The sequence below is a fragment of the Osmerus mordax genome, chromosome 7, assembly GCF_038355195.1.
Source record: "Osmerus mordax isolate fOsmMor3 chromosome 7, fOsmMor3.pri, whole genome shotgun sequence".
In the NCBI taxonomy this organism is placed as follows: domain Eukaryota; kingdom Metazoa; phylum Chordata; class Actinopteri; order Osmeriformes; family Osmeridae; genus Osmerus; species Osmerus mordax.
The window spans coordinates 11,876,216-11,978,119 of NC_090056.1; the positions used below are offsets into that span (position 1 = coordinate 11,876,216).

Sequence of the window (101,904 nt, forward strand, 5' to 3'; positions counted from 1 at the left end):
ACAACTTTGTATACTAGAGCCAACCTTCTGTCTTCTCTACTTACCGGTAGTGCTGCATTTCTAGGAGGTCCAAGGACGATGTTAATGAGCTACTCCAATGTCTTCATTAACTTAAGTGGATTTGTGGATCTCTCTGTCTCCAAGGCCTCATATTGTACACTGACGACTGTTTTACTGCCAGTTTGTACTGCTTAAGCATACTCTCTGTGAAAGGAGCTAACAGTTGAGGACCGATGAAATCACCAAGATAAAACGGTAACATACAGTATATTGACTGTAGCAATAATCAATGTCCAGCATGTGAATCCTACGACAGTGCAGTTTTACCGTTACATGTTTAAGCTCTTTCATATTTAGTGTTTGTGCTCAAATACACATTAAAATGATATGTGTTGATATGTGTTATGTGATTGCTGTACAATCCGTAGCCTAACTGAAATGTGTATCTATAAGGAAAATATATTCTCAGTATGAGGTCATATACAAGAGAACCCTATGTTTGATAGATATTGTTTTTGTTGTATTGCAGGGTGAGCAATCCAGGGCTGTAGAGCCATCCTGAAAAGAGACATGTTCTAAGGGCGACAGTGTGGCTATCCGTAATGAAAGGGTTAGGAGCCAACCGCAGTCGTCACCTGTCTGACTCCTGTGAGCCCTCAGCAGGCTCCCAGAAGCCCCTCTACCCTCTGACATCCGACCCCCACGGCTTCCTGCTGAGCCCCACCATGAACCATTATGGCACTCTGGACCCCCACATGCACCACTTTCCCCCGCCAAACCACTCCTTACCCCCAGACTGCCTGCTGCCCCTCAACCAGATGTCTAACAGCAGCACCTTCCCCCGCCTGCACTTTAGCTCCCAGGCAGAGCGCGAGCAGGGGGACTGCTCCCAGGGCTGCATGGTGCCTGGTGGGGCTGGGGCAGGGAGTAGCAGGGCTGGCACTCTGTCCAACTCAATGTCTATGGGTATGGGTCTAGGCCTCGGCCTCAGTGGAGCCCCCATGATCACCAGTGGCTCAGCCACCATCTCCTCTGCAGCCGCAGCCAAGATGAACCGGCTGCCCTCCAACCTGCTGGACCAGCTGGAGAGACACCTGCCTCTGCAGCGAGACGGCTTCAGCACGCTGCAGTTCCACCGCGGCCGCGTGTCCAAGCAGCGCAGTGAGAGCCCTGGACGCATACGCCACCTGGTTAACTCTGTTCAGAAGCTTTTTGCCAAATCCCAGTCTCTGGAGAGCTCGGCGGTCAAAGGCAGCACGAACGGGCGCTCTGCAGGAGGAGGGGTGGGAGGAACGGTGGGGGGTGGGGAGGACGGGACCAGACAGACCCGCAGGAGCAAGAGCAAGGACAGGGCTAAGACTGAGGGGACAAGGCAAAGACCCCGGCCAAATTCTCTGGGACTTTGGAGCTCTGATGACACCCTGGACAGTGACACTATTAAAGCTGGGACTATTGCCGTTGGCTACCGCAACCCCTTGAGCATGATGACTCTGGGCAGGGCAGTGTCGGACAGCCAGGCCCCACCGAGGCATGTCCCACAAGGATATCATACCATTTCCGCCCACACCCTCAAGACCTCCAAGAGCAGCAGTGACCTGAAGTACTTAGCCTGTCCCTCTGCACTGATGGGCACGCGGGGAGAGGAGGGTGGAGGCAGGGAGGCAACGCTTGTGAAGAGGGGCTCCTGGTCCACGCTCACCCTCAGTCAGGCCAGGCAAGTTATACAGAAGGGCTCAGCTACAGTCAACAGGACACTGCTGTCCAAGTCCAAATCATGTCACCAGGACCTGGCATGTCAATACCTCCAGGTAGGAGAGACTGTGAGTATTTACAAAAGCACTTCTCATTTTTTTAGAGTTCGGATCAACATAATCTCAGTTTCTTCCTAAACTGGTATTTAGATTCAATTGACCCAAAACGTCATGAGCCATGAAGCCTTTCACCACGTTTACATACCTTACAAATTACTACCCTCCATTATTTAGTTGTATATATTTAAAATATAGGCTGAAGGTGAGATGATAAAGTCTTACCCAGGTGTGTGTGTTCAGACTGGCCTTGCCAATCAGAGGTGTGTGTGTGGATGCTGTAGGTGCCGCTGGGGGACTGGAGTGCCACTCTGGGACGGGGCCGTCCTGGTGGCACCGAGATCCCCTGTCGGAGGATGCGCAGCGGCAGCTATGTGAAGGCCATGGGGGACCTAGAGGACAGCGAGGACTCGGAGGGAAGCCCCAAACCCTCACCTAAGAGCGCTGCCCGTCGCCAGAGCTACCTGAAGGCTACTCAGCAGTCTCTGAGTGAGCAGCAGCCGCCCCCACCGCCACGAAAGTGAGTCACTCAAACAGTAACAAGCATGCTCACCGTACTAGAATGGAAAACAATGCTAAGGCGGATTCATTCTCATGGATCTGTCATCGACAGGCGGGTAAATCTGCCTCTCGTGGCATGAATCAAAGTTGTCACCACCAGTGGACAGCAGGTGGCAGCATCCTGTCATCTGTGTCTATTGTCCATGTTGTTGAACCAAACAATTATTAAGCTTGACAAATACACCTCTCCTGTCCTGTCTTTCGAAAGAAAAACTAAACAAATATATTTATATTTAGACAAAAAGAATAGACATAAGGGAAGCTCCCTTCTAACCAAGGATACTGTCTCAAAAGATACATATGACGTTACAAGGTGAAAACGATTTTGTAATGTGCTTTGGTACTCCCTGGCCTCCCGTCCACCCACACGGACAGGCCCCGTGGCTACGCCCTCATGCAGAAGGACTTTGGGGTTCTGTGGTCTCCACTGCAGAATGCATGCTCAATGCAGCATCTGAGGTCAGTGCCACCCAGAAGGAGGCAGCTCGACCCTCCTCTCACAGTGCCCCCCCCCCCCTGTCACTGCTACATCTCTCTAACCTGCCCAGTGCTTTGTCTCCCTGCCCCTGTACTAGCAGGGGCTCAGTGATGTGTTACTGCTCCGGTTACTAAGCCACCCCCCTCACTTCTCACCTCCCCGTCCTCGTCCCTCCCTACACACTAACAGGTACTTTTTCCACTCAGAACAGAGGAAACATATCTATTTAGATTTGTAATCTGAAAACAAATACAATCAATTCTGCTATTTAATTGTTTTTATTTCAAATTAATGATTCAGTGTTTCCTCTGTGCTGTCATTTTGAACCCAACACAAGCTGCTGTTCCTCCCATATCACTGGCATTTGATTTATTTAAATCACAAGGCCATTATACTGTGATTCAAAGGTAGATGAGAACTAAAAGATGAATCATTTGTCTTTCTCACATGCATCTCACTGCTTTGGGGTGACTAAAACTCTTAACTGCCCTCACAGCTGTCTCCCATCCCTGAGAGAGTTGGCCAGCAACCGAAGCCTGGACAACCTGGACTGCCTAGTGACCCCAGGGGAGCCTACTGTGCACCACTGGGACAGCGACTTCAACCAAAGCTTTGTCACACTGGGCAGAGGCATGGGCTGTGGGCAGGTGTGTACCCTCCCACAACAGTCTCACAGTTTTAGCAAAATTCTATTTCCATAAGTGTTTCCATGTTTGTTTCTCAAGCAAAATCTACAGCACATTACATGTACAGGATGTATTTTCATATTTGTATTACAGTTTACCACAGAACAACAGACAGAAACAAGATCACATTTCAAATATTTAAATGGAAATAATTTTACAGATAAAGAATGGCCTGAGACCTCAGAAAGACTGTCATAAATACCCCAAACATGGTACAGACAGGAGCCAGTGGGATGTCTAAATGGAGAAAGTCAGGATAATCTTTCTATGATAGAACATTTCAGATTATGTGTGTGGTGAAATGTTGGTTGGTTAAATATGGAGTAAGCCTGCAGAAACAGGAAAGGAAAGTATGCTTGACAGTAAACTGGAACATTTGGTCCAATCTAATCCTGAGGAGGTTCTGTTTGCAGCTAAGTCAGTAGACTCCAACTCACAAGCAGCCCGGACACTAGTGATACTAATGGATACTAATAGATGGCATCAAATTGTTGATGACAGCCATGGACTTGTTCTCCTGACCTCAGGAAGTACTTACTGTTTTCAAATGTAATAAGATTGAATTATGTTTAAATTGAGATGACAAAGCAATTAATGGTTTCACATAAGAGAGTATCGAAAGAAAGGTATCTGCATAGTATTTTTGATGGATCTATTGTAACTACAAATTCCAACACTGGTTTATCCCTGATGGAGTAAAGTTGTTCCACCATAGGATTCTACTGGATTTTCGATGGAGGTATACTTAGAGAATTTGAATGTACAATGTTTTAAGACCATCTTCATATTGATGCTCTCTCCATGAGGGCTTTTCAGAGCAAAGTCAACAACAGATGACAAGGTGGGTAGGTTAGAAGTAGCAGGGGCTCTCTGACCTGCTGAAGACTTGACTGAAGACACCAGTCTCATGGAAATATTGCGGAAATATTGTCTCCAAAGGATGCTATACCACTTGGTGATTCCAACAGTATGAAGAAACTGTATGTCCTCACACTACAGTGAAAGCTTGTCCCTTCAGGCTGAACAAACAGAAACTCTCCCTTTGCCGCTATCACCATAAAACCTCTCGCTCTTCCACCAAGTGCTGGACCTGGGATATGATAAGAGGCAGTTCATTCTGCCTCCAGTTCTCTGCTGCTGCTGTTCAAACAGTGAAAACGTCCTTTATCACAGCATGGAGAGGCTAAGTTGACTCAGATGGACAATCTCTTTACAAGACTTCCTGGTTCCCGTCCCTTGACTGCGTTTAACCGTATGATTTGTTCTTGTTGAAGGATCTAACCTGAATTACCTTTAACCCGACGCCACTAAAGTAGCACGATGTAGAGTAGAGGGCACTTTAGGGGCTCTAATGCTTCTCAATAATTGCACTAGCTCCTGGCACCACAAAAACAGTGGCAAAAGCTGCTTGCTGAACACTGCAGAACCAGTTGGTGGTTTGCAGTTCACTGATTTTACTGCTGAAATTAAAACAAATTAGTGACAGAAATACATTTGCTATGATAAGTGCTCTAAATCAAAGTACAAAAAATCTTTCTTGAATTGTGTCATTATCCTTGGACCTATTTTCCATTGGAGACAGAGAACACATACTCTGGAGTTTGTTAGGTAAATCTAACAGCTCAGTAATATTATTCAACATCTGGTGTTGAGGGAAACAGGACACTTCACACTCTGCCTTGATAACCCACACCCCTGCAGCATGCCTCGCCACCCCAAGCTGGCCATCACCTCCCCTCACAGACGGAGGGCTAGTAGTCGCATGATTGTCAGTCCTCGGCCTCAGCGAGTCAACCTGCACGTGTCCTTTCAGGTGTGTGGGCAGGGCTGTGGGCATGGCATGCCCTACTGTGAGGTGGAGTCCCAGGCGGTGGAGGCTCTGGATCTGCCCATGCCCACATGCTTCCGCTCCCGCAGCCACAGCTACCTGAGGGCCATCCAGGCTGGCTGCTCCCAGGACGAAGATACAGCCTCCGCAGACTCAGACTCACCACCGCCCACCACCACAGGCTGCACCTACTCCTCCAGCACCAGTGAGTACTAATCTGGAGATGGATGGCTAGAGCACGTCAGACAAAGACAAATTACAGCTATTTCACATTAGTCACTTCTTCTGACTCTGGCCTTATGTAGCTACTTCATTTGAATAGTTTGGTCTGGAATCATATCTTTCATCTCGTGAATTGCCTTCCTGGAATATTGTTAGCTCACAAAGCAGGTTTTACAATAAACATATTATGTAGTTGCCATTTTGTCCATATCCATATGCAAAGTGAGATGGAAATCAATGTGAGGGAACACATAACACACACACACACGTTTTCTATTTTCCCAATTGTAGGCTACCCAAAGGTAGGCTTTGTAGTCAGTTGCACTTTTGTGGTTTTTGTGTATTTGTTAAGGCTGATGAAAGGCCATCACCCATATGCAGGTAACAACTAACCCAGCGGAGCAAAAAGGGCTAACTTGAACTGCGTCTCACTGTGCTATTTTAATGCATGAATGCAGTCTTTACTGAACAAAAGAGCCGAGATACTAGACGAATTGCTCCAGGCTTGTGGGGTTGTTGTGGCTGTAGTTTAACTAGGAAGCCAACATTGGGAGGGAGGCTGGGGTTTTTGTTTAGGATAATTTGTAGGCATGCAAAGACAAAGTATCCGAGATGGAGCACGCACAGTGCAATCGATATTGTGCTGAGATCATTATGATACATGTTTGTGGAAGCATAGATACACGGGGATGGAGGATTTAGGACAATATGGGGGAGATAAGATATACATTTTGACTGTAGCCCATATGCTTGGTGTGACCGGAGCCTCTGCTCCTACTGAAAATACACCGTTTTTTTCTGCCGGCTTTTCATTTGATTGAAGACTTTATAATATAACGATCGAGGATATATATAAAGTGTAACCAATCGGATTCGTGATCGATGAGATTGAAGACAACAGCCATCCAATAATATTGTAGATGGAAGCTGTCTTGAGAAGCTGGGCTCCAATCCTCTATTGTTAAGGGCGTGTACACACGATTCCTTTCTTCAACCAACGTTGTGAACTATCTACTGTAGTGGTGGTGGCACCATACCGTCTTCTCTTCTCCATCAATACAGCAAATAACGATTGAGCCGAGCATTTATTTTCTCATACCCATAACAGTAAGATTTAAGATTTTCTTTGCTTGTTTCTCTGTGTTTTGAAAATATCACTTTCCACAAAACGTTGCTTGCGGTTTCGTATTCGAGCTAACGTTGGTTAGCTAACCAACGTGGACCCGTCAGAGATTAGCTAGCCTAGACAGACCAGACAGTCCGGTGTTGTCTAGCAACGTAGCTGCTAGCTAATGATTTTGGACACCAGCAATCAAGACCCGACACGTTTTATTGAGAAGGAATTATATTTTAGAGGTAACGTTAGCTAGCAGGCTATGAAAGAAAGATTAACGTCAATGACCGCTAGCTAATCTAAATAAATACATTTGGTCCCGTAGTGCCAGTAGCTTTTCTAACCACGAAGCATACGGACTCCACTAGCCTGCTAACTGTCTGTCGTGTTGGTAATCACGTAACCTTACACTAGCTCAGCTAACGCTAAGTTGCCCTGGTTGCAAGTTGGAAGCATTTTGTGTGTCATTTGTAGTCCTAGGTTTCTTCCTCATACTTGCTAAACGTGAAACAGACAGCAACAGTCATCATTAACGTGTGTTAGATACCGATTGTATGTCGTGAAGCGCAGCCTTTTTTGAGTTAGTGCTATCAAATCGTTGCTAGACCAATTCAGTGTGTGGATGCTATTCATCAAGCTTGTGCTTTTCAAGCTAGTAGTAGCTAGCTGGTTGTATACGCCCTGAGATTTCGTCTACTTAAGTCAACTTATCCTCTGTCATGGGGTATGATTGGTATTTAGGTATGATTTGTCCTCGCCTGGTGTTGCCGCTTTAATCATATTCAGATTAACATGCTGGTGGGGCATAATCAAACTTTGGTCATGTCATATGTGGGGTGAGCTCTGTCTGTGGAACGTTGGATAGCTTTCTCCTGAGTCCGGTCTGTTGCGGTAAACACCTTTTGTGGCGTGCTTTTTTCATTTACTTTTCTGATAGCAAAATACGTTGTTTACTTCACAACTTCATGTCAGTTGGAGTGCAGTTGCTATTTTGGGCACAGTCCCTTGAGGGGTCCCTCTGGTTAGTAAAAGCAATGTAGCTAGAAAGAAGATCAATTATTTAGTCTCATGCCCTGTACAAACAGAAGCACAAACTTAGCTGTTAGACAGTTAAGCATTTCTGAAAGCTTTCAGCCTGTCACTGTCTAATGTTTCTCTCTCAACATCTCATTTTGTAGCCTAGCTTTGTTGGAAGTTGAACCAATATAGCATCTCTCTTGGCTGTAAAGTGTTGGATTGGATTTAAAATGGTGGGGATATGTGTTACAATGTCATGGGAATTAGGCAATTCATGCTATCAAAATGTAATTCACTTTTAAAGTAAATGTGGTCAGCCAATGCCCATTGTAAGAGATGAAAAAACAAACAAACAAAAAAGTGCTCATGCACAGACATCAAGTCACACCTAGTGGCATTACTCCCATGCTCATTCACTCATTGATGAGGTCATTCATGAGTCAGTGGGTGGTTTCACTGTAGTTTTACCAGGGACCTTCCTAAAGATAGTCTAAAGAGCTATTGGAGGGTACTGTTGGGGTGTGTACATGGCAATATACAATGATATACACCACTGTATCATTTAGGAGCACAAGGCTGTCTAATAAAGCTGACCATGATGTTGGCCTAACCTATTCTCTCCTGAAGGATTTTAGACAGTGATCAGAATTATGTGGGACTTTGACTTCTGCGTATCTCTTGCATTAGGCAGTATAATCATAAATCATGAACCTAATTTGATATGTCAGAATTTTCCCAAACGAAAGTCGCACATGGCTATGTCAGTGTCATGTCCTTCTGCAGTTGAATTCCTACAACAGTCTGAGGGAGTTTAGGACTTTCTTAAGCCTTGTCCTCAGGGCCTACTGCCCTGCATATTTTTTTAAGTTTCCCTGCTCTGACATACCTGATTCAAACAAATGGGTCTTGACAACCCGTTCATTTGATTTGGGAGTGTTATAATAAAGACTGGTCTATGCCCCTTATGCAGAGAGTGACCAGTTAGGCTACACTCTTAGAATGTGTCATCGTACTTGGGTGTGTAACTCACTAAACTACAGGAACTTGTGTTTTGTATGTGCTTTTGCTATGTGTGGATACTTAGTAAGTCTTTCTGATAGTGTAGTAGTAGAATTAGATTATAGATGTACAAGATTGTCCCCTCACAGCTTCCATCCCCTGATCCCTAAAGAGCAGGTTCTGTCAGTTGAGTTACATCAGCTAATAAAGCTCTCACCTAACCTGACACCAATCCCACAAGCCAGGCTGGAAACACCACAGGACGTCGCCTTAAGCATCTCAATACCTCTCAGTGGAAATGCATCACTCTGCACTAATCAGTTGAGGCAGGGCCGGACATATGCAATAGAGAAGAACTGGTTTCAAAATGTTTGGTCATTGGATAGAGACATAATCTCCCATCCTTTTGTTTGTTAATTTGTGTGAATTTTTTAACTTTTCCTTTCATTTTGCTGTGGCCGCTCTCAGCCTAGCCTTGTCCTTTAACTGCTCTGGTAGCTTATCTGCCTGTCTTACCAAACCAGGATAACTTCAGCAATTTTGTGTCCCCAGTCCAGCCTCTGTCTGACTTTTAGCTGCCACATTTGTCAACATGACCCAGGCCAGTTCTCTAGCAGCCTGTCAGCCTGCAGTCACACTGTGATCGTCCTGCTGCTGACCTGGCTGGAGAGGAGCCTGTGACAGCCTGCAGTGTCAGGACCAGTCGGACACTGGGAACTCTCAGCGGTGATCAGTATGGAGACTCCAACAGAGTGCCTCCAGGTTGCGATACAACAGTCAGCACAGTTTCCTTCCCCACCAGCATTGTGAGGCCACACAATGTGACGCCGAGGGCTCCACTAAAACAAGCCTGACAGGATTTAAACCGCTAAGATCCCCAAGGCTTGTCCCAGAATGGAGGAGAGACAGATCACTAAACTTTAAGCAACTTTCTAACATGGCCATATTGAGGGTGCAATGTGAATGGTTCACTGTCCTTCTGTCCTGTGCTGGCCTTTCTTTAACCAGCTGTATACTGGGCCCATTAGTGGTAATGGAATGCCTCCCTTGCAGTACGGCTGTTAGAGGCAGTGTGTTTCCTGAGGCTGCTGCTGCATTGCTCTCAATGAGTGATCCAATTGAATTAACATGAAGATCATCGGGTTGTTGACAGAGTTGTAATGGATGTTAAGTGCTGTCTGAGCAAGATAAACCTTGGGAGGAGCCCCACAGATGAGTGACCCAGACCTTCTATTCTCCAAGTACCTGACACTCACCATAGCCAGAATTGAACTTGTCAACACTGATGCTTTAGGCCTAATCTGGCACACCTCCTTGGTGTGACGGTTTGGACACTGTGTGAGTGGTGATTCAGTTAGGCTAGTCCTGTGTTGTCACAGGGCGAGGCAGAGCTGTTGTCTGTACTGACGTTGTCATGCCGAAGGCACAGAGGCATGGCCGGCACAGGCCCAGGCATCCAGACAGAGAGGCATGGCCGGCACAGGCACAGGCCCAGGCATCCAGAGGTTGTGGGCAGTTGATCCAACTTGTAATCTCCCACTGGCAACCAGCCCTTAGGTGACGGAGATCCGGCGCACATTTAGGTCAAGTGGGAAAACATCCAGTCTGGAGGGAGCAGCTTAACAGACACAGTTTGGGTCTACTTACATTTAAGTGAGTGTTGAAATGCCATTCTGTTCATTTGTGCGTGGATAGATGAGAACTTTTGAACTTATGTTAGTTATCTATATGAACAGGGGTAGTATAAAGTGTAAGCTTCAGATAAGACAACAATTGTAAAACAGTTTGTTGGAATGTAAGCTTATGGTCTGACAGACACGTGTATGTTCATGTTTCAGGCACAAAGAAACAAATGTCAGAGGCTAGTACTTGGGGCTCAACATGGCACATTAATGAACTTGTGGGATCTCACGCGTCTATCCTGGGCATTTCAGGAATGTCTCAATCTCTGTGAATAAATGTCTCCTTTTGTCCTCAGCTGGCTGGATTCCCAGATCCGGCCTGTTGCAGCGATTACAGTGTGTGGGATATCTGTAGTCCTGGCTACTGGGAGGCATGTGTTTCTGCATGCACATTACACGCACACATATTTTAGAGTTTTTGATTTTTAATTTTTTTAGCCTAAAGCTTTATGGCAGAGATCACATGTTGAAATGGTGTTAGACCTGTATCTGCTACAGATGGGGACTGCTGGATAGACATTCCCTTGTGGATGGGTAAGGGAAGAATGTTAGAAGAATTTCTGGTCATACTGCTTCCTTATTGGCCTGTGACTATGCCTATGCAATAGCTGATTTCTCTGCCAGTTCCTCATCTCTGTTAGTTCAATGTTCTCCCATCTTCAGAGCCCAGCCAGCCAGCGGTTAAAAGTGGCATCCATTCAAAATAGCTCTCCCCCTTCCATGTGTGTCAACATTAAGAAAGCTTGCATGCCTTCCTAGTGTTTATTCTAGTTCCTGTGTTCCACCCACAGCAGCCCTGCAATCATCTAGTGATGACAGTCAAGAGGGCAGGGCCCCCCTCTCTCCAGCCCCCCTCATTCTGCTCGGCACTGAGTCACAACCAGTCCTGCTGGCTGGTAATCCCCCTCACTGGCATAGCTACTGGATGTGCTGTCTGGTGGATGTCTCATGATTGTTGGTCAGGATGTATCATATAATTCCGACTTGATCTTTAGTCTGGAAAACTCTATCCCATGCAATGATGTGGTGATCTCATCTGGAGATTAAAGGTGGGGTCAATGATCAACAGCCTCCCATGTATAAACATGCAGCAGCACAGATTGTTTACGCCTCCTCTACTTTCCCTGATGAATGGGGACAGGAACAGAAACTGGTCTGTAGCTTATCTCTGCATTGTAAGCCTGGATCTAGAGACATTTTGAAATCCCTAGGTGTGTTGTTTGGATGGCTATCATCAAAACACCAGAGCCATGACACCTATCCTGTTTCTTCTTCTGTAACTGGTTGTGAGCTTGTGTCAGACCCAGCGACGAGGCCCTCTCTACCTGACAGTCTGCTGAGAGTGAGGCTGGGAGGGCCGGCAGCTAGAGGAGGCCCCCAGGGACTGACTGACGTCAATGGAACACAACCAGCGGGTTCTCCAAAAACACAGACACTGTTTTTGTTAGCCTAGGGAAAACGATTTAGGACAACTGGCCATGTTAGTAGTTTGGTGTTTGGCCAAAGTCTGTTCTTGATCCTCTGATGAGATGTGATCCACTATCTGTCTAGCTCCATGTTGCTGTCGAATACCTCTTTGTCCATGTGTTTCCTGTAACGATGGTGTCCCCTGTCCTCTCTCTGCAGTCCCAGCGTGTTTCAGCTCCAGTAAGAGGGCCCCTCCCCCGGTCCCCCCACGCACCACCTCCAAGCCCCTGATCTCCGTGACCTTGCAGAGCAGCACAGAGTCGGCCCAGGACACCTACCTGGACGGACAGGACCGCCGCAGCGAGGCCAACAGCCAGTCAGGACGCAGCAACTCCTCTGACAGCCTGTGTAGTACCCTCGCCACCAGCCTCACAAAGGGCAGTAAACCTCCTGTCCCAGGTGCTGCCCCTGTCCCCACTGCTGTCCCTGTCCCCATCCCTACCCCTAGAGACCCCCCCTCCCTGATCAGCCTGCCCCAGAATGACAGTCTGAGTCCAGGCCTCGCCCTTGGAGAGCCCCAGACTGAGACCGTGCCCAAGAGGAAACTCTCCTCTATTGGCATTCAGGTGAGAACCCTTCCCCATATAATCTGCAAGAGATCATGATGCTGTCATGCAAGACGTGAGGTGGGCCACATTATAACTGGCATTTCATTGATTGACAGGTGGACTGCGTTCTGCCAATCCCAAGAGAAGATACGCCCCCTTTGACCAAGTTCCAGTCGATTGGAGTGCAGGTGGAAAACGGCAGGCCGTAAGTAAAAATCAGGATCCCTCTGTGGCAAGTAAGGAGCAGTTCAGATGTGGATTACACAGCTGCTGACCCTAATAGGAAGGGGAAGCTTAGTAATGCATTTGATTTATTAGCGGGGTGTAGTTGCATTTTACAGCTTTACAACCAAATGGTTGTTTCTGCATTAATGCTTTGCTGCCATTTTTTGCGACAAACACATACACCAACACACACACACACAGAGTGACCCTGATTTGTCTGTGTGGCAAATCACAGCATGGTTGTGTGGTAGTGGCCAAGGTCATCCAGCAGTCAGTGTTGGGGCTGGCAGAAGTGGAGTGTATAGTAGTCTGCCTCTGATTGATGGCCCCCTGCCTGTGTTTTGGTCCTACTAAAGGCAGGCGTCTTTTGAGAAACTAGCCAATTGAACCTGCCAAGCACAGTGTAATTTACCTTAATCACATTTGTTAGACTGTGGTGCCTACTTTCACTCCCCTCTCTCTCTCATTCCTATGGGTGCAATCTTTCTGCTTGTTATCTTGTTCTCTTGCACACTCACTCACTCACTCACTCACTCACTCACACTCACTCACTTTGTCTCTCTGCATCTTGCTGTCTCTGTATTTGCAGTGAATGTGCTCTTAGCTTCACTCATGTTCTCCCATCAAATTCCATCCGTGTTGACGGGAATCTATTGAAAAATCTGACCCAGCACTTGAATGCCTACTTACAAACAGCGTGTGTGTGTGTGGCGGCTTTCTCTCCAGACTCAGCCGGGCCAGCAGTATGGCCTCCAGACAGAACACAGAGACGGAGCCCCAGGAGTCACAAAATGCCCTAGCTTCAGAAAACATCACCGCCAACTGTAACAACAGCCAGCCCGCCAATCCATTGCCCCCCAATGGAGAGGACAGCTCCATGGCTCGGCAGCCCCCCAAACATGTCCCCATCCCAGCCCGAGCCGCGTCCTCGCCGCCAGAGACCCTGGATCCGGCCCTGGACCCCTCCTCCCTGCCGCCGCCAGACCCCAGCCTGGAGAGCGACAACGGGAAGGCCCAGGGAGACTGCGGCACGCCCGGCACGCCCACCTGCCTCAGGGACGGCAACTGGTTCCTGAAGCTCCTGCAAGCGGAGACGGGCCGCATGGAGGGCTGGTGTCAACAGATGGAGCAGGAGACCAAAGACAACCAGATATCAGAGGAGGGTAAGACGGAGGAGTACAGTGGCCAGCCTCAGACAGGCCCGCTGCAGACAGGCCAGCCTCAGACTGACCCACTGCAGACTGACCCGCTGCAAACTGGCCAGCCTCAGACTGACCCACTGCAGACTGACCCGCTGCAGACTGTTTTGTTTCAGTAGACTGCAAACGTGACTTCTCACTGTCTGCAAAAAGTCAAGTGGACGTAAATAAATTGCTTCCCTCACTAGCGTTCCTCCAGTGTCTCCTTAGGGTCACTGACATTTGGAAGTAGAATTGAAATGATGATGCGTGTGTCCACGAGGCCCAGCCAGCCTGCGAGCGGCGGCCCCCAGGGGGCTGTCTGGAGAGGACAGGGGGACTGGGCAGGATAGGCTCATTAGGACTAACAGACAGAGGCATGGCTGCTCATTACCTGCCAGAACTGAGGTTGCATTCAGCTCTAATGGAGCCTCTCTCCATTTATCTCTGCCTTTTGATCTTTCCTGATGGCACTCATTCTGTAATACCCTTTCCTCTGTAAAGAGGAGAAAGAGGAATGTGTAATGAACCAGGCTGGTGGGTCTCCCTGCCTCCCCAGTAGTAGAGCGATCGTCTTTCTCATGTTAATGTGGGATTGAACAGAGGCGCACAGTCTCATTTACTGCCCATTAAGAAATAGAAAGAATAAGAAATGAACCTGGAGAATCTGTTTATCCTCCTGAAAGACATGACTACGAGGTGATTATGTTCATGCAGCTTCAGGGCCTGAATGACCACTAGGCAGCCCCCAGAGGAAGGGTTAGAGTGCTGCTGTTTGGCCATGTCTCTTGTCTGCGCCTGCGTTAATGCTAAGTCATTGTCAGTCAGTGTTGTGATGATGTCCCTGTCTGTGTGTCCCTGCAGTGCTGGGGACCGTCCGCAGTGCAGTAGGCAGTGCCCAGCTCCTCATAGCCCAGAAGTTCCAGCAGTTTAGAGGACTCTGCAACGAGAACCTGGTGAGTTGGACAAAGCCCTAAGAGGATTTCCGTAGCTACCTCCTCCTATTACCAACTCAAAATCCCTAGTAATCTCTGCAGCTTGGCTTACCCTGCTGCAGATGTTACTGGAGCCTGCCAGAGGTTGGGACTGTACAAGGGCTCCCCCTGTTGTTGACAGGCCTGTATAACAGGAGGCGACCTATTGTTTCCTCCCCTCAGAACGTGAATGCCAACCCTCGTCCCACGGCTCAGGACCTGGCCGGCTTCTGGGACCTGCTCCAGCTCACCATAGAGGACATCAGCCTGAAGTTTGATGAGCTCTACCAACTCAAAGTCAACAACTGGCAGCTCCCTGAGAAGCAGGACAAGAAGGTATGACTGGGTGCGCGCGCACACACATACAATCAGGCTCCGGGGTGAAATGTTTATGAATGAAGGGGTTTTAAATGTGGCCAGCCTCACGATTCCCCTCTTCTCTCTGTCTGGGTCAGGAGGAGAGAAAGCAGCTCCCGCCGTCTGTGCCAAAGAAGTCGGCCAAGCCCAAGCTGGCTCCAGGGAAGGACAGGAGCGTAGACTCTGCTGTGGACAAGCAGCGGCAGGAAGCCAGGAAACGCCTGATGGCAGCCAAGCGCGCCGCGTCGGTAAGACAGAACTCTGCCACGGAGAGTGCCGACAGCATCGAGATCTACGTTCCTGAGGCCCAGACCCGGCTCTGAGAGTGGACCAGAAGCGTTCCTATACCCCACTGCTTATGAAGGAACATCCTGTCACACACACACACTCTTTCTCACACACACACGCACACACACACACGCGCAGACAGTCAGGGTGCAGGGGCCGGTGCCTGGTGGCAGCCAGGAGGACAGAATAGGAGAGCACAGGACTGAGGAAACTCTACTGAACAATACACACTACCTCCTGGCTGCCATGGAAACAAACTTCAAGAGACGTTTATTACTATTGTTATTATTGTTATTACTCTTAATATTATAATAATAATTATTATTATCTTAAATATATCAAGACTGTCTTAAATGTGCAAGTATCTTGGATAAAGACATCATTTTCTTTGTGAGCTGAAGAATCTTGGTATCCCAGAAGTTTACTGTCACTCTCTGTCACCCTCTCACTCCAGAGTCTGCGGGCAAGTTCTGGCTGCCTCGTTTACGAGTTGAGCGACCACACACTCAGGACATAACACACACACACACACTCACACACACACACACACACACACAATGAACACAGATAAATACACACACAGGTGTACTCACTGTCTGTCCTCAGTCTTCCTGTTATCTCTTTGTATTAGGCCTACCACTCATGGTTGTGGTGTGTAAGCTTAAATGTGTAAAATGGACTATGAGATGGTGTTGATATATGCCCAGAGGACAACCGTAGCATATAAATATATATAGATAGATAGATATATATCTCACTGGTTATACCATGTTCATTTTTTAAATGTTCTTTACCAGATTGTTTGTTAGACAAGGTCAGTGTTCAGTACTACGGTAGTTTTTTATAGACAAAGTACATGTAATGTCATGATATTCACACACAATGCAATCATTCACTCCATCTCTTTCACAAACACACACTATACTGTCAGTGTTTGTGCAGAGCTGTGATTTGAACAAGTCTTATATTTGTTTGAGACAGAGAGAAATGACTATGGCCAGTTGATGTGTACAACAAAGGAATGTATGGACTGGTATGCATTGAAAAACGAACTTGACTCCTCCCATTCACCCAGATCAAGTTTGCTCACCTCTAGTTTTCCTGATCATTCTTTTTCAACCTTCATTGGACCCCAATATAATGCAGGGGACCTAGAGTTGGACCACTGTTTATAAAACATTCCCATTAAACTCAACTAAAATTCCCCTACATGAGCTGTCAGCAGCATTGCATCCGTTTGATTTAAGGGTGATGGTGGTAGAGAACTGGCTGTAAGCTCGCTCAGTGTGGCGACAGACTGGCCTCTGAATAATCCATGTCAGCTTGGCATGCAGTCGTTTTTACTATAAATTAAGCAATAGCCAAATTAAAAAGTGCATTCAAGCTAGTAACATTTCAATTATTCTGGTGCCAAGTCCAAACCAACCAACAACACAGCCCTTGTGAACTTGCTGGGAGGTGCAGATTGGTTCTCATGGCGGGAGTCAGTGTTTGGACCAAGTTTTTTCTCAGGGCCAGCGCTCAGTCACTTATCAAACCAACTGGAAGACTTTCAACCACTGCTTGATATGACAATGCCAACTAAATACCAATACATGTTGGTCATTGACAGTAAAACACAATATTTTACTGTCCCTAAGATATGAGCTCAAAGATAGTCTTAGACTTGTGGTCATGTACTAATTGTCATTGAGGCTGCTCAAGGTCATTTAATGTTGTCAGTCTGGCATGTGGCAGCTTCGCTTCTCATCCCTGTTCACAGAAGTGTAATGGTGACATTCAGGGACTACGGTACACTTTAACTTAGTTTTGTATGAGGCATTTTCAGTGGTTGTTTTAGGATTGTAATTTAGATTTGACAACCAGCACAAAAAAGAAGAAAACAAATTCAAAATTTTCCACCAATCTGGTTTTCTCATTCTTAAAGAAAGAAAATAGTTGGTGCTACATAAATTTGGTGCTTATGCTGTGGTGTTGTGTTGACAATGATAATTTTGCCATAGTTGAAAAAGAGGACTATCACATATTGTAATTTAAATGGTTTTGTTTCTGTGTCTTAGTTTTCCACCTTGTCTTTGAAGTTTGCAGTTGCGTCTGCCCTACAGGGATTTAAAAGCATGTTTGTTGTACAAACACATGCTTACACCACTCCTCTTGCTTATGAATCCATGTGGGGACTTTCACACTTCAATGGAAGTTTTTATTTCAGATTTGGATGCATTGGCAACACTTCCTGCATGGATGAAGTATCATTTGAATGTGTTGATTGGTTTAGTCCAGAAACCAGACCTACCATAGCACCATTGTCCTCAGTGACACTGAAATTGCCTGAAGACAATTTTACTCACACTAACATTAGGCTTCTTAGAGCCTCCAACACGTCTTATTATTTAATGTCCTAATGGATTGCCTAAGTGATAGGGACTGGGTCTGGGGACGTTTCAGAAGGAGGCCAGTCAACGGCACAGCCTGTCTACCAGAAGAGCTGGCTCTCCACCTACTGGTCATCATCTGCATTACATGGTTGGTTCACTGCTGTTCTGCCCAGTTATGTATTTTTGAGCTCATAATGACAAACTAGGTGGATTAGAACTGGTGCAGCTGAGACAGTACCACAATGTAGATTTTTTATATTTGTTTATTTGTGATACATCAACAATGGATGTGTACATTTCATTGTCCAAAAAATCATTAAACATCCCTTTATTACATCTCCTTGTCATAATCATTACTGACTTAATTTGCAACAATACTTATCCTAATAAGTAATATAAGCTCAAATGTAAATGTAAATTACTTAAAACATTAACTTATGAAGACGGTACCTATTTGCTTGTGACCTTGTAAAGCAGCAATTTTTTTATTCAGAAATGAATTCAAAGATTCTATAAATATTTCTTGACACTACTGTTTGATAAATGCTGTAGAGATCTCAATACTATGTGAGAACAAAAGATTAAAATGAAGGTGAATTGAGACTATGCAGCAGGGTTTGTTCCAGACTTCAGTTTGTTCTCCTGTTCTGGAATGTAAGGCAGATCTCTGGTGCACCCCTCCCATCTTCATGATCCATCCCTCATGAGGCTGGCCTGATCAGGGACCCTCAGGCAGTGAGTAAACCGACCAGTCTTAAGTAATTAAGGGCTATTATGGACACATGGCTGGAAGCGACAGTTAGTACAGTATCGGATCCTATGAACCTTGTGACTATTGTGAACACATAACGATTTGGTCACAACAGATAGGAATCGAAAAGGTCTGGATTTATATGAACTTTGTTTCCATGAGTCTCTTCAGGGTATGGGACAGGACAGACCATTTCACCATTATCCATTTTGTGTTTTTGAATAAACACAATCCTTTTAACCATGTGTAGGTTAGTTGCCAGAATTCTCTTCCTGAAAGCAAAACTGGTTGATGGTCATTACTTTACAATGCAAAGTAATTGACCTGCTTCACAAAACAAGCACATATTCTACTGGTGAAGGGGAAGGGAAGGTAGGAAGGTGTTAAATCTGTAATAGTACAGTATAGGTACTAATAGGTAGACTGTGAGGGTTTTATTTGAAGGAATAAAGAAGTGGCTTCCAATAAACCGTTTGTTTGTCTTTTTTTGCAATGAGAGAGCAGGGAGGACAAGGTGAGAAGAATCTTGAAGAATCTTGTGAATGATGTGGATCTGTTTGGATCTACATCAGCACCACCTGCTGTTAGACCTTAGACCCAGTCAGTTGCATAAGATAAGACAGCGCTTATGCAGCTAAAGATGCTGATCTCAGACCAATTTGCGTTGTCTTTTCCGATTTTTGCTTTTTTTTTTTTTTTTTACTGACCCTAGATCAGCTTTTAAAGAAGGATTAAAGAAGAGTCACAAACTCAACCATCTGCTTCCTGTAGACGTCGGGGAGGAGCTACAATAATAAAATACGTGATGCGATCAAAGTGAAAAAGCCACTGAAAGAGGGAAACAGCATTTGTGTGGGTTACACCTGCAGTTTGGTAAGTTCCCCGTGGCCGTAGCAACCTTTTTAGCGAATGTAGCTAAATGTATTTCTCCATGGTCATAGTTTTTTGTGTAGCTAATAGTTTGTTTAGAAATGGCTAGCCTAACGCATTGGGGCAAGATAAAGTCAATATGAAAAATAACATGAATAGAACAGTTCATTCGTTTTAGCTAGCGCTTCGGTATTTTAAATCAAAGTGCTAAATAATTCAGTAATACATTTTGGTATGTGTCAGTAAGAGGTGATGCTAATGATGATCCATACGCCTGCAGTGATGTTACACCCAGATGATAGACATTTGTGTCCCTCTAAGACTTGCGGTACATTTTCTACTTTAATAAAAATGCATTAGTGGGCAGAAACTTTGGTTTGTAGTTGAAGTTGATTTACCTCACTGCACCCACAGTAGGTAGCCGTCTGCTATCAATGTGTCTATTGATGGATCAGCCATTGTCATGTCATGCAGAATCCCAATGAGAGCGCAGATGAGTTCACCTTGTTAAGAGTGACCTGACCTCAGCCTCTCCCGCCGGCACACTGCTGTGACAGGCCCAGGCCCAGGACACAGTGAACCACTGAGCCCTGGTGTATCATGGCTGCCAACCAACAGAGAGCCAGAGCTCAGGGCAATGCAACAGAGGGGAACATAACTGAGCCCAGGACTACTGAGAAAAAATGCTGTAAGTATATGAGCCGAGGACCTGTATTATTGACATGTATTATTGCTGTTATTATCCAGTTATAATCCTTTGCTATTCTCCTCGTCAGATGAAACCTTCAGGCTTTGTCAACTGTCAACCTGATCTGTTGTCAATGTGTACTGTGGGCATTAGTTATATAATCTTATTGTGGCAGTGGCATGCACTGCAGGTGAATTCAGTTCAAGTTCAGTTCAAGTATTTTATTGTCAGATGCACAGAAGATTACCCCCATGATAAGCTAAAATATAGTATAATAAACCTCCAAATATACAAAATAATATACAATACGGTATACTAAACCTCTAATTCACATATTAACCTATACTAATCTAATAACCTTTACTAACCTAAGACAAGCAGGGTACAATTAGAGTAATATTGCTGATGCAACCAGTAGCCGAAAGTGCAACCAGTAGCTAAAAGTGCAACCAGTGGCTGAAAGTGACAGTGTGTAAAATGGCTTGTGAGAAGTGTCGACTGTGTATCAGCGTCCATATCAATGTTCATTCAAAAGCCTGATGGCACTTGGAAAGAAGCTTTAGTCCAGTCTTCGTGTGCGTGACAGAATGCTTCGGTATCGCCTGCCAGAAGGTAACAGAGTAAAAAGACTGAAGGATGGGTGATAATAGTCTCTTAGAATCCTGCCAGCTTTCCTGAGGCATCGTGTGTGGTACGTGTCCTGTGGGGCAGGGAGCTTCCTGCCAATGATGAACTCAGCAGACTTGACCACACTACGTAGGGCCTTGCGGTCCCTGTCTGTGCAGCTCCCATACCACACTGTGATGCAACCAGTCAGTATGCTCTCTATAGTGCATCTATAGAAGAAATCATTGGAAGATGTATATCTAGTTGGGTGGACGTGTAATAAACACATGTAGTTTTTTGGTCCATTTTGTGATTCACTGGTTTAGAGTGCTGTCTTCACAATATGGTAATATTGGAAAATATGGAACGTGGTACTCCAAGTGACACATGCTTGTGAACGCCCCTCTGGTGTGTGAAGAATGGGTTAAGGCAAGAGCAACATGCTTCAGTGAAACTCAAGGTAGATTGAATATGTAATCAGTAAAGGTTTAACAGACAGTCACTGATGAATAAGTAAGCAGAAACTTGCTCCATCGTTCACATACTGTACATTGCTTTTGGTTGTTAGACTGTTTGCTAACCCTCTTCAAGTTTTGACCCACCTGATTCTAGAATGTGACAGACTTGTTGGGTCTTGTCAATTGCAGTTTTTTAGCATGGGAGATGGGATGGCCTTATATGGACTTGAGAGATGAACAGTATGTTAAACCAGAAACAGAGCACATAGAACTGGACCTCCTTCAGTGACCTCCTCCAGAAGTCCTGGGTTTGTTTTGAATTGACCCTTTAAACACAGGATGTGTTCATGATTGGTTAGTGGCTGCTGCTGATGCTTGGGAAACATTCACCACTAGTAAAGGCCTCTGGATAGACATGGAATTGTAAGGTTGAGGATGAATTTGTAGGCACTCTCTCTTGTAAATAATTAACAATGTGTAGTCTATTTAAAATGTTTATTTTTTGTGTTCACAGCATGGGCCTCCTACATGACCAACTCACCAACTGTGATTGTGATGATTGGCCTACCTGCCAGGGGGAAGACCTACATGTCCAAGAAGCTGACTCGCTACCTCAACTGGATAGGAGTGCCAACCCGGGGTAAGCATACTGGCATCACAATGGGTGCTAGTGGTATAGACTGCAGCTACCAGCATTGAGTGTGTTTGGACCAGGTCAACTTTGACACCATACCTTGTGAAGGAATTCACACCACCACACGTCACCGTTTCCGACACAAACTAAAGAGAGTTGGTTAAATCTACGGAAAATGTAGCTACGTTTTAATCAGGTGTTGTGCAATCGTATACTATTACACCCTTACAATACATAAAAATGTATTGTTAGAAAGTAACATTTCAGTCAAATGTCAATCTATTTATGGTTGTGTTACCTACTAAGTACCCAAATAATGAGTCCTCTCTACGAGTGTCTATTGTTCCAGACAACCACTACATTCAGTTGGTATGCTCTAGCAACCAGTTTCTGTAGACCTTTATGTCAACATTTTGTCATACCGACGAACCTGCTTGACTTCAACAGTTCAGGGCTATAGGAAGAAACAGGTAATGCTGTTAGCCTGAGTCTCATTATGACAGGCATCTGTCTACCTTTCAGTGTTCAACCTCGGAGTCTACAGGAGAGAAGCCGTGAAGTCATACAAGTCCTATGACTTCTTTAGACATGACAATGAGGAGGCCATGACGATCAGAAAGTAAGTGTCCTCTCCCTCTCACAGCTATGTGGGCCTGTGACAAGTATAGGTAGCATTACTGTATTACTGCAAGTGTAACCTCTATAATAAAGTATAGCCTGGTTTACAAGACTTCCTGTTGACTCAAAACAAAGCATCTCATTAGTTGTATAGGGATTATGTTGGCAGCCTCCCATTTCCCTGGCCTCCCTTAGTTTAATACTTGGTGATGAAGATGTTTTATTATAAACTTAATTGATATCAATAGCTTTGTGTGCTGGGAAATTTACATGACACAAATGCTCAATAGTTTTTTTACTTGTGTTGTATGTGCATGTTACATTGATCTACGTGGCCGTAAGCACTGACTTGGGGTGTGTGTAAATGTGTCTCTCCAGACAGTGTGCTGTTGTGGCACTGCAGGATGTCAAGGCCTATCTGAATGAAGAAGGAGGCCAGATTGCTGTAAGGACACATAACACAACATCGCAATTCTCTAAGCTTTCAGATGTTACAGGTTACTAATGCAAACACAAGACTGGTTCTAAACACCAATGGTCAAGTGTTCCAAGTTCCATTTGTAATGCTTCTTTGGTTTCATTAGAAACGACAATCGTACATACTATTTATGTTGGTGTGATTTACCTGTGTCCTTGTGAAATGTCCCAGGTTTTTGATGCCACCAACACCACCAGAGAAAGGAGGGAACTGATTCTCAGAGTAGCTGAAGACAATGCTTACAAGGTTAGGGTTGCTTTCGTCTTGACTCATGTCCTCAAAGTCCTCAATATGATCCTATTACTTGACATTCAGATTAATTGTATTACCACATAGGTGATGTTTTAAAGGTGACCATATGTACATGTGTAAATGTTCTGTATGTGTTTGGTGACGATTGGCTTTGTTTGCAGGTGTTCTTTGTAGAATCTGTTTGTGACGATCCCGATGTCATAGCTGAAAATATTCTGGTAAATCATGCACCAACTCAACCTTAACTCAGCTCAGCGTATTTCACTGGCTGTCTTTGTGAGCTAACCACTCCCATTGTAGCCCATGACTTCATTTGTGAATGTAGATCTAACCCCATTCATTGACACAAAGCGGCAACTATGTTTTCTGGGGTCCACAACTAATCATCTTGCTTCTCCTGAGCCTCACTGTCTCTTCTGTAGGATGTGAAGGTGTCCAGTCCAGATTACCCAACGAGAGACAGAGAGAGTGTGATGGAAGATTTCCTGAAAAGGATAGAATGTTACAAAGTTACTTACCAGACATTAGACCCTGATGAATATGATAAGTAAGAGAACGTTACATTACATTTATTATTTTGTGTAATCTCAAGGTGTCTTCACAGTTCACCCAGCAGGTGGAGATATTTCTCAGAGTAGACAGACGATCGTTTTTCTTATACGTGGCTGAAACCTGATCTTTTACTGTCTATCGGTAAAAAGACACCCAAGTCACACAAACTTGAATCACTTACAGTATTTTATATCCACATTTCCATCATATGTTATTTAACATTCACAGACAAAATTGCTTAAGGCCTTAAACCACAGTTTTATGGCAAGTTGTTACAGTAAGTTCTGAAGAAATGATCTTAATCAAAAGATGGCATCTTACCGAAGGTCTTATGACTGGGAAACCTCACGCTCAGTGAATTCCTCTGGACCACGTTCAATATGGCAAGTTGCGTAATCTTTTAGGCTTCTCCAAACATCCTCTAAAGCAGAAATTGACTAGGTGACCATGTTAGGTATTGGGGGGGTTTAAAGAAAAGAAAATTCAGACTGTCACTACTGTAACAGATGGAGTTATGGAATACAGGGAAGGGGGTCAGATGGCTGAGCGGTTAGGGAGTCGGGCTATTAATCAGAAGATTGTTGGTTCGATTCCCGGTAGTGCCAAATGACGTTGTGTCCTTGGGCAAGGCACTTCACCCTACTTGCCTCGGGGAGAATGTCCCTGTACTTACTGTAAGTCGCTCTGGATAAGAGCGTCTGCTAAATGACTAAATGTCAAATGTCAATACTTTGTCATTAAGGATTTTTTTTATATGCATTTGTTTAAAACTCAATATTTATACAATATCTTCATCTTAACTGGATGGAGGTTATATCTGGTCACTGACACTGTCCTGTCCTCTGATACTAGGGACCTGTCCTTCATACAGGTCATCGATGTGGGACGCCGTTTCCTGGTCAACCGGGTGCAGGACTACATCCAGAGCAAGATCGTTTACTACCTCATGAACATTCACGTGCACTCCCACTCCATCTACCTGTGTCGCCACGGCGAGAGTGACTACAATTTGGAGGGGCGTATCGGGGGTGATTCTGAGCTTTCTGCCAGAGGGAAACAGGTGCTTCTAGTTCTATCTGGATCTTAAATGATATCCGTAGACAGGATCAAACCAACCTCGATATAAACCTTTTCTAAAGTCTCTGACTCTTTGCTGTGGATTCTCCTGCTATGTCAGTTTTCTGCAGCTCTGAAGGACTTTGTTGAGGAACACGGTCTGTCTGATCTGAAGGTGTGGACCAGCCAGCTGAGAAGGACCATCCAGACTGCTGAGGAGCTGGGCATTCCCTACGAGCAGTGGAAGATCCTCAATGAGATAGATGCTGTCAGTCCATCACCACAGAACAGGAAAGCACCCAAGACCCCCAGGAAACACAATGTATCTTGAACATTCTATTGTGTGTTCCTCAGGGTGTATGTGAGGAGATGAGCTATGACATGATAAAGCAAACCTACCCTGAAGAGTTTGCTATGAGGGACCAGGACAAATACCATTACCGCTACCCAGGAGGAGAGGTAAGGACAGTTGTTTGGCCTTAAGAGGCCTTGTCTGTCTATGGCCCGGTACATATGGTGCTGTGCTCAGTGTGTCCTTCTGGTCTCTCCGTAGTCCTACCAGGACCTGGTACAGCGACTGGAGCCTGTCATTATGGAGCTGGAGCGTCAAGGCAACGTGCTGGTCATCTGTCATCAGGCTGTTATGCGCTGTCTTCTGGCTTACTTCCTGGACAAAAATGCAGGTACACTACAGTACACTATATACAGATAATTCTTCTCAGACCTTAACTGAAGCCCAAGTGTTGACTGGATTTTCATTTGTCAAGAAAGATCCAGGCTTGACCCAAACCCGAACTGTGAGATTCACTACAGCAAAGTGAAGTAGAGGTCACTCTAACAAAATTGTGTAGACAAAACATGCATGGGAGTCAGATGGCTGAGCGGTGAGGGAGTCGGGCTAGTAATCTTAAGGTTGCCAGTTCGATTCCCAGCCGTGCCAAATGACATTGTGTCCTTGGGCAAGGCACTTCACCCAACTTGCTTCGGGGGGAATGTCCCTGTACTTACTGTAAGTCGCTCTGGATAAGAGCGTCTGCTAAATGACTAAATGTAAATGTAAAACAGGGAACTTCTGTAAAACTCACGTTGTAACCTGTACCTGCCTTAAACAGATTTCCATAAATGGAAAAACATAATAATGGGCTGCATAGTAAATACGTGCTGTGGTTGCCTGCTATTTTGTGGCTATTAAAGGGTTGCATCAGTCACAGTCATAGCCTGTGTCAGAGGCCTGGGGTCTTTCTTTCTGGGTTATAAATTATTTGTTTTGTAATTAAAGAGAGGAAAATAAAGACAGCTCAGTGTCGCAAGTAGTTTTTTGTTGTTGTTTCATTGCTACTACTGTAGACACAATACAAAGGCAAGTCTTGACAGGCCCAAACCCGTTGATAGCCTTGTAGAATTGAAACTCTGATACACACACTAAATCAAATATACAATACAGGGTGCACATTTTGAGAATGCATATTCTTTATGATATTATTGTGATTATGATACACATCTTTTTACTAATCTTTGCTCCGACTGCATTTTCCTTCAGTCTAAGAAAAAGTGGAAAAGTAGAAGTAGCAATTTATTCTAAATGTCACATGCTATTCTTAAATTATGCTGCCAAATCAGGGCAGGAAGTGACCTAGGTCTGTTTAAGCCTGTAAAGTTAAAACCACAGTCTGCTGCTTGCTTACACAATGACTAGTCACCTCTGACCAGCACTGCCACCCACTCCCAGAGTTGCCCAGATGTCATTGTAAAGAGAAGCTGCTTGGTATTACTGGTATGCTATTGTGTCTTCTAGATCTATTATTATCAAAATAAGAAACTTGCAGATTATGTGTGAATAATCAGTATGTGACAAGATGTGAAAATGGACTGACACTTATCATTACTTGTCATATCTATTTCTGAACAGATGACCTGCCCTACATGAAGTGCCCCCTTCACACAGTCATAAAGCTCACCCCAGTGGCTTATGGTAGGACGTAACCTCTTCAATGCATGCTCTAAAAAGTTTTATTTTGGGTAGACAAAATCCAATTCAGGGGCGTAGGTTTGTTTTCAAATGTGGTTGAGACAGCTTTTTGGATGTGGCCATTAAAAGTGATTTTCTTAATAAGGTGGGGGAGACAGATTTGCTGTTTTCCAACAGTGTTGCACACATGTATAATGAAACCTATGCCCCCGGTTTTATGGGGTTGTCATGCACCATCTCTCTGTCCTCTACCCTCCAGGCTGCAAGGTAGACATGTTTGATCTGGGGGTGGAGGCTGTTAACACACACAGAGAGAGACCACTAGTAAGTAGGAGCTCCTGTCTTCATTCATAATATTGTCAAATCCAATATGTTGCTGTTCTGTATGATCTGTTCCATGTGTAGTGATGTAGTCAAGGTCAAGGTGAACTTTAGTATCCCACAAGGGGAAATTTATGTCACTTCAGAATTTTACTGTGGTCATACACAGTAAAATAGATCTTAGGCTATCCTTACAAATGGAGCCCAACAGGATGTTTGTGGAATCATATCTCCTCATTTTCTCACTATCGCCCGGTGGTACAACATGTACCGTAGGATAGTAGAAGTGTAGACACGTCACTGTTCTGTGTGTTCACCAGATGTCCCTGTCCCTGGTGTGTCACACTTATAAGCATGACCACAGAGACTGGAGTAGAGCTGCCTCCTTTTCAATGGGCCAAGAAAAACTAACCAAACCACAACTGTCCTTACAGCTGGTGTTGTTTGTGGCTATGTATTTTTTTAATTTGTTTTCGAGCAAGTGTGAACATATTTTATACAGTATGACACAAAGACCTAAACACCTAGGATGGAGATACCTGTCTCTATTTATGATTTAATATTTAGAATGTGTTATATTACTGTATGTAAAGTCCTTGTACGCCATGGTATATACTAACACAGACACATATACACATGATTTTGTTGCTTAACCCTGATGTGACTTGTCATGTCTGTATTGTCGAACCAGGATAAAGTCCATACAGATGTCCGCCTGCCCGCCTTTCTCAGATGGAACAGTTTCACCCCCCTCTCCAGCCACGACCAGGTCAAGCGCCCACGCCTTTACAGCGCTGGCAACCCCTCCCAGCCACAGAAGGCCCTGGCCCCCTCTCTGTTCAGCATGCCGTTCCCAGAGGCATCCGAGGGGGAGGAGATGCTGCAGAGCCAAGTGAGGACTGCTGCTTACTTGTCTAGATAACCTCCTACACTTCTTTATTTATACTTGTTTCCAGTACAATTAGCTAAGAGTCTAAGCAAGTACAATTCAAACTTTCTTTAATATTGGGTGTGTAGAGAAGTAATTGGAACATAAAACTAAATTCCCTCTGAGTTGTAAATTCCCTCAGTCTGGGCTCAAGTGCGGTCAGAGCCACTCAAAACAAACGCCATGAGGATCCACCCAGAATTCCCCCAGTCGTTTTGGAGTGATCATCCTCCATCTTTCTTCACTTCTCTACCCATGTCCATTAACCAGACCCCATCTTCTCTCTTTCTCTTCCCGTCTCCTTTGTCTATTCCGCTGCCCCCACAACCTCCTCTCTCCTCTATCTCTCCACTCCACAGGAGTCTGTTAACTACTTCAGCCCCGGAGACACAGGTGATGGTGTCGACAGTTAAAGAAGATTTGTAAAAATGGACCTGTCATCTACATTTACTCATTTAGCAGACGCTCTTACCCAGAGCGACTTACAGTAAGTACAGGGACAATTAGGGTGAGGTGCCTTGCCCAAGGACACAACGTCATTGTGCGCAGCCTGGAATCAAACCGGCAACCTTCTGATTAATAGCCCGGTTCCCTAACCGCTCAGCCATCTGAATCCCTTCAGCTTCCTATCTAATACCAGTTAGATTGCTTTGATTCCCCCTCCTCTCCAAAGGGAGTTGTCAAGTGTCTGAGGCCCTTGTAAACAAATTATTGCATTGCTATTTACAGTAGATTGTCAAGTGTAATGGAAGAAGCAAGTCACTGCCTCTGATGCAGATGTCTGATTATGGCCATGTAGCTAGCGTTTCTTTTATCATATTGTGTCAATGCCTGTGCATCTGTGTGTATTAGCACCAACATACCTAGCACAAAAGTCAATGTTAAATTCACTGTACACCGAAATACAGTATATGTCAAATGTACTGTCTGAAAGTGTCTAACTTGTAAATGTGTTGTGAATGTTGCATTGAAATAGTTGATTTTACAACAAATGATAAGTTAAGGTTCTGCTTTAGGAGAAAAATATCAACACTTGTTTTCAATCCATATGACCTCATTTGCTTCTGATGTGCAGAAGCATAGTTCCAGTGAATCATTCAGACCCAAAAGTGCTGGTAAACATTTCTGGATTTCTGCAATGTGGCCTAGGCCATACGAAGAGGTTACCTCAGTCTGAACTCTTTCTACAGATGACAGTTTTACTAGTTATCTTACAGTCCTACACATCTTACAGTCTTTGGCCTTATTGCTTAATTAATGCCCACCTTAAAGAGTCTTCTATTAGAAGCCACATGACATCTTAGATTAACCTCCAATCATAATACATTCTCAGGTGTATCTGAACTACAGATGTAGAGTAGTCGCTCTCTTCCGTTATATCACAACTTTTGGCACTTGGGACCTCCTCACTGCATTCCGTTTTTCCTCAGTCATGGGCTTCAATGTTGTGTACTCTGAATCCATCGGATTCCATCGGCACTGCTTCATGTTATTTTTTTGACAGGACAGTATGTGTGCAACACTGTGTATTTTTGAATGCAGCTCAACTGGCAACATAGGGTAGGAATAAATTATACAACAGAGTGGCTCTGATACGGGTGGCCACTATTTCTTATTCTGATATTTTTATATTTCAACATTGAAAGATAATGTTAAATGTTTTAATGCATATTTATTGGAAAATTATGTATTTTTGTTTTATTTTTGTTATATATCAACAATGTATGGTATTTGTATGGTTGTAATTACTTCTAACAAACAGGTTTTCTTTGACAAAGTGCTATGGTCTGACTGCTCATTCTACTCGTCATATGATACTGTACTTGGCTTTGATGTTTTTTTTTTATTATTATTATTGAGAATCACAAGGAAAATATGTAACATCACATCTGGTTGACAGACACTTTGTTATGATATTTTAAAATCCCAAGACTATTATTTACTGTATATTTTACACTTAATAAATAACGTTCAATTTTTTGTGTGGCTCAACACCAGATCTCTCTACAGCCAGGGCATGTCCAGGTGGGCAGTGTTGCACTGCAAATAATACAACGTTTTCCAGCCTCTGTTACACCCAGTGTGGTGTCTCATTGAGACAAGACCCAACACGAGTCTTCATTGTCTATATCACACTCTCTGCCAAAACCAAACTTAAACAGGATGTGTACAGTATGCGTCACAAACGCAGCAAGCCACAGTAACATTATGTTTGCTTCATTTGTTGTGAATCTGACGTCAATCGGTATTATTATGAAAGGACTAAACATCCAGCTTTGTTTTGTGCCGAGCAGATAAACCGAGCAGTTAAGCCGACTGCCAACTAAAACTAAAATATTGCGTCATTATTTTGTAAGGTGAGTGTGCAGTCAGTTCTCTGTAAAAGTGTACAGTTCTCAAGTAAAACCTGCTGTTTATGCAATAGCCTAATGATACAAAATTCAGTTTTGAAATAGGGAGTCCTGACTCATGGGAGAAACGGATTAAGAGTCGGCCTACATTCTTACATTTGGTCTAACAGGTTAGAGGGTGTTTGAGGGTGTATCTGGTGTTTCCATTCCAGCACACCTAGTGTCACGTTAAGACAACAAGTGACTTTATTCTTCTGTCATGAGTCATTGCTGAACGGAAAAACACTATAATGTGTACAACTAACACAAGTTAGAGCATTATTCACGCCACTTTAACTGTTATCTAGCTTTATTAACAATTCAAATATTTAGCCTATAATTTTCAAGAATAAGAAAATGTGTAAGGCTATAGTATAATTTCTTTGTACACACTCTATTTTTGCATGAAACTGCAATTACATTTATATTTGACAAATATAATTTGTGACCTCAGCTCCGCAAATGCAAATAATCTAGCTCGAAACGTTTGAAAGTGTTAGAAATTGTTAAATACTTTTCAAACTGTCAATTTAAAGTAGGCTATCACATTCGATATATGCCTGTGTGGATACAGTTGTGGCCACCTGTGTCCTAACTGGATGCGAGCGACGCTCGATCCCCTTGTTAGGACAGGGTTAAAAAAAGAGACACCACCCATTTTGTACCTCCTCCAATTTTAAGGCTTTAAAGTGCGCGCAACAATTTCCTAAACTCAAACAAGATAAAGGGCTGAAGTTGTCAAGGTGTATGTCCTACATAATGGACCATCTAGCATGGTGTTTCGTATTTTTGGCGTATGTACATGCCTCAGGTAGGTTCTAGAACTTGATGAAATTGTAAACTTTCTTTGGACGATATAGGCTACATTGGCTCAGGCAATGCGTTGTTCAAAATGTCTGTAACTACAACGTCGGACACCGTTAACTAAATGTATTTCCACAGCTCAACTTCCAGCAAATTGCGGTCCACCACAGTCTTATCCGTACACCAAACTTGATGAGAGGAGAATAAACTACAACAATCACGCTAAAGTTTACTACAAATGCGATGAGGATTATGTGTCATCCGATGGCAGTCGCTTCATCGAGTGTGTACATGGAACATGGACAAAATTAGCACTAAAGTGTAAAAGTAAGTATAATTTTGTCACTAATTTTTTTTTTAAATAAAAAAATTAGCAGATAATATGCTTGTTAGTTGGAAAGGGAAAACATTTTGTCCCATTGTAACCAACTCATAATGCTCTAGTCTAGTGCTTCCTTGCAGACAGTAAATTCGTCTCAATGTGCAGTGTGTCCCGAATATAGTATGACCGTTGCTCTAAACACACTGTGCTGAATTACAATCGCGCTCCCTACAGAGAAGTCATGTGGTCCTCCTCCTCATCTCCTCAATGGCCGCTTTGTATATCAAGGGAGTTTAGTAGGAGACCAGGCTCAACCAGTGTGCAATGATGGGTAAGCATCAAAGTAATCTGATATTTAGATGTTTGTTCTGATGTTATCACCTTCCAACTGCTTTCACTCATTCACTCATTCTCTTCAAACTACATACAGATACAAACTGAAAGGGTTCAATGCAAACATCATATGCAAGAGCTCTGGCTGGAGTGGGAATCAGCCAACTTGTGAAGGTATGGAAGGCAGATTCTTATGTGGGAGAGGTTCCCAGAGATTACATATCCCAAAGAAATCAATTAGAAACTTTGGTAACTGAATGTAAAGCTGATTCTGATTCTGGTCTTGTTCCTATAAAGAGGGAGGAGCTGCCTTGGTGCCATCTGTCATGACTACGTGCCAGAAACCCTCCATAGATGAAGGTGTGGTGACTGGAGGCAGTGTGTCAGTGTACAGCATTGGAGAATCTGTGACCTTCACCTGCAACCCAGGCTTCTCCATGTCTGGATCTCGGCAGATCTCCTGTGGTCTAGAAGGCAAATGGCTGCCTCAGCTCCCTACATGTCTGAGGTCCAAAGGTGAGATCCTCTCAGTGTAATGATGTGTTTCAGCCTACCGACATCCCTCTGTGTCTTCCCTATATGAAATTAAAAGAACCCCAAAAATGAGTGAATCTACAGTTGAGAATCTTGGATGATCATTCCACAGAGATTGATTTGTGTAGATAAACCTTTTTTTCTTGTTCATTTGCTTCTGTCTTCAGCTTCATGCAAACCTCATCATAACCAGAAGATAAATAATAACACAGTGGTTGTGGGACAGAAGACGGAGTATAAAGCTGGAGATTCTCTCTCCTTCTCTTGTACAAATTTTTTCACTTTGATTGGATCACCCACTGTTACATGTGCCTCTAATGGAACTTGGACCTCTCCCCGTCCGAAGTGCAAAAGTAAATGAGACATTCTCATGTGTTGGATTGTCATTGAAAACACCTGCAATATGAGTGGACTCTGTGATTTTTATGGATGAGCATTTCAAACATCTTCAAGGCAATTGTTAAACTTGAGTTACAGTTGGGGTACCTTTTTAATCAAATCAACATATCATTTCTGTAGGATTGCAGTGCCGAGAATTGAACATAACTCAAGGAAAACTTTCCAGCAAGCACAAAAGGGCTGGTGAAGAAATTACAATTACCTGTGATGAAGGATACCAGCTCAGAGGGGCAGCAAAAGTTGTTTGTTTGAAGGAGGGAAAGTGGAGTGAGGTTCCAACATGTCAATCAGGTAAGAATTACGAATGTTGGAATTAATGGATTTCCTGTTCATTTTCAGAATGGTTTGTCACCTGTGAAATTATATACCTTTCTTGGGTTATCTGGTGCCTTGTGGTCAATCTTTCAAATAATGTGTCAACGTCTACTACATTTGATTACCATGTGCTTTGAAAATGTCCCATAGAAAACCAACCACAACTTGGCTGTAAACAGCCAGCTTACATTTCCAGTGCCACCGTAAGTGTCCACTACAGAGAACAGAGCTTCTTTCCTGAGGGAGCCAAGGTTCGTTACATGTGTCATGTCGGGTATGAATGGAAAGACGGCCATCCGTACCGCACCTGTAATGGAGGAACTTGGACAGCACTACAAATGATATGTAAACGTAAGAATATACAGTATTTAAACATACACTTTTGGAGCTTTACTTTGGGTTAGGGTTAGTTACTCATATTAGTTTTGACAGTGACATTGGAATTATGAAAATGTTCAAAACAAGTACATTGGATTAACTGGGTAATGCAGGGTAAAGGATGTCAGGCAACACTGATTATGAAAAGTAACAAGCAGCTGATTGTCAGAATTTAGTGGTGCATAAAGTTCAGCTATTGACTGATATGTTTGGTGACATACATACTGCTTTGTAGTATGTCACCAAAAGTCTGTGTTTTTAGGCTATGGGAGGGAATGGTTGCATAAACTGATTTACCAGAATACATGTTTTGAATACATGACCAGAATATGTTTGTCCTCCTCCAGCTAAATCCTGTGGTAATGCTGGACAGATATTGTATGGCAGCTATGAGTATGCTGGAACACAGTTTGGAGATACCATCAAAGCAGTTTGTGATCATGGGTAAGGGCACATAAGCAATTGCATGCAAAGCATGTCATTTACATTTATTCATTTAGCAGACGCTTTTATCCAAAGCGACTTCCAAGAGAGAGCTTTACAAAGTGCATAGGTCACTGATCATAACAACAAGATAGCCAAAAAACATCGCGAGTAGCCAAAACGTGAAGCACACATTGTGAACAACCAAAGTAAGTGCCAAAGGGAAGAACCATAAGAGCATGTAGTTAAACAAGTTACAATTAAACAACATGAACCGCTATAAGTGCAAGTGTACCTGTGGAAAAAAAGCAAGCAACAGTAATAAAAACAATATATCACAGCAAGAACAAAAATTTAAATCAGTTACCACTAACCACAAGAGCAACAAGTCTCTAAGCAAGAGTCATTGTGATCCTTGAGGAAACTAACATCGGGTCTAGCGAACCATTCCTAAGTACCGTTGTACTCCCGGAACAAGTGCGTCTTGAGACTTTTCTTGAAGGTGGAGAGACGGTCAGTATCTCTGATGGAGGTGGGGAGTTGATTCCACCACTGGGGGGGCCAGACAGGAGAAGAGCTTGTGTTGGGACCGGGCGGTCTTGAGTGGTGGGACCACCAGGCGGTTGTCTGAAGAAGACCGTAGGTGACGGGTGGGGGTGTAAGGCTGCAGGAGAGACTTGATGTAGACGGGTGCAGTCCCGTTCACTGCTCGGAAGGTCAATACCAGGGTCTTGAATCTGATACGGGCCATGATAGGTAGCCAGTGGAGAGAGATGAGGAGCGGGGTAACATGGGAGCGTCTGGGTAGATTGTAGACCGCTGCGTTCTGAATCCTCTTACGCAGCGGCCCACCTGGTCTACAATGTCCCTACTGATACTGTAAAATAAAGTGAAAAATGTTTTGTGGCCTTTTTGTTACCAGGTACCAACTTGTTGGACGGGCTACCAGGAGATGTATGGCTGGATTCTGGGACGGTCACCCACCTGTCTGTCAAGGTAAATGATCATATCATGGAACACCAAACATCTGGAACATCTGTTTTTACCATGCCACCACTACCCTCACATGAAAGCAAATTTCTCATTACATCTGGACTGTGTGCTCTTCAGCTGTGCAGTGTGAAGATCTCCATGAGGATCCCAACATGGCAATAACTGACTCCCTAGGACCACCTTATGTGTACCCAACTATGATTGGCTTCCGGTGTCGCCGAGGGACACTGGTTGGACCAGAAAGGATCTACTGTACCGAGGATGGGACATGGAGTCAACAGCCGCCAAAATGCAAATAAAGGTTATACATTGAGTTCTAGATAAATAATAAGAATACAAATACTAATTACATCAGTAATTCTTTAGTGGGATGTTAATAGTGTAAATAATGTGACTGGTACACTATACACTATTTTTCATTTTAAGAAACTATTGCACATAAAGTGAAATTCTTTAACCTCAGTTTTCTATGTTCTCATTTAACAGCTCGAAAAGGAAGAAGTGAACATGAGTCTGTCTGGCACATCTGCTTAAAGCAGCCGACATCAACTGAAACCATCATATTTAACAGTCACAATAATATAGAACTTCAGGTTCTGTTTTTTTTACCCAATATTAAGCTAAACATATTTATTATGATTTAACATAAGATTTAACATCTTTTCAGCATTTTGCTTTATTGCAACTGACAGTAGAAAACCTTTATTATATAAACTGAAGAAAATAAGATGAGTATCAGGTATTGAGACATGAAATAATTTCTGAAACTAATCTCAAGTACAGTATGTTTATTTGAATAAGTGTTTTGTGGAGTTAGTAACAAGTTTATAACCTTGTTTAATTTCAGCTCTGTACATTTTGAACAGTTGATACTTACACATACATGTGCTTCTTGTTCTCTATGGACTGAACACATTGAGTGAACGTTTTATGAACAAACGAGAGCTACAAGAAATTTAAGAACACCAATTCCATTCATTTAAAAAGACAATACAAAATCCAGACATTTTTTACATGAGCAATAACAATTTTCAAGTGCAAATACCATTATCCACTCTATGATACATCATAGAAAACTCAACTCTTGTTAAAAAGGCAAACAAAACCGTTGTGTTCAGGTTGCAGGAGGAGAGAGAAGAGGGTGGGGCATAGTTGGGTTGTGACAGTGAGCGCTATGACCTGGTTGATATTGACATTTAAATTCTTGGATCAGGAAATCAATTTGACACTGTGCCATCAGCAACCGAAGATAAACAGCTTAGTAGCTGGTCTTTTTTTAACACTCAAAGAAACAAAAGGGCTGTGTTCGTGTGATGTACAGTACATTTAACAGTTGTTCTTTACCGTGAGATTGCATGGCAATGTCTATGACTGAAACAATGTGGTAACAATCCCCTCTTTCTTATCCCAAAGCTCATGTGCTTACATCTAAGTGAAGGTAGTGTACGATAACTTTTGAAGTACACCTTTTTTATTTTTTTATTTACAATGATGGAAAATATAAAAATGTCAAAGGGCCTCCAAGAATATCCATTCCATACTTCTATAATAATTAAGAGCAGTGATATTCTGTTAAATCTTTTATCAACAAAATGTTGACTGTCATGGTTACCTACCATCATTGTCATTTGCTTTACACTGACAATGCCATTGTCAGCAAAAAGAATTACTACACAAACTACATTTGTTTTCTCAATCAATTTGGCATATTTAATGTTTTAAAGAAGTTAACACGGTTGTCTAATAGTTCAGTTACATTTATTGTTTCTTTTCAATTATCAATGTATTTAAATGACATTTGTATGGTGTTGATAACAGATTCTTTAATTAGCATGAATATATGCAGTTTTGCAGGCTGTTACATGTAATTTCATTTAGATGGTTGTGTCTATTATTTTGAGAGCAAGGAGTTTGAAGCAAGGCCAAATAAATGGAGAATTGCTCGACTCTTCTGGTGGACTGAAATGTACTGTTTATTTTAAACCAATCACAAAATAAGTTCTAAGTGTAAAAGAGATATCCCCTTGTTATATTTAGGTGTTTAATTATTACGTTTCTGGACATTCAGTATTTCATAATAAGTTCATGTTTTGTCTAGTTTGGGAGTAAAGTAGTGAATTAAATGGATTTCATGTTGCTGTGGGATCCTAACTACAATAGTTACATCTGCAAACACCCACAACTCTGGTCTCAATTATTCACAAGTTATGAAGAGTATAACTAAATGAAGTAGTACTGCTTTAATTCATTGCACTTAGGGTCGGATGGCAGGCTCTATAGTTCTTGTCCACAGCATACTAAACTGGGCTGCCTGGGGGGCAGTCTTTGGAAGAGCTAGCTGGACAAGGATAGGATGACAGTGGCTGTGTGAGCTGGGGTGGGAGGGGGCCTCCTGTTTTTGGAATAGAGTGGAGGGGGGGGGGGTGAAAATCATTTAGGGACCTGCTCAAGCTAGTTAGGATCAAAGACTTTAACCCTCGTCTAATTTATTTTCAATATTTACAAGATTGAAATAAAAACTGTTAAAAAAAAATGGTGGTCCTCGGAGAGACGTATGGTGTGTGTAATTTTATTTTTTTAGAAGAACTGGTGATAGAGATGTTTGTACTTCTATTAAACCAACAGACTATTTAGTGTGGTATAAGTCAGATACACCAAAAAGACAACTTGAGATTGAAAAATTAAAGTGACCTTTTAAAAGAAGCAGCAAACGTATGTCCCTCAAAGACATTTCTCTGTCTCTCTCGCTCACATAGGCATAGCCCAAAAAGACATCTCTGTCTCTTCTGTGGCTCTACCAAATCTAGTTATCCATTTCCTCTCCAAAACTTCCATTTTCGTCTGGAAATGATAAACTACATTTTATACGCTTTGTTAAGTTAACTTGAATATAGAATAACAGAAAGGTTGTAAAGGTAGGTAACAGTTACACAATCTTGACAGAGGAAAACACATACAATATAACTGTTTTAACAGTAATACCTTAATAAGGAGTTGCTCTAAGAGCACAAATATAACAAAGCTTTGAATGAAGTGGAATGTAACAGTAGCCTCCAGGTCCCCCTCCTTGAGAAGAGCTCACTGAGGACTAAGATGCCTCAAAGGAACAGACTGGTCAGAGCAGAGTCATCCTCTGTCGTATTATGGTAGAGCTGCAGCTGAAACTCAGGTGGAAAAAGCATGATACAGTTTCAGCCCAAACCTCGTGGCAAATTGATCACCCTTCTAATGCATTTCTTCTTTTCTCAAATAGTCACCACTCTTGTCTGTTTTGTCATTTCACAGACTTTACAGATGAAACCACAGACCCACCCCTAGCTGCAAAACAAGGGACCACTAAGGAAAGGACGTAAAAGGCCATCTACACAAAACAAGAATGACAACACAATGGGGCGGCGATAAATATCATAGAGAGAGAAAAATCCTTCAGTTAGCCTTTGCTTTGTCTTGAGCTGGCTAACCTCAATGACTGTTTGGGAAAAACCAAAACCAAGAAACCAAACAACTTGTAAAGCTGCATAGGAAAGTGTGTTCTCAAAGCCTTAGGAAATCAAATCTCGAAAAAAAAAAAAAGTTTTGTGTTTGACTTCCTGTGAAAGGGGTGTGGTTGCCTGTGTCGAGGGGCAAGATCTGGTAATTGGTAGTATGTGTATTGACTACTTATATGGTCGCAGGAAGGCAGAGACTTTGCTGCTTATGAGGCGTATGAAGGAGCGAGGCAGCATTTCGTTGGACTCTCGAGTGGTGTACTTGAAGTAGTTGTTAGGGTGGGCGAGCACATCAAATAAAGTCTTAATCAGCTTTTTATCCTGAAATAAACAAAACAAATGACATTATTTAGTATATATCATCAGTCTGATAACAAAATGCAGATTATCATCCATAGCGCAGCAAGCACTTACCTTAAGAATTTCTTGATGGTTTTCTGAGGCATACAGTCTACCATCTCTCACAATGTCCTCTACCAGCTGTTCATAGTCCTCTGTGAGTACACGGAAACAAACCAACCATCAACATACAGCACACATTAAAGTTGAGTTATCAGTGACCTCATCATCTCATGGTATGGTACGTTCAGGGCTGAGGGGTTACCATCATAGGTGACGTAGGGGATCTGGAAGCCCCTGGCGCTGTTGGCCTCGTTAGACTTAAAGTTGATCCAGAGGCGACGGGAACGTGCGGTGAAGGCGATCGGCCGCTCGTATGTCTGGCAGGTCTCATAAGTTGTGATGGATGTGGCAGACCCTGCAGTAGGACACATGGCAGAGAATCAGATTAGTGTTTAATCGCCAAGTAAGTCACAAACAAGGAATTAACTTTGGTGGGCAGGTGCATACAATAAACATAATAAATAAAATACAATTTAGAAAATGTACAACAAAAGACTGGCAGAGCTACACAATATAATATAAAATACAATAAAAGAAAATAATATAGAATAAATAATATAGAATACAAAATAATACTGAATGTGGTAAAGTGACAGGGTGTATGAGTTAAAGTGTGTCGGTGTCAGTTTGAAAACACTGATGGTGCGGAACATCCCAGGTCCTAAAACACAGTACATGTTAAGATACATGTCATAAAGGAAGTCCATGATGTACTGTTATCCATTGACACACTAGAGGGTGCTTTTGATTATGAAATTGAATCAATCCCAGTCCAGTGATTTAGGCGATATGAGGAGTACTCACAGTTCTTCCTCATAACAAGCACATCTCCACAGTCGTCCTCCGAGGGCAGGAAGATTTCAGGAACCACGATAAGGATCTTGCGCTTACTCGGAGGGTTGATGTTCCAGATACACTCCACATTGGCAGGGTAATTCCCTGGGTAGTTGGGTGACTCAATGTAACCTGTGAACTCGCCCATCTCTCCGCCACATTCTCTGTCTGCAGCACACACAAATTAAACCAAAATTGACCAAAGTCAGTCAAAAGGGCAAATTAAAGAATTTTGTTTCACTGGCGATAAGTATATTCCAAGGCACTTACTCTTGCACTGAGAGACACTTGTGGCCCCATCAAAGTCAGTAGTGGTGTTCCCCGGGCAGGAGATGCAGTAGTTCTGTCTGAACTCTGTCTGATACGTGCCCAGGGGACAGCGAATACACCGGTGAACTGTGGTGTTGTAGTAGTGGCCAGGAGAGCACTGAACTGCAGGGACGAACAAGAAGCACACACAAAGTTACAAAACATCCATGAACGATGACAGGTTTGTAGCAATCATCATTGTATGAGACTATTGATTCCCTGACCTTTGACCTCACAGTCATGGAAGGAGCTGGCCCCCTCCCTCTTGGTGCCTAGCCCACCACCACAGGGGAAGCAGAGGGTGCGGCCCAGGTCTGGCTGGTAGCTGCCCTGGGGGCATGGCTGGCAGGGTTTGAACCCATCATTGGAGAAGTAACCAGTAGGGCACTGGCCTACAGTCAAACAGACACATCCCACACAAGTAAATACAGACAACTGGCACAGTAACTACTTACCGGCACAGTATAGTCACTTGAAGAACATCCTATCCCCCAAACATTTAGCACCATGCAAGGCTGCTACAGTATATGCTTCTTTGACCAATCATGAACATTAGTTGGCACCAGGAATGTCCATATACCTGCACAAGAGGAGATGTTGCGTGCCCCCGCAGGTCCATGCCCGTCACTTCCAGGGCAGAGATCACAGGCCAGCTGACCCTCCCTTTCCTGGAATGTGCCAGGTGGGCACTGGACACAGCGCTCCTGCTCCCCATGATAGTAAGAGCCTGGCAAGCATCTGACTGAGAAAACAGCCACAGAGGCTCTGGTAAGGGAGCTGGACACACACACACACTGATACTAGGACAACAATGACAGTTACACAGTAACTTATGAGTGCCTAAAAAGATGCAACCTGTAGCTACCCACAGTAACCCCCAACTTGTGGAACACACGCTTACACGCCTACTGCATATCTAACACACATGGTGAGCCACATGTTGTAGACACATGCTAACATCCCACTGTTTTCACTCCGCAGGTCTTACCACAGCGCCCACTGTCCTTCTCTCGGCCGGGGCCACAGTTGTCCTGTCCTGAGGTGGTCTGGGGCAGCTTCTGGGCCACCTCGTATTCCAGGCCTGCCACGCGGATCAGGAAGCGCTCCTGGTTGATGGACTTCTTCAGGGCCTTAATGTAGGTCTTCACCTGCTTCTCCATGCGCTGCCTCAGACAGCTCAGGTTACAGCTCCCTGACATGACACAGCACCAGGGCTGGTTGTTACCAGATGTTCTCTCACTAGCTTAACATACTATTGCTGTTAATGGGAAGTCTGGCTAAAGTATTAATGACGATCATGTATTATATAGTTATGAAGGTTTAATCCTGACCTGTGGTGTCGCCAGGCTTGACCTCTGCCTCTAGCTCCAGGGTGATACGTGTCACTTCCTTGTTGGTAGGGTTACGGGCACGTCGCCCTTTAGCCTTCTTAGAAGAGTCACATTTGAGGTTGACAAACGTCACCAGGCAGTTAGTGCAGGGCTGTCCACCTCCTAGAAACACAGTCTTACTAGTTCAGTTACTGAGATCTGAGATAGCAGTCAATCATGGGTTAGTAGTGACTTCAACCGGTTAAAATGTGATCTGTCCTCATGAGAAACCACCATAAAAACATAAGAGTTGTTGAAACACAATGACACGGCCAAGTCTTTACCTGGCCCCAGTGCCCGGCCCCTGTCCTCTGCCCGGCCAGTTAGCTTGGGGTGGAGGTGACACTTGGCATCTTTGATCTTGAAAGAGGCCGTCTGCTTCACTGGAGGGGCCAGAGTCTCTACAGACAAACAGAGCAGAGTGGATGGGAGGGTACAATTGACCTTGACTTGGACCAACGTCCGCCTCTGGCTGTGTGCTTACCAATGCAGCTGTGACTGTTGCTGGTGTTCAGCCTGGATGCATTCTTGCCCCGGAGGATGGGAATGCCACAGCTCACAGAGTAGCTGCTGTCAGACTCTGAAAACAAAGCCAGTCACACAGTCTTACACATTCACTGCACACAGTGCATTTGATATTGGTCTGTGGTTAGTCTGTCAGTATACTTAGACAAGCTTGTGTCAGTCATTCACCTGCCAGATAATGAGCTTTGGAGGCGCAGGTGAGGGAACAGCTTTCTTTCTTGCCCGTCTTGCTGCAGGTCAGAGTGGCTTTTGGAGCCACAAGTCCAGACAGACATTTTACCAGCTCTAAGAGGAGCATCATAAAAGACAACATCACACAATCATACAGTTTTATGATGCTGAAAGACCTATGAGAGTGTTATCTTAAGAGCATTGTGCCACTCTGTCATTGTGTTGTTACAATGTCAATGTTGAGTTACAGCTTTTCAGCCACTGGATGGCAGTGTTGTTCCATACCGATGCAGTCTTTCTTGTTCCAGTGGAGCTTGTATCCAGGGGGACAGGTACACTCGTAGCTCCCCAGCGTGTTAACACAGCCATATTTACATCCACCGCGGTTTATACTGCACTCGTCAATATCTACAAAGGAACGGGATTCAGACGATGACAATGCAAACACAAACCCCTTGCTTGCTCACTCGCTCGCTCACTCACTCAATTTATATATCCATTCTTATATCCCTGTAAAGTGTGTGAGAGCCAGTGCATGTGGCTGGACTGATGCTTCAGAGGGCAGTATAAACAGTCGAGTGAATGTGTTCTGATGACTGTAGTTGCAGAACCTCTGTGAGGCCAGCTCATCTGATTCTGTCAGTGATCCCATCTAGAGAAGATGAATGTGTGTTTTTGTAAACATGCTTGATTGCTCATTTGATCTTTAATCCAGGACATGTGATATCACCCCACAACATTTCTCAGTTGGAAATTATTTCCTCTCTAAAGCTTTGCGAGGCAGAGTTGGAAGCAGACTACAGAGAGGGATACATTCAAAACCCTTTTTGACACAAACAATAACACACACACACACACACACAAACAGTCACACACAAACAGTCACACACACATACACACGCACACATGTCGACACACACAAGGAATCAAACCACTCCAAACCAGATGGAGCTGGGGCATGAGGCAGAAAATGACTTTATTAGAGAGTGGGGAGGATGATGGAGGCCAGTGTAAGTGACGGAGAAACCAAGCGAGAGGGTGTGAAAGACAGACAGGGATAATGTCCATGATTGATGATGTGGCCTGCTGATATACAATGTTCTTCCCTGTCCAATTCAATTATTCAGAGTGAATAAAAGCAGTCTGCACGCCTCCTCACTCCCAGATGGAGATGATGATGACTTCATCAGGAGTGTTTGGCTGCTGTTACTCTGCCAGCAGCACTCAGCCTGTCAGACGCGACGCGTCCTTGCGGATGTCTGACCTCCATGGCAGGCAGCCCCATTTGAATAAGAGAAAAACACAGAAAACCCCCTCGAAACAAGATAATATGGAAGACAAGCCCTCTCCTATCTTTTGATTTTCACGCCTGCGATGAGCAGAGCCATCGAGTTCACTCTCCCTCTCTCTTTGTAGAAACGCTCAGAGGCAGTGAACTCTTTGGGAGCAGGGAGAAGTTCATGTCAAATGAGAGTGTGAGGGAGGAAAGAAGAGGATGCCTTTTAGGCGCTGATGCTGACCTCATGAATCAGCAAGGCCTGTGCCTGCAATTCTTTCTCCAAGTCATATCAACATCTGTGATGACATCCATGTGCCAAGCCTGACACACAGGCAGCACTGGCCAGCTGGTCTGAGGATAGAAAGTCTATACGATAATAGGTCTACATTATTGGCTGCGGGGCCTTGTGGAGTTTCTCTTTGTTTGGGTAACAGCACCCTACAAAGTAACGGCCTGTTCTAAGCTTATGGCTAACGTTATGGATGAGACAGAGGGTGTTAGCGATGCTGACATGACTTAGAATAGAGACATTCCTAATCACCCATGGACATATCATCATATCATATGTCATATGTTAAAAAGGATTCCTGGCGAATGCACTGCATGTCTATATGTAGTTTATTTTTGTATGAATGTATCGATTTTTCCGGCAACCTTTCTGGCAACCTTTTACTAAAACACTTAAGCAGGTAGTAGTAAGTACTACTTTTTACTTAAGTATAGTCCATACTTCTTTACTTCAACTTGCGTGAAGGATGTGTGTACTTTTGCCATCTCTGCCCTCAGCTCATGTCTGGGGGCAGACTACAGGTCCTCCCAGTTTCCTGGGCAGCATGGGACCGACTCAGGAGAGGTTGTTTGGGGTGAGCCCATTGTTAAGTTGTGAGCAAGGGATGTTTCAGGGGTGTTTGTCTATATTTCTGCTGATGCACCAGACAAGGAAAAACATAGCCTTGGTCACCCCTGGGAGAGGGGGCAGGACGCAGGGGCAGGACCGTAAATCTCTGGGTTATCTAACAGTTTGGATGCCGGGCACAAGGAGGATGGGGAAGTCATTCATCACCATCTCTCTACAATAGCATGAAGGACTCATGCTAGCCCAGCGACCATCTACATTCCTTACCACTCCATTTTCTAGGTTTACATATGTGTTTTAAATGATGTATATCATGTTTTTTACCCTCATGCACCTAGTATTTGCAACATTGCATTTCCTAGAAGCTACAAATACTGCTGTCATAACATTCCTAGAATGGTAGACCTGTCAAAAGCACAGGTGACAGATGCATTGCAAAAGAGAAACCCTTGCAGCGTTCTTGGTCTGTGTGCTGAGGGTGCGTGCCATCTCTCTCTGTCCTCCACCTCCCCTCGTGCCTTCAGGCTCTGGAGACTGTGGCAGATCTTAGCAGGCGATACACACGCCATCAAAGGTGACACTGAAACAGGCTGATGAGCTCTGGGAAAACTCCCTCATGCGCCAACCTCCCAGCCCCTACCCCTTTGACTCTCTCCTCCAGGCGTGTAGACCTGAGCTGCAGTTTGGAACACAAAACTCTCTCCGTTGGCTCTATCACAGTGGGCTGTTCTGGAGCACCAGCAGAGAGCACCACGACACAGTCCCACTGACACATCTAACCCCACCCTCAGCCCCACTCCCAGCCCCACCCCCACTCCCAGCCCCAGCCCCACCCCCAGCCCCACCCTCGCCATAACCCATACCCCACACCCCATCTGCAAGCACTAGACTAAATACTGTAGCTATCTTAGGGAGCGTTATTTACCAGACTGCCATGAAATACAGTACACAGAGGAAGCCTACATAAGAGGCTATACTTAGCAGAAGTACTGCCATAATGACAGTTCAAGTGTATTGTGGTGTTCTAAACAAACCTGAGATGTACAGGAGAGAAGTTAGCAGTGAGGTGTGGGATCTAGAGGACGTGTGGTGGACCTGTGATTGATGGGATGGAGAGAGGAATTGAGAGGGGAAATAGAAGTGTCACCTCACCTCCACAATGTGCCAGGCCGTACAGAACATAGCCTTTATGACAGAAGCACTGGAAACTACCAGGGGAGTTGACACAGGAGTGGTCACATGCCCGGTCGAAGGAACACTCGTCGATGTCTGCGGAGAGAGTGGGGAGAGAGACACTGGGTTTCAGACGTGAAGGGAAGAAATCTGTTACGCAATTTCTTAAAACATGTTTTTTTTTTTTACTTAAAAACCGAGCTTTTAAGAACAACAAAACTTCAGAGCTCATTTGCCCGAGAGCAATGTTACATAAGCTCTCAAATAGTTCACACTAAACCAAAATGTTATATTTGTGACAGATTGGACTAGTCATAAATTAAAATCAATCAATCAAAAACCTGACAAACCACAATTATAGTTTCTTCTAAATTGATAATGATTTTATGTGGTGTTTGAAGGTGGCTGCCTTCCTCCAGAGTGCAGCACACAGGAAACACACCCTTATACCAGGTCCACATGGCTGTACTTCACTGCTACCTGTCAATCACCTCCTGTCTCCGTTTCACCCCCACTTTAAATGAGGCCTTCATTGTTACTAATGATCCCTCCTCCAGTCGGCTATCTCTCTACCCTCCCGGCCTTAAGGTCTGAGGCCATGTGGAAATCGTTTGTCTAAGACGCAGTCTTGCTTATCAAGGAATGCAGAGAAATGTGAGAACAGAGCAGGGTCATGGTTCTGTCTTCAGAGCCCTGGCCCCCCATGTTCTTCCAGCTCTCTCCCCCATACCTGACCCTGCTCTCTCCCCCATGTTCTTCCAGCTCTCTCCCCCATACCTGACCCTGCTCTCTCCCCCATGTCCTTCCAGCTCTCTCCCCCATACCTGACCCTGCCACCCCTCCCTGCCACCTGCCACCCACTGCACAACAACCTCTTCCTGTCTATTGTTAGCTTTTAGATTGGAGCTTGTATGGGCTGAATGGAGCTGCACTACTCCCCCATACATGTTCTCCTGTTCTGTCCTTTCTCAGTACAATGGACCCTAGATCATTAGACCCATACAGGGAATAAGGAGGCCATTTGGTTTTTGAAGTTTTGAAATGTCGGTAATTAACAGTGTCATGCCCAGACTGCCTGTGCAGAAGGCTTGGCTAGGAAGAGAATGGAGCCTTGTTATATCTTTATAGAGGATTTAATTGGCTAAACTGAATAGGACTGAAATGTTTAGAAGCTCCCAAGCATATCACTGTCTCATCTCTCCCACCATGAGCCTTCTTTTTCTGGTTTTAAGGAACTGTCAGTCTTTCAAACACATAATAAAGTCTGATGTATAGTGATGATAGTATACATTAAATGCCAATTAGAGGAACAGGGGGGGGGGGGGGGTAAAACTACTGGGTTACCTAGAACCTAATAAAACTCCTGATTTAGTATAAGGAGTTTGACTTTAAGAACAACAATCCCCATACTCTGACATATAAACCATTGCTCAGATTAACAATGAGAGAAGTTGACTGTCCGACTGCAGGTCCGTTGTGAGAATACCCTCAACCAGAGAATTGAGCTTGGGTTAAGATTAAAAGCTTATAAAGTGATCATATTTCAAAAGACTAGACAGGATGTCTTCAGTGCTCCAGGAGGGACACAGAGACAATGTTCAAACGCTTTCAAATGCACCAAGAAGGCTTTTATTACAGCAATTTGGCAAAAGGAGGTGATATGTATCCAGGTAAAGTGGTTGTGATAGAACTCTCCCAAATGGAAGTTCAGCTCTGTCTGACACTGAACATCGGGGAAAAATAAAAGTGTTTTATATTTTTGATATTTTGTACAGTGTGCATCACTCCCCATGACAACCAGTTCACACCGAAATGTCTCCTATTCTGTCCTCTTGGGGGACCTTTGGTCATCCCCCATGACAACACATTCTGAAGAGCCAGTGCTGGGTAAGGCTTAGGGGCTGACATTACTGATGAGATGTCCTAGGCATTTCACATTTGAAAATGTTTTTGATAGTCTGAGGAAATAACCTAGAACCCTCTGTTGTCAGCCCTATTTCTGGCAGTAAGGACTGCGCGGTACTTAGAGCAGCGCAATGACATGGTGGTGGCTTTTGGCCATGTTGAATGATCCTGTATGATGGTATGGTTGGCAGGTAAGGTGAGGTATGCAGGAGCCGGGCAGGACGAGGGGTGAGTGTACGTGCTGGAGACCACGACACCAGAGAGGAGGACAGACACAGAGAACACTGACTGCAGTCTTGGAACTTAGACAGACAGTAACACCCTTGTCTGGCCTTCTCAATCACAGCATCTCAGTTTCACTTAGGTGTGCTATTTATGGGGTGCCATATCACTCTCACTGAGCAAGATGAACATCTAAAAGCAGAGCTACAGGTCACCAAAATATTGTCCTCCTGTCTGACTCTGTTGACTCACTGAGACAAGCTGCCCCAAGGCTCACCTTTCACCTCTGCCTCCCCTCACACACAGTCACAACCCACAAGACTAAATCAATGTTTCAACAATAGAATAGTGAAACAAAGCAGGACAGAGAAAATGAAAGGCTGTTTACGGAGAACAGATAACACCCTTATCATAGATGCCCCTTCTTCACCAGAAGACGGAGGATCTGATAAAGTAACTCCCACAATGCCCCCATGGGACTTAGCTTGGGATGGGGGGTGACAGTATGTGTTTGTGTGTGTGTTTGTGTGTTGACAGTATGTGTTTGTGTGTGTGTTTGTGTGTTGACAGTAGTGAGGAATGCCTGGAGTGAGTCCAGCAGGCTTAGAGTCCAATCTACACTTCACTACCCCCTGTATACTTTCTTGAACAACACCCTAAGCCCCTCACTCTACAGGCTGATACATTGCAAGTGACAGCTGGATTTATAACGCTTCAATATACTTTCAGGAATAGGTCTCATTAAATCAAGTGTCACTTAATGGTTTGCATAGTTGTAAGATAAAAATCAACAGCTACTCAAATCAAACACACAATTTTACAGTTGTGATTTGATAGATTGATAGCATGATTTGAAAGCTGGATAGAAATGTATGCAGAAAAACCAAGATTAGAGTGTGATCAGCAGAGTCGAGCAGTATATTCTTGTTGAAGTTAAACAATTAAACAACGCCTATGGTAGTACTGTTTGGTCTTGTGTGTTATACTTCATTGTCGTTGGGCCAACTACTTGATGCTTGATGTTGTTCGTTCACAGTTTAGAGGTCTCCAGTTGTACTGTTGGTTTACAGCAGGACCTCCTATCCATCTATCTAAAGCCACAAGAAGCAGAATCCCAGGCCTGCTTCTTTGTACCAAGGCATACTGAAATTACACAGTATTCCACATAGGAGTTGATGATACCACATATTATTGTACCAGCTGCACCAACCTGTAAGCAATTTGAACACAATTACTCTTTTACTGTTGGGCGTGGTCTCATTTAGCCTCTCCCCTGTAACTTGGCAGGTAGAGAGTGATGAGAAGGAGGGTGGGAGGTCAAGGACTGGGAGGAAAAACAAGATTTATCAAAAGCCCTTCCCACTAGACAAAACAGAGCGCTCCAGTATTGTACAGCAGTACTTTGTAACACAACACAAAAGCAAATTCCAAGGGCTGTGTAATGAAAAAAACCACAAGGCTGAATTTTCTGGATATTTGCGATAAGTGCATTGCTAAAAACGATTTCAAATTATTAATCTTTTCCGGAGTTGTAGTTCATCGGGTTGTCACATAGAATGACTGCTACTGTCCATCATTGTACTGTGTACATACTACATAGGATGGTACAATTCAAAGCTGAATCCCTTGCATGACGATGATCCATACCAGGCTGGATATTGATTGACCACATCAATAAAGAAAGAGAAAGAAATGCACGTCATCTGTTTTTCCACTGCGTGAGTCCTGCAGTCTTGGCCTGGCCTCCTCTCTTTCCAGATGTTTCTAAGAGGGTTGATTCTGCCCAAGACACAGGGGTTGGTTCAGAGCTGTAGTTCTAATTCTCCACACCTGTACTCCGCCACGGCAAACTCTTTATTTGTTCTGCAACTAGTTCCCCGGTCCCCCGCTGAGCTGTGGCTACCACAGGCTCTCCTTGACAAACAGGCTAGAGAGGCCAGAGAGGCCAGAGAGGCCAGAGAGGCCAGAGAGGCCAGAGAGGCCAGAGAGGCCAGAGAGGCCAGAGAAGCCAGAGAGGCCAGAGAGGCCAGAGAGGCCAGAGAGGCCAGAGAGGCCAGGTCAGCAGCCAAAACACTCAGGAGGCATGATGCAGAACCACACTTATATTACCTTACCAACAACTGTCAGTCTGAAAGGCTTTAGAGTGCCCCAGGATCCTTAGCATCCACTAAATCCTTGCTGTTTGGAGGGAACCACATCAGCCAGAGCAGAAGGGTGGGTTCCTACCTTGACAGGTCCTTTCATTGGTCAGCAATTTGTAGCCTTTCTTGCAGCTGCACTCGAAACTGCCCACAGTGTTCCTGCACACGTGGTCACACCCCCCGTTGTTCAGACGACACTCGTCAATGTCTGGGGAGAGAGAATAAACAGTCAGTTTAGAGGGTATTGTGTGTAGAATGCTGCTTGTGGCTGGGTACCGTACTGGCTGTTTTCCTAAAAGAGATATGCATAGGGGAGTCAATGATTTCCTCACTGAACCATGTTCTATAAGGGGTAGGATCCAACCATAGCGTGCCTCATGGGGGGAGGGGGGGGGGGCGGGGGCAGTTCTGCCTTTATTCATCAATGTGCACATTTCTTTTCTGGTTGATGTCCGATCGATTTATCATGTGCTCACTGTTGCTTTATTGGTGGCTAGGCCTGGCAGGTTTGGTTGTGGTTCTGATTAAATCTGATTCACGGTTCTAAGCCGTTTGTCTCTGGAGGGAGACCATATCATCTGGTTGAAATAAATGCATCAGAAACGGAATAAAATAATATTCTCCTCTTTCCTTCCTTCTTTCTTTCTTTCTTTCTTTCTTTGTCTCTGTCTCTCTGACTCTGTCTCCCCCTTGCCTGAGAGAGAGCCTCGCCTGCAGACATCTGCTGTTTCTTGTGCCAGTGCTGTCTGAGTTAGCTTTTCTTTTCTTAGTTTTCAGACCAAACTAATAAAAGCCAATGTACTTTTATCAGAGTTGTTAGTGTAATGTTATGAGGACTGGAGGGGAAGCAGATTCCTATTCTTGGCATCTTGGCAGCAGGAATGCTGCTTGTCCAGCACGTCTCCCTCTCTTTGTCAATTTCAAATTTTCTTTGTTTGTCCCAAACATTAAAGTAATTAAACACATGTTTCCTCTTTGAATAAATTACATTGCACATGTCAAATGGGAATGATGAGTCAACCTTCAGAAGTTTAAGATGCTAAACAATGATGATGAAAACCATTCTACCCTGATTTCCTATGCAAGAGGCAGGGGACCAGACGTGTAAGTTGTACATGTGTCCAGTCATACAGTGTGAAACATTATCAGTGCAGTGGTAGCCCAGTTCTACTGAATCTTAAGCAACATGCCCAGAGGTGAATACATTACATTAGAAGTGTATGAGTGATGGATGTTTGAACGTTGGGTTGTAACAGGTGTAATAGCTGTGAGATGAAAAAAGAGAGCAGAGTAGATGACAGGATTATGGAATTTTGTGACTAACAAAGTGTGGGTTAGGGTAGGTTAACAGTCATTATCCACATGATTGACAGCCTGAGTGAGTGGATTGTACCTGATTGGCATGTGAAAGAGTGCTGCTTGTATGAGGTGAGTGACAGGTGGATGAGGGTGGGCTTGCTGAGGGGCAGTGTACTCTACCTTTGCAGGTCTTGCGGTCTGGTTGCAGAGTGAAGCCGACAGGACAGCTGCAGCGGACGCCTGTGACCGCATCATGACATGTGCTGTCACAGCCACCGTTGTTAACAGCACAGGTCTCTGCCGAACAAGAGACAGCAACAGCAACCATCAGACTGTAGAAAGAACAAGGTCTAGAACTCCTCAACTGTTCCTCCAACCCAACATATAAGAACATACAAACATTCATTCATTCCAGTATATAACAAGGTTAAAAGAATTGGATTAAGTAAACAAAAGTGGGAAAGATTAGTTCTCTTGGGAACTTAAGGGAAAATTGACTGCTGAGGGCTACAGTTAGAAATCCATCAACTATTCAATAATCACATTAAATAACACTGAAAAGAATCGATTATATTATGCTATGCATAAGAGACAGGGCAAGAATGCTGAGAGTTTTGTTAATCAGAATACATATTACCAAGCATGTGTGTAAGTGTGAGCAAGTATGTGTGTGTGTCTGTGTTCCTGCTCCCGAGTAAAGGTGAGTCAGGACCCCCTCAGTGTTAGAGTAGGACATCAGCCTCGCCTCATCACGAGGACCACTGCTGCACTTCTTCACAGATGCGCCTCTTTAAAATCATGTTTTTCACGGCTTCGACAACACCTTCCAGGCATTTGGGGGATAAAAAAGCAATTTCAGAAGGCCAGGTTTCTGCGTTAGCAAGACTTATTTGAGGAGGAAAGGGTAGTCAGACAGGGAAGGATAGCCAGGTCTTCACCTACATATACAGTCAAATTCCACTGAGACTTTCATTTAAAAACAGAGGAAAATATGTTCCTCTCTTTAAAGAGCTCACAGTCGTAATAATCTACTGCAGCATCTCCAATGGCTTAAAATAACTCCATTAAAACCCCCAAACCTTATGTACAACTTTCAGGATAATCAGGTGAAGTAGCTCTGTTGGCAGCAGGGATATTGGTCGGCAGTTTATTCACAAACCAAGTCTATTAAGGACCCATGAGCCTATCTCATAAATGGCAACAGCACAGCTGGAGTGGCTGATGGCTTCACCGCAGAACGCTGGCGGGGTTGGGCTGGTACAGAGAAGCCCTCTCACACGTGGCACTGGAGAGGAGGCCCAGCTGCCTCAGTTTCCACACCGGATCTTGCTCCCTATGGGGAAACACCTCACTCTCTTCTCTCTGACATGAAACTGCACAGAAGGTAGCACCCATGACGGGGCAGACAACTACTGTAAACATACCCTGGGACCTGGGGCTGTCTGTGGCTCCACAGCCCTGTTTGGGTGCAGGTAGCCTGTGTGCCTCTGGGTAGAGTGAGTCCTACTGCCCAGCCATGAGTGTGTGGCACAGAGTGTTTTTATAAATTGCACACTATGAGGCACTGCGAGTTGGCAAGCAGAGAGAGAAGACTGTCGGGACATGTCTACAAAATGCTTAGTCAGTTAGCAGACAGCCATCTCACCAAACAGTAATGATAATGTGTTTCAGGGGGAAAATAAATATTTATGACATTATGGCATTCCAATAAAAAAGGGGGAGAGAAACACTAACTCTGGTATGCGTGTGGGTTGTGTTTTCTGGATGGAGACCAGGCACATTAACAGTATATTGGGTTGTAGCCCAAAATGAACAGTGGGCAGACTTTCGTAAACACATCCCAATATGAAGGTTGTGACATGTCAAGTGCGAGGTCTTTATGGGTTCCATATGTTAATGTGATGTGAATGCATCTCACTCTACAGTATAGCAGAAATTGTATGATGTGATGACTTGGAACATATTTTACTAATGGGATGACTGACTTTTCATTGACTGCCAATCCAACACAATTAAGGTTATAGATTCTTATGGACATGGCCGTAGTTATGGCTTGGTTCGCATTTACATTCAAAATCCCCCAAAAGCTCTTATAACTCAACTCTACCAATGCACAAACAAGGTTTATTCCAGTACCCAGTCAGATCTGTTACAGCACTATAGCTACGCTGGTGTACTGTACATCAAAAATCAATGACTATTCACCCTTTAAAATAATGGGGCCTTAAACGGAACACACACCAACAAGCTACTGTATAAGCTATGTTCTGTATGTGTGGAGCCAACAGCAGTCATGCAGTCAGTCACTTTCTAGAGAGAGCTGCTGACTGGATAGAGAATGAGATCAAGAGGTGAAGGCTTTTTCAGTAACAAAAAACACACGTGATCAGATGCTAACCACCACTAGTTTTCAGCCTCTTTGAAATCAACAGGGGGGTGAAGTTATGTCATGGCTGGTTGTGTCCATGTCTGGCCTCATTAGGTAGCTGTAAAGTTCGGCAGGCCCCCTGCTATGACCACACGCCTCCATGGTAACAACTTGTTACTCACTGTTAGTTTTATAACAATCATTGTACCGCCTCCAACCTTTCTATCTCTTTATCTGTAACATTTGTAACAGAGCAAGTCTAATTTAGTCATATTTCTTTGGTCTGCCAATGTTTGAAATATTTAAATGAATTCGATTTATGTATTTATTTCCTTGTCATCATTGTTACATCACAATAGTATCATTAATCCGGAAAATTGGGATAACTTGCTTTCACTGACTATTCAATCAGCAGGTTCATAAATATTTTACAAGATTATATTTATCATAATATGGTAATTTCAATTATCCAAATGTAAAAACAATATCTGTGAAAGAGTAGTACTTTCATTCTTCAATTCTGGAATACATTGTATAACAAAGACCATACTTTCCAGGCACATGATGACTAGCAAAAGTGCTATTTTGTGTATAAAACATTTGGTCCAAGTTGACATGAACCATGAGAGGTGTTGACATGAGAGGTGTCATGTGTTCCATCATCAGAGGATCAGATCACGGCCGGCCTTCTGGCGGGCTCTCAGGAGCTAATACCATGCCAATGGAGCTTCAGCGAGGCTAAGGAGATGTGCCCGATTCAGCCCAGCACACTGTGGTGCAGCTTAGTCCGTGCATTGCAGCTGATTGAAAACACAAATAAACCCAGAGCCCTTTGGCTGGTTCTAAAGAGCCATCACAATAATTGGATCAGAGAGCCTTGGGCCTTTCAGAAAGGTCAATACATTTCTAACTCAGTCATTAGTAATACACCTACTATGATCAATCAAAGGGTACTCACATTCTACAAGGGTCATTCACAGATATACTGTCTAATAGGGAAACACCTAGTGATGGAAACTCTTAAAATGAAGGACACTGATGGAAATGAAAGACGCTGATGTTTTGATACTATCAGGTTTATACTGTAATCTGCTATGAAGAGTTCATGTTCTAAAGATCTCCTTCCCCAGCTGGGTTTTAAAAAGGCATGGTGTGACATAGGCAGCCACCATTGTTATTGAAATGGCATTCACAGAAGGAAGAGGAAGATGGGGAGGTGTCAGGGGTCAGGGGTCAGAAGGATGATGCCCCTCTGGGAGGGAGGGGACTAGTCAGCATGTGATAGGTTAGTTTTCCCCTCCTCCCAACACCCAATCAGGACCCCCACAGGGGAGTCAGAGGAACAGAGATATTTACCATTGGGAAACAGCTGAGGGACTGCCGGGGGCTGGACACTCCTCTCCCCTGCACACACACACACACACACACACGCACGCACATGCACACACACACACACACACTTACACACGCATGCATTCGCACACACATGCATTCACACACACACACACACATTGCAAAAACACTGCTTTAGTGCTCTTTGTTAAACCATTTGCCAGAACACCTGTAATCAAGACAATGTAAGCTGCAGTGTTGATGTATGTGAGCTTGCTGGTATTCTACAGAGTATGTGTAAGCGCATTGTGTTGCCTTCTGGTATAAAATGCGCTATATAAATAAAGTTGTATTTGATTTAGATTTATGTAATACATACTGTACCACCCCATCCCTCTGATCTGGGTTACACATTCAAACAATCAATAAATAAAGACAAATTTGACAAGATCTGGCCAAATACTGTCATGATTAGCTTAAAAAATGGCGATGACAGATCTTTATCAATAGAAAGAGCGAGGGTGACACCTCAAGGAAAAAGTTGCATTTCCTAAAATGCATTCATGCAAACACACAAACCAGGCAAAGTTGTTGTTTTCAAACTAGCATTAGTATAAACTGTTAAAAAGTTATGATAGAAGAAAGAAAGTTTGCAGCGTTAAGTAGGCAGAAAAGGGATAGCCAGACTCATTCTCCCAGACTCAGACTATGGGCCACTTTGCTGTCAGCCATTCAATGGGATGTTGAGTAGTCAAAAACTATAATGTCACTGCTACCCTGGTTATCCAATCATGACTATGATGTCAGATCAGTGATTGATAACAACTCCATGCCCCGCCCTACAGTCATAGAAACCCATTAGAAGCAGTGGTACTTCTTTTCCTTGTCTAGGAGACCGCACAGCATGCAATGTTTACATCCAATGCCATAGTAACCCCAACATGACTCCATCCCAACATGCCCTACCTAAAAACCATGCTTCTACCCTACGCAGAGAGACAGGAAGACAGGGCGCTGTCATATGCATTCCAACACACCACTATACATTGTGAATACATGGACCACCCGAAATGCAAGTATGTTTGTGAGTTACTCGCTTGAGCATGTGGACAGAGCAGCTCTTTGTGTTTACATGCATGTATATGTTGTGTTTGTATCTGTGCATGTGGGTTGTTTGTGTATGTGTGTGTCGGTGTGTGTGTATGTGTGGATGGATGGCATAGTGTGACTAACTCTTCAGATGATTGCAACTCCAAAGCATGTCTGCATCTGCCTGCTATTTGGGGATGTTTATGATTTGCGGTACTAACAGCTTGAATACTTCCACATAATGTCTAGTCCTTTCTGCTGTGATAAGATGATCTACAGAATCTTTATGTCTAAACACACACAAGCACAGTGAGACAGCTTGCTGTAAATTAAACCTTAATGGAAATGATTGGTAATCAAATGTGTTTTTCTTGATAAATGAAATCACACCACTTAATGTGTGTGCACTTTTGTGTGTGTGTGTGTGTGTGTGTGTGTGTGTGGGGGGGGGGGTCATAGGGTGCTCTACACTGACACAATAACCACTAAAAGCCTATCTGTTTTGACTTGCACTATAACAATAAAGTCAAAGTGACACAGACATAAAAGATGAAACAAACTGAGTCATATGACGGAGCTGCACATTGCTCACTATTGTTGAATAGTGGCTTGGGTGTGGAGACAGACACAACACAATGAATGGAGATCTGCTAGACTGCACATGAAACACCACACACGATTAATAAAGAAAAGTCTGAAGCATGCGGAAAGAACTAAATGGATCTTCTGCACAAAGCCATTCACAGTGTAGGGCAATTGTGCAATCTGAGTGTGTTTCATTAGGTGTTGGAGGTATTCCCACTTTGAATATATAACCCAGATAATGTGCTAATGAGTTTCTAAGGAAATTGTATGATATGAAAAATTCCTCATACTAAGAAGGAGGGAAGAAGGTTTAGCAACTACAACATTTTGGTATCAACTTTAGGTACAGTAATAGTTAGGTAAAGTATAGCCCTAATGTTCAACAATATGTTCATGAGGCTTGGTCAGGCTCTATGACGACTGATGGGACTAAGGATTGAGGGCCTAGAAGCTACATTTCTCTCTTGATTCTGTCAGCACACAGACTGAAAATGGGGTAACACTTTACATTAAAGTTACGGTACATTAACTGTCATGTAACTACATAGCAATACCTACAATATTAAAAACATAGGAACATAGGAATGGGTATAGTATGTAATATAATGGCATTAAGTGTTAGCAGTGTAGGTTATTAAAAAGGTGTCAGAGGGCACTGTATAGGTGAGAGGTGTATGGGGTAAGTGGATGTTGTAAAGGGACAGCTGAAGGTTGTGTTATCAAAACAAGATCAATGTTAACATCCACTTACCAATGGAAAGCCCAACTTCCCCATACCAAGTTTCACTTGTGTTGTAACTTTTACTGCTAAACCATACTGACGTGTAACTACATAGCAGTTCCTCCTATGCAACTACAATGTTGTAACTATAGATATTACTATGTAGTTACAATAGTAGTTAATGTAACCTTAAGGTAAAGTGTTGCCGAAAATGATTTCTACATTAAACTAGTTAAGACAGATTGGATGTTTGCGTGCTTAGAAACCATGACAAGTTTTTTGGAACCAGAAAAGAATTCCTTTCTCATCCTGAAGGCTTGCTTTCTCATGAAGGTGGCTGTCCTGGCTGGCTGATGCAGGGCCTGGTTGAAGCCGCTCCAATCATCCTGTCACTCACTCTCCAGTCAGGGCCTCTTGGCGGTTTGTTTGTTTTATGGGGATTTTATTAACTAATAGAGTGTCTGGGAGACGTAGCAACCGCAGAGTGCTTCCCCATCCACCCCTGTAACCCCAGAGGTTGTGGGGGAAACCAGAGATCCTGCCTGACGGCCTGCTCCCCCAGCTGGCATGTCCACCGCAGGTCTGCCCAGGCTGGGGAGCCCAGGCTGAGACCTCTCATTTGGTTGTGGCGGGCCTTGCGGCCTGGCGCTGAACAGCGGTAAAGACATGGTTCCTGACCAGGCCTTGACATGGACCTGGAGTTGCTCAGCCCTGTGGTAAACAGGCCTGGCCCCCAGACTTTGAGCAATGACCAGCCATCACAAGCAACCTTCCAGTCAAACATCCACTCAAACGTGGAGATTAGTCAAGTGACCACAAGAAAATCATCAGAACCAGCCTACAAATCTACCAGTCACCAAAACCAGCTAAACCCTGCAACCAGCCTCGCAACTAAAAACGTCTGAGGTCAGCCAAATACAATAAAACTAATGTTGGTTCCATAGAAACCTGTCCTGCAGTGCAATTCAACTGGGCAACGCCTAAAGGTCAGTCTGCACAGTTTAGCTCAGCTGAGAACAGTACATGACCAGATCCCAGTAGATCTGACCAGATTAGGTCAGCTCAGGTCAAATAAGAGTGGCATGACTGACGATCTGACCTGAGGCCTGAGGAGCTGTGTCTGTCTGGCTGCATGGGTGGCAGAGAGAGAGAGAGAGCAGAGGAGCTAGCAAAGCAGAGAGAGGAGAGGGCCAGGGCAGGGCAGGGGCAGAGAGAGGGTTACAGCAGTAACTAGAGCAGCAGCATCAGCAGCAGAGAAGGGGCAGAGAGACGAAGCCTTTTGTCCTTGTGTGTCAGATGAGTAGGTCTGGGTTTGTTTAACTATTATATTTTGATGAATAATTATGCATTTTTGTCAACATTATAAGGAGTAATAATAGTAGGAATGCTGTATTCACATATGTTTTTGATCAGTTCATCGACATTGCCTACCAGTGTGTGAACAGTATTGGTGGGGTGTGTTTCCTCAGTCTAACTCAGATTCTAGTCTGTCTTCTTGTCCACAGCCCCTCCAGGGTGAGCTCACTCACCTACACATGTCTTTCCGTCAGTGTGAAGGGCAAACTTCATGTGGCAGGAACATTTGAGCCCCTGTGTAGTATCTTCACAGATGTGCTGGCAACCCCCGTTGCCGTAGTTACAGGTCACTGCCAAGTAGCACACAGTGACAACATATAAGCACAGAAATACACTTTCACGTAACTATTATCAAAAATCAAGAATACGATATTAGCTGATATTGACATGTTGACATGTCGTTCCTTGAATTTTTCTTGAAGGCACAAGAGATTTCATGCTGGCCACAAAACATGCAATGACAGAGAGACTTTCATACATTTCCACAACATGACAATGGGTGTCAAATACGCCTAGGGATGTTTTGATTGTGTGTGTGTGTGTGTGCGTGAGTAATGTCAGAGTGTTGTGTGTCGACATTAGCACTCTAAATACACCTGTGATGACAGACCGACAAAGAGTCAAGCCCAGGATTCCACCGCCATCCTGTCTGCACCCCCACCCCCACCCCCACCTCCACGCCTCCTGTCTTCTTCCTGGGCCGTCACGAAAAAACAGTAGAATAACACTTCTCCAATCCTTATCTAAACACAGACAAATCCCCCATCAGCCCTGGCCCCAGCCATGACAGGATGAGCCCTGTTGCGCTGTCCATCCCTCTGGGTCTCTCTGAGAAACAGGCCTGCTTGCCCTACACTGTACAATATGAATGCTCATTACTCCTGCTAGGTTTACAGTCTTGGTTCAAAAGATCCCATCCTTGCTCATGAAAATGGGATAGCTACTTCATCGTGTATGCACCCTGGGATTAGTTTGTGTGGGTGGGGGGTGGAGGGGTCATGGAGTGTGTGTGTGTGTGTGTGAGGGGTTCCATAGTCTGTCATGGGCAGGTTTTCGCTGTGATAACAGGTGGTAGTCTGTTAATCGCCCCCCTAAAACCATTGTAGAGTGCTGGCAGGGTAGATAAAGTGGATACATAGATGTGTACATCTGCATCCAGTTGACATGATCCTGTCATCTGGGTGTGTCCCACTTACACTTGCAGTCCCTCATGTTCTTGGTGAGCTGGAAGCCAGGTCTGCACTCACAGGCGATGCCTCCCTTGGGCGTCTCACGGCAGATGTGGGCACAGCCATGGTTCTTATCCATACAGGTGGGCCCTTCCTGAGTTCCTCCTGGCGGCGCTGCTAATGGAGAAGGACAGGGGTGAGACAGTGAGAGAGAGAGGTCTATTTACTTCGACACAAACACACACGCAAGCGCACACACATACTGTAGACACAAACACACACACTTAATCAGTCTGCACGTGGTGACTGACATGGACAGCACCCTTTGCCAAAGTCTCAGGGAGTGATGATGGCTTGTTAGGACACGTTCTTTCTGTTAAGCTAGAAAGAAGAGACTGTGTGAAGAGAAGATCAAACTCTACCCAGAAGCACGACCTACATAGCTAAAACCTTAGAAGAGGTAACGCCTTCAAAGGAAAGGCCAGTGGAACACACTCAGGAAGCATTTTAAACTTTGCACCACATTCTACAGGCCCAGAAAAAAATGTGCTGGGACTCATTACGTAAGGATGCCTTTACCGGAGGACGCCTCCATAGTTCTGTGCTGTACCAGAGGTGACACTGCCACAATGCATTATTCATACAGTGTGTGATGTGTAAATGTGAAAGAGAGGAGCACAGGTCTTCTGTGGCATGAGCCTGGGACCCAGGTTACACTGATGTCATTGTTTATTGTGGGAGACAGTGTCACCTCCCCCGCTACAATGTGACCCACAATACTACAGAGGCTGGGATCTGACTCATTCCATGTAATGATTTGTCATCACTACTGATGCAGTGACAAGTCCCCTCCTCCCTCATTAAAAAACCAAAGAGCTCTCCTCCCAATGAAGGAAGAAAGTTGCTCCAATGAAGGCTCATTAAATCTGTTGACATGCAGAGGACTTCATTATCTTGCCAAGTAAAGTTTCACAGCTTGTTGGAAGTCATTCACATTTGTAACACATCAGTATGCACATGATCAGCTACAGTTATAAAACTGATAAACTCATGATGTCTTAGTATACAGAATTGCAATCTGCAAGTGCAGAGTTAAAGGCAGAGTGTGAGGTCAATCTTGAACTGAGAATTGCCTATGCTCAACAACTCTTCAAAGGGAAGCATGAAGTGCCATGAGAGGGGAAAGACTATCATTAAGTAAAAAGGTGCAGACACATGTGAGCACAACGATAATGCAAAGTTGAATCCTTAAGGACTTATTTATACAGTTTAACGCCTGCCTCCAGATTCTGCTCTAATGATACCCTCTTGTTTTCCACGTGTTCTGCCAAAAACCCAACTGGCTCTTTATTTATTTTCACTGAGGACTGATGTCAGAGACATATTTCCAGTCCCTCTCTATTTTGTCAAGCTGATGGTGCAAAAAGGACAAGTAATTTAGATAGCTGACTTTAAAGCTTTTCATCACCTTAAGTCTGTTAGGAGGTGCTGGGAGGTCAGATATCCAGCGCCTGATCCTTTCTGATCCCTCAGCTTGGGTATTGCAATCACTCCCAGGCTAGCCAATCACACATCTCCTGGTGGGTCAACACTATCCAACCACCTCATAGAGATTACAGTAGTTTGACCATGACATGCATCAATGGCTCACCTAAATGCAACAGCACAATGGGCCACACTCAAGCAGGAGTTGTGGAATTCCAAAGGGAGTCCAATAGTTCCCTGTGTGCGTTTAACGCAAAGGCGAGATAGACGCCACACAGAGGGGTAAAATTTCCAACTTGGCAACCTCAACAAAACCCTCAAAATCACTTACTAAGGTCACTATGCATCCCAAGAAATCCCTACCCTCCCTCTGCAACTATATTAGACCCCTCTCTGCTAATACCGCAGACCCATCCATCAATAATGAGTCAGGCCGGGGCCAGAACCTGGGACCTCACCTCTCTGTGGACCCATAAAAGCCAAAGTGCTGACACAATGGTCCTTTTCTCCATGGCCGAGCTGTAGCCCACGCTTTGCGGTTCACTTCAACTGGCTGCCAAATACCTCCAGTTTTTATCATTACTAAAGCTATCATATTTTCTATGGGGTCTCCATCTTCAAATGAAATAGAAATAAATAATAGGAAACAGAGAGAAAGGTGTCCCTTCATGCTCAGATGGGAAAGTGAGCTGCTGACTGCAGATTGAGAACACCCCAGTCCCCTAAAACAAGCTGCCGACCTATAAAACGTCTAAATGTAGAAACCTTCTAAAAGAACATAAGCAACTTTATACAGAGAGAGCTCGACAAGCGATATGGGCACAAGCCATGTGGCCGGGGTGGAACCTTCCAAATAGCTGTCCAGGATCCCACTGGACATCGGTTCTCACACGATCGAACACGGACATGCCACATCGAAAACCACTGCACTTGTGGAAAAAAAGAACACCCAGCAATTAAGTGAGTGCAGCAGAGGGAGAGCTTCTCTCCGGCAGCCTTGCCACAGCGGTAACCAACCAAGACAGGTCATGACCCGCCCAGCACACAGACAGACAGACGCTCACAGGGAACGTGTAGGGGCAACACTGGCTCTGAGCAGGCCTGAGTTTAAATATACTCTGTAGAACAACAGTCCTCACTGCCACAGACACAACAGTCCACTCGCTCAGGGCCAAGCATGGTGTACCATTCAGACAAAACACACAAATACTGGAAATAACTTTTTTGAAAGAGTCATTGAGTATGAGTTTGCTTCCTCTGCGGGGACAGTAAAGAATAAAAGTCTCTTGTACAGACAAGGAAATGCAACTCAAAATTCAATTGAGAAATCCTAATCATGCCAGATGTCAGGTATTCAATCCTTTACATAGCTGGATAATGTAGTGTCTGTCTAACAGGACTTCATTACCACTCCAGAATAATTTAAGGATGAAGGGAAAATGTTAACACAGTCTGCATACAGCAGGTGATAAATATTATCATTATGACTTATTATTATAGCCGAAGTCATTGGATAAATTAAAGACTGATTATAGACAGTATATCTTGGCTACATTCTGACAACCAAGAGAAAGTCTAAAACGTGGGGGTAGGGAGCAGGACCCAGTTTAACATCCAGCCTCTCAGGGAGAAGCAGACGCCAGGTCTCCCAGGACAAAGGGCCAGGCAGAGCACTCCTCGCCTCCTCACCGCACCTCAGCCCTAAACAGCAGACGACCAGTCAGCGCCAGCCAGCCAGCCAGCCAGCCAGCCATGGTCCGCTCAGTTAAACTTTAGGGCCCATGTAGTGGAGAGGCCCCTACAATGGAGCGTGAAGTGGTGTATGGACATGCTGGGCCTTTACGGCCTGATTGGAGTTTTGGGGACAGTGAAATGAGGAGTCCTGGAACAGCAGACGCCCATTTTCTGCGAGGGGCGCCGGGATAGAGAGGGAAGCCCCTGGGCTCAGCGATGCCTGTCGTCTTTCTCGGTATACGGCAGCGTTGGTTGGTTGCTAAGAGAGCGTGGCCTAAACATGGAGCCACCAGGCCATTAAAGCAACATTCCTTCCTCTTAGATAATGGGCCCTTAAAAGTTTTAACTGGAGGGATAAAAATGTCAGCGCATGGAAACAGGAGAAAGGGAGGAAGGCCGGGCTGAGTCTAGCCGGGGCCGGGACAGCGATGGGCGAGCAAAGCGACAGGGCAGCCAGAGGGTCACAGTGTCAGCGTCGGCGGGTCCCAAATGCAGGCTGCACTCTGATGGAGACAGCCAGAGAGCCAGACACAGCCAAGTGCTACTGTTTGGGCTGCTGTGCCAGTGTTGATTTCCCTTAGCTCCCAAAGGCCTTGTTGAGACTGCAGTTCACTCCCATTAAGCGTTAGGGAGGGCATAAACCCCCAGTGGCAGGGAATGCAGCATTAGACAGTGGGAATGACACTCTAATAGGAGTTTCCCATAGAATATATCTGCACCTCTGTGATTATGGTGACAAGCACCTGAGGTACTGTACCAACAAACCCACATTATTCATTTCCTTGTATATGCTGTGTTCCAAAACAATCCAAGCATAGTTTCCAAATGAGTCTAACGACTGTATGTTAAAGTGGTTTGAATACTTTTGGTGTAAGACACTAGAATAGACTTGTACTTCTGAAGGCTCTTGGCAGTGTGATATATAAATACCTGTATATAAATATGTTGGTTCTGTTGTTTTGAAGATTTGTACAGTATGTTTTTTCTTGTGCCATTTAACATTTTGTTTGCTGTGTCTCTGCGTGCTCTGAATGTGAGTATCTGCAAAGAGTATGTGTCTGAATGTGTCCCTTCGTGTGAATATGTGCATGAATCAATGCTACTTTTGTGGGTTTGTGTGCGTGTGTGTGTGTGCACTCATGTTTGTGCAGCACCTGCTGGGGAAATGCCACTCCCACTCCTCCAAGGTCACCTCTGCTCTCCCAGAGGAGCGAGTCATCTCCTCCCCTCCAGCCAGGCAGAGCGAGACACACCACCACACAGCCTGACCAGGCTTCTCAGACCGCCAGCACAAACAAAGGATACTTACTTCTTTAATAAAAAGAGAGATGTCATATCAGCGGCACATTCTTTCTGAAATCAGAAAGGAAGCAGCTAAAAGCAGAGGTCTGTCTGAGCCTCAAAGGGCTTCAGCCTGGCCCTCTGGGCAAAGCAATGACAGAGATGTGTTAGTGGAAAAACCCCACTGGCACTCAGGCAGCCCAGCTTAGAGATGGCCTTCAACAAACCCCCATGGCCAGAGGAGATTCCGTCTGAGAGAGAAAGAGAGAGAGAGAGAGAGAGAGAGAGAGAGAGAAAGAGAGAGAGAGAGAGAGAGAGAGAGAGAAGGAGAGAGAGTATAGAGTATAGAGGACAGCAGCAGGCCACAGCCCAAGCCACTGATGTATATGTTTGTTCAAGCGTGGGGAGCCATGGGGCCTATGAAAGCCTGGAGTGGTAAAAAGAGTTTGTAACAGAGAATCAAAGAAGAGAGAGAAAGATAAGAGTATAAGAAAGAGAGTTGAGAAAGAGAGAGAGAGAGAGAGCATGTGAAACAGAAAGAGAGACAGAGACACAGATAGAGACAGAGAGAAAGGTGTGGAGAAGTGTAGGAGTGGAGAGAATGAAGATGTGAACGCCAGAGGGAAAAAAGAGTGACAGACAGAGAGTTAGGGAAAGGTGTGGAAGAGAGTGCTGGAGGTAAAGGAACGATAAAAGGAAGAAGATGAAAGAGGAGACGGGGAGACAGAAGGGAATAGAGAGAAGAGATGGAAAATAGAGAGGAAAGAAATGGATGAGAAGACGAACAAGGAAGGGGCTGAGTGTCCCGAAGGTCTGCAGGAGCAGTGGTCTTTGATGCTGGACTAATGGTAAGCCTAACCCTTAATAGGTAGCCATGGGAGTGCTGCTGTGGCCTGGACGCTCCCCTCTCTCCACTTCCTCGGAATAGGAAAAGAGCTAGTTACACGGTCAGACTGCAGAGCAATGGAGCAGTCGGCCCTCTACTTGTAAAAACACATCTGCAGCCAGTTCTACAGACATACAGAGAGACAGACAGGAAAGCAGTCAGGCCATTAGTAGACAGACAGACAGGCAGGGAGGGAAGGCATGTAGACAGGCATTGTAGGTACAATATCATTAAATGAACTAACACAAGAACTACCTGTACATTCTAAGTTGTGTACTGTCCAGGTACCAGCTACATTTATTGTGAATGGATAATAATAATAGGCAGTTTAACAAGTCTAACATGGAGCATTTTTATCTTTCCTGGGCAAAAGAACATTATAAAAATTCCGGATTCAGCCCCACTGATTTTCCACCTCAGTTTTCTCATACAGAGGGAATGTAGTAGCAAAGAGGAAAAACAAACAGAGAATATGATGCCACCATGTGTAATGGATTTGATCACATTTATTGGAAAATTCCTTGGACAGCAGCAATTGTAGACTCTGCACCAACAATTTATCTTCAAGTGAACATGGCGTGCTCTGCATCCAAATGTCAACATAGAATGGGTCTAAAAAATGGCCTAAAGCGAAATTAAATTAAATGCTCCGCCGTGTGTGAGTGTGTGTCTGACAGAGACACTGCCAATGAGTCTTGCTGCGCAAGGGGCAACAACCCCCCTGGGAAGCTAATGAAAGTTCCAAATACAGGAAGTGGATTTCAGTGACAAAGTAAACATTTCCTGGAAAGGCGAGGATACTCATTTTCTACAGCAAGGGGAGACACTATCAATGGAATTCATAATTCAACTCTGTGGTCAGGTGGCTAATACAGACGGTATCAGTTTTGATGATATAAGTCAGTAAGTTGAAAAACTGTCAAAATTGTCATGTATTTGGATTCTATGTCAGAATGAATGTAACTATGGCAACAGATCTTAGAATGCCTATTGAGAACATTTTAAGAGACCCTCGTCTTCCAAAATAGCATCTGATTAGGAGAATGTACACTGGTTCTGATCACACACATTACCACAATCCAACACAGCACCTCTTCTAAGGAGATATCAGTGGCACTGGATTCATTTGGTTCAGTACATTCTATATCCTTGTCCATGGACATGAGAATCTGGTTCAGTCAGTACATAAATCAGCAGCCACTATCACTGCTGAAGGCCAACAGTTTCCTACTATGGCTAAACCACTACAGTATGTTTCATGTGCAGTAGAGTATGTGCCCCTCTTATTTGCCCCTCCAAAAAGTAGAAAGCTTGAAACTGAATACCAGAAGTTACATAATAACCCATCAGCATACAATTTTGGTACTGCTATAATACTTATTGTAGAATGCACAGAATGGGGGGTGTGGGGGGGTGGGGGGGACATTCCTTCAATGTACCGGTTTCGGTCTCACGCACACATGTGGGTGTTATCCCCCAAACAGAGAAAGGAGACAATAAATCACAAGTAAAGAAGTGGAACCCTCCTTGACCTGAATGGTATTCTGATCAACCACTAAGCACCTTGGCTAGCCTTTCAAAGAAGTGGATGTCTGGAATGGGAGAAATGTTTGGGGAGAATAAATGAACTGTTACATTCTGCCCGTGCAGCCAGTTGATGGGAGCCTCGAGGAGAGTTATTCCTGTTGGGGGGTGCGGGGGGGGGGGGGGGGGGTCTAATAAGAGACAGGCCAGCAGCAGCCTTGTCATTAGCCATAGGGGGCTGGCAGACCCCTGCTGCCTAATTGGCACAGCCTTTCCACTAACAAGGGCTCCCAGCCAGCGGGGGTACAGCCTGGTAGCGCCCAACACTGCACTGACCACCTCTCCAATGTCTCCATAACCACCCCTCTGCCCCGCCAGGGAACACCTTCTCCATTGATGAAAGAAATGGGGAGCTGATGTCTTTTTAATGAGGCCGATAAAACTCATGAGCTAACTGCACCCCAGGCCTCGCTTCTTTAACAGCAGGACTGGCAGCTCAGGGTAAATGGACTGAGCGTCGCCTGTAAGCACACTTGGCAGGCCCACTCCAGCATATTTAGTGGTACAGACATTCAACTCCATATTTTCTCTCAGTGACTTTGCCACTTACACATCGTTTTCGAATAAAGCACGGTACGGTAATGCTTGGGATGAGTGGTGGGTTATTGTCCAATAACTGGGGTGCGCCACTTCCTCCTCCGTTTCCATTTCCCCTCAGCACACACTGTTGTAATAACAGAAATAATAACAAGCAGATGACCGTTGTTCCGACTGTTGTTTTGGAGAATAATGAAACAATGACAGGGCAGTGATATGAATAGTCAGTCAAGGGAGTTTGTAGATTTATAGCAGCTTTAATCTCGCCCTCCAAATGGATCTCATCTGGAAGCAATGGAGCCAATATTAACATGAAAAATGGAAGATTAATAAGGGTATATATCAAGGGAGAGAGAGAGCACAGAAAAAAGAACGATCATGGGGGACAGAGAGAGAGAGCAGGGGATGGAGCAGGACAGAGAGAGAGAGAGAGAGAGAGAGAGAGAGAGAGAGAGAGAGAGAGAGAGAGAGAGAGAGAGAGAGAGAGCAGGGGATGGAGCAGGACAGAGAGAGAGAGAGAGAGAGAGAGAGAGAGAGAGAGAGAGAGAGAGAGAGAGAGCAGGGGATGGAGCAGGACAGAGAGAGAGAGAGAGAGAGCGAGAGAGAGAGAGAGAGAGAGAGAGCAGGGGATGGAGCAGGACAGAGAGAGAGAGAGAGCAGGGGATGGAGCAGGACAGAGAGAGAGAGAGCAGGGGATGGAGCAGGACAGAGAGAGAGAGAGCAGGGGATGGAGCAGGACAGAGAGAGAGAGAGCAGGGGATGGAGCAGGACAGAGAGAGAGAGAGAGAGAGAGAGAGAGAGAGAGAGAGAGAGAGAGAGAGAGAGAGAGAGAGAGAGCAGGGGATGGAGCAGGACAGAGAGAGAGAGAGAAGGCCCAGTCCTCAGGATGTGTCTCTGACAGCGTTGAGAGGGGCAAGCCTTTGAAACACACGATCCAGCCATTTGCTACACTCAAATAACACTGTGCTTATGAAACGTAAACATTGACAGTTCACTAGGCCAGGTTGATTTCATAAAGCAAGGTTACATCGTCCCTGGCTCACCATCGCATCCCAGGGCTGCGTGGAGACCTACAGCCTGTGTCTCTGCCCCTCGCTGGAGCTTCCTGCTCCTCCAGCTGTCCTCCAGTACAGGAGAGCTCTATAGCTACCAGTGTGTTCTGGACCTGCAGAATGCAGTTCCTTTATCTCTGTCTGATGAGGACTGACAGCAGGTTGGCTTCACACTTCCTTCTCTCATTTCTCCATCCCACAGGAATGCTCTAAAAAACAAGAGGTGCTTCCACCCCCGGCTACACCTTTAATCGTTTTATCTTCTCCCTCTCACCACTGATTCTTGGAAACACTGCCAGACTCCAGATTGGTTTAATTTGAAAGGATAGAGAACCTCCCTTTCTCCTTGTCTTTGTCTGTCTGTCTCTCTCTCACACACACACCCACACAAACACACCTTTATCCTTGATGGTTCTTCACCTTTGTTGCAGACCTGTTAGGGCTGATCCTGCTCTCTCAAACAACAGGTTTGATATCCTGGTATACTTCTCATCAGTCACCAGGCATAGGCCCATCATTACGCTACTGTGTATCACTATCAATTACAACCTATGCTCTAAAGGCTACTGATTGGCTTACTGTAGAATGAGGTGTCCACTGATACTCAACATGAATGGGACAATAATGAGGTTGTGACCTGACCAGTTTACAATCCAGCCTTGGGTCAGAGGCCATGCCTAATGAGCTGCATGGATCCTCCCATTTCCCATAAATCTTTTGTGTGTGTGTAAGTGTGGGGAGGTGTGCGTGAGTGTGTGTGCCCAAGCGTGTGTGAGGAAGGGAAACTGACGTTTAGGTCTCTGGATACAGGTGTGCTGGTTGTCGCTCAGAAAGAATCCCTCTCTGCAGCGACATTCATAGCTGCCCATCATGTTGACACAGATCTGCTGGCATCCACCATTCCCCTCCGAACACTCATCCACATCTGCAACACAGAGAGAGAAAAATAAATACAAATATACAGATCTTACGGTAGCATATTAGTTGTTTATTTCATGGTCATACTTGTTGATGTTGTGAAAAAATACATTATGGGTGAAATAAATACCATAACGAAATGCAATTAAGAAGGATATTCCTGTGCAGAGGAAATACATCCAGCTGTATTTCAGTGCATAACATGTCGTAAAATAAAGATTAGTGATAGAAGAAGGAGGGAAAGCCAAGAGAAGTTAGAAGGTTTTCTGAAGGTGTCTGCAAAGGTGGTGTGTCGATTAATAGTTATACTTCCCCCTCCCTCCACAAAAGCCCATTGCCTTGCCCCCCTCACGGTCTGACAGGTTCCAGCAGTGCAGAACTAAGTCGTGAAAGTGCCCATGCAGCACAATCCTCTGGTAGAGAGGTAACCTGATCCACCTGGGACTGACGACCTGCTGATGATGAGCGTCTGTCAGCCCCTGACTGCAGGAATGCAGGGAGACGGAGGGAGGTGGGGAGAAGAGGAGGGACCCGAGAGACCGAGAAAGATGGGGTGAAAAGGGGGAATACGGGAAATGGAGATGTGGAGAGGGACGTGAGGGAGCAGTGTGCCGGCAGCCTTGTGATTCCACCTGCAGTGCAGACAGCCTAAGAGTGGCTCCTGGGAATGCAGGCGCTGCCACGGGGCACAGCCCAATGAGAGCCCTCGCATGGGGCCGGATAACAAGGTGCTGACCCAGCTTATATAAAACGTAAGAAATGATGAGATGTTTTCTGCAGTGCATTTACATCCACGCGACACAACACTTGAGTATCCTGTACACGCAATAAAATATTGTATGGCCCTGCCCGTTTTATAGCACTTGCTCACTTAAAGGTGCTGAAAGAGAAATATCTAGTGAATCCATTGAATTATTTGACATCAATTGCCACAATAAAGCTCTTACATAATAGCCGCCCTTGCACTGTTATACAACATGTACGGTGTGCTGATGTCTGGTGTTTGTGTTACACAGTCAGGCACAGCCTCGCTCATGTGCGTGACAGAGCTGTGACGCTGGAGGTGAATCTCTGTGTTGTCCTCCCCCAGAGACCTGGCTTTGTCCCTCAGTACCGACCAGGCTGGAACCTTATCCCTCCCCCTGCTCCACGCATCAATAATCTGCTGTATACACAAGGCTTTTTTTAATAAAGCGTCATGTGAAACTAATTTTCTGTCTATTTGTCCAGTCTGAGAAGGCTTCTGGATTGGGTTTCCTTTCCAGGGGATTCTCAGCCGGGCAGAGTTAGAAATTAAACTTTACTCTCGATCATGCTCTCTTTTCACACACACACACACACACACACACACACACACACACACACACACACACACAAAGAAACACACAGGAGGTGGTGTGATGTGGTACGGAACCTGACTAGACAGAAATCTCTGGGGTTGCTAAGTAGGTTAGTGGCGTGTGACCCCTGCTGACCCTTCATGGCTTGCCAAGTCTGTTCTGCTGTTCTCACACTCCATCATCAGCCCTGGCCTTCCTCTTCTCAAAACAATGTGTCATGTCCCTCAGACCCACAGGGAGACCCTGAGGACTGCAGCCAGGTGATGTGACTGCGTCCTCGAGAGAGAAGCTAAGTAAAGTTAGCATAGAAAATGGCTGTAGAGGACAAAGGGGAAGGTCAGAAAAGCAGCCATTTCAGAGTATCATTCCATTCCGTTGCATTCAATCCAGTGCCAAAGTACAGTACATTGGATTTGACTTAACAACCTCTTTCTCTCCTTTGAGAGAGTTGGCAGCGGGAATAAAAGGGGATAAAGTGCAGAATCCCACAGCTGCACCTTTACAGATAAACTTCTGACATCAAATGCCAAGCCTAGCTAATGCGCACACACACACACACACACAGGCAATACATAGACACATGAAAAATAAATGCACCTATCCATTCATATGTTCTCATCACACATGCAAAGATCATCACTCAGTCAGCCTCAGCAAGCCCAGAGGATTTCTCTTTCCAAAGCTTCAGCGCATCAATGAAGGTTTCACTTCCTGATTCCTTCATTCCTCCAAATGAGGCGTCGCCTGTCAGTAGATCTCTCTCGTTCAAATGGCTTCCATAATTGCCTGTGTTGTGTGCTGGGCAAGGCTGGCGTCCAAAGCAAATATTTCCAAACGGAAAGGGGTTCTGGCACGGCCAGCAGAAGTGCTCATGTTATTTAGACATAAAAGTTTTTTTTAAATTCTCGAGAGGATGGAAAAAACCTGTCTTAATCAAGTTAAAAGGGCTGCCTCAGTTCTGAAAAATGAGACATCCCTTCGCTCTATCCTCGCTTCGTTCGAGGAGGAGAGCGAGAGAAGGAAGGTTCAAAAGGAGCGAGATTAAGAGATTGGTTGTGTTTGCAGAGGCCATGTCCGCTGGTTTCTCAGATAGCCTTGACTGTATATATAACATTTGGCCTTGTGCTCAGCTTTAAAACCATGTAAACATGGCGGTTGAGTTACAGAAACTCCTCGACCCTTATTTTGGAGAAGAGCTCCAGTCGTTTCTTTAAAGGGTTCAGTGACTCTCAGGGCGTTTATTGCTGACCTAGAGTCTGGAAGGGAAACGTGAATATCACTGTGTGTCCCCAGTTCTGTCTGTGTCTCTGTCCAGCAGACAGACAGATGTGTCTCTGTGGTCTAGACAGGCCAGTGAGACACAGCCTGGGAAGAGCACGGCCATCAGCCTGTTTGGGCTTTTCATTTACAGGGGTTTATAGAAACGCATTCTTTAATAAGGCCCACATCCCACGCTCCCACATCCCCAGCCTCCACTCTCCAGCAGCCAGAGAGCCTGCTGGAGAGTGGAGGCTGGGGATGTGGGTGGCTGTAGGGGAGCGGTAGGTGAGCAGACATTAGCAGGATAAACATCCCCTTGGCTTCACTGAGCATCAGTAGGTGGGAAGGGGGCACAAAGCGGGGCCAAATTAAAACAAGATCTCTTCTTTTTTAAACAGGATTAGGGGGGATTTCCTCTTTCCTCTCCACCGCTCCTGAGTTCAGTGACACAGCGCAGTGTATCCACCCCCTTGACTGAGCGCTGACCACGGCGCCAGGTTAGAACAGAGCATGAGTGGTCGACACACTTACACACACAAATGTACACACACACACACATATGCCAAGGCATAAACAAACACTTAGAGCTAATCAGACATGTCAGAAGCGGCACTTGCACAAGCTGATATGTGGTCTAAGACACTCTCTCTCATGTGGATACACACATCTGAGAGTGTTAATGTGTGCTACTTGAGCTGGATAGTTTAGTTAACTTAATGTACATCCCGCAAGGGGTCTTAATGCGCAAACCAATGGAGCTGAATCTGCCTGTATTGCTGAGACTAATATGAATCCACTGGTTGACCACAAAGTTATCGGATTCACATCTGCTACACAAACAAACAAACCTTCTGGTAAGCATTTTTATGTCAATTCTGTGGTGAGGCTCATTCTCATGCTAACATATAAACAGAACTAATACATTCTTGATTGAACTCAGGCTCTCAATGAGGCGCTTGTCTCCATGGTAACCCCTTTTCGGTAAATAAGCAGGAACTGACTTCCAACTTCCCACTGGAATACATTCTAAATGAAAATCTAAGAGCTCATACCAAATGGTATTTCTCTCTTGCTCCAAAACAAGTCTGGAAGTATTTTAAAAACAAACGTGGGGATGAGTGATTGGATGGCCTGGCGTGTGCCAGGGAGGAGAGAGGCCCTGGGCGTCCAGGCCGTTTGTCAGCCAGATCCCAGGACACTGCACGCTTCCATCTCTAAACCTAATCTCAGGCTTGAATTTCCCCGCCAGCCCTGCCAGTCTGTTCAGATGGAATTGTTCATTTCACGGTGAATGGGGCTGAACAATCCTGAAGGACAGAGTGTTGATGTACTCTTCAGGAGCTAGCTAATGCACCCATCTCCAATCTGCTATGCCACTCAACACTCCAACTTCCCCTCTGCCCTGAACTGAGGCAACTTAAGCCTCCTGCCCAAACCTGATCTGAGCATGTCACAACAGCAGCGAGCTGATTGCACTCTGGGGAGTGTGGGGGGATCAGGATCTGGAGTGGAGATGGTTACTGCTAAGCTCCGAGTAGCGAGGCCATGCTGTGGGACACCCCTGGATATGATAACCTTCACTCTGGGACAAGGCGACGCAAACGTTCTCCCCCCTGCATCCCTTCCTAAGAGCCAGGAGATGACTAGGGCCTAGGGGGGACAGATGTGAGAGCACAAACATCATGGTTTGAAGGGGGAATCAAATTAGATCTGACTAGACTCTCACTAGTAAATGAGAGTGGTGGGATTATCATCACTACTTTAGAGTGAAGCAAATGCATTTAAAAGGGTGCTTCCAAGTGCGCTTCAAAAAGGCCATGAAGCCAATCAACGCGAATCTTTCTGAAGATTGCACTTTCCATCAGGACCCTGGTCAATAATGCATCAGGCTGTAGCCTCTGCGTTTGATTAGCCAGCCTTAGAACAAGATCCCCGGGGATTGAAGGAGCTGCTACACAGGCTCAACCAAGCGATCACTCAGAGAAGGCACAAAGGATTAGGGGGAGAGTACACCTTATCAAAAGGAGCTATTGCCATGGGTTTGACAAAGAAGTGCAGCTGAAAGTTCTAAATATCATCGATCAAAGATGGTCCTATAAAAACACAACCTGATTATGTTGTGGCCTTGACAGAGAAAGTTAGCTCAACAAAGCACAGAATGTACAGAGCATGTGCATGTGTCTGAAAAGACGTGTGTGCAGTCATGGTGCTTTGTAGAGGATCATACAAGGTCTTTGGGGAAGGTTAAAGTAATAAGGAATACATTTCCCTAAGGATTGGTCATGGAATTAAGTTCCACAGAATCAATACAAACCAAATCATTGTCTGTCAATAGAAAGCAAAAAGATCCATAGCTTGTTCAGCTCTATGTGTAAACAAACATGCACACAAACACACACAGACACACACACACCTATACTCTGGGCTCTACACAAATTAAATGTTTTTTTTTAAATCCACTTTAAGGCTGGAGGAGGGACAGAGGGTAGGAGCAAAGACAGCTTTTGGCAGTGTTGCTACCTGGGAAAAAACTGACATCTGCATTTTAAGAGCCTATGACTGTCCACTCTGCCAGTTTTGACTAGCCCATGGTAGACATATCTGTAACTCAAGCCTCTATAATGTTTTTCTTCCGAGGCCAAAGGTTACAGAATATGTAATTAGTGGTTTTGTGGCTGTAAATCCATCCTAGCGTGTTTGTACAGATGTTAATGATATCTGGCACTAAAACAGTCTACTTAGTCCACTGGATCATACTGATCATGAGAAAGAGTTTGGGTTTCTCAAGGACCAGGAAAGTCAGTCAAATGTAGAGATGTAGGGACACTGGCACCTTGCATCTGGTTCCCACTGTTAAGACGATTTGGAAGTTGTTAAAAAAGCCAAGTTCTAAATAGATATGATGATTTAGTACCCAGTCTCATTCAATCCATCTTCAGAACAGACATGTTAGTCATGAAAATGTAATGGAGTTGTTTATGCTTGGCTTCCTAGCAGCGTGCTTTGTCCCTGGGATCTGGAGAGCAGAAGGGCTCCCACAGAGCTCCAGGAGGTAAATTATATAAGGGTAGAGAGTCTCAATCCACACAGACAGGTCGACAGTGCTGCTGTTACACGACATGACATTGTTTCCACAAAGCTGGCTTCCTGATGTCTGTGTGAGCAGTCAGGTGGACCAGAGAAATCTGAGCGCCCAACCGAGGCCACGGCTTGCTTCACGCCCTGCCGACTCCCACCACTTCCATCGTTCGACATCGTCAAACTGATCTCAACATGCCCAATTACCTGGTATCATGTGGTGCGGGCAGAGGGCTGCAGGGGAATGCCCAGTTAGTAGTGCCTGCTCCTTGGTTTCTGATCTGGCTGTTAGACAGAGCTCCCCCTACTGGACAGGGCAGGACATGTTTGTGTTTGGAGCTGGAGTCTAAGACGCCGTCATTCCAATCTTAAATTGAGGTTTCATTTAAATTCAATAAACAGAACATTGGTAACATTCTGTAGGGAGACAGGGCTCAGACCCAGTGTGAACCTAAGGAGGATCAGGTGGGCGTACAGTCCTCTGAAAGCGGCGACGCATCTGTTGAGCCCGGGTGTCTGCAGCCCAGCAAAATAACAGGGCTCTGATTGGTCTGACCTCCCCCAGTCCCCAGCTGCCCAGTCACTCGGGTTACGAGCCAGCAGGACTGAACTCCTCTCCGATGGCAGCAGTGTTCCAGGATGAATTTGGAGAAAAATATGAAACTCCAGCAGTCTTTTGCTCTCCTTCCTTTGTGGTGAGGATTATTCACTTAGCGTTTTAGAGCAGGGATGTATAATACATCAAATTCTTCAAATCCAACCCAACCACCAGGCTAGGCTAGAATAATTTACAACAGATAATAACAGATAATGGTCTGCTGTTGAAGTAAATAGAACACTTCGGAATGATATCCCATTATGTAAGATTGTGTCAAATGAAATATTCATCCCAGTAACAAAGAAAAAATCAGCCTGTCATTGTCAAACATATTATACTAAAATAGCAAGTCAAGTACTTCGATAAAGTGAGGGTGAGTGTTTTATATCTTAAATCCCTTAAATCCCCTGAAAGGCATTGAGAGCTGTGAGTAGGAGGAATGTTTCTTAAGCAGAGAGAAAGAGAAGAGAAATGACTGGATAGTCTTCTCTGGCCTCTGGCACACAGATAATCCGTGCAGAAGAACAATGGCAGACAACAGTGGAACAAAACAAACACAAATGAAAACACACACACACCGTTTTTGTGTGTATGTATGTGTACAAATTCTAAGATAGAGAGAAATATATCAAAGAGACTGATGGATGCCAGGCTGTTTGAAGCAGTAGCAGCCACACAACCAGATACTCCAATTACACACCTGCATGCAAGGCAGCAAGTCATCCATGGTACAGGAAATTATCCACACACATCCAAATGGGCCTCGCTAAATGGCTTGGAAAATAACTCTACTCCAGACTGTGCATGTGTGTACTGATGTGTACTGTATGCATGTGTATGCATGTGTGTGTATGTGTGTGTGTGCATATATGTTTCTTGAAATAGAATTTGTGAGAGAGATAGAAAAAAAGTGTGTGTGAAAGTGGCAGCATCCTTTTTATTTGATTTTACAAGCTAGTCAACAAAGGTTTTCGATTGATTATATACGACCAGTCTTTTTATATAAGCCTGTAAACCTCGACTAGTTGAACCAAATCTTACTCAATGCACTCCTCTATAACAACCTCATAGCAACAAACAACATCAAAGCTTTGGATGTCAATTTAACAGCTTCAAGCTGGGGTAGAAACCACCATGGAGGAGAACTCTGAGGGCATCCCGTTTGACTTTGGAGCAAAATAACAAGAGAATGTAAGATAGGTAGAACAGGATAGATAGACAGATAGAGAGAGAGAGAGAGTCAGAGGGAAAGAAAGAGAGAGACAGAGAGAGAGAGAGAGAGAGAGAGAGAGAGAGAAAGAGGGAGAGAGGGAGGTCCTAGTCCATGTACCTATGTTTATCAGCTTCTATAAGTCTAAGACATTCCCTTCATTTTGTAACCTTTTAAGTTAAATGTGTGCTTCAAGGGGCTAATATGAATTGCACACTGGTGTAATATTAAACCATGGGAAAGTACGGTCTACTGACGACTCACTCTGAGCCCTGAGCTCAGGGTCAAGCGCTTCATAAATTCACCCCTTTTTGCCAGACTTGTTTAAGAATCTTTTTTTCTTTTTTTTCTTTTTTGTGGCTTTCATTGTGAGAGTTGTGAGAGTCTACCTGTTATATGGAAGAAGGAAATAGTTGTCAAATAGAGTAGTCAAAAAATCACACATTAGTCTTGCAAAAAGACATCTTCCCATACTGTTTTACATGCTTTGTTACCAGCCATCCTGGCTGGGGGAGTACTGTAAGTTATGCAACAACATGGATCATGTCAAGTTTAATATATTGGCCAGAACATATGCAATTATATTGGAACAAGACTGCTCCTACAGAGCCTCACTTCTGTGAGCCGCTCTCTCCTTCAGTTCAATTCATCGTCACTGTAGAGGCTTACAAACTGAGAAGCACAGACTCACGCACAAATACGTCCATGCGCACAAGCAGAACTCACCTAGGCAGTTGTGTCCGTCGTGTGCTAGACGGAAGCCATCGTAGCACGTACATCTATAGTTCCCCGGGATGTTGATGCAGTCATGGACGCAGCCACCAGTGTACTCCGTGGCACACTCGTCTAGATCTGCACAGAGAAACAGGAAGAGGAGAAAGGGAACAAGGGGTCATTATGACATGGTACTCACAGTGAATCAGTCCAATAAGGGCTTAATATGTATCTCAGTACACAGACAATCACCAGGAGGTCTTCATTGAAGTAATAGGATTGTTATTACTACTAGTGAGACGATAACAAGTGAGAGAGACAGAAAAAAAGCAAGAGTGAGATTGCTGAGGGTATCAGTAACCCTGAGGAGAAGCAGACCTACAGCTGAAACAACAGCTTGCTGCAGATGAGAGGAAAGGAGAGGAGGGGAGAGAAGAAGTAAAGAAATGAAGAAGAGAACAGAAAAGAGGAGAGAAAGGGAGAGATACAGCCTACTTCACATCATCCTCTTTTGGCTTGTTCGAGGCAGAGGATGGGCCCACTCTGTATAGTTGCCTGAGCTCAGGGCTTAAACAGAGCTGACAGCAGAGGGATGGCACAGAAGCACTGCACTCTCCCTACCCCCGCCACACCTTCTTTGGGCTTCTGCTACAAGACTTGGCTCCCCCACAAGCACAGAGCTGATGCACTGAACGCTCACTCTCATCTACCACAGCCACAGAGAGACAGACAAGACAGATACTTGGCACTCTCCTCTACCATGAACTTGTTCCACAGTGCTGTGCTGGTCCCATATCACAGAGGTGATGTACCAATGTCACTCTCACTGTCCTTAAAACTGAGATCTCCAAAAACAAGGTCCCCTTGTAATTTCTACTCCGGTCCCCTGATTGTGTAGAAAGTAATGAAAGAAAGACAATGGGCTGTAATCACATAGTTTCTTCTCTCTATTCTTAATGAACACTATACAGTGCACCATCATGCTGTATTGGTGTCTGCTTTACCCTTCATTGACAATACAGAACTATGAAGCCAAACAAACACGCATCAAGTCCCTACAGATAGGATGATGCCTGCCTAAACTCCCAACCACTCCCTAAAAAAGCAGGGACAAAGGGACCATCAACCACTGGGACCATGTCTGCCTTTAAATAAATGTGATATACTATAAATTATTGAACATAAATGCATAACTGGTCAGAGTTCCACAATGTTGCGGAGCAGCAGAACAAGGGCCATGTATTTGCATAACTCCCCTCATATTTCCACATCCACACCTCTTCATCCTCCATCGGAAGGGAGACGCGGCAGATGTTAGGACAGCAGTAATTCTACCTCAGTATACACACACACGACTAGACCCTCTGGCCCGGGTTTTGGCAGAGGTTTGGTAGTTTGTATCAGCAAGACCAGACGTAGATTGGTAATTCAGAATGTGCTGAATTACCTTTATTCATTGGCAAATCAATGGAATGAAAATCTAGCTGCATATACTCAGTTGCCCCAGGTGCTGTCTGAATTGCCTTTGATGAGTCCTTAACAGTATACAATATGGGTGAGCCTAGACAAACTGCTATGTGAGCTAACACTCTTCTATCTCTCTGGCCCTCTCATTCTCTCTCTTTAGTTTCAAGCATTGCACCAGCAATGAACACAATTATTTTCATATTAACTCTGTAAAGTAAAAGTAAAGAGTAAAAAAAGAATTTGTAAATATGGCAGTGATGCTAATAAAATGGATGAGCCTGATGATCAGAGAGTTGTATACCCCCTCAAAGGCCTACTCGACTACAGAAACAAAGTGTGTGTCTGACAGGCTGCTCAGCCCTGGGCTGTGGAAACATCCCTGAGTGTCTGACAGGCTGCTCAGCCCTGGGCTGTGGAAACATCCCTGAGTGTCTGACAGGCTGCTCAGCCCTGGGCTGTGGAAACATCCCTGAGTGTCTGACAGGCTGCTCAGCCCTGGGCTGTGGAAACATCCCTGAGTGTCTGACAGGCTGCTCAGCCCTGGGCTGTGGAAACATCCCTGAGTGTCTGACAGGTTGCTCAGCCCTGGGCTGTGGAAACATCCCTGAGTGTCTGACAGGCTGCTCAGCCCTGGGCTGTGGAAACATCCCTGAGTGTCTGACAGGCCACCTCACAACTGTTTTATCCACTATCTTCATTTTACTCGCTAACATGTGCAGGGAATTTAATGCTTCATTTCATCTTGTACAAAATAGCAGTCTGCACCTGGCTTTTTTTCCTGTCACCCCCACCCTCCCTTGCCAATTCTGAAGAGTCTTAAAAGAGTTTGAAAACTAATGAGTCATGATGAGTAACATAATGAGTTAAGCAAGACAAGATCTTTTTCCAGCTTGCCAAGGACCCTGCTGCTTGCATCTTAATGAAATAAGCATGTCACTGTAACAACTTAAAGGTACAATAGGTGGGATTGACCTCAGTAAAAAAAAAGAATTTGAATTGTGCCACTACTTTCCAGCCAATTATGTTGCAGCAATACTTGTACCAGCCAAACGCCTTCGGCAAGGCGGGCCTTCCTCCTGACTTATTTTGTGAAACCACTGTCAATCAAATTAGAGCTGGAGGAAAGTGCAGGTGTTCAGACAAGAATTGGGGGCATTATTTCACATAATTTGAATTAGGTTTCTGATGTAACCTATTTCAGCTTTAAGTTCGAATTTCCATTAGTCTGTCACAGTAGGGACACACACTGAAACACATTGTACTATGCCAACTCTACAAAATGTTATCAATTTAATTGTGCGAAAAGAAACACCATATTCCTCTGCCCATTTAAATCTCTTAAATCAGAAAAAGCAGAGAGCTGTGGCACGCTTCAGTAAATAAATATGTGAGCGTATGTTTGTGTCCTTGACATCTTACCTTCACAATGCTTTCCGTCTCCCTTGTAGCCCGACTTGCAGATACATTTGTATGACTTGAGTGTATTTTGGCAGATGGCATCAATGCTGCAGTTGTCAAGAGCCTCAGCACACTCATCCACATCTATAGAAGAGAGAGACAAAGGTGAAAACAAGGGGACAAAGTTGAAACTGGGATACAAGCCATAACAAGCCTTGTCTGATGACCCTCTTCCCTGCACTACCTTTGAAGACCTATACATCAAAACCAAGGAGCTGAATGTTTACAAATTGCTTTTGTAACATAGGGTTGACATCACCCCGACCTTAGAAGATGATCTCCACAAATACAGCTATATGAAGTACATATCAGACCCAACCATCCGGAGAACACAACCAGACACAATTCTGCTAGGATAAACTGCTACACAGCCGTGTTTTCGACAGTTTAATAGTTCTCAGAAAACCATTGCACAAATAAACATGTATGTAAATCATGCATTACTTGAAGAACCATTGCTTCATAATGACATACAACCATCTGTGTAACCACTAACAAATAACCGTTCTATCATTGATTGACCTGTGGTGACCTCTAACTGACTGGTGCCGGTGCTGAGAATCTGCACTGCTCATACATAGGTCACTGAAACTCAACAGGAAACAATGTTTTCATTTGGATGATCAAAATCTCAGCTGGTGGAGTTGAAGTAGCTCTGATCTACGAACAAGTGGGTGAAGTGGTACAATTTAGGAAACCTTGTTCTCGCAAAAGAGATTTCGGAAATGGTTTTGATTAAAAGGGAAACTAGACAACGGTGCTGAGGTTTGTCCTTCCTCCCCAGGCCGTGCCTCCCCAGGCCGTGCCTCCCCAGGCCGTGCCTCCCCAGGCCGTGCCTCCCCCAGGCCGTGCCTCCCCCAGGCCGTGCCTCCCCAGGCCGTGCCTCCCCCAGGCCGTGCCTCCCCCAGGCCGTGCCTCCCCAGGCTTGCCTCCCCCAGGCCGTGCCTCCCCCAGGCCGTGCCTCCCCAGGCCGTGCCTCCCCAGGCCGTGCCTCCCCCAGGCCGTGCCTCCCCCAGGCCGTGCCTCCCCAGGCCGTGCCTCCCCCAGGCTTGCCTCCCCAGGCTTGCCTCCCCACGCTGTGCCTCCCCAGGCCGTGCCTCCCCCAGGCCGTGCCTCCCCCAGGCCGTGCCTCCCCAGGCTTGCCTCCCCCAGGCCGTGCCTCCCCCAGGCCGTGCCTCCCCAGGCCGTGCCTCCCCCAGGCCGTGCCTCCCCACGCTGTGCCTCCCCCAGGCCGTGCCTCCCCAGGCCGTGCCTCCCCCAGGCCGTGCCTCCCCAGGCCGTGCCTCCCCAGGCTTGCCTCCCCAGGCCGTGCCTCCCCAGGCTTGCCTCCCCAGGCCGTGCCTCCCCAGGCTTGCCTCCCCAGGCTTGCCTCCCCAGGCCGTGCCTCCCCAGGCTTGCCTCCCCAGGCCGTGCCTCCCCAGGCTTGCCTCCCCAGGCTTGCCTCCCCAGGCTTGCCTCCCCAGGCTGTGCCTCATGGAGACCCTAATCCCACCTGATCCCAGTTAACTAGCCCAGGTGTTTGGGATTACCCCCAGCACACTAGGGAAGGGGGACTTAACAAGGTTTACATAGCCTCCACTATCGACCCTTATCACAATCCCTCTGCAGGGGCTGGCTGATCCCAGGGGGGAAGACGACCTGCAAGAGCCCCTCAGCTACTCATTCATTCAGCCTGGAAGACATGGCTTCCCTGGCCACAGAGGACAATGAAACTGCAAAGCACTTTGGAAACTTCGTATAGCTTGAGCTTTTTACTATACTTTTTCAAAGAGAACGATACCAACACATGCTTTATCCTTGACCTGGATATAAATATGTACAGTATCTGTTTAGGGTTGTCACTGTATCAGTGTAGTGTTCTATTAATATTGGAACAGAAAAAACTAAAGAAAAAAAAGTGGCCTTATTAGGATCCTTTTCTCAGTCCTCATGCAAGCATTTAGCAGCAAGATGATTGTAATGGTCCCAAAGCTGCATATTGATTGATATTATGTTCTAACAATGAGAATACTCTGGGGTAAGAGTGCAGGCGTGGTCTTTCTCCACATTGATTGTCCTCCACAAGGAGAAAGTGGAACAACTAGCATGTGCAATTGTTTCTCCAAGCCAAAAGCGATATTCAACATAATAAAAGATCAATCTTGTTGTCAGTTTTAAGGTTCTAAGTCTCTGTGGTAATTAATATTCATTAAAACAAAACCTACAGATTTCCTCTTTTCCATGTGACCTCACTGTTCCCATCTGGGCCATCATCCCGTCCAGATCATTAGCTGGGGCAGCTTCACTGTGTTCTACTGGCACGGTTTTCACCAAAACCATCAAATTAATCGATATATATATATTTATAGCTTTCTAACTACGTTGAACGACTGAATTTTACAAAAAGACAAATAATATCTGTTTAAGCTTTTGTGTACAGTACACCATACTGTTTCATCACAGTTATAATCCTTCAGACAAGCTCAAAGGACATTGGCATTCCTACCTGCTGGCATACAATTGTAATATTTTAGACATGAATATTGCAGAGGACAGAGAATGAGTCATATGCAATGTATTTGGATTGGTTAGTTGTTCATAGCATTCCCTTTAATTTATACATTTTTCACAGACCTTTGTGTAAGAGTAGATCAGAGTAGATCTCCTGAACGTTGCCTCCAACAGTAAACCCAACCATCACAAGTAAGCACTTCACTTTCAGCACATAGGGGTGTTTGGTGTGTAGGGAAAATAACCTCTAAGCAAAACCCACACAAGCTAATCTTTTGACTACACTGGATGAAGCCAAGCTCAACATTAAATAAGCAGTGTGATACTTCATACAGTCTTGTATATTTCCTCAGATCTGGACTGCAATACTCTGTGACACTGGACCTCACTCCTTCACACTTCATACAGGGCCCATCAAACGTCGAAGCACACTTGGCTAAGCAAGGCCAAGGCGATCTGACCTCTCCATAATATTATCATAACATTTCTTCACTGGGTACATGATGAATTTGATAAGACTCCAATTACTCACCAGTATAAAATAAAACACAACATCAAATATGTTTGACACTGATATATATCGAGTCAAATGCAGAAACTGCAGAAGATTGAGAAAAAAATAAACTCCCTTTTTTTTATGGGTCAAACTAATGGCAAGCCAATCACTCAGATATCAGGCCTGTTCCATCAACATATACACACTGAATTCAATACAAGTCCTTGGCAATGAAGCTTCCCACAGACGCACATCAGACACAGAATGGTTTAGAAATCAAACCAGGGGACTAGGTGCATTCTCTGGACTATCAAAATGCATTTGCCGTAACAATAAACATGTCAGAATCTATGTGTCCTACGGTTGAGTCCAGAGGACATTCCTCTGAACAGCAGAGAGAAATAGCAGAATGCGTTCAGTAACGCTGCCCTGGTAATTGACTCATGCCACAGATGAAAAGCTTTGCTTTCTCAGGCATTGTATGTTTTTTTTCTTTGGCGTTGACATATCAAAGTAGCTGGGAACTTGTTAAGGCAGCATGGGTTGAAGTCAGTAATTTGAGACTGGGATGAATAAACAAAGTCAAAACAACAGAACGAAAGAAAGAAAATTTGACGGGAAATACTCAGACATTTACTAGCTTTCTCCGGGGAATGTTTGTCATTTTTAATATTGCGGGTGCAGCTCTGTTCTCCTGTAGACAACAGAGTGTTGAGGCCAGAACTATGTGAGTGCAAGTCTTTGTTTAACGCTTTCGTGCCCGTAAAAGACAAGTGGGGCTAGACACTGAGAGGTTGTCTGGTAATGAAGCACATCAGTCAATGTCTCTCCAGTAGTTGTAGTTAATAGCACATTGACTGGGAGAGAGAAAAATAGAAAGAGAGAAAGAAAAATAACGAAAGACCAAGAGAGAGGAAGAGAAAGCTAATGGTAAGTGTGTGTTTATATGTTTGAAGTTTTTACAGTGACAACCGTGGATCTTAAGTTGAGTCTGATTCAGTGAGCAGCCACCCAGAGATGCAAGTGCACAGCTCCCTGTTTTAGTAAAGTCCTCACATGTTAGGCCAGGCTGCTCAACAGGCTATTGGCCCACGGAGGTGAGACCCTGTCAGGGGTTCTTTTCCTCCCTGATTTATGAACAGGCCGGAGGATAAGCAGTGTATTTAGCTGGGCCAGCTAAAGGGGGTGTGAGTGGGCATTGGAATCGGGAGGGGGGAGCAAGTGTGTGGGAGACTCACTGGGCCCAAGGTGTGCAGTTCAAACACAGGGCAGTGTTTACTTTGTGTGTTGAGACCCCTCACTGTTTGCTCGAGCCCCCCAGCCCCTGTAGCCCTTCCACCTCCTGCCACAGAAATAGAGCGAGGACTGCTGGGACACCCATAGGGTAGACCCTGAGACTACTTGCCAACCGGCCAATATGATACGTCAAAAATATAGTCTCACCAGTACACTGAGAAACAAGTGGGGAAGCTGTGTGTGTTAAATCCAGGTTGTGTTGTCAGACTGGAACATTGCTACTGTATGTGAACCACAGGATTTCAGACCATTTCTAAACCAGCAGCATGACAGTTTGAACACACAAAAACGGACGGACTTCAGTCTTGACAAAAGTGTTGAAACGCTTTGTTGTCAACTCCTACTGACAGCAGGAGAGTGAAGGGTGTGGGGTTCAAGTCTATAAGGAACACCCAACATTAAATTGTTTGTATTAATGTAATTAAAACTCATTACAAGCCTGTATTTAAGGCTGTGGTTAAGGGTAGGGTTAGGGTCAGGGTCTTGCATTGCTACTGTAGGAAGTTACTGTCTAGTAATGAGAGATTACAGTGCTTGTCACACTGTAATTACCAGTGGTACTACCACAGTTGCAGGGGCAATGTTATGTGAGGTGTTACCAGACCTAGCCTGGTCATCATGGAGCCAGAGGAACTAAGGTTGAGATTGAGGGAGTCAGGAAGACTGTCAGAGCAAGCATCACAGCAGACCTCTCTCTCTCTCTCTCTCTCTCTCTCTCTCTCTCTCTCTCTCTCTCTCCCTCTCATGGTGTCTCACAGTGGCCTATGTAGAAAAGGAGAGCAGCCATCCCTAAAAGGGTTTGATGAAATGCAGATGTCAACCTTAGAGCAGAATATAGCATCCTCCCCCACTCCCACCCAAATCTTCTGAAGCTAATGAAGGGACACACTGTTGGTTCTCCAGTCGGCTTCTTTAGTTATTAATAAAAATATCAACTGCTTTCATTTGGGCTATTTACACTCATCCCTCACACACTCTAAATGTTTAGGGATCATGACCACTGACTGATGCTGGGCTTGCAAAAGCTGTGATGGCAACTTCAAGCTTGGGCCCCTCCTCAGCCATGTCCCCCACCCAGAGTGAAGGGTGGTTGGGTCTGATAGTGCCAGAAGAGAACAGGAACTACAGTAAGCACAATATTCAAGTGAAGCTAAAAGCTACTGAATTAAACCATCAAATGTTTTCATTGCATTTCATCAAGTTTAATAGATAATCCAGGCTGAATAAATCCGCACACAAAAAAAACCCTCTTCCATCTGAACCTGCCAAGGCTGAGGACTCCATGGCTGGCAGCATGTCAGTGTCATTGTCAGAGTTATCATGAACATAATCCACTTCATACATGCATCAATTCCCTTATGTCACAGCTCTGAGTAACTACTACTGTGTACAAAAGTCTCGTGGGTAGAAAGATCCTTTGTTGTTAGATGTCAACTAATGTAGACCTCCATCTCCTAAACTCAGCTTGCTAAAACCTTGAAGATGAATGCCTGCATCCCCACCTCAGTCAGTGTAAGCGTGTGAGTGAGCTAAGAATCAAAAGAACCTATTGTAGTTAGCTCCCTGAAATGAGTTCTAAAGTATTACAGTTCATCCAATGTTGTGCTGTATCATATGTGGCTGACAGAGCTGTGACTCACGAGTCAGTGACATAACAGTTCATGGAGGAAATACAGAAATTAAGTGAATAGTAAAACTCTCACACATAGGGCAGAGTTAGAGAACATTTATAGAAAAAAGGTTGCAGGTGTACTTTTGAATTCACATTTTTAAATCTCAAATGACTGCACTCTCACATTTTAAAGTGACAAGTAATTCATTCATGAAGTTTAAGGGCTTTTTTATCGTAGCATAATGTCCTCCGTTTACAAACTCCTAATGCTTTCTTGGCCTCTAGTGCCATATTTTTATATGTCAGGAGGGTGGCACTTAGTCCTGTTATATACCTTATATTTATACAGGCAGAGCTAACAGACATGACACTCTCCCCTTGGTACACAGCAATTACATTCATTGGCGGCTGCTTTAGCCAGATACAGTAGCAACTATAAAACTGGGCAACCCAGCAATTACAGCAGAAGTGTTGGTCCGATATTTTTAGCTGCTTCCTGTCAAACTATGAGGTATAAAGTGAATGAGTCTCTTTGTGTGTGAGACGGGGAAGCAGTATAGTTCTTATCTGTTATACCCAGCTAAAGGATGTATTGTAAATGTCAGTCAATTGAAGGAAATGAGTCGTATATATGCACCTTCAATTCTTCACACCATTCATCAAAGCTCTATTACAGGCATATTACTAAGCTAATTCTGTCATTTAAAAATCATCTCATATTGCCACTCTAACTGCAATCTGTCAGCTTTCTCCAGAGGGAACTCATCACAGACTTCAAAAGTCTTCCATTAAGACAAGTCAAATCTAGGACGACATGCAAGGCTGTCAAATGGGACTCGGGGAAGAGCCTGCTTAATACAGTTCTCTTCGACTGTATCAGAGTCAAACTAAAAGCATGTAATCACATCTGCATTTACACAGCTCTATAAAGTGTATTTAAAGATCAAGAGATTGCATGCTGCCGCTACAGTAGAACATCATGGGTTTTCCCATGACTCCTCTTACCAAGGAAGTATCTGATTCATCAGTGACGCCATCACTGTTTCAACACAGAAAACACCAGACAAAACTCATCAAATAAATAGCTGTACTTTCTCGTTTAAATTCCTTGATATGTTGGGTTGGATTTTTCCATTACTAAGCAGAATAAGAGCATGTCCCTTCATTTCAAACTGTTCCTAAAGCTGGCGCTAGCCTGCAGGAATGTAAACACACCGTCTGTAAACAAGGCTCTCTCTGCTCCCCCAACCCCCCCTCCAACAACACTGACCACCACAGACCAGCCTAATGATGTCCCCCCCTGACCCCCAACTCTTAAAGAGATGCAGCTCCCCATTATTAGGACCGGGGGTTAAGGAAGAGGGAAGAGGGAAAATGGGATAGGGGAGATGAGGAATGAGGGAACAATGGAAGCGGCACACTCTCCAACCAGCCATGTTGGTTCTCAGAACAGAGAAGTAGAGGAGACAATCCCACAGACAACCAATTTTGGATCCCGGCGTTGCCAATCACTGACTCATGGAACAGAAAAACAAAAGATGGGATTAACGATTGGAGAGCTGCTCCAGCTGTTGGCCCGTCCTGGGGAAGGCTCCTCAGGCAGACATCAGCAGCTGTGGAGCTGAGCTCTGCTCTGCCGGGCCGAACTGTATCATCAACCCAAACCTACAGGGACGTTTTCAGCACTTCTGCATCAGAACATAGATTACTGAAAGAAAGAGAGAGAAAGAGATAGAGAGAGACAGACAGATTGGAATAATGTGTGGTGTGTGTGTGAGAGAGAGAGAGAGAGAGAGAGAGAGTGAGAGAGAGAGAGAGAGAGAGAGAGAGAGAGAGAGAGAGAGAGAGAGAGAGAGAGAGAGAGAGAGAGAGAGAGAGAGAGAGAGAGAGAGAGAGAGAAGGGACTTCTTTAGAAGTCCCACCACAGCTCAGAAGAGAAGTATTACAGGCCTCATTTGGAGCTCACTGTTTACTTTAGGGCTCTATAAATGGGTTTCTAAGTCGAGGGAATCAGGAAGGGAGTGGAGAGAGATCCTGGCTTCATTGTTTCTGTAGATGAGTGTCTTGATGTGTGTGCTGTGTTTGTAATCTTCAGTGCATGTGAGTGTTGTTGTAATGCCTGTTTCCTGTGTCAGGACAGTGTTGCAATCTTGTTCAGTAGCTCTCTAGCTACCTCAGCAATATGACCATCCTAATTGAGGCAGAGGACAGTGGTCACTGGGGGAATGCTGGTCGCTCATGTTGTTTTTTTCTGCTCCTGTAAGGAAGAGAAGCTGCCAAGACAGACTTATAAGGCATCTAAAAGCTGATTGGTTCCCAAAGGGCATGTCCACAGTGTCTGTACCACAGCTATCATATTGTTAAAGCACAAAAATATGCTCCTTGTTGACCCAGCCTGCATTCTAAGTCAGAGACAGCAGGGCTTAGGTACCATGGCATGAAACAGGACAGACAGAAACACCACCACTTCAGTCCAACCCTAAAACCAATAGCTAGATGGTTTGCAAAACATTATAGATAAATAACTTGGATACAGTACTTATTTATTTTCCAAGGACCGAATCCTGTAGTACTGTATAATTGTACTCCCTGTCAGACATCACTGTCGAATGGCAAACTGTTTTCTCTGGCTTCCCCAAGCAGTGCTTTATCTTGGCCTGTAACAAACACTTCAAAGAAAACAGTGACACTGTTTTTCTTGAGCTTGACACAACAAAATCCCCTCAAGTTGATAAAAGAAATGTATCAGTCCGATCTATCAGTAATTGCCTCAGACATCTTGTATTAGAAAGAGTCTATGAGCTGCAGGCACAGGCCCAGCTCCACCGTCTGTCCCTGAGGTCAGTATCTCTGACACACTGATGTCAAGGGGAAATGTCCTGCTTTTACATTCCAGCCATGAAGATGAAAGCGAGAGGGTCACCAAAGGAGGGCCAGATGAAAGCCCAGCTTTCACACCTACATGTAAACACGCATGCATGCACTCTGACTGTATGGCTCCCACTGTACCTCTCTACAACCTCTAAAACTGCAGCTTCCACACAATGATACGATGGGCTTTCCAGGGGTCAATGAATGTTAATATTGATATTGTTTTGGTAACACAACCTTCCACTGCCTCGTTTCAACATCCATATTATACCCTTCCCCATACTGTGTCTTTAATACTATTTCATTACACAGTAATTAATATGTACCAACAACATTTTTACTTAGATGTTGCCATGTGGTTACATGGTAGTTAATGTACCCTAATGTAAAGTGTTGCCCACAAGAAAAACAGGCTGACTGACACCCTTCTAACTTAGAAAAGAGCAATCTCCCTTAAAACCGCCACAGGGATCAAACTAAAATAGTATTGGTCTATGCTTGTCCCTATCTTTAAAGATCAAAGTCATTGTCAGGATTCATACAGTGTTTCTCTTGGAAGGAATACAGTAGTTATCAGGTTTTCTACCAACCATGCAAAGCAGAGATCGTATCTTTTTCCATTCAATCTTCCGCTATGACTGTCACTGACTGACTGACTGACTGACTGACTGACTGACTGATTGGTTTCAATTCCTTGTGGGGTTTGACCAAGTCCACACACTGATAAAAGCTAGAAGTCAATCAAAAGAACAAGCACAGCACTCATTTTACACTGTCATTCACTGAGGTTCACCATCAATACTAAAAGCTTTTACAGAATGAGCAAGATCATCTTACAATTAACATAACTCAAATATTTGTCTGAACCCTAGTTCCCAAATAAGACTTTAATGAACATTAGAAGACATTTGCGTCGGTGTGTTTAAAGGCACATCCACTGAGGGGGGGTGTGGGTGGGGGGGCTGTTACACCTAATCAAACACAGCACCATGCAGGAGCTTGTCCAGAGTACAGCATGAACCACACAACCAGACCAGCAGGCTAAAGTTGATGAGGGATTTCTGCCAAGAGGTTGTCAAAGTGCTGGTGCCATGAAAGAGCACTGGCCATGGTCCATGATGAGCAGAGTAAAGGGTGCTGTCTTACAATAGTCACATTCTTCTTCTGCACAACGGTGTGGTCTTAGGGAAGACCAAACCCAGAGGGCTGGGCACAAATTTAAAGCACCATTTAAAAAAGGCTTTTCATGTGGCTTCACATGTGGTTACCAGGAGCCATCAGGACCATCACCACTACCAGAAACACCCGTTAAATGCAGGCACGTACAAACGCATGCACGTACTCTATACACACACAACCTCACACACATTGCACATAAACACTCAGAGGATATTTATTAGTTTTACAGGTTGATTACATAGATATTGCTGTTCAGGTAAAAGTCTGCAATATTAGCTGAGAAAACAGAGTACATCTTTCAACATTGCGTTTGATCTCCCACTGCAGGTAATGCAAGTTGACTGATGTTTGAGGGGGTGTGAGTTACACCATAGCTTACAAAGTGGGGAATAGAAGCCCATGTACAATAAGCCTGGAAAGCTGGCTGTAGCACAGCCCTAGCCCATGACCAAGGGAAAAACGCAGGGCTACTTCATTAAGTATAGAGGAAAGGAAGAGGAGACAAAGCAAACAAAGCAGAGGAGGGGGAACAAGAGAAGAGGGTGGGGTGTGTGGGGGGCAATTCTAGTCTTCCATCTCCACCACCTCTAGGTAGGCCTCTCTCCTCTTGGGCCTCATTCTGCTGAGTGGCTCCAGGGCTACTTGGTTCCCACAGTGTGACCAGGCCTGGCTGGTGTTGGCCCTGCTCCCTGGTCCTGCTGAAGCTTGAGCTCTGACTGGCCTGCCACCCAGAGCCCCATACCCCCAGATCCCCGGCCCAGGAGCAGAGGTTACACCAACACAGCCACTGACTGCAGCATGTCAGCCCCACACCAACCGTTGCCTTGGTGTTACATTGGAGCCAAGAGCTTCCGCTGAACTCAAGGAAAGTCATTTGCAATGTCCTTCTGAGGCACCTCACTCTTTCACATTTATTCTTTTTTTCTTTTTTGTTTCTTTCCTTCTGTCTTTCATTTTTTCTTTCTTCTTTCCTTCTTTTTTTGGCCTTCTCTCTACCCCTCTCTGCCTTCACCACTAATCTCCCTGTTCCCCCCTCTCATCTTTTTCATTTTCTTACTCCTTACCACATCCTGAACATCCGTCTTTTGTCCCATTTCTCTTTTTCAGATGAAGTAACGATTGATGCCCTGAACACGGTCCTGTGATTAGGCTAACATTGATAAAGGACAAAGCGGCTTGTCGCCAACATCTGTGTTGAATAAATATTGACCTGACAAATTGTTCCCCCTTTTCCTAGTCATTGTTCAGCATCTAGTCTGGCATTGTTCATCTCTCTCCCTCTCTTTCTATATCTATCTCTCTTTATCCCTCTCTCCATCTCCCTGTCTCTCTCTCTCCATCTTTCTTTCTACAGCAGTGGGTCTACATCTTTCTTGTGAGAAAATTCAATTCACCACTCTAGTCTTTCAGTCAACAGACACAGACCAAGTTTTCCCAGGGTCGATTTTCAGTCACAAATTTCAATTTGTCCATCCAAATTAAACCTGTCACTCAACAAGCATTGCCAAACAAACAAACAGTATGTCAATGTTCAGTTCTGACTGTTTTCTCACACCCATTCTGTCTCACACAGACATACCATGCCAACAAGTTAGTAGAGTCAGGCTGTTATCTGCCTATCTATCATGTAACAGATAGACAGTCATTATGAAGTGTTGGTCCATCATCAGTCGTAGTGTTGCTACTAGTCACTAACAAACAGGTGCATCCCGTTACCCAGTGGCACTGTCACAGAAACATTCCACATGACAAGGGAGTGTAATCGATGTTGTGGAAAATTAAGTGAGAAAAAGTAGTTCTAATTGCAAAATGTAAATATTGGGTTTTCCCACAAGTGGGGGAAGACCACCCAGAATGCAAAATAGTCACCCACCCCCTTTAGTCCTGCTGCAGACCGCCCTTAGGATGTAATTTTGTGTGTGTGTATCTGTGTGAAACATCATTCACCACACACAATCATGACACATACACAAACACATACACAAACTGTTATGTCTATCAAGCATCTGTCCTTATTTGCCTTGAATTGTCATACACTGTTGCTATGTAAAGCAGAAAAAAACTGAATAGAAGAACTACCAAATGAATTAGGTTTCAAGTAGCATCATGTCTCGCGTTTTTTGTGTGTGTTGATGAGCTCAGACTAAAGGCACTTAAAAAGTCCTATGGTGTGTAAATATTTAGAATGGTTTTATTGCCGTCGTCTTTTTTAGAATCGGAACACACTGTGAATATTTTTTTTACCTTAGCCTTGAGGCTGAAAACATGGATCTGACAGACAGGCCATGAAGGCAACCAGGGCACCCTAGCTTAGAGGAGACTACAGAGAGAGTGGTCCACATAAGTATTACAGAATGGTGTCAAATACTTGTCCTAGTAGTGACAAATACCTCCTCGTCTCGCCTTAATTAACTACAGTAGGTACAGAATCAGTAGATGATCTACATGTTATAAAGAGCTTTTACCAATTTGACATATTTTCATATAAAAGCAGATAACTGACTGGAAGCGTCTAAAAATACAATGTGGAATCAAAATGTTTTCTGGCGCATATTTGCAGATTTAGATACTATTTCAATTCACATAAAATATGTACAATTGCCAACATGCACGTGCAAAAACGTTAAATTAGCTGCGAGGAATATTTCTTGTTTGTCCTTGAATCAGTTCAGCATTGCCCACATTTTTTTGGGCAACTACATCAATCTATATTCGTATGGCATCTCCATCGGGAAGAATGATCAGAACTACATTGTTTGAGTGTATTTTATTGTACGTGGAATGCTGAATGGAATAAATAATTTCTAAGCAATTTGTAAGTGGCATTGTATTAAGTTAAAATTATGTACTTTTTTTATTTAGTACTAAACTGTCAAGTGATTCAGCTCAGCACTAAATATTAAGAAGGCTAATGTGAAACTCCTCCAGTGTCAGAGTAATATGGCATGCAGGAATAAGGGTATTTTGACGGGAAAACTTACCTTGAGAGGCTTTGCTTCCCGAAGCGCGAGCTGGCTGTTGGACAAAGGCGACCAGACAGAACCCTACTAATCCAATGCTCGCGCGCATTATAACGTGCATATACATGTTACACTTTCAACTGCTTTTGATTAGTTAAGTTCAACACCTACTGTGTAACGCTTTACTGTAGTATACGGGTTTCTTGTCTTAAAAACGTGTTAGTTCCCCAGAAAACCCCTTTTTCGTGGGACGGAGCGGTGGGTCCTTTCCTTTGCCAGCTTATTTTGTTTCAAGTGATCGGGTTTTGTGGATAGCCCGACAATGTGAAGCAATTGAGGAGCGGTGTTCTGTGATCATGTTCGACCCAGACCAATGTCAATATAAGAGAGAAGGAGAAAGGTTTGAGAGGGATGGAGTAAAGCAGAGGGGAGGGAGGGGGTGGAGAGAAGAGGATCCGCGCACTGCTCCTGCTCTTGATCGTCCGTGCTCTCTCTCTCCCTCTCTCTCTCTCTCTCTCTCTCTCTCTCTCTCTCTCTCTCTCTCTCTCTCTGTCTCTCTCTCTCTCTCTCTCTCTCTCTCTCTTTCTTCAACTACTTGCAAGGATTTCTTTTTCTGCAGGAATTTACAATCAGCTGCTGGTTGGACCGTAGTCGGAGGTTGCCATGGACACGGCTTCCGTAGGCGAGAGGTCAGACTATGGGACCATGTGCACTCAATGGATCTGGGCAACCTGCGCTCCACACTCCCAAACAGAGCTACCTCTGGGTTGGGGGAAATCCCTTCAAGTAGCTTTGGCTAAGAGAGACCAAATAATGATAATTGTTTTTAAAGGAGCACAGAACGAAGCCTTTTGGAAACACATGCCTATACGTATACCCCTACGCACCGTTCACGAATCGCCTTATCTAATCTAAACTAAGGAAGTCATGCATTGAAAACCTATGTCATTTTCATACTCTAACCTAGAGTGTTAAGCAGAATTGGTGCTTATATGCAAAGGATAGCAATTAGCCAAACTAGATACAAGTTCAATTTCTTATTCAGATTGTTCAGCTTTGCGAACACTTTTCATACATGGACAGATTCTAATTAAATACTTTGTTGTTGTAGCCTGCAGGAGTTCAGAGGGATCAGATCAGATTTGTTTGTGCCTCTAGGGATTTTAATGAATAACCTCACTTCAGTTGTCAGGAATCTGCAATATGCTAATCATCCCATTACTATCCGCCATGTTCTTCATGAGCTCATCCCAAACTGTTCATGCTTGTACTGTTAGATATATGTGAGTCTCTTTTCAGATACAGTATCAATAGGGCAGAACAAAAGGCAACATAAACAAGATAGAGCATGCCTCATGTAACCTCAGTTCAGCTATTGTGCGCTGCATCACAGTTGCTTTTCTGGCTGAGGGAAGGTAAAGACTCTTTTTTCTTTCACATTCTCAACCTTTAGCCACCGGCCAAACTAGAAGCCTCAACTGGCATAACTAACCACAGTATGGAACATCGCAGGGTAAGAAGATACCCAGAAAGAGAAGATGTTTCTCTCCTGAATTAATTTAGCTGTGTTGAAGCATTTATGTTTGCATCTCTGTTTTCAGGCAGATGGTAGTCTATAATTAGTTTCCTGCTCTTCTGTGTTATTTATCTTCAATCAAACGTAATTTGGGTCTGGCATGAAGATTGATTGGAGATAACAACTCCACTTACTGCTCTGATTAAACAGAGCATTTGAAAATATCATAGACAATCTGATAACATTTTGTCCGTTAGATGGATATCTCCTTGGAAATCTCTCTGCCTCATTGAAGGTAGAGAGGTGGAGAGAAGAACTAAGCCTTGTAGTTCTTTTTTAGTTTGTGCCAGACTGTCTCAGTGAAAGTCATTGCAGCGCTCTAGCATTTGGGTGGTTTTAACATGCCTGTTTTTGATATGGCATATCATCTGTATTATTTACATCACCTTAGATTCTAAATCAACTATGTCCATGGCTCCTAATTGTTCTGAGTGAAACCAGAAACAACTTCAGAATGCCCTTAAGGAACCATTCCTGGTGTCACAAACAACATTAGAATGTTTTTCATGTTAAATTACTTTCAAAGTATATGCATCATAACATGGCATATCTATGTAATTGGAAATTCCAAGATTTGGAATACCCTAATACATTTACATTTAGTCATTTAGCAGACGCTCTTATCCAGAGCGACTTACAGTAAGTACAGGGACATTCCCCCGAGGCAAGTAGGGTGAAGTGCCTTGCCCAAGGACACAACGTCATTTGGCACGGATGGGAATCGAACTGGCAACCTTCAGATTACTAGCCCGCTTCCCTAACCACTCAGCCACCTGACTCCCTAATATCTGAATATATGTCATTATGATCACTTGTACAATCAAATAAGATAATGTCATGATGGGAACGTGACTTTCGACAACAGTTGCAGAAGAGATTCAAGTAATGCCCACAGAACACACTGAAACAACACAGGCTTCCCTTAAGAACCAGGGGTGGTGTGCATTCCCGTCTCTACATACAAACCAGGCTCTATAATTATAGGAACAGATGCATATGGGAACCCCAGGCAATGTTACATTTATGTGACAAAATATGACCGTCTCGTGTCACCAAGGACTGAGCTCTCTTGTTCTATTATAGATATGTTCGTACTGAAAACCCTGTCCCAGCTCCATGTGTCAACCAACAACATTAAGTGTATGCTGGCACACTGATGACCTTGTTGGTTTCAACAGGGAGCACTGCTATAAAGTCTATGCATTATATATCTGACTTCCTCTTGTGTCATTCCCAAAGGGCAATCATCATCCCATGCCTGGTTTGAAACCCCAGCACACCACAGGCCCAGCAGGAGCTCTGGGTACTCACCATGCCAGCGCCACAGGGTACATACAGTATGGGATTGGGACATGCCGCATGTCAGCACTGGCATCCCAAGGAACACTGTGGGCTTGCCCCAGGAATGCCTTTGACCACAGCCCCAAGGCACTTTAACCATAGGAGAATCATTTATTTCTGGTTAACCTGTACACAGTGACAAAACACACGGTGGTTTAGAGTGGAGGGATTTATTTCCTGAAGGACACTCCAGAGAGACATATCCCTGACTTTGCTCGGTCTGGTTGAATTTGGCTTGTTTTCCAGTTTAGAGTGGGTTGTATGCAAGCTATGATGTTATCAAGTGGATGAGAGTAGAAAAGAGAAGGATACGATAGGAATCAGAAATAGCAGAAGACTTGGGCAGCATGTAAATGTATGTATCCTTGGATAAGGTAACCATGTCCCACTTATAATTTCAATAGCATATTGTGCCCATTTTATGACCAGGCTCACAAACAGTTCCCCCGCAGGCTATCAGTCTATTCAATCAGCAACATTAACCTACTCAATGTACATATCCATGAGCACTCCAACACTTTATATTGATATTATTTAATTGACTTTTTATTTCTGGTGCCACTTTCTTTATTTTAGTTTTATTGGACAGTATTGTTTGACTGTTGTTGTTGTTTGTTGCCTGGAATGACCTGTGTTATAATGTGAAAAGGACAAATACATCTCTTTGACCCGTGTACTGTAATTACACCTAATGTGCATGAGACTGTGGAGTACGACAGATAAGTCCCGTATGACTTGCTGAGATGACGTAGACCTTCTAAGTCCCAGGTATGAAAACAAAGACACACTCACAGCTGGGGCGTCCTCCTGACTGATCCTCTCTGATCATCTGGGATCCAGCCGGGGGGCGTGTCAGTAACATCACACACACACACAGGTACAAAGGACGGCAGCGCGGGGAAGTCCCATGACCTCAGCGTCTAGCCTGGTGGGGCGGCGTCACGCCCACCCAGACCGCCCTTACAAGGTCATTAAGACTGAGGAGAGGCCTCTTATTATGAAGCTCCACGTTCTTACTGCTTCAACACTGCTACCCTTTGTACTAGTTATACTAGCCTAGCCTCACTGTGTCCTTTTGTATGAAGGGTTTGGTAATATGACTTGTAGAGATTGTTTGACGGACAACTTTAATCTAAAACACTTTCGGTGGTAAAGGTGATGTGTTCACTCAACAGTCCACAAATGCTGTTTTCTCGAGAGGGTGGTTTCCACCAACAAACAACGTGATTTCCCCTGAAAGAGATGAACCTCTCCATGTTGAGTGCTCCGGGTTGACGGGAGTTAGTTCAAAACTGACCTATCAAGCTGCAAAACTAAAATGTTATTACACAAGCTGCCTGGCTGTGAGCTGGCTTTCAGAAACTCCAAAGTAGCGATGTTGATGCAACAATTGTCCCTGTGTAAAAGGTAAATCACACAGTCCAAGGGTTGACATTCACTTTGTTAGTTGCAGGCCTAGTAGTGAAAAACAAATGACCTGAATGGTTTTGTAAAACAATTACGGAGTATGAGACACATTAAATAGAAATTGCATTAGTGGGCATCAGTCATTCACTTACTGCACGTTTATAGCTGAGTGGTATCGCCAAAGAAAGAGCTGTCAAACCTTAATTATTTCTTTTTCATAGCCCCCAGACTGGAACCTCTCATGGTCTTACAGAAATGGCAGTCTAACACAAAGCAGGAGCATTCTTTCCTACACACAGTCCACCCTCCTAAGTTCTGAATTTGGATGATAATGATGACAAAGCACACATAACGTCCCCTTTCTGCAATAATAAAATTATAGTATATACTATATTATACTTGCAAAAATTCTAATTACATCCACGCCATAATTCTGCTTAATTGACTCTAATACAATTAGTTTAAAATGAAGATCCTAGGTTCTCAGATAAAGTTAAACCTGTTTGACATCGGTTTTTCACCCTGAAATGGTTTTTGAAATCATTGCTTGTCAAGAGCATTTGATGAGAACAGGCAGCTCCACTGGTAGAAGTAGTGACAGCCCTGCTATGATTTAGAGTACCTTGGGTTACATATTTTAAGTAGTGCTTCCATCGATTATTATGGCAAGCACTGCATGTCATTATAAAGCACTTATCAGCCTCAATCATGATGGTGCGATTACTGAACCTCTGTCAATTGTCACTGAGCTTGAAGGCTTACGTAGACACATGCAGACACACCCCACTCAGCACAAACCTACACTGCCCTCTAGTGGGGAAATGAGCTTAGTGTAAATAACATGACAACAGACCAAACCTTGTTTATGCTCTGACTCAAATTTCAGCACATGTAATGTTTAAGTAATTTTGTTAAACAATAATGAATATATGTTGGGTACATATGCTCATTATAGTTGTACAGTATAGTTTATACTGTAGTTTTATAGTCTTTTGTGTGCCATTGATATCATCCAAGGGTAATGAGAACCATGATGGAACAGCATTATAATGGGGGTGGGTGACATAGATAGCATAGCAAAGAATGGAATGCAGGTTTAGGGATCCCACTACAACGTGGTGCCAGAGGATAACAGTGAAAGTGACAGGAGCTGTCAGAGTGCCAGTGTCAGCCTGGCCTACTGACTGCGTGACACACAGGAGCGAGGGAGAGGGAGGAGATAGGGATGGAGGAGGGGTGGAGTGTGCATACCACCATGTCACGAAGGAGCACAAAGCAGTCTTTTCTATCTGCATTGGTTTGACAACTGACACCTGGTCCTCCTATTGTAGGCCTGCATGCACAGTGGGGGAAATATTCACAACATGTCAGGAGCAAGAGAGAATCTAATATGAAGATCTTGTAATGTTCCCTGTTCTACGTTCAGAAAATCAGATCTGGTAAGGTGTTAGCCTTCTGAAGCAAGAAGGAGAGAGTGGGGATATTTGTGAAGGGATACCATTAACTGGATCATAAATTCTTACTAATACACTTCAGTACCACAAAAGGTGCTGGGTGGGATCCTGAAAATCTAATGGTATTTAAAAAGGTGTGTTGGGCAGGGCTCCTATTGGTATTGGGCAGACCCAGGGCACAGTACAGAGACTGACTCAGTCACTCAACATTACCTCAAATCCGCCACACCTGAAGAATCTGGAGCACATTCCAGAACATAATTAAAAAGGTAGATTTGATGAGGCAGTTGCAAATAGCAATGGCAGTGATTAATAGAATGTACAGTAAGTAAAAGTCTAAGTAAATTTAAAAGTCATATGCAGAACTATAAGCAGAATTAACCCCAGCTTAAATTAAACCAACCACAAATCTAGTTTCTTCTACTAATACACTCTTCAAATAAAGCAAAGCTATTTGTCAGTGTGCAATCTGGAGCATGGATGCTGTACACATGGATGAAGTGTGTACAGCGCAAACAACAGTGATTACCTTGAATCCCTGTTGCAGGGGTTAACTTTGTAAAGGTCAACCTGGACCTGCTAAACAGGTTCAGTTTCTCGTCACATCAGATAAAGGTGCTGAGGCTGCAGCAGGGACGGTTATAGAGCTCTCTGTGTTGACCCAACCCACCAGGACAGGAACCCGGGTTCTAGAGCTCTCTGTGTTGACCCGACCCACCAGGACAGGAACCCGGGTTCTAGAGCTCTCTGTGTTGACCTGACACACCAGGACAGGAACCCGGGTTCTAGAGCTCTCTGTGTTGACCCGACACACCAGGACAGGAACCCGGGTTCTAGAGCTCTCTGTGTTGACCCAACCCACCAGGACAGGAACCCGGGTTCTAGAGCTCTCTGTGTTGACCTGACACACCAGGACAGGAACCCGGGCCGAGTCTTCACTGTATCTCAGCTGAGGGGGAAACAGCAAACACGGTGCATTCTTTAGGGCAAGCCTCAGTGTCACATTACAAAGTTGTAGCAATGTAATATTCCTGAACTAGTGCACACACACACTGCTGAACTTATTAACTTGAAATCAAATTTTTAGGACACCAGCTCTTTCATTAAGTCTTGTATTTTTAGTCGCTGTTTTAACTATCTACAGACTCATATTGTTAAGAAGAATATCTGTTGAGGGATGAGTTTGACATCTGTGTCACTTCTAAAAGCACGTAAACCACATACTCCAGATTCTTATCAGGGACCAGTCCTAGACCACTCCTTTAGTCTGCTCTAAGTATGGGATGTACAAAGCGATATATGCTGTCTCCTTGTTGTCTGCACATCTGAGAATCAGAGAGCAGAGCCCTTTGATACATTGAAGTGAGCAACAAGGCTCTGATCAGATAACCATGACTTACATTACCAGTTGCCATGGTCCATGACAAAGTCAAACAGTGACTTAAGCAAGTTCTTGTATTTACAATGTGAACAAGAAAACATGCACGTCAAGGGATAAAATATAAACACAAGGAAAATAGAAAGATATTTGGAATAATGTAAAGGTCATAGAACTCATGATCAGGAAACTGAGACATCAGGGATGCAGATAGCTGAAACAGATGGATGAATTATTGCAACATAAATATCTGTGCAGTATATGTAGTCTTTTATTTATAAAAGTATACAGTGCTAATTGTGACTGAACATGTCAGTTAATCGGTGTATGAGAAATACATATCCTTCTTACAGTAGTTAATTTTCTCATAGTTGTATATATAATGTAAGTCATGGTCTTGTGTACATTGGTTTTGCACTGTAAAGAGGCTAAATAAAACATCTATGCAATATAAATATAAATATATGGGCAAGGTCTGCTCATATTTCATCAACCAAATACAATAGCATCCCTGGTTTGTTGTATTAGAAAAGGCCATGTTAATTGACAAAAGTGTAAGTTAAAAAAGTGTGGTTCTAGGCTATTCTCTAGGCCCTCAGTTCCTGAGCAGTCCCAGTTTCTTCAGGGCCTCACGCCGGTCAAATCCATTCTCACCACGGGGGCAGATCAGCACACTGATGCCACTGGAGCGGGGCAACTTCTGGTCTTCAGAAGGTTCTAGGACAGAAGCCATGTGCAAAGATCTCATGGTGTCTGACTGCAAGGCCCCCGCCTGAACAAAGTCTTTCCCACTACCGAGGGAAGCAGGCCGGGGCCTGAAATTACGCAGGTGGCTAGGACTGAGGTCTGCTGTGGTATCATGGTGAACTTCACCTGAGGCTTGGCTGGCAATGTAACTGCTCAGGCCAATGCCTGAACGCTCCAGGGTGACTGATTTGACCCCTGCGGACATTTTGGGTGAATCAAAAACAGTTAGTTCAGGAAGTGAGTGGAGATGTTCGTCATGGTCGGTGAAGGCAGCAGGGGCTGGAATTAAGACAGGAACCAAGCTAATAGCTGAGGCAGGGACAGGAGCAGGGGTTGGGACTGATGTGGTGTCTTGGGTAGGGGCTTGGACTGGGATAGGAGCTGGGGTAGTGGTTGGGGCTTGGTTTGGAGCAGTAGGAAAAGTAGGAGCTGGTACTGAAGTTGAGCTAGTGGAGTCTGGGTTTCCATCAGGAGCAGGTACTGAGTTTGCATCAGGAGCAGGGACAACTGGGGCTAAAGCAGGGGCAGGAGCTGGGTTAGGTTGGGCTGTGTCTAAATCTGTGATTGGGGCTGGGGTTTTGTTTGGTGCTGGGGTTGGGGCTGGGTTTGGGGCTGGGGTTGGGGCAGTGTTTGGGGCTGTGGTTGGGGCTGGGTTTGGGGCTGTGTTTGGGGCGGGGTTTGGGTCTAGGGTGGGTGTTGGGGCTGGGGTTGGGACTGTGCTTGGGGCTGGGGCTGGGGTTGGGTCTAGGGTTGGTCTTGGTATTGGGGCTGGGGTTGGGGCTGGGTTTGGTGTTGGGGCTAGGGTTGGGGCTGTGCTTTGAGCTAGGGTTGGCGCTAGGTTTAACATCGAAGATTGCAATGTGGCTAGGGCGGAAGCACTTGTTGATGCAGGGGTAGGTGCTGGAGAAAAAAGCCCAGAAGATGAACTCTTGGATTTAGGTAAATGTGCTTGGCCTCGGAGGGGACCAGAGTCTACATGTTGACTCTTGAGGAGGCCCAGCTTCTGTAAGGCCTCTCTTCGA

At 44.5% G+C, this 101,904-nt stretch overlaps 5 protein-coding genes across 7 annotated transcripts in view; 3 read left to right on the top strand and 2 right to left on the bottom strand.

The window, feature by feature from the left end:
• Positions 1-602: 602 nt before the first annotated feature.
• Positions 603-18,143, top strand: dlgap4a (discs, large (Drosophila) homolog-associated protein 4a). The gene is made up of 11 exons (XM_067239966.1): positions 603-1,820; positions 2,093-2,328; positions 3,344-3,494; positions 5,320-5,566; positions 9,455-9,465; positions 12,048-12,428; positions 12,527-12,615; positions 13,362-13,798; positions 14,678-14,769; positions 14,971-15,123; positions 15,243-18,143. The coding sequence occupies exons 1-11, from the start codon at positions 603-605 to the stop codon at positions 15,465-15,467; spliced, it is 3,240 nt and encodes a 1,079-aa protein (XP_067096067.1). The 3' UTR covers positions 15,468-18,143.
• A 1,203-nt stretch (positions 18,144-19,346) lies between these two features.
• On the top strand, positions 19,347-29,968 carry LOC136946270 (6-phosphofructo-2-kinase/fructose-2,6-bisphosphatase 2-like). 2 transcript variants are annotated; one of them, XM_067240563.1, is made up of 17 exons: positions 19,347-19,431; positions 19,903-20,116; positions 21,695-21,820; positions 22,337-22,433; positions 22,811-22,877; positions 23,082-23,156; positions 23,324-23,380; positions 23,585-23,709; positions 24,041-24,097; positions 24,567-24,774; positions 24,892-25,038; positions 25,125-25,229; positions 25,324-25,453; positions 26,680-26,742; positions 26,999-27,063; positions 27,752-27,952; positions 28,348-29,968. In XM_067240563.1, the coding sequence occupies exons 2-17, from the start codon at positions 20,029-20,031 to the stop codon at positions 28,399-28,401; spliced, it is 1,665 nt and encodes a 554-aa protein (XP_067096664.1). In that variant the 5' UTR covers positions 19,347-19,431; positions 19,903-20,028; the 3' UTR covers positions 28,402-29,968. The 2 variants fall into 2 exon arrangements, with proteins under 2 accessions (XP_067096664.1, XP_067096665.1); XM_067240564.1 differs by lacking the exon at positions 24,041-24,097.
• Positions 29,969-31,057: 1,089 nt separating this feature from the next.
• On the top strand, positions 31,058-37,054 carry LOC136946271 (C4b-binding protein alpha chain-like). Of its 2 annotated transcripts, XM_067240565.1 has the most exons (12): positions 31,058-31,189; positions 31,321-31,509; positions 31,739-31,835; positions 31,935-32,011; positions 32,135-32,353; positions 32,539-32,724; positions 32,891-33,061; positions 33,236-33,436; positions 33,811-33,907; positions 34,809-34,882; positions 34,997-35,180; positions 35,366-37,054. In XM_067240565.1, exons 1-11 carry the CDS (start codon positions 31,126-31,128, stop codon positions 35,176-35,178), a joined length of 1,557 nt encoding a protein of 518 aa, XP_067096666.1. In that variant the 5' UTR covers positions 31,058-31,125; the 3' UTR covers positions 35,179-35,180; positions 35,366-37,054. The 2 variants fall into 2 exon arrangements, with proteins under 2 accessions (XP_067096666.1, XP_067096667.1); XM_067240566.1 differs by lacking the exons at positions 34,997-35,180; positions 35,366-37,054 and having other exon boundaries at positions 33,811-33,938; positions 34,749-34,882.
• Positions 37,055-37,083: 29 nt separating this feature from the next.
• Positions 37,084-81,550, bottom strand: scube3 (signal peptide, CUB domain, EGF-like 3). Its single transcript, XM_067239049.1, has 23 exons — positions 80,944-81,550; positions 80,037-80,159; positions 77,163-77,288; positions 68,823-68,957; positions 59,501-59,650; positions 58,478-58,594; positions 54,578-54,625; positions 51,034-51,150; positions 49,640-49,762; positions 45,266-45,382; positions 42,264-42,386; positions 41,976-42,092; positions 41,767-41,862; positions 41,567-41,683; positions 41,244-41,405; positions 40,901-41,104; positions 40,493-40,654; positions 40,137-40,304; positions 39,874-40,035; positions 39,574-39,771; positions 38,972-39,124; positions 38,782-38,861; positions 37,084-38,688 (listed from the first exon to the last, which is right to left on the bottom strand). The coding sequence occupies exons 1-23, from the start codon at positions 81,548-81,550 to the stop codon at positions 38,536-38,538; spliced, it is 3,558 nt and encodes a 1,185-aa protein (XP_067095150.1). The 3' UTR covers positions 37,084-38,535.
• An 18,832-nt stretch (positions 81,551-100,382) lies between these two features.
• Positions 100,383-101,904, bottom strand: part of LOC136945963 (specifically androgen-regulated gene protein-like) — an 8,402-nt gene continuing 6,880 nt past the window's right edge. The window contains exon 4 of the mRNA XM_067240106.1: positions 100,383-101,904. This exon is cut by the window's right edge and continues 1,012 nt beyond it. Within this exon, the coding sequence (XP_067096207.1) occupies positions 100,731-101,904 (1,174 nt within the window). The 3' untranslated portion in view covers positions 100,383-100,730.

What these genes read in the sequence shown, in the direction of transcription:
- dlgap4a (XM_067239966.1), top strand. Translation starts at nt 603, where the DNA reads ATGAAAGGGTTAGGAGCCAACCGCAGTCGTCACCTGTCTGACTCCTGT. An exon ending in CCGCCCCCACCGCCACGAAA is followed by an intron (nt 2,329 to 3,343) that starts GTGAGTCACTCA and finishes CTGCCCTCACAG; the next exon opens with CTGTCTCCCATCCCTGAGAG. An exon ending in CTGAGAAGCAGGACAAGAAG is followed by an intron (nt 15,124 to 15,242) that starts GTATGACTGGGT and finishes TGTCTGGGTCAG; the next exon opens with GAGGAGAGAAAGCAGCTCCC.
- LOC136946270 (XM_067240563.1), top strand. Translation starts at nt 20,029, where the DNA reads ATGGCTGCCAACCAACAGAGAGCCAGAGCTCAGGGCAATGCAACAGAG. An exon ending in GACTACTGAGAAAAAATGCT is followed by an intron (nt 20,117 to 21,694) that starts GTAAGTATATGA and finishes TTGTGTTCACAG; the next exon opens with CATGGGCCTCCTACATGACC. An exon ending in GAGGCCATGACGATCAGAAA is followed by an intron (nt 22,434 to 22,810) that starts GTAAGTGTCCTC and finishes GTGTCTCTCCAG; the next exon opens with ACAGTGTGCTGTTGTGGCAC.
- LOC136946271 (XM_067240565.1), top strand. Translation starts at nt 31,126, where the DNA reads ATGTCCTACATAATGGACCATCTAGCATGGTGTTTCGTATTTTTGGCG. An exon ending in TCCCCGTCCGAAGTGCAAAA is followed by an intron (nt 32,725 to 32,890) that starts GTAAATGAGACA and finishes TCATTTCTGTAG; the next exon opens with GATTGCAGTGCCGAGAATTG. An exon ending in GGTTCCAACATGTCAATCAG is followed by an intron (nt 33,062 to 33,235) that starts GTAAGAATTACG and finishes AATGTCCCATAG; the next exon opens with AAAACCAACCACAACTTGGC.
- scube3 (XM_067239049.1), bottom strand. Translation starts at nt 81,550, where the DNA reads ATGAGGCACAGCCTGGGGAGGCAAGCCTGGGGAGGCAAGCCTGGGGAG. An exon ending in GAACAAGAAAGACTGCATCG is followed by an intron (nt 42,093 to 42,263) that starts GTATGGAACAAC and finishes TGCTCCTCTTAG; the next exon opens with AGCTGGTAAAATGTCTGTCT. An exon ending in AAGTGTCTCTCAGTGCAAGA is followed by an intron (nt 39,772 to 39,873) that starts GTAAGTGCCTTG and finishes TGTGTGCTGCAG; the next exon opens with ACAGAGAATGTGGCGGAGAG.